The following is a 143,348-nucleotide window of genomic DNA, read 5'->3' as shown; positions in this document are numbered from 1 at the left end:
TAATCCCTCTGGGTGAAATTTCCCCCAGCTAGCCTCACCCCTCCACCATGTTTCGTGGCTTTCCATGGTCATTCTGGATGTGCTTTCTCTTACCGTAACATATTGCCGCTGGAATCCCAAGTTCAGCAGAACAATAAACGTTAAAGGACGGCAATACCTACCTCTCGGTTTGCAAACTAAACATCATTTTTATTTGCACTCAGATCCGTGGTTCCTGCGGCTGATGAGCCGTGGGGGAGGGGGGCTCTGCGCACGGAGAGTATGCGGCACCTCTGTGAAGGGGGCTGGGCACAGCCAGTCACGTTTGCACTGCTCCCCAAGTGGAGTGTCTCTATGTGCATGGTCTCCACTCAGCATTGAAATTCAAAGGAGGATTCCCTCTTTGTCGAAGACCACAGAGTTTTCAGCAGAAACCCTTCAAACCAGATTAATTACTGCGATCTGTGCCCACTGGGGTCCCGTCCACCTGTCTGCCTCTTACTTGCTGCAGCCAAAACAGTATACAATTTTCATTCCCTTTTTGCTTTTTCCTTCTTTTTTCCTTTGCTGTTTACTTCTGCTTTAATCTGCATATTATCATCAGTGCAAAGACCTCTGAAATAACATCTGACAAATGATGCCTATTAAAAAAAAAACTCTGCACTCTCCTCTTTCACCGCCTTCTAATTTGGACTAGCATTAGAACTATGCATCAATAGACAAGCAATATTATGCTAAGAACATGATAAAATACCAGCAGCTTCATAATGGCAGCAGCCAAATGGTAATTTCTGCTTCAGAAATTGGTCATTTATTTTGCTGGTCTGTTCTTACGTTCAAATTAGATGAAGTTTAATATACTGTAAAATTGAATGTATTCTATCCTTTTCAACAAACATGGCATGTATGAAATGATTTATGAGTCTTACAAACCTTAACATGTTAAATAATCTCCTTTTTCCTGTGCCTTAAGTCAGTGATGCCACATAGTTTAAGTACAGAGAAGCAAAACTTTATTAGCTCCTATCCTGATCACTGTGTAATTTCGCTGCATTTATAGAGGCAGGAACAGTATTTAACATATTAGACTGAGTTTTAAAAGCAGCCATATTAATTGGTACATTAATTTTCTTCTATTAACTGTAATTGGTAGGAAAGCAACTCTTCCCTGGTGAACGTTGGGATTTGTGATTTAAATTTTTAATAAAGCCTTGATGAAACTGCAGATGCCTAAACCAGAGTGTTCCTGTCGACATTAACCCCGTCTGTACACTGGGTCCTCTCCCCTCCCGAGCATGGCGCCTTGTCACTCCCCGGAAGGAAAGCCCTCCCCAAGGGAATCTCCACAGAAGGAAAGCTGTCCCCAAGGGAATTTTGCATCTGAAGCAGATGGCATGAATCAGTTGATGAATCTGTTGCTGTCGCGTGAGAGTGAATGGATGTTTGCTACCATGTGGTAAGCTGTTGAGAGTGCATTGGTGATTCATAGATTCATAGACTCTAGGACTGGAAGGGACCTCGAGAGGTCATCGAGTCCATCCCCTGCCCTCATGGCAGGACCAAATACTGTCCAGGGCTCCCTGCACAAGGGAATTGCTCTGGGAGGGTGAAATTCACCTCTGTGCAGAAGGCCAGTCCAAGTCCTTTGGGCCACTTAAGTCCCAGGATACAGGGGCCTCCTGCCTCTCTGCACAGAGCTGAATTCCCCCCCCCCCCCCAGAACCTAGAATATCCTTGCTAGTGTCTGTCTGGCAAAGCAGGCTCTCCAGCCACCTTCACCCCGGACAACTGTTTGTGTGCTTTGGTTTGGTTTGGTTTGGTCTTGGCCAAATCCACCTGTGTCTGCCTCTGCATTGACCTTCTGGCAGGGAGTCGTATCACTGTTTCTGGGTGATGAGCACGTGGGGATAAGAAACCTCCCCTGTTATGTTCCTTTCAAGTCCCAGTTCGGAGTAAGTGTAGACGCCTGGTGGCTGCTTCCTTACAGGCTAGGGTGACCAGATGTCCTGATTTTATAGGGACAGTCCTGATATTTGGGGCTTGTTCTTATATAGATGCCAATTACCCCCCACCTCCTTTCCCGATTTTTCACACTTGCTGTCTGGTCACCCTATCATAGGCAGCGCGGGCAGTGGTGGTTTAGCTCCAGGACCGTGTGTGAGAATTCACACACTGATCAGTGGCAGGAATGGGTCTGGCCGGGGCGAGGGGGTGGGGTGTGTGCACGGCGAATCATGCGTACCACAGGGCTATAGCAGTTGTAAACATCTGCGGCTACATTTGATTTTCGTATGTAGTGCTTTGTATAAAGGATCTGTCTCAGCACTGTGCAGTAAGCCATGAACTGAGGAATACTTGAACTGAAGGGGGCACAGCCATCAGAGCAAGTACTGCTTAGCTGCATTGTACTTACATTATACATTGGTTCCATTAGGGCAAATTATGCTGCCTAAAGAAAGACACCCGTGAAGAATTCTCCTGATGTAACCTGCTGTCCATGCCTGACCACAAACACCCCCTGGGACTGTCACTGTCTGAGCCTGGTCCAGAGAACACCCCACTGCTGTTCTGTGCCTTGGGCACCTCTCGACTGCAGCTGGCCCTGGGCCCGTATGGCAAAGCAGGAACCCGCTGAGACGGGAGAGCAGGCTTTGTAGCCATGTCCCCTGGCAGGACTCTAGCGCCAGGACTGGACAGCGAGACAGGCTGTACTGCTCCTCAGGTGCACAGGGAGGATTTACAAAGCAAACCATGTCCCCGGGGGATCACTGGCATGACGTGTCCGTGTCACCTTGATTGAAAGGTAGGCGCACATTCCTGCTCCAGTCAATGCTTTCAAGTGACTCGCTGCACTGACCAGGTGGGGGCAGCTTTTGTAACTCCAGGGCTTGCTAAAGAGCTAGTTTCAGCAGCAATGTGAACGCTTGGCTGGTTTGGGCCATTTCTCGCTTCTGACTCTGTCCGGTCCAGGCCACTCATCCACGCATGTGGTGCGGATGCTGAGTCCCGGCTCGGTTACAGACTGGGGGAGAATCGCTCTCCTGACTCTCCGCTTGCAGTATAGCCAAGGCCCATTGAAATCAATGGAAGGGCTGCCATGAGTGCTGGGGCAGGCTAATCATGCAGAAGCAGTGGAGGCCCCCTCCTGGTCTAGTCATTTCACATAACCCCAGAGCCTTCCCTCTGAGTTACTTCTGTGCTCCTGACCAGTAGTTCACTCTGTGCAGGGCAATCTCGCCAGCTGCCGTAGAGACAGGCCCATGCAGATTGCTAATAGGGGAGGGTTTTATTCTGTTTGTTCACTGTCTAGAACTGCGCCTGCTCCCTTTCTGACCCTTCTGGGAAGCCTCCCACCCTTCAGTCTCTCTGCTGGATGACCGAATTGTGGTGCTGATGCAACATTTGCATTTCCTACTCTAGTTAAACCCGCATCCTCAAGGTTAGAACATGCTGGTGAAGTGGAAAAAGCTAGAATGCAGTGCTTGCCCCCTGCCTCTCCCCCCAGCACTAGCCTGTTTTAACTGGGTACGGCAGAAACCGGAGCCTCGCCTTCCCTGATATTGGGAAGTCGTTACCAAAAGTCATTTTGTGCAAGGACAGTGGGACTCCTTGCTCTGGGCTCTTGCCCTCCTTTGTGCTCTAAGGGTACGTGTGCACAGAGATAAAACCCCTGCGGCTGGCCTGGGTTAGCTGATTCAGGCTCCAGGGCTTGGGCTGGGAGCTGAAAACTGCTGTGTGGACATCTGGGCTCTGGGACCTCCCACTTCGCAGGGTCCTAGAGCCTGGGCGCCAGCCTGAGCTCAAACGTCTACACCACCGTGAAACAGCCCTGCAGCCCGAGTCACAGCTGTGGGTAGGCACATCCCTGGAGCCAGTGGGTACAAACCCTGCCAGGCGCCGTGCTGCATGCTGCTTCTCTTTGTGCTCAGAGCGGCTCCTAGCAAGGCCTCTTGCTGTTAGTTTCTGTGGCTTATCGGCCTATAGCCAGAACCTTCCAACCACTCTGCCAGAGGGGACAGCTGCAGCGCTTGCTCCCAGCCCCAGAGGCAAGCCCCAAATCTGCTCCCGTAGAAACATTTCTAGAGCAGCTGAACACTGCGCTGTGCGCTGGCCTTTTCCACAATGCAGGTTCACTCAGAGATCACACGGCCAGAAGGTACCCCCGGGACCATCTGGTCTGGCCGCCTGCACTGCACAGGCCACAGGTCTTCCCTGAGCGAATTCCTGTTTGGACAGAGACGGTCTGTAGAAAAAACATCCAGGCTTGATTTAAAACGTCAGTGCTGGAGAATCCATGACAGCCCGCAGCCAGTTACTCCAGCGGTTAATTAACCTCCCTGTTAAAAAACTGCCCCTTATTTCTAGTCTGAATGTATCTGTCTCCTGCTTCCAGCCATGGCTCTTGTTAGATCTTTATGTGGTAGCCGAAGAACCGCCAAGCAGCCACGGAACGACTGATCCCGTCCCCCCTCCCTGGAGGTTGGCACCTCATGCTGTGTTGTGTCTCAGCCATGAAAGGGAGCGGTGCATTCCCCCGGCCCCTCCTCTGCTTTGGGAGGGACACTTCCCACTGCCAGGCTCTGGTTCTGCTAAGAGCCAGGATGTCACATCAGGCCAACAGACTGGATTGCCACTCAGGGTGTGTCTACACAGCAGCTAGATGCCCATGGCGGGCCCATGCCAGCCAACTCGGGCTGCGGGGCTACTTCATTGCTGGGTAGATTTCTGGGCTTGGGCTGGAGCCCGGGCGCCAGGACCCTGCGGGGTGGGAAGGTCCCAGAGCTCAGGCTCCAGACTGGGCCAGCCGTGGGCGTCTGCGTGCTGTGTAGACAGATCCTCAGAGGCTGGTCTTTATCTCCTAGCCCTGATCACCCCGCCTTAAACATGTTAACACCCTGTCACATGGCACGGTGAGCCCCCACTGCTACAGTACTAAAACATCCCTAGAGAACCGTGGGACTGGAGGGACCTGGAGAGGTCATCTAGCCCCTCCGAGGTTAACGAGAACCATTTACCTCCCCCTCCTCATAACAACCTTTTCTGTACTTGAGAACTGTTCTATTGTTCCCCCTCAGTCTTCTCTTCTCCAGGCTAAACACACCCAGTTCGTTCTTGTGGGTTTTAATGCAGTTGCTTTAAATTAAGGGCAGAATGGCCTGGCTAGATGACGCCCACTTGGGTGTGCGTGTGTGTCTTGTCTCCTCACACTGCAGCGACAGCGTGTCACTGACATCATTGGCTGTCGATGCAGTGACGCTCCTTGGCCACGTGGTCCCAGGTGCGTCTGCCATTTGAATACGAGTCAGGCCCTCGAGGACTCGGGAGCTGATGCCAGGCTGTGCATAGAGCACACAGCAGCATTTCTGTTCCCAAGCCCGGGGAGCGCTGCTGTGCGGGGAATCCAGGGTGTGTGACATTAGGCAGCCCTCTGCGTGTGGTCGCCCCGGGAGCCACGGTGTCTAGCTGCTCAGTGGGCTTTGTGCCCAGAGCTGCTCTAAGGGGAATGTGGCAAATATCTCCTCCCTGTGCCCCCTCCTCCTTCTTCCCAGTGCTGTGGGTCTGCAGCATCGAAAACATCCCCAGGTCAAACTGGGGGGTGGGGGAGGAGGGCGATGGGGGAGCAATTGTATTTTTCTCTCTGTACAAACTGCCTCTGATGAGACTATCCGGTCACGTGTGGGGAGCAGGGGAGACTGACTTTTACCGCTGGAAAATGTGGAGCCCCAGATCACAGAAATCCTTTCTGACAGGTAAATGTTTGTGGCATCATTTAAAAAGAAGAAGAGATTTTATTCACTGAAACTGACGGCTGTGACCAGATACAGTAAAGGGGATGCCTAGTTCCAAAACATGCCCGTTAGCATCACGATTGTAAATCCCCAGTTGTCTCCTGGTGTAGCTTGTGGTTGCTTTACAGCTGCTGGTTTTGAAGTGTGTATACTGTGTGTGTGTATTCGTGCACAAAGGTGTGGTTTTGTGATGCAGGTAGAGTGGCTGCACACTAGCTGCATGTCTGACACAAAAACAAGGCAATGGAAAGTTAGGTCACTTACCAACATGTACCCTCTGTTCCTTCACCCATAGCACGCATAATTAGTGTACACCACAACCTTAACTCTGCCCCCGATGCTTACCCCACATCCTCGACAGTAGCAGGTGTGTGGGGCAGTAGTTGTGCTGGGGGAAGGTAGATTGCTAAAGGGCTTGGTGCAGCGTGTGTTTAAAGGGAGTGGTGGATGGCTGGCACCCTAGAGGGCAGAGTGAGGGTTGAGTGCCAGGTATGTTGTATGTGAAGAAACCATAACTCCGTCACAATGGGGTTTTGTGCATTACTGCCCCGGGGTATTTAGAGCTGAACTGAAGGTAGGACTCGGGTGAGCATGAAGGGCTGCAGGAGGCCACTTTCCATCAGCTGTGGGACATGGTACAGGCGAGATCCTGTCAGAACGGTGTAGTGCCAGACAGAGGCCTCTGTGTGCCCTTGCCCCCCATCAACCAATCGGGCTTTGAGTGTGCCCTCTCCCTTTCCCTCCATCAGCCAATCAAATCTGAATGTGCTCCCCCTGCCCCCAGTCAATCAGTGTGAGCACAGTTCAAATGTGAGTAACAGTGAAACATGGCCCTAAAGCCAGCCCTGCCGGTGCACCCGTTCTCCGAAGGGGCATCCTGCCAGCTTTGGGTGGAGGGCAAGGTCTGTAGCAGCTATCAGTCAACAATAACAGGTGATGGCCAAGGAAACACTGCAGCCAGAGCCCAAATTTAAAGGCAGATTATTAAAAATGTATGAAGAGACCAGACAGAAACGCCATAGAAAATTCAATGGGCATAAACACTATCCCTCTGTGAAATTTCACATTGACTGGTCATCTGTTCTTAGAGAACACATAGCAGAACTGGGGCTCCATTTTAGACTGCACCCCGAAATGCGGGGGCGCTAGCAGGTGCCTGCATCGTGAGCCCGCGCTGCACAGAGCTGAGAGCTACAGCACGAACATGTTCATCCACGCTCCTAATACGGAGCATCGCTCATCAGTCTTCTCGTGGGGACGGAGTTCGGTTTCTGATGTTCAGAGACAATCCCAGCCAGGCCTGAAAGCCCTCGTTAGACTTTCCTCCAGACACTGTACAATGGAGACATAGAAACAAGGCTTAATGCTGGTCACATTCTCTCTTCCCTGCTAGTAAGTCAAGGATGTCACTTTGCTATTGTATTGTGGTGACTCATCTTTCATGTAATCATCTACTGGAAGATTTTGTGCCAAGAAGAAAAGATGCCAAATCACAAAACGTGTGTGTGTCTTTCTCCTAGCATCGCCTCTTAGGGCAGCTGCTGCCCCTTCCTCCCGGGCTGCAGCATGCCCTCTGGGCAGCAGAGCTGGGCTGGTCCTGCTTGGGGGTGCTTTTGGGCAGGGGGGAGGAGACAGATGCTCTCACAGGAGGCCTGTTACCATTCTGCCCTGCACTGGCAGGGAAGGTGCATTGGGCCTGGTGGGCAGGTGGCAGAGAACCACTGCCCGCCCAAGCAGCGCTCTGACTTCAGCGTTACCGCTGTCCTGAGCACACGGCAGAAGCCACAAGGGCTTTGGAGAAGGAGGTGAGGATTCTCTCCCAAGCTGGCCACGCCCATTGTTCATGTTTGCCATGGGCAGCGCGATTGAGCCTGGAGAAAGTTGTCCAGCAGCAGAGAGCCAAGCTGAGGCAGCGCTCTCTGGGTTCCTTAGAAGGATTTAGTGATCCCAAGAGGGAGACTTCAGTGGACCCTTGACAGCCTGGCTGTGGCATGGGGGATGGAGCAGTGACGCCCTCCTGGCTGGGATGTGGGCTCGCCTGCCTCAGGACTGGAGCCACGGCTGCAGCCTGTCTCCTAGCAGAACCTTAAGGAAATTTCCCTCCTCAGGGAAATAAAATATGGAGATTGGCTGAGTAACTGAACACTGTATGTTAATTAATTCCACGGATCCACTGTTCCATAACATCAAACCTACCCAAGGAGGATGTGCCGGATTTAGCTCGCTCTGGAACACGTTTCCTGGCTGCTTAGGAAGAAGTTATACAAATCTGTGACACAGTGTACAGGACTCTGAGCATTTGCCATTTGCTAACATCAAAGCCTCAGTAGGTGTTGTGTGCGCTGACGCGAGGCAGGCGTCTCTGTGGAGGATGCGCGATGCTCAGTATTTCTCAGGAATTCTCCTGTGTGCCTGAAATATGGTACTTGCAAGTTAAGTGTAGCCCAGAAGAGACCCACTTCCTAAGTGGCCTGGAAAACAGAACATACAGGTGCAAAAGGTACCAAAGTCCAGCCCACCAGACTCTGCACGCACTGATTATATCCCACCTGGGGTGGCCCTTGCTGCGGGACGCTGGGCTGAGGCTGCTCGGGTGGTCGGCCAGCTGGGGCCGGCCCAGGTCTCCTCTGGGGGTGAAGTGTGCGTGTCGGGGTTCCAGCCAGTCTGGGGCTTCTCCGGCAGTGGGAGAGGCAGTGAGGGGGCTCAGGAGGGGTCCACCTGCCACCCATGGTCAGCATGCTAACACAAGAAAGACCCCTCTGGTCCCTACACAGAGGAGCATGCAATTTAAAATCTGATGTACCCAGCCTGTCTCTTCCAAACATCCCCATCTTCCCTGAAATTAGACCATCCTCTGGGGCGGTACAGTCTTGGGCTGTTCTGCCCAGCCCTGAATCCCAGCTGAGGGTGTGACACGCAGCATGTGCGGCTCTGTTCCGGAAGGTGAATGCAGCTCCCAGAACAAACTCTTGCTCCGGTTCTTTGGGGCCAGGCAGGCTCTGAGCCCTCCTGTCCCAGGCCCATCCTCTGCACGCAGGAGTACGCTGCCCTAGGAACCCTGCCAGGGAATTCTAAGGAAACACCACGTCACCCAGCTGGGGAATGCTCTAGAAACTAATAACTGTGCCCTGTGCATTCTCTGGACCACAGGAAAGCAAAGCCCCTGCCTTGGGAGCCTTCATTCCAGCTTAAAAAATCGGAAATTCTATGTCAAAACTGACCTCCCAGGTATAATGGTGAGGCTTTGCATAAGAACCGGGGAGTTCAGAGCTGAGGTTCCTAGAGTAACTCCGCCCCTGCCTCCGTGTGTGTGCATATGCTGCAAGAGGGTCTTTAATTCTGTGCTGCTATAACATGTATGCTCTGACGCCATATGAGACGCACACACGTCTACAGGTATGCACCAAGATGCAAGAATAAAAGAACGAACAATTCAACTTACTTCCAAGTGCAGTTCTCCTCTACTGTAGTGGTGTGTTAGCTACCAAATCCAATCGTCTCTCCCATTGTCTAGCGATGGGGGATCTGATTGCATGTGGAAAGGCACAACTATTGTTACAGAGGGCACCTTAATTCTGGATTTTCTAACTTCTGTGTGTACTAAGATCTCAGCTTTAGCTTTTACTTTAGCTTTTTTGCATTTAATATCTTAGAACTAGATGCAGCAACTCTTGCTGTGACCGATGGCAGACCTGCTGGCTTGGGAGCTCTTCCGCTACAAACATAACAAGACGGATGGAAAAAACAGTGGCATATGCCATTTCCTTCCTGACTGATATGAAAAGACATAATTCCCTAATGGAATGGGAATAAACCTCGCGGCTTCTTTGAGTTTTAGAGCATTTCAGATTTTCACTGTGTCTCTTGGAATGTATCTTTTTTCTGGTGGCTAATTCCCATATTGTCAGTGTGGTAAATCTCTTTTGCTATGTACATTTCAGTACCTGGAATGAAGACATCAGGCTTAGGATTTTATTAAACATATCTAGAAAAATAGGCCAGCTAACGCTTCATTGTGTCTTATCCTGTAGAGATGGCCCCGACCAAATGGGATGAGCAAACCATTAGCTGTTGTACATGCATATTAACTCGGAAGCTTTAACGATCAAGAAACTGTAAAGCACTTCTCAGCAGGACCTTCTCTTCGGTGAACTCTGCCAGACTGCATGAACTGGAAGGTGGCCAAATGGCAGCCCAGATAAACACAGCCTTTCTGCACAGTCACTAACGAGCTGTCTGCTCAGGATGGTATTGTACTAAGGGAAGGACATTGTGGTGCCAACATTCGAGATTAAGAAGTTGCTGCAGTTGGCTCAGGAAATGCAGCAGTGTTCTAGAGAGAGCCCACTTCTCACTAGCAAGCCTGCTAAACAACACAGGCTGAGAACCTGCCCCATAAATTCAACTCTCTGCATGAAAGGCAGCCAGTGCCACCAATACATTTGCCATCCTGGTCGTGGGCAAAACACTCTGAAACGTTTGGTCTCCTTCATCAAGATCACCTGGCGAATGTGCTGATGAGTCTGCCAGGCCTGGCAGCCTTCGTAGCCAGTGATGATCTACCCCAGTGCGAGTTCTTTCCCGTCTGGCCTGCCCTTAGGTGTGACGGGAGCAGTGCAGGGCCTACTGTTGAGGGATTATCCTACATCTGAGGAGCTGAGCCTGTTGCTAGAGAACTGAGGGAGCGGGGCCTTTGCTAAGGAGTGGATTATGACTGGGCTAGGCCCAGAGAGTCCCAGGGCAGACTTGTCACTCAGCACGATACCCACAGGTACTGGGGAAAGGCCCACATTGGCACAGGCTGCCCTGAGAGATTCCCACTACACCTCACAGCGCTGTTAGGAAGACACTTGAGTCTAAAGTCTGTTGCCTTGACTGAAAGAGGCTGGAGCCAGGGCATTCTCTGGGAGAGAGCCTCAACTTTGGGACTGGGCCCCAGAAGAGCCCAGATTTGTTGACCTTGAGGACACCCTGCAAGGCTACATAGCCTCCCCTTCCTTCCCTGCCCCATGGCGTGTGGGGAGGGAAGAGGCTTTATGGACTGTGGCAAGAGTTTGTATTTATGACAGTGTCAGTGCCTAGTGCATCAGAGAGATGCTGGCTAGTAAGGCAGCACCTACGGATAATGACTGGTGCTGGAGGGGAATGTGTCAGGTGTGGCAGCGGCGAGGGGCAGGGATGGACTGAAGATGAGCAGAAATGCCACTCGCTTCTCCGGCATTGCTCAGCGAGTGGTAGAATAGTTGTGTGGAGTGAGTGGGTCTGGAAGCTGCTCCCGGGAATGCTGCTAAGACGACGGAGCTCGGTCAGCTCCCCATCTGCGATGCCTCAGACAGCTACATGCGCTGCCGGTTCTGGTGGAAATCTGGCACCTGCCAGAGCCTGTGTGAAGAGGATGGAAGAACCCAGAACGGGCACTCTTGAGTCTGCTTGGTCATAGGAACTCTGTCGTAGCGGGGGCCTTTCCTGGGCCTCGCCAGCTCCGCGCCCCATGTACTCAGACCTCACCACAGCTGTCGGCCCAGGACAGCCCTTGTGACTTGCGTTGAGTCCCAGCACGGAGCTCAGTTCGGGGAGCGTGGCTGGCTGTTGACAGCAAGGGTTGAGAGAATGGAGGGACCAGGGCATGCCGGGCCAAATCCTTCCCTTTGAGGAGGAACAGCAAGGAAGGGGCGTTTGCCTGGTCTGCACCGTGCAGTGAGGGGAGGATACGGCCGGCCCTGGGAGGGGCTGTGCGTTGTTGAAGGCAGTACAGTTTAGGTTCGGAGGAAGAACGTAGCAGAGTGCCATCTAGTGCCAGGCCTGCACTGGTGTACCCAGATATGAGTACACCATTCTGTTATGAATGTGCTGAACGAAAGTGCCACAGACAACTCCCTCGCCAGCCAGCGCAGAGGAGCCAGATGGCAGGAGCAGGATGCGTGTGGGGATGTGAGGCCAAGAGCTGTAAGAGCCTGGCAGTGAGTTACTGAAGAAGAGCGATGCCTTGGGAATCCTTTAACACATAGGGCTTGTGTTGGCAGCTCCATGGCTCCAAAGTGTAACTGGAACACCGTGTGCTCGTGAGCTACTGCTGTGTTTCCAGTCAGGAAGGGTAAAGAGAGCCGGCGGTCTGACCTCAGCAGAGGAGATGGGCATGGCGCATGGCTAGTCCCCTGATCAGAGCTGCTGGTCGCACCACAACAGAGGGTGGAGCAGGGAAGATTGCAACGTGCCGAGATGGGGATAAATACGCCCCAGGCCAGGCATGAGAGGGCGACTTAGGTGTGGAAAGGGTGACATGCAGTGGCCCAGAACAAGCATGGTGCCAGTTCTGCTGCATTCACACTTCCCTGTGTGACCATTATCTGAAGCACAGGGAATCCCAGGAGGGCGAAGGCTGATGGGATGGGTCCTCCGAGCAGCCAAACAGCTGGAGCAGAGTGAATAATGCACAAGAGCTTGTGCAAGAGGCACTTGGAATCGAGACGGAGATGATACCGTGACTTCTCTGACCAATCACAGCTAAGTACACAGAACAAAATTTGAATATTTATGACCATAAAGCAAAAAATGGAAAATATTCATCAGAGAGATTAAATTCCAGGACATCGTAATGTGAACAGAGATTCCATGAAGAGAGAGAGGCTAAATTTGTCAAATAAATTATTTACTCTGAATCATTTATTCTGTCTAGTGAAATTCTCCAAGGGGGAAGTGTAGTCACCCAAGGTGATCCGAGAATTCCTTATTCCTTTCATTCACTGCACTTTATTCTTCGGTTATTTCTAAGGGAAAAGTAAAAATCATTCCATTGGCTACTTCTCATTACGCTGCTGTTGAACCCCTTCAGCCCAGGGTGTCATCCGGGGCTGTAAGATAAAGGGACCAAGGCCTGGTCTCTGTGAGCAGCTGGATCAGTTGGTGCATGAAGGGGGGGAGGAGCTGTCAGTCCACGGGGGGGGGGGGGGGGGAGGAACCCGACAAGAAGAGCTGCAGCCCCAGGGACGGGATTTATGGTTTGTGCAGAGTTTTGGTTCTGAAGCTGTGAGCCCCAGCATGGCATTGCTACGAATAAACAGCTCATCCAAGTCATTTCGGAGGCACTCCAGCATCTACTTACAGTTGTGTAATGCCCAGTTTGTTACTGGGTGCTGTGGGTAAGCTGGCTGTCAGCTGGCTTGTCGTTTATTGTTACAGGTCAGTCTGAGCGCACGTCTCTATCTCCTGAATATGATCCCAGCCTTAGCGCTGGGATATCTGTGGCTGGTTACCCCACAGCACCTAGAGAGGCTTTTGGAGGTCATGGGGGATTTGCTACCTGTTGATCCCTGTCAGTTGGGAGGAATATTGCCAGATGAGTCACTTGCCTTCGTTACACTGAAGTCTCTTGTTACCGGCCTCAGTGCGGCTCTGTAGCGTGTAGTGCTGGAGTAATAGTGCTTGTTCTGTATGTAGCAGGGACACCTATTTTTAAATATCAAATCCTGCCTTAGACAGAAAGTGACAAGGAAAGAAACACACTTAATACCGGAGTTTCCTTGTGGGACAAAGCACTGCATGCTACAACTCAGGTGTACGCTCTGCTGGCCGCAGGGACAGCACAGCCCAAGAAGCTTCTCCCTGGGCCCGAGTTTCCCCAGTGACGGTGGAACACTTTTACTAGTGGGGGGTTGAAAGCCAGCTCCCTTATTCCTGTCCATGCTCTACTTTCCGCTCTACTCTGCTCTGGTTAGGCCTCAGCTGGAGTATTGTGTCCAGTTCTGGGCGCCGCATTTTAAAAAAGATGTGGAGAAATTGGAAAGGGTCCAGAGAAGAGCAACAAGAATGATTAAAGGTCTTGAGAACATGACCTATGAAGGAAGGCTGAAAGAACTGGGTTTGTTTAGTTTGGAGAAGAGAAGACTGAGAGGGGACATGATAGCAGTTTTCAGGTATCTAAAAGGGTGTCATAAGGAGGAGGGAGAGAACTTGTTCACCTTAGCCTCTAAGGATAGAACCAGAAACAATGGGTTTAAACTGCAGCAAGGGAGGTCTAGGTTGGACATTAGGAAAAAGTTCCTAACTGTCAGGGTGGTTAAACACTGGAACAAATTGCCTAGGGAGGTTGTGGAATCTCTGTCTCTGGAGATATTTAAGAGTAGGTTAGATAAATGTCTATCAGGGATGGTCTAGACAGTATTTGGTCCTGCCATGCGGGCAGGGGACTGGACTCGATGACCTCTCGAGGTCCCTTCCAGTCCTATAATCTATAAATCTATGAATCTATGCCCCCCCCTCACCCCAAGCTGGGGCCGGGAACAGGAAGCGGGGACCCGGACAGGGGTGAGGGGGCTGAGGCTGTGCGGTGGAGCCCCATGTGTGGGGCCGGGACCCTGCATGTGGGGCCGGGAGCAGAACCCTGGGTGTGGGTGGCAGCTGGTACCCCTCGTGCAGAACCAGCAGAGCCTGGGGTGTGGGGCTTGGAGCAAGGATCCCCAGATATGAGCAGCAGCCAGGACCCCACATGCCGGGCCAGAAGGGAGCCCCAGAAATTAAAAGGTACAGCGCCAAAAGTGAAATCCCTGCAAGCTGCATGGAAACTTTTTCAAGACACCATAATAGAGGATCAACTTAAATGTATACCCACATTAAAAAACATAGTAAGAGAACCAAAAAAGTGTCACCGTGGCTGAACAACAAAGTAAAAGAAGCAGTGAGCGGCAAAAAGGCATCCTTTAAAAAGTAGAAGTTAAATCCTAGTGAGGAAAATAGAAAGGAGCATAAATTCTGAAAAATGAAATGTAAAAATATAATTAGGAAGGCCAAAAAGAATTTGAAGAACAGCTAGCCAAAGACTCCAAAAGAAATGGCAAAATTTTTTGTAAGTACATCAGAAGCAGGAAGCTTCTGAACAACCAGTGGGGCCACTGGACGATTGAGATGCTAAAGGAGCACTCAAGCACAAGGCCATTGAGGAGAAACTAAATGAATTCCTTGCATCGGTCTTCTCAGCTGAGGAGGTGAGGGAGATTCCCAAACCTGAGCCATTCTTTTTAGGTGACAAATCTGAGGAACTGTCCCAGATTGAGGTGTCATTAGAGGAGGTTTTGGAACAAATTGATAAATTAACCAGTAATAAGTTACCAGGACCAGACGGTATTCACCCAAGAGTTCTGAAGGAACTCAAATGTGAAATTGCAGGACTATTAACTGTAGTCTGTAACCTCTCATTTAAATCAGCTTCTTTACCAAATGACGGGAGGATAGCTCATGTGACGCCAGTTTTTAAAAGGGGCGATCCCGGCAATTACAGGCCAGTAAGCCTAACTTCAGTACTGGGCAAAATGGTTGAAACTATAGTAAAGAACAAAATTGTCAGACCCACAGATGAACATACTTTGTTGGGGAAGATTCAACATGGTTTTTGTAAAGGGGAATCATGCCTCACCAATCTACTAGAATTCTTTGAGGGGGTCAACAAGCATGTGGACAAGGGAGATCCAGTGGATATACTGTATTTAGAATTTCATAAAGCCTTTGACAAGGTCCCTCACCAAAGGCTCTTAGGCAAAGTAACCTGCCACAGGATAAGAGGGAAGGTTCTCTCATGGATCAGTAGCTGGTTAAAAGATAGGAAACAAAGGGTAGGAATAAATGGTCAGTTTTCAGAATGGAGAGAGGTAAATAGTGGTGTCCCCCAGGGGTCTGTACTGGGACCAGTCCTATTCAATATATTCATAAATGATCTGGAAAAAGGGGTAAATGGTGTTGTGGCAAAATTTGCAGATGATACAAAATCGCTCAAGCTAGTTAAGTCCCAGGCAGACTGTGAAGAGCTACAAAAGGATCTCACAAAACTGGGTGACTGGACAACAAAATGGCAGATGAAATTCAATGTTGATAAATGCAAAGAAATGCACATTGGAAAACATCATCCCAACTATATATATAAAATGATGGGGTCTAAATTAACTGTTACAACTCAAGAGAGAGATCTTGAAGTCATTGTGAATAGTTCTCTGAAAACATCCACTCAATGTGCAGCGGCAGTCAAAAAAGCGACCAGAATGCTGGGAATCATTAAGAAAGGGATAGATAATAAGACAGAAAATATCATCTTTATTGCCTCTATATAAAGCCATAGTACACCCACACCTTGAATACTGAGTGCAGATGTGGTCGCTCCATCTAAAAAAAAGATATATTGGAATTGGAAAAGGTTCAGAAAAGGGCAACAAAAATGATGGAATGGCTGACATATGAGGAAAGATTAATAAGACTGGGACTTTTCAGCATGGAAAAGAGAAGACTAAGGGGGGATATGTTTGAGGTCTATAAAATCACGACTGGTGTGGAGAAAGTAAATAAGGAAGTGCTATTTACTCCTTCTCATAACACAAGAACTAGGGGTCACCCAATGAAATTAATAAGCAGCAGATTTAAAACAAACAAAAGGAAGTATTTTTACACACAACACACAGTCAACCTGTGGAACTCCTTGCCAGAGGATATTGTGAAGGCCACGAGTATAACAGGGTTGAAAAAAGAACTAGATAAGTTCATGGAGGATAGGTCCATCAATGGCTATTAGCCAGGATGGGCAGGGATGGTGTCCCTGGCCTCTGTTTGCCAGAAGCTGGGGATGGGCGACAGGGGATGGACCAGTTGATGATTCCCTGTTCTGTTCATTCCCTCTGGGGCACTTGGCATTGGCCACTGTTGAAGGACAGGATACTGGGCTGGATGCACCTTTGGTCTGACCCAGTGTGTGGCCGTTCTTATGTTTTTATGAACCCAGTCAGCGGCTCCTTCAGTCGTGTTCAGAAATCCGAGCTGCTCTGAATTTTCCTTGCAAGAGACCCAGTTGCTCTGAGCGGCCTGTGGAGCTGAGCAGCGTGTGTCTGTCACCTGCGCAGCAGTCAGTGCTCCAACGTTTGTGATACGTACTGTAAACAGCAACCTGTCGCCTCCTAACGCAGTGTGTGTGCTGAGCCCGGCCGTGTTGGGAACATCTTCTGGGGAGACGCATGGGAGAGCCAATGGCTGGATTCAGCCTGCACTGACTCGGTACCAGAGTTTAAACGCTGTTACTACTTACTTTATATTTCAGTGATTAGTGCTCGGACTAAATATCCTGCTTGGCATTTTGGGCACATGAATCTCTGGTGCCCTCCATGCCAAAGGAGCCCAGAGCAGCTGGTAAACGCTACCTAGACTAGTAAGCTGCTCTGTTATCCTGCACAAAGGCAGCATAGCACAGCACAGCACCGTGTGACAGCTGGAAAAAGAAGACCAGCTGTAAAAGCACAATGCATGGTACAGTCTGTGTCTTCGTCTTCTAGCAATGTGCAGTGACTGATTTGGATAAAACACTCTTTGCAACATACAACCAACAGTGAGGTCACAGACGGAGGATTAGGGCTAAAGGTGCAGAACAGGCAACAAAGAGATGCTGTTTTTCTGCAAGTGTCCTAGAGAATGAGGGAGAAAGCAAGACAGAGACTGGATTAAATAGAAGGGAATTGTCTCCAAATGGAATGTTTTTCATGCTTTCCCATGAGGCGTCAGAATGTCTTTATGGACAAATAGTCAGAATAGAGTCCATTATGCTCAGCGCTTTTTGCCTTGAAACACAAATAGCTGCATATCATAGAAGTGTTTGTTCGGAGGAAATGTGTATGCTGAAAAAAGTTAGACATTAAATCATTACTTCATGCAGAAAGATATTGCTAAAGGGAGAGGATTACTTACTATATTAATTCTCTCCTTCAGCTCCCCACACATCTTTCTGCATATAATGACGTTAGTCACAAAATGTGTTTTTTGAAACAATTTTGGTACATTGCAATTCTATTTCCTCGGAGACTGCATGTCCTGGTGCTTCCCCTGTCCTCGGGCTCTGGCGGATCGGGGAGGGAGAGAGGACCAAAAAACGACTCCACTGGCAAGTCCTCGGGAGAGTCCTCAGCGCACGGACTAGTTCCCATCCCACTCTGCTCCCCTTGCAGCCACCGGCCACCTCCAGGATCACCCCGTCACTGTGCTGTGTGATCTGAGATACCACATACATAGAAGAGACGGGGCCCTGCGCTCCGCTCCTGCCAATCCCCGGCCACATGGGCTGGGGGAGGGTCTCCTGGTGGCCTCGCCTCGGAGGGCAAAGGGGCAGCCCAACCCTGCCAGGAGATGGGACCTGGGGTGGCAGCAGGGCAGGGCGGCCCTCCCTCGCCGTCCCTGATACTGCTTCCCCCTTCCCGCCTCTCCCTACTTGCCTTTCCCTCCCTCGCACTCAACAGTGTAAAAATGAAAAGCAGCCAAACAAGATAACCCCCAGCCCGGCAGACCTAGACTGGCTTGGCTCATCGCCCCGGTCGCTCTGCTTGTCTCCTTCCTTCCGCATCTCCCTTGTTTGGCCGGTCTCCTCACACTGGCACTTCTTTGGCAGGGCCTGTCTGTGTCCGGGCAGCATCCAGCGGTCCTGGTCCAGGGCTTGGGGTCTTCACTCCCTGCTCTCTCACACACATCACAGTAACAGCACTAGCGTCCCTGCTACCCGCTGGGGCACACTGACTTCTCAAGGCGGTCACGCTATGCCTAGAAACTGATAGCGGCTGCTTCACTGACACTCGCTCAACTCAGTAGCCATTGGTTATTCCTCATCAGGGTTCAGTTCTCTTCCTACCCGGACGCTGGCAATACCTGCACAGTGCCTCTCTGCAGGCCCCTCAGCCCGGCACGGGGTGGGCTCACTAGACACGCAGCCCCTTCGAGCATGTGCCAGTTCCCCACCCTGCCTCCCCGCAGGGAGCGACGGCAGGAGGCCAGTTCAGGCATAAATCTGTCTGACTCCCCCCACCCCGTGAGAGTTGTTCCCTGGCTGGAGGAGGGAGACAGCTGCCATAGGTACCTCTTGTCAGCAAGGCAGCAGCAAGACATGGGGCGCCCTTCACCCAAACCACGTCATGGTGCTGTGGAACCCCCCTCTCCACATTCCCACTGCAGGGCTGTGATGCAAATGTGCTGGCCTGCCCCACCCAAGCAGAGCAGGGTCTGGCATCTGGGACCACCCCCTGGCAGAACCTCGGCACTAGAACGAGACCGAATATTTTCATCAGGTCTTCTGGGGGGGTGGGGTTATGAAAAAGGGCTTTTTGGGTGGATCAGCCATTTCTGCACCATTCGGGATTTTCTGGTTTTCTATTCAATTCTAGGCCAATTTTTCACTTTGAAAAATTCCATGAAAAATTGAAATGGTTTAGTTTAATTGGGAACTTTTTCACAGCAAAGCCTTGCCATTTCCTGGCTGGCCTGATGCAGACCTCAGGGAGGGATGTGTCTTGCTTGGAGAACAGCCTGTTCCTGGGGGTGTGGGGGGTTACTCACCGCTGGTGTTTCTCTCCACCAGTGCTCAGCAAGTCACCCCCATTCGAGGCTTGGACTGAGGCATGAATGTATCTTCGCTGGGAGACGGGAACAGTGGGTGAAAGCAGCCGTGGCCAAAGCATTCCTGGCTGGGGTGGTGTGCAGTCCTGAGGCTGCCCCAAGCAGAGTGACCGGCAGGCGGGAGGCGGGATGATGAGCTATTCCTAGGAATTAACTCCTTCAATGCATTTCACCCTCTTTCTGTACGCAAACTACCTGCAAACAGTCTGTGACATGTCTTTGCTTTGGTTGTGTTTGTGATCTGTCCTTTGGGGGGAGGCACTGGCCACCTAAGTTACATGGTATCGTTTCTGCTCCCTGACTGGATGCTGAAACTTTGATGACTAGGAGGAGGACAATCAAATGGCTCCTTGGAGGGCATGTGGACTCATCCACTGCACTTGCAGTGAACAAAGTAATCGTTTCTAGTGTGTGTGGACGCCACTGGAAAGAGGGGCAAAGGCCCATGAAGTGAGTTTGTGGGTTTCTTTGACCATGTGGAATATTGGCAGTAATGACAACACCACAGACCCCTGCTCACCAGAGACCCTTTGATCTGAGAACACTTGCCTTCTAGTTATTAGGCCAGATGTGACCTGCAGGATGTCTTGTCAGTCGTGGCACATGGCTTCAGACCTGGCATTGCCCTGAGAAGTTTTGCCACTCAATGGTGCTGCAAACGGGGGGGGTGGGGGGGACTTTCCCACGGTCTAATATGGTGACCCTCAAAACCCTGCTTCTGAATGTCAGGTCTTTACACTGAAACTGGAAGAGCCTCTTAAAAGGCCGCCGGAATTTTTTAATCAAACACATTTTTTCCAGAGACTGACTCACAGAGGGAATAATTTCTAAGGTCAGCAGAAAAGTAAGCAAAAAGCAACATGAAAGCAGGAAAAGTAAGAGCAACTGTTTGTTTTGACATTTTCCTCCTGAACAACATGTAAGTCTCACCCTGTTATCACTTGGCTTAGCAATGCATTACATTTCCTAGCTCCACTGCACCACAAGTCAGTCTGGTGTCACAGACACCCAGCTGCCATGCCAAGGTGAGAGCTGTTTTATTCATGCTTCTGAAGTCATTATAGGCTGTGCAGAATGGACTCATTTACCCATTATGGGTCGGCAACCTGATCATCTCGGTAATCGCCAGGCGGGATTTGTACCTCCGCGTGGGTAATAGAGTACACAGGACGTTCTCTCACAAGACGTGCACTTGAGTGCTAATGGCAGGGACTCTCCCGTAATGCTACTGTTGCCTGCATTTCCCACGGTGGGTAATATAATCCTGGACGCTTGTCACAGGGCGGAGCACAGAGAGCAACAGGCCTTTACACAGTAATCTCTGATACGTTACCCTCATTCAAAGACCTCTGCCTGAAACCCGGCACTAGCACATGCAGAACATGCTGCATCTTTGCCGGCCCTCTTCAGTCTGGTTTGCAAAACATCTGGGAGGATGTGCCCTTGGAGGGCAGGGGTATCGAACCAGCACACTAATGGCGCGTCAGCAGTGAGGGCAGCCTGCTTGACCTGGGGCAGTTAATAACTAATGAGGATGTCAAAGTTAACAGCAAGAATGAGGGAAACGGGTAACAACTTTACAGCCAGCTCTTTGACAAGGCAACGTCCAGTTAAAAAGCACGACTCCCATCTCAACAAGACAATGCGTGGCTAACGCAAGCTTTGGAGAAGTTACACCTGGGCACTATAATGGGGCAATGCCTCGAGAAACGTCACCCAGAGCTTGGCTTAGCTGTAGGGCAGAAAAGAGGTAACCAGGGAGGTGAGCTGGTGAATATTTTGCAAACATAATCAAACCACGTATTCACTGACTAACATCACAAAGTTTTTAAAATAAAACACTGAGTGGCTAATTTTTTTCTGTCCCCAGATTTGCTGTCACAGGCAAGTGACTATTTCCCAATAAATGTTGCACTTTTCACCCAGTTCTGTCAGGAACTCGCTGGAGGAATTAAAAGGTCGCTGGAGAAGTGCCCTGGTGATGGTCCTTTAGTGAACCGTCCCGCTTGACAAGTGCATGGGGCTGTAATCCAAAGGGTGGCCTAGGTGGCTAATAGTCCTTTCCGTGCCTACTCCCTAGAAAGGAGAAGCTGATAATCTCCCAGGGGAAAGGAGACCCAACTAGCCAAGGTGCCGGTGCTCAAGGAGCCCTCCAGCCTGTCCAGGCAGGTTTCAGAGCATAGCTGGGTTTGCTGTTGATGTCTGCAGGGCAGTCTGGGTAGAACCTGGTACATTTTTTCCATTCCCCCAGACCTGGAAATAGGGGGATGATTTCATGCATGCTCTCCCAAACAAGCTCCCTTCTGGGGAGAAAGTGAGCATGCGAAACCTCAGTCCCAGTGTGCGTGAGCAGCTCAAACCAGGAGATGGGATGGGGCTCGGAGGGGTGCTCCCAACAACAGCTGCGAGGAACAACTGCTAAGCAGGGTTTTGGCAAGAGAGGCTCTGGGGCTGCTGTCTGCTTTGCCGGTGGCACAAAACAGCCATAAGGCTTGCAGCTCAAACCCACTCAGGGCAATCCTTGCGTGGCGCCCACCCCCCATCGGCCTGTTGCATTTCCAGGGGAATGGACACATGGGCACGATGCCTTTGTAGTCCAGCTGCTGGCTTGGCCTGTTGGGGCCATGGGGAGTAGGGTGACCAGACAGCAAATGTGAAAAATCGGAACAGGGGTAATAGGAGCCTATATAAGAAAGACCCAAAAATTGGGACTGTCCCTATAAAATCGGGACATCTGGTCACCCTAATGGGGAGCCTGGTGTGGAGGCTAGTCCATTAGAAACAGCTCCTTCTAGTTACCACAGCCAGCAGTCATGCATCCATGGCCAGTTATCATCTTTTTATTGTTTAGTTTGTTTTGTATTTCCCTTCCCTTCCCTCGGGCTCTTTGGAGTGTGCCAGGGAGGGGCTGCCTTGTCCCCGGTCACAGGAATCCAGTGATTTGGACTTTAGTTGGAGTTGCCAGCAAAGAGCCTGACCGTGCCCAAACTGGGGGAGCAGGCAAGTGGGCTAATCGGTCTGCCCCGGACGCGGCACCGGCAAAGTCGTGCTCTGCTTATGGAGCTCAGGTGCCCAATAAAGGGAAACTTTAATTTGCATGTTTATGGCTGTTCCAAAAGCTTTTAATGACAACAGCAGGTGAAAATGACACATCATTCAAGACAGTTTGATTGTCTAAAAATACAGCACTTGCGTCGCAAAGGTCATCAAGAGAAGAGCGCATTTCTCCTTGGTCTTCATACCGAGATTTTTCTGCTACGTCAACGCTGAGCAATTATGAAGAGGCCCCCAGTTAACTCATTAGGATTAAAATCTTAGTCAAGCAACTGTATTCCAAGGGGGCGGATTACACTGCAGTGTGATTATATCACTCAGGTACTAAAACTCTGACTTATTTTGAGATTTAATTGATCTTTTGAGGGGAGCCGCTTCTCAGACAGTAGCATCTACACCAAAATGATCTTGATTTGAATAAGTATTCAGTCCTTGTTTGGTAAATACACCCAGTGTTAATGGTGCTTAATGGTGCCTGTAATTGGTGTCTAAAGTTATTTAAAAGTAAATTTACTAGAAAATAATTAGCAATTTTATAGTTCACTACTTCCTAATTTTGTTGATAAAAATTGTCAGTGGTTTTATCAGATGACACAATAACACAATGGTGTGAAATAGCTTTTTCTAAATTACTAGGAAAGGGTGCCCAGAAAACAAAATAAACTATTTCCCCCTCTAACTTCTTCCACTGGAAGCCAGTCCCCCGCCCCTTTTATAATGCAGTAAATTAGCCTTAATCAGCAATTGGTGAAACTTTCCAAGCACTGTTCAGGGATTTGGGTTTTGTAACCTTGGGAGTTCTTAACCTTCGCTGTGGGAGCAGGGAAGGAAAACGTTTTCCTCATTAGGACTAAAGCCTCTTTCCTTAATGAGCTTGTGGGACTGCGCAGCCCCCCATGAGCCCCATTCCCCGCTCTGCAGCTCCACAGACGGAGGGAGCTCCAGGAGGAGAGGGAAGACTGAGAATAACTGGAGAGAAAGCGCTGTCCCGTGGGGTCTGTTTGCTGTACGCTGTGGAGCTCGGCTGGTTCACACATCAATCTGCTGCCTGCACAGCTCAAAATCCAGGGGGAAAGTCTGGGGCTGGCAGGCTTGGTGCCTGCACTGAACTCCCGAGTGTCTGGGAGACTGAATCCCGAGTCGATGCTAGGAAGGCCTGAGAACCAGCCTGCCCTGGGCCCAGCTGGCCCTGAGCTCAGCGTGGGCTGGGGCTGGCGGTGGGTTTGGGTGGAAAGTGGCACCATGTGATGTCCCACCTGCTTTTAATTCTGGTTCCAAATGCTCCCAGACCACAACGACCAGGGTCAAAAGGAACCCAGGAAAAAGGCTCACCTGGAAGAGATAGGCGTCAGCATAGACCTGGGGCTGGGAGTGGCCCCTCTCCCACTCAGACAGGATTATCTGGACAGTCCCTTTCTGGGAGCTTTGTTCCCGTTCTGGGACAAAACCGGACCTGAGTTTGTCTGGTATCAGATGGGGGCAGCTGCTCCGCCCCCTCCGGCTCTTCAAATTGGTGTGAGCTCACATGCACCGTCACGCCAGCAGGCGCAGACCCACCCCTGCCATTTCTAGCAGTACCAGAATGACGTGAACGTGTGTGTGTGTGTGTGTGTGTGTGTGTGTGTGTGTGTGTGTGTGTGTGTGTGTGTGTGTGTGTGTGTGCAGTACAGAGTGCCCCCTGCCAATCCCTGAATCGTGCTCTGGCCCCAGGGTGCGAAGGGGCCTCCTCCTGCTGTCCGGGGGGGCTGTGCAGAGTCGGGCCCACAGGTGTTTGATGGGTTGCAAGAGACCAGAGGGCTGGGCACTGACACTCAGTGCTCAGAGTGGATCAGGGTCCTGTCTGCTACTGGCTCTTGGCTGCACTGGGCCTGTGAGCTGGCCAGCGCTCTGCACGGGCCATGCAACCACAGCTGCCATGTGGGCTGCAGAGCTGTGACCCAGACCCTGCGAGGGCTTCCCACCCGCAGCTGTGAGCTGCTAGGGCAGCGCAGTGGGAGCAGAGAACAGGTTGCTGACCGGCTCTTTAAATGCACTGTGCTAGAGCATGGCTAGAACATGAAAACACCTGTCCGCCCCGCTGCCAGCTGCTGAGCTCTCCCCTGCTGGCTTCACTCGTCTCCATCTTGTCTCCAGACTGGGTGCTCCACTTGGGGCACCGAGGGGCCATTGTAACTGAGAACTGGCTTTGTGGCTATCAAACAGAAGCTGCTACGTTACATTGAGTCACTGATACCAAGGCCAGAAGGGACCATCGTGATCCTCTCGTCTAACCTGCTGTATAGCACCGGCCAGAGAACTGCCCCAAAATCATTCCTAGAGCAGAGCTTTTAGGGTCTGTCTACACAGCAAGAAAAACCCGCAGCTGGCCCATGCCAGCTGTGGGGCTGTTTCATGGCTGTGTAGACGTCCGGGCTCAGGTTGGAGCCTAGTCTCTGGGACTCTGCAGGGTGGGAGGGTCTTGGAGCCCAGAAGTCTACATGGTGATAAAACAGCCTGGCAGCCGGAGCCCCATGAACTCGAATCAGCTGGGACGGGCCAACCGTGGGGTTTTGTTTCCCGTGTAGACAGACCCTTAGGAAAACAGCTGATCTTGACTGAAAAATTCAGTGCTGGAGAATCCACCTGGACCGTTAGTAAATTGTTCTAGTGGTTAATTACTCACTGTTAATTACTCTCACTGCAAAATTTCCAGTCTGAATTTGTCTAGCTTCAACTTGCCGCTATTGGATTGTGTTGGAGTTTTCTCTGCTAGAGTAAAGAGCCCATTACCAAATATCTGTTCTCCATGTAGAGCTACAGACTGTGAGCAAGTCACCCCTTGGCGATCTCTTTGTGAAGCTAAATAGATGGAGCTCTTTGAGTCTATCACCATGAATCATGTTTTCCAGTCCTCCAGTCATTCTCCTGGCTCTTCTCTGACCCCTCTCCAATTTATCGACATCCTGCTTGAACTGTGGGCACCAGAACAGGACACAGGATTCCAGCAGTGATCGCACCAGTGCCAAACCCGGAGGTAAAATCACCTCCCTGCTCCTACTCGAGATTCCCGTTTATGCATCGTAGGATCACATTAGCTCTTTTGGCCACAGCGCTGCACTGAGAGCTCATATTCGTCTGATTATCCCCTCCTCTGCCCCCCAAAAGCCTTTTCAGTGTCACTGCTCCCCAGGACAGAGTCCCCCAGCCTGTAAGTATGGCCAACGTGTTTGCTCCTAGATGTCTACATTTACATTTAGCTGTATTAAAATGCATATGGTTTGTTTGTGCCCAGTTTACCAAGTGCTCCAGATCACTCTGTATCAGTGACCCGTCCTCTTCATTATTTACCACTCCCACAATTATTGTGTCAGCTGCAAACTTTATCAGTGATGATTTTATATTTTCTTCCGGATCATTGATACAGTTCATCAATAGCATAGGGCCAAGGACCAATCCCTATGAGACCCCACTAGAAACACAGCCACTTGATGGTGAGTCCCTAGTTACAAATACATTTTCAGACCTATCCATGTAATGTGGGCTGTGATACGTTTATATTGTTCTAGCTTTTTAATAAAAATGTCATGTGATACCAAGTCAAATATCTTATAGAAGTCTAAATATGTTACATCAACACTATTACCTTTATCAACCCAACTTGTAATCTCATAAAAATATAAAATTAGATTGACAGGATCTATTTTCCATAAACCCATGTTGATTGGCATTAACTATACACCTCTACCCCGATATAATGCGACCCAATATAACATGAATTCGGATATAACGCGGTAAAGCAGTGCTCCGGGGGGAGGGGGGGACGGGGCTGCGCACTCCGGCGGTTCAAAGCAAGTTCGATATAACACGATTTCACCTATAACGCGGTAAGATTTTTTGGCTCCCGAGGACAGCGTTATATCGAGGTAGAGGTGTAGTACCCTCCTTTAATTCTTTATTACTCAAGTCTTGTATCAGCTGCTCCATTATCTTGCCCGGGATTGATAGACTGACTGGCCTATAACTGCCTGGGTCATCCCATTGTCACATTAGCTTTCTTCTAGTCTTCTGGAACTTCTCCAGTGCTCCAGGAGTGATTGAAAATCAACATTACTGGTCCAGAGAGCTCCTCAGTCGCCTCTTTTAAAACTCCTGAATGCAGCTCTCCAGTTCTGCTGACATGAAAACAGCCCATTTTAGTAGCTGTGGTTTAACATCCTCCTGAGACACTAGTGAAATGGAACGAGTGTCAGCACCATATGATATGACTACATCATGTTTTTTCTCCAAATACAGAACAAAAATATTTACTGAACACTTCTGCCTTTTCTGCATTATTATTGATAATTCCACCATTTCCATCTAGTAATGGACTAATACCATTGTCAGGATTCTTTTAGTTTCTAATATACTTAAATAACTCCTCCTTATTGTCTTTAACTCTGTTGGCCATAGATTTCTCCTTGTGTCCCTTTGCTTCCCTTATCAATTTGTGAAAATTCCTAGCCTCTGACTGATATACATTGGCGGTGTTTGCAATCCCATTCGTTGGCTGCAAAGGCATACTTTGTTTGCAGGAATGTTTACACAGAGCAAGAGGCCCCAACCCATTGGGCCCCCGGTGCAGAGCTGAGGGGCCCTGATACATGGGGCAGTGGGTGCAGAGCAAGGGGCCCCCAGCCCATTGGGCCCCGGGTGCAGAGCTGAGGGGCCCTGACACATGGGGCGGTGGGTGCAGAGCAAGGGGCCCCCAGCCTATAGGTGTTCACACAGCTCTGTGCAGCTCCCTGGGAATCATTCTCCCTCCTCCTGCTGCTAAAAGAGTTGGTTTCCTGATTGTGGACTGTGTGGCTTGGGTGAGCCGCCTCTCATCACTGAGCTAATCAGAGACCCCAGGGGCAGGGCAGGGGGATGGTTTGTGAGTGTCCCATGGGCTGAAACGCCCTCGCCAGGCAGGTTAGAAGACGACACAAGTGCGTAACAATCCCAGCCAGTCTGTGGCTAATTCCCAAGCAGAGAAACAGGGACGCCCGTTGTTGACTGAGCCCCTGCTCCCAGTGGCTGGCCCGGCCCGGCTGCCTGAGGCTCCCGTATCCTCTGTGTGGGCTAGTTCGCACGGGGCCCTGCAAAGGAGACTGCATCACTGCTCGCTGCAGTCCAGGGCTGGCAAAGGTGGGCAGCAGAGCACCGGGGAAGGGGTGACTCAGCCATCAGCTATGGGCATATGTAGCGTGAGAGTCATTGTCTTCCTGCAATTAGCCAAACACCCTTTCAACATGGCATTAACAAGATCATACAGGGAAATGTGTCGGCAGTGCTCAGACAAAGCTGGCGGCATTAACCTGCTGCTGGTTCTGTCCTTCCCAGGGAGTGACACCGGCTCCCCGGGCCCTCAGCCTGGCGAGGATACCCACGCGAGGCACAGAGCCCCCCAGCTAGCGAAGTGAGTTTTGTGCCCCAGTAGCAGCTGCGAGGTTTGTTCTCTTCTTGCTCCCAGGTCCTTTTGGATCTGATCTGTGCTCACGGTCATGGAAAACTAAGAGAGGAACATCTCCCACTACCTGCATCCCAAGTGACTGACTGCGCCCCGGCTCCTGCACTGCGCTGACCAGTCTCTATGGTATTAGGTTGATTATGGGATAGTGCAGAGAATTCTCCTCACCCCTGCCATCCTGCCGCTTTGGAATATACCCGTGCAGAGACCAAGGAGAAATGGAGCAGAGAAATCAGCTGCTACAATATTTTATTGTTTAGTGCTGTTAGGTTTAAGTTGAAGATTTTCAGACGTTCCTATCGTTCAGGTACAGAATGATACAGACAGACGTGTTTGGGAGCAGATGACAGAACAGCAGTTTGCTTTCAAAAGGACGAATTGTCCATTTTCATTTCTAAACCATTAAGTACCAGCTTTTCCATAACAATGAATCATCCAGTCTCTGTGTATAAAATTAAATATAATTTATGCTTTGCTAATGGAAATCAAATACAAAATTCAATCTCCTGTGTGTCGTAATGCTGACATTTAAATAGTAAAAAAAAAAAAAGTTATTAACCCAACTCCCTCCTAGCAGGTTGCTCCCTCTCTCGCTGGAGAGAAAATAACTCCTCGGTCACATCAGCACATTACAAAGCCGGACACTTGTCACTGACTGCGCGGGTGTGCAGGGACAAAAGTCACCATCTCACCCAAGCCGACAAAGCCATATCGCCGCCTCTTGATGGCTGGTCGTGCCAGGCCTCCCGTTCCCAAGAGCAACAGCAAACAGCATCATGTGTGGTGCTAGAGAACCTGAGTCTCTCCTGGCTTCTTGATTTCTTAGCCGGCCATTAATGTTCACCAGAGGCCTAGCTCCAGAACAGGCCTGCAGACGAGCAATGCAGTTGGAAAAGTGCAGGAGCAGCACATCCCCTTTGCTGGAGTCAGTAAGCGCCACCTCCTGAGCGCAGGGAAGTAACCCATATAAAAAATAAACCTCTTAAAATATGGCAAAAAGAAGACTGGGCAAGAAGCCCCGGTGGCGCCGCATCCCCTGGGTGCAGACAGGTCCAGTTCTATTGTAGCAGCCAAATGGGACCTGCCTCCAGAGCGTCTCACTGCAAGAACACGCAGCTTTGTAACCGTTTCCATTGCTAGCGGCTGGGCGGGCGAGCTGGCGGGGGTAAAGCAAGCTCCTTCCAGAGGGTGGCGAAGGGATGCAGCATTAAGCACAGGTGGCCTACAATGGCCCCGCTCTGCTGTCTGAATCCTGGCTCAGCGTTTTGTTGCTGTTCTGGGAATACAGCAAACAGGTTGGGGGTGACTGTCCTTCATCCAGGTGCAAACTGGAGCTACGTCTCCTGCCCAGCTATGGGCCAAAAGCTTTCACCAATCCACAGAACCACAGCGTCAGCGGCACGTCTTGCCTCAAGTCTCTTTTCCTTCCAGGAATGGGCCTGTGAAAAGAGCAGCCAAAGACCACAAGCAATCCGCGGCCTCCGCTGTCCTGGCTGATCCCAGGTGGCCCCTCACTAGGGAGCAGCACAACACGCTGGCTTTTTTAGGGTTTTTAAAATATGCAAAGAACATTTTTGGTGTGGTTCAGGCAGGGGGGTGGTGGTCCTATGGGGGCCTCTGAGCTCAGTAGGGTCTCGTGTGGGAATGAAAAGCTCCCCCTTTCTCAGGTTGTTGCTAAGGGGTGGGCAGGCCGCCCCAGCACAGCTGTGGTTCACACGGCGTTGTTCCGACTGCTAATGAAACCACTGTCAGGAAAATGAACTTTTTAATCCTCCTTTGCAAAGATTAGTTGAAAGGGCTTGATCCTGCCAGGTGCTGAGTGCCCTGGAATAGGTTACCTAGGGAGGTGGTAGAATCTCCTTCCTTAGAGGTTTTTAAGGTCAGGCTTGACAAAGCCCTGGCTGGGATGATTTAGTTGGGGATTGGTCCTGCTTTGAGCAGGGGGTTGGACTAGATGACCTCCTGAGGTCCCTTCCAACCCTGATATTCCATGATTCTATGATTCCCCGTGCTGACGGGCAACCTCGTATTTCCAGGCGGGGCTCAGCATCGGGCAGGAGTGAGACCAAAACGAGCTCAGAGTTTGCGGGGCCTGTGAAATAAGAAAAGGCTTCGGGTGTCCATGTAAGCAGGACCCTAGAAATTGGGAAGATTTTAAAAAAATTCCCTCCATCTGAAGCCATGAATCATTTTGCACGAAATGGCAAAACAACCCAGCTTTCATTTAGCAGAAGAAATAATGTTTTAATAACATCTGAAACAACTGAACTCCCCCCCCCCCTTACTACATATTGCCAGTGTTTGTACAATACATTTCTCGGTTTGCAGGTCGGTGAGAAAGTGTTTTATGTCAGATGCTGTTTTAAAACCTAATCAGGCTAATATGAACTGACATTTACGTCAGTGGGAACGAATGTGATTCTCCCCAAATCTGGCCCACAATCGAAATCTGACAAATGAATTTAGCTCCTTTTATACAACCCAAAGCACTAGCACCACTTTATTGTGTAATGAACCACATGACAGGCCATGAAACCCAAAGCAGGTTCAGCTGTTACCTAGCTTCACGGTGTTTTAGTGACATTTCCTTTGGTTAGTTGGATCAACAAGGATTTCTTGCCACCTTAATCAAAACCGAGCCTTGGTCTTGCTCAGGAATACATAAGCTGTGTTTTCTTGCTGCTTTCAAACAGCAACAAACGCAACATCTCAAAGGAGCACTGAGGCTTGATAAAAATGAAACGCCTTCCCTCCTCCCCCGGCAAAAGCAGGCCCCACTGCTGCTCTTTTTACACAGTAAATAAAAGGAAAAGAAAAGAAAAGAAAAGAAACCCCAGACAGCAAGAAATCACCCAAAGGAAGGAAATGTTCCCTCACAGGTAACACGGTGTTTTCCTTTCGTGCCCACTGTTCCTGGGTTTTTCTCAGGAAGAGACATGGAATATAGTGCAGCTGTGTCAAACGGCTGCTACCTTGTCTTTGATCCAGGCATGCAGCTCGCTTCGGATTTGCTGAGGTTCTAGGAGGTAGGGTGACCAGACAGCAAATGTGAAAAATCGGGACAGGGGGTGGGGGGTAATAGGAGCCTTTATAAGAAAAAGACCCAAAAATTGGGACTGTCCCTATAAAATCGGGACATCTGGTCACCCTAGGAGTGACAGGTGCTTATCTTATCATTTCCATCGGGATTTGCCAATTTGGTTGATCATAAATCTTTGTCATTTCCACTCGGGAAGGAAGCTTTCTCCAGGGCAGTGAGCGCTCGCTCGGTGGAAATGACCTTTTCTCCTCTTTGCAAATTTTGAAGCAAAGATGAAGAATGTCTCATGGTTTTGCAAACCCAGCTGAGCCCTGATTTTCAGAAGTGCTGAGCACCCACAGTCCCACCGGCTTGCATCCCCGGTCCCACCGGCTTGCACCCACGGTCCCAGGGACTTCAGTGGCATTTGTGGCTCTCCGCATTTTTGAAGGTCAGGCCGGTGTCTGGATTTTGCACACCACTCTAGATACGGGGATGAGGTTTTACTCAGTAGAGGATCTCCTTCTGGGCTCATGGCTACCTAGCAAAGAACGAAAAAGTTGCCTATAATAACAACCTCAACTGCCATCTGCTATGCAGGGAAGCAGCGGGTTTCCAGAATGATTGAGAAATGCCATTTCATTACCTGCCCGCAGGAAGAGCTGTGAGCGGGACACTGCACCTTCTGCTAGGAGACTGTGCAACGCGTCCAGGCCAAGCTTTCTGGGATGGATCCCATGAGATCATTCGCAGCTGGCTCCTTAGGTACCAGTGGTTTTTACTGCGTGATCATCTAACGGAGCATATGAGGACTTAGCGGGAAAGCCTGGATTCCGGCCTCACTGCAGACCAGAGGAAATCAGAAGCAACTCTGGTCAGTTAATGGAGTTACACCCCAAAGTGAGAAAAGACTCCGGCTCAGGATATTTGTGGCATTTGGTAAGTGGTAGCTAGTGCAAGGTGTAACTAGTATGCAGGTGAAGGGTCTGTAAATAGTTTCTTTGCAGCTTTGCTGTTTGTGTGTGTGTGATCTGACACCTGACTGCCAGCAAGGCAAAACTAAAGTAGTGCAGAAGAAATGGAATCTGTCGGCTCGCCTTGTCGCTATTGGGATTCTATAAGCTTCCCTCATGCTTTGTTGGCCGTGGGTAGGACTCACTGAATACTGACTGGCTGGCGCTGACAGGAAGCACCAGGAACAAAGTGCTAGACACCGGTAGCCTCCCCTGTCCCACCGGAGCCTCCCCCAGCCATTCTTGCAATACAATACAGTGGGAGGGCTTGGAACAGACCCAAATGCAACCTGGGCTCGCTGTGACAGGAAGGTTTCAGAGCTGGAAATGCTGTTCAGCTTGACTTTAACCTTGACAATGCAAGTCTCTTTGTCACAAGACTGAGACTTTAGCCCTGTGCAAGTTTAGTGTCTCTGACAACGATTCACCTCTAGATAGAATCTACAGAGAGCTTTTTCCCTGCTGTCTTGGCTTTACTTATCACTTTCTTCCTGTTCCCACTGGAAATCTTGACCTGTCATTTGGTAAAACATGACATTGAATGGTTTGTAAAACTTGCGCAGTCTGTGGATAACATCTGGGTCTATTTTGGGATGAGTTCGACCCTTGGACTTGCCCAGGCACCTGGGGGCGCTGCTGTCCTCTGGCTTCTTCAAACAAGGAAACCCCTTGGTTTTATTGAAATAAAAATGCTTCTCTGTCACAATCCTTTTGAGGCCTAAGAAATCCTGGACCTTGGCCATTTCCCCAGCTGGGTCAATAATTAACCGTTCGCCGCTGACGAAGAGGATCTGGGAGAGTGGGAAGTACTGCAGCCAGTTCTCCAGGTGCAGCGCATAGATCCCAATGCGGATGGCGCTCCAGGAGGCATCGATCAGTCCCAGGGTCCGATTCTTGAAGGCAAGTACTTCGAAGGTGGGGATCTCAGGTTTCTTGGAGAGCGTCTGCGTGTAGTCCGAGATGGCCCTGGTGACCGGGTTCCGCACCACCACGATCAGCTTGGTGTCCTTGGCCATGGAGTGAATGCGCTTTGGGGCCTCGTTGGTCACAAAATAGCTCGGCGTCTTCTCCATTGTTATTTGTCCATCCAGAGTTTTGGGCATCACGTTCCTGTAGAGAAAGGAACAGGAGAGAGAGAAAAAGAGCTTAGTTCTGCAGCAGGAATCTAGCTCCCAAGGAAACTCAGCCATGTGGGTTCCCCTCCGGCCACGCGCAGTGAGTTTGAAGCCTGTGGCCCAGTGAGACTGAGGGCACCCCTCAGGGGAGTGACACTAGCTACCCCATAATCTCTGGAGATCTAATGCCGGTTAGTGTCCTTTGGCTTCAGAACCCGGGGAAGGCAAGTACCTCAAGTGTTAAAGCCGGTCTCAGTAACATATTATACAGTCAATTTGCCATAGGCATATGTAGACAAGAGTTAATTGACAATAAACCTGTACAATACCTGTCTGTACAGCAAGCCATCTGCTACCATTTGCTCAATTAAGTCTATACACTTCAGAGCCTTGTACCAAAGTGGTGCATTTAGGATTACACAAGACCTTTTTGTTATGATGACATGCTTTTAAATGTCTCAGCTAATAAAACTTAATACAGAATAAGATCCCTTGCTTCTAGTACAATAATTAAATTTATTTACTATCTTGTGTGTGAGGAAGAATGACTTTTCTTTTATCTCTAATTCACATGCTCTGTCAATAATTAATTGCTGCTGGGTTTTGAGCTTCCTGCACAAGCACTTTTATTAGCCAAAAGGAATTTGCCTATTAGATAAATTAACATGTAGCAAGACTTTCCTGGATAGTATATTGTCACATTGTAAAATGCAGCTGCAGTCCAGAAAGCTTTTAAATCTAAGAAAATGGAGAAGTAAATGCTTGGCCTATATGGCCCAAGTCAAAGATGAATGTCGCAAACCAGAAGGTTTTAAACCATGAACTCAGTATGTGCATTCGAGCATCTTTTAAACCTTAACTGCTGGGTACCAGGCTGGCTGAAGACCTTTGCTGTACACTGGGCACATTGCGTCCAGTTCACACACACGCTGTGCTGGGTGGGGCTGGCAGGGCGGTACGCTCCCAGGAACTCGTGTGTCTCTTCTCACGGCCAGTGTGAGTTCTGCTGATCTCTTGTGGCTCCTGGCTTGAGAACCATTATTTATCAGCTGGAAAATTTACACACCCCCTCCCCCAGCTACAGAAAGAGCAACTGCGCAACATCCTGCCTCGTCCAGCATGCCGGAGGCCTGGCTGCTGCCGCCTTGTACTTTATGTAGTGATTTGCACCTGTGTCACGTGTGTGTGAAACGTCTCCAGCCAGAATGGCGCCATTCAGCACCCACTCTGTGCAGGAGTCAGCGAGGTAAGTGAGGTGCAAGGCAGGCAGGAAACAGGTCCCCAGTGCACAGGGTTTATATCTTAGTGCCAAGTGTCAGAGCAATGCTCATTGTTTCAGTGTTTGCAATTGGCACAAATCTAAATGTTTTGGGCATAAAATAAAACAAAAATGTTTTACTTTCAGTTCAACTTTTTGATTTTTAAGCTTTGCAGCTATGCTCTCGCTCACACCCACTGTGATGTTTAGCTTGGTGTAAGTTGCCCCAAATGTTGCCTGAGTGGGTAATTAGCAGGGGGGAGGGGGGGGTCACTCAGCAGTGGGGGTCGAACTCTTAACGTAATACCAGGGCATGATTATGCAAGGCGCTGAGCGTCCCCTAAGAGGAGCTCCTGCATTGCCCACCTCTTCCACTGGCTATAATGCAAGGGGGGGCTGCTCAGCATCTTGCAGGATCGGGCCCTTCACATGGGAAACTGTTTTCAGTGCAAACATACGGTGAGAAAATAATGGGTCTAGGCTTGAAACGGGTCTTTAACAGCCCCTGGGGCTCCGCAACCGCAGCGCTACTGCTGCACCCAGCAGCGCCCAGGCAAACACCATCCCGTGGGGTTACCCAGCGGATAGCTGCAAGCAGAGATGTTTGCTAGACAAGGCCCAGCTAGGTGAACGTGTCACTGCCTTGTGTTTGAGACTGTTCAGCGCCGTGTGTTGCTTTACAACCCACCCATAGCGTGTGCTCATGGTTCCCGACGTGACACCTAGCAGATGAAGTTCCAGGAACCAGCTCGGAGCTGAAAGGCTTTGGAAGCTGGTGATAGATGGCTTGAGTTGTCCATATTGCCAGAAGGGCCCAAGGCTGCCTTATGGTACTGAAGGCAGGAATTCCTTTGGCAAAGCGGTTTGCTAGGCGGCTGTGGGCCCCCCCACACACACTTTGTGATCCTGAGTCCCAGATTTCCAGTCGCTTCTGGCAGGCTTCCGCTCTGTACCCCACAATGCACAGCACAAGGAGCCCCCCTGAATGCTGCATGCCCAGTAGGCACCAAGTCCCTGACATGTGGACACTGCTTCGCGCTGAAGCAGAAAGCAGTTGCGTGTGTGAATACAATTGCTGCGGCCTATCACACCCGCACCAGTTTTAAAGGGCATCTGCGCCAATTAAAGCTTTGTCAGCATGTTTACACCGGTGCCCAGGGGCTCGCCAGGCAGGAGCTGCCAGCTCTGAAGAATGCTAGCCTGCGGTCTGCTCCTTACGTCTCCTGTGGCTGGAATTCAGACTTTCACCACCTTTGGGACACTGTCACCCTTCTTAGCATCTGACTTGCCCCTTGTTCCTTTGTCTCTTTCCAGCTCCCCGCTGCACTGCTCCCCTGCCTGATCTTCCTAATCCCCAGTCTATAGATGTCAGGGAGCCCAAATGTTGTAGCTAGACTGGTCCCTTGCTCTAGGGTGGGACCCTAATATCCCCACACGCCATCACCTGCTGCAGCTTCTCTGATCTCTCCAAATCCAACTCAGACCCAGCAGCGTGACTCTCCTAGCTCTCCATGGACTCCCCCCAGACCCCTCTCCATCCTCTTCCCCCAGTACATCTCTCTCGGGCCAGTTCCTACAACCCAGCCATCGCTGTCTGATACCCACGACTCTCCACTCTTCCATTTATTCTGACCCATCTCTCCAGCCCTCTTTCCCCACCAGCCTCTGAGCCAGCGACTCATTCCTTTTCTGTACCATGCAAATTGCTAGTAATGAGTGAATAGACCAGAGAAACCTCATTAGCTTCCTTACAGAAAAGTCCCATAGAAGTTAACAGGGATAAAACTATAGGGTTCTATAAAATTACTTCAAAAACCTACAGAACTTAAGAGAGATTCATACAGATGTGTAGATTCTCTATGAAAGTCTATAGGGCGTTTCCCAAAGAGCTAGGATTTGCAATAGTGTATGAGAAGTAACTCTTCTGCTCTACTCTGCGCTGATACTGCCTCAACCGGAGTATTGTGTCCAGTTATGGGTGTCACAGTTCAGGAAAGATGTGGACAACTTGGAGAAAGTCCAGAGAAGAGCAACAGAAATGATTAAAGTTCTAGAAAACATGACCTCTGGGGAAAGATTGAAAAAACTGGGCTTGTTTAGTCTGGAAAAGAGAAGACAGAGAGAGGACATGAGAACAGTTTTCAAGTACATAAAAGTTTGTTACAAGGAGACGGGAGAAAAATTGTTTTCCTTAACCTCTGAGGATAGGACAAGAAGCAATGGGCTTAAATTGCAGCAAGGACGGTTTAGGTTGGACATTAGGAAAAAACTTCCTAACTGTCAGGGTGGTTAAACACTGGAATAAATTGCCTAGGGAGGTTGTGGAATCTCCATCATTGGAGATTTTCAGAGCAGGTTAGACAAACATGGTCTTGATAATACTTAGTCGTGCCAAGAGGCAGGGGACTGGACCAGATGACCTGTTGAGGTCCCTTCCAGTCCTACGATTCTATGATTCTATGCCTGTTCCCCATGCTCCCCACTTAAATAACTGGAAGAGGTGTGTTTGGAGGAGAAAGGCAACTCAATGCAGGAAGAAACTACGCCTCACTACGCTCAGAGCAAAGCTGACAATATTGGCTCTCGAGAGCGAAGTCGCTGAGGGTCTTTTTCAGTAAATACTATTGCGCTGGTGGTTTTCTGATATATTGCACACCAGCCAGCTGGACAAAAGACACTACGAACTGCAGAAACCGCTGCCGATGAGCTACACTGCAAATTCACCCAATCACATTTGTGAAGTTGCACCTGGGCACGTGCAACTTTCCAATTTGCCTGAGTGATTCAAACTGGTGATCACATTCCCATGGAAATCACTTTCACTCAACACTGTGTCTTTGAAAATGGCCAGCCAGAAATAACTCTCATTACAGTATGCGCCCAGCTGTAAATAGCTCCCAGACTCAGTGTCCGCTCATCAGCTCTTGCAGACATGGCCTTTCAGTGCACACAGTGCCCCTGTGCATTGGCCCGGCCTGCACTGGCCAAGCAATTCAAGCATGGCAACGTAACATTTCTTGATAGATTTCTGAAAACACTGTTGAGAAAATTTGGAACTGAAATGCTAAAATTTCTGCCTGGAAATTAGGCTGGTCTGATGCAACTGAGCAGAACAGATTAAAGTGACAGAAGAGAGCGGACGGATTTCATCAGCTGAGCGAATGACTGACGGCACTTGCAGGCTTGCATGGGGAGAATCCAGCCCTGCGTATGGCTGTGTGCGCTGCACCAAAATGCTCATCCTCCTACCACGGAGAAGGGGGATACGAGCTGCCCCCTTCAAGTAAAAGGCCAGTGTTTACAGAGTGCATCAGCTAAGTGACTTCCCCCAGTGTGCAGAGCTCACTGGCCCTAACGCGATTCACACGTGTGCCATCAGCAGCACATGTAGCCCTGAGTTCTGTGCTCGGTGTGCTGCTAGCGCTGCAACCTCAGTGGCTTGGTAAATTTGTTAAAATATGATATTGAAGATCAGGTTAGCAAGAATTTCTGAAGAGTAATACTCTATTTCCTTCTTATCAAATCTCCCTCCAGATTAGCAGCAATGCTCTAAATGCACTCAGCTGCAGGGGCCTAATTGCATTCCATAGTTATTGATTTTTGGAGAGCTGATTTAGTTTTATTGAATGATAACAGAAAGAAACACCAGTTTACAAACAGTGGAAGTGATCTGGCTGGCTGCGGCTCCCCCCTCTCAATTCTGATACATCGCCACGCTCACAGAAGGAGGCTTGAGGCTACACATTAGACTCAGCAATCCAGAGTTAGCCCACAATGAGGACAGGATCCAGTCCTCTCCCATGGAATGGAGAACGGATGAGCAAGACTGCGCTCGCACACCTCTCTGTACCATAGACATTTTGCAGCCAGCCTGGTCAGCTGGGTCTCTGAAGTGACAGTACTTTATTCTGCCCCGCGTCAAGCCTCGCATCAGTCCCAGATCCCAGTCACTTTTCTCACAAAAGAGGATGCTCGGGAATAAGCGGAAGCGTGCCCGTTGAGGAGGTAATGCCATAAATGTCTGCAGTACTTTCCTCTTCCCATATAGTTCTGTTGGATCGCTAGGAAAGGCAAGTGTTTGCTCTGGCTAGGAAAATATTGGAATATCTAGTGCCGAAAACCCAAATGCTGAGAACTCAGGACTCACACGCAAAAAGTCAGCAGGATTTTATAATGTTTCCTGAAGCAACGCAAGGCAATCATGCAGCCAAAACAGAAACCTTTTCATGCATTCCTCCTCCCCAATAACCTCATTTCCAAGGAAGGGCTCAGTTAGTTGTAAACATGTAACAGCCTGTAATTTGCTTGAGGAAAACACGTTTCATTTTGCTGGTGAGAGCAGAGGATGAAGGAGCCCCGTCCCCTCACTAACTGCAGCGGCAGGTTGTTCCAGTGCTTCATGCTTAAGGCTGAGAGTCTGTCACGGACTCCGTGACTTACCGTGACCTCTGCAGCAGCCGATGCTGGGGCAGTCTTGGGCCCCCTGCCCCCACAGCAGCAGCAGGAGTGTGAGAGGGGGCTCAAGGAGTTTGGGGTGTGGGAGTGTAGATAAATCTCTGATAATTTGCATATGACTTTACATTGTGCCTCTTCATATAACCTTGTGGTGGGTCTACCCACGTGTGACCTCTGTTTTCATGGGACTTTGTGTCAAGGCCTCATTTAGAAACTTTGCATTGCCCTTGGTATAATATTATAGCCCCTAAGGATAGAATAAGATAGAAGAAAAATTTCTTTTTGCTAGCAGTAGAACAAGAGCTCTCCCCCACCCACCTCCCTCTTAATCAATTGCCCTGTTGAATGAATGAGGTGTGAATGAGGAAGGCATGGAAGGCAGCACCTCCAGACAGCCTCAACTGTTGGAGAGGGGCTGGGAGCCAGACCCAAGGACAATAAAACGTGTCAAGTGGGCTCATTAAAGACGAGCAGACTAACTGACGACCTCGGGGGTTAGAAGCAAGCACCTTCTTTTGGAAACACCCTCTTTGCAGCATTGGGACAACACTCAAAAGAAAGCAGCACAAAGGACCAATGGACATAGACACAGAGTTTGAATCTGGTATAAATTTGCATAAGAGGAAAGCTGGTATAAAAGTGAGGTGTCTTGCAGAGGACCCCGGGTCTCGTCTTGTCAACATGGGAGCATCGATCCGGATCGGCAGAAGCCCGGCTCCACCCCCTCCCCCATCTAACTCACCTGGCCAGTGAAGTTAAGGGGAGCAACTAATTGGTAACAACAAGACGGAGTGTGTTTGTGTGTGTGAGTGTAAGTGTAATATATTATATGCATATAATACAGTGTTAATAAATACATGTATTACTAATAAATGTGGCGTTTTGCCTTATTCCCCCTGAAAAGATCCTGTGCAGTACTTTGAGTACAACAGGAGGCGGTGAAGGCTCTGAAGCAGCAACGTGTCCCTTGGCTCCTAGGCGGAGGGAGGTGCAGCCAGGTGGCTTCGCGCACTGCCTCTGCCAGCAGGCACCGCCCCTGCAGCTCCTATTGGCTGCAGTTCCTGGCCAATGGGAGCTGCGGAGCTGGCGCTTGGGGCGAAAGCAGCGCGCGGAGCACCCCTGACCATCCCTGTGCCAAGTCGCCGAGGGACATGTTGCCACTTCCGGGGAGCTGCGCAGGGAATCTGCCAGCCCCGCCAATCCTCCCCCCCAGCAGCAGTGAGGGTCCTGAGCTGACCCCTCCCCCCCGAGTACCCAAGTTTTAGTTTACTGTCTGTGACCTGTCCATGACTTTTACTAAATAAAGTGTAGCCTTATTCATGCTTAATTCATCCAGCAGCAGTTCTGTGCTTTGTAACATGTGAGCCAAACATACCAGGTTGCTATTGGTAGATGGTGGTTGAGGTTTTAGGACTGGGCCTGTCTAGAAGTCTCTCTGTTAAGGACTCTGAGCAATATCTGCACAATGAATGATATTCCAGGCTCGCCAACCCCCAAGCATGCAGAAGTCATGAGCCAGGCCCATCAAAATCAGGGAACTGGTTTAAAAATCATGGGTTTAGGGGCACAAACTCCAAGCCAGCTGAGGGCTTGGCTACACTTGCAAGTTAGAGCACATTAAAGCAGCCCCGGGTGCCCTAACTGCCGACCCGTCCACACTGGCAAGGCACGTAGAGCGCCTGGACTCTGCAGCTGGAGCGCTCCCGGAAATCCACCTCCACGAGAAGCAGAACGCTTGCTGCGCCTCGGCTGAAACGCCCCAGCGTCAGTGTGGACGAGGTGTTGCATTACTGCGCTCTGATCGGCCTCCGGAAACATCCCATAATCCCCTGAAGTCAAGTGGCCACTCTTGTCGTTGTTCTGGAATCGGCTGTAGGAAAGTGGATATCCCCTTTCAAAGCTCCGTTTCCGATAGCCGGCTGCTTATCTGCTCCGGGACAAAGCAACCATTAGTGTGGAATGTTGCTTGCTGTGAGTGTGTGAGAGAGAGGTGTGTGTGGGGGGGTCTGAACTTACAAGACAACATGCTGACACACTCTCAGCACCCCAAAAACCCACTCTCTCTCCCTGTCACACTCCACCCCACCCCCCACATTTGAAAAGCACGTTGCAGCCACTTGAACGCTGGGCTAGCTACCACAATGCACTGCTCTCTGTGGCCATTGCCAGAGCTGCTAATGTGGCCGCGCCAGTGCGCTTGAATCTGACACTGTGAACACACGGAAGCGTTTTCCCTGCTGCGCTCTACGAAGGCTGGTTTAACTCCCAGCGCTCTACATCTGCAATTGTAGCCAAGCCCTGAGGGTTTTTTTTTTATTCACCTTCTGTATTTTGAGCCTTTAGGGGCATTTAGGTCAGATTTTCAAGTTTTTCTCCTCTCCCCTGAGAGCTAGACACGTGTTGTTTTTTTTAAAGGCAAGCTGAGATTCAGTCACCTGGCTCCAAGAGCTGGGGCTTTAAGGCAAACACCAAATATTTCAAGATTTGTGATAAAATCATGAAAGGTGGCACCCCTGCTAGGCCGCGTTTGCGCGTCTCCTACAAAGCATGGCAAGGCCTTTGCAGGGAGGGTGGAACAGAGGGAGAATCTCCTACAGGCTCTGAGAGCCAGCGGGAAAGGAAGGTCTTTAGGCAAGTTGTTCGAATGGGAAGTGATTCTGAAGGAGTGCGTGTGGCGGGCTGGGGGGCAAGGTGTTGACACAACAAGCAGAACAGCCTTTCCGCCAGCCCCAGCCCCAGGACAGAGGGAAGGACATTATTCAAGGATCCATAAGCGTGAAAAGAGGAAGCGAGCAGGGATGTCAGGGGAGAGAGGGAAGGTCACCAGGATGCTCCAGAGATGGTGGGAGGTGGCAGGACAGAGAGAGAAGAAAGTCTAGGGCAAAGGCTGGCTCCAGTTCTGGGCCTTGAGCAGCACGGCCAACCCCAAATGTTCAAAAACCGTGAGTCTGGCTCACCAAAAATCCTGAGATTGGCTTTAAAATCACGAGGTTATGTAAAATAATGGATTTAAGGGTATTTTTGTCTTCTGCTTTTTGAGTCCCTAGACCAGGGGTTCTCAAACTGGGGGTCGGGACCCCTCAGGGGGTCGCGAGGTTATTACATGGGGCATCGCGAGCCCCACCCCAAACCCTGCTTTGCCTCCAGCATTTATAATGGTGTTAAATAGATAAAAACATTTTTAATTGATAAGGGGGGTTGCACTCAGAGGCTTGCCGTGTGAAAGGGATCCCCAGTACGAACGTTGGAGAATTCTGCTTTGGGGTGCACTGGGGTCGCATTTTGAAGCTTTCTCCACAGCCACGAGGGCTAGAAACTCACTTTTTCTGTAAGAACAAAGGCTGAAATCATCACAACCACCTGACTCCAGGAGCTGGGGCTTTAAGGAAAACAATAATTATCATAATTCTCAGCCTGTTTGAAGACCCGGTGGAGGACAAAGGCAAGGTACCGGGCAGGGCCATCCAATCAAGCTGTTTTTCCTGAAGAACTCCTAGAACAGATCTCTATCGAGCCATTAACGACGGGAATCAGTGTGTTACATTTTTGTTGCTCACGCCACAAAACAGATTTTATTGTCATTCATAACAGCCCATTTCTGTGCGTTGCTGCCGTAACTGACTCAATTACAAATAAACAGGAGACAGTTCCTGAGTGTGCGGCTTCTCATGCTTAGTGCAACGTGAAGAATGCCCCAGCTGGAGCATCCGTTGGGAAGGGAAGCCCCTGTCTCTCTCTGGCTCCCCCGAGGCAGTGATGAACCCCAGAATGATGCACTACATTGGTGGTGTTGGCTCAGGCATGGAGCTGCATCAGCCAGACCAGGAAGCAGGAAAGTGTAGGAGCCAGGAAATGTCCCTGCCAGTCTGGGGGCAGGCGCTGGCACACAATTCTTTCCGGCGACACTGTTTTGTTCCTGTTTGGATGTGACTGGGGGGGCTGCGGGTGATCATATGGCACAGAGATGGGCTGCAGGCAGCCTGTTTGCTGGAGCTGGGGTATTTCTGCTCAGGGTCCCTGGTCTAGTGGATTAGAACCAGTATTCACTGCGCTCATGGGCACCTGTGGACAGTACGCTGCAATTCAGCCCTTTCTCCCCTTCAGGAGAATATGAAATGCTGTTAGCGCCTGGCCCTCCCACTGCCAGGCATCTCAGTCTGGGTTTGTATCTTCGCTGGTCTCCTTTAAGGCCTGGCAGTTTCCAGCCTTTGTCTCCTCAGACAACGTCCTGTTTGGCGCACACCTGAGCGCTCGCCCTTCTTCTGTCCTGCAGCATCCACAGGATGTGACCTGGGGCCTTCCTCGTTCCTATGTGTCCCCGGCCTGCTGTATCACCGGGTCTGGCTGCAGGCAGCAATGCACAGCCTGCCTAGGAAAGTTCAGCACAACCAGAAGGCTGGAAGAAACTCACTGTCTAGCTCATATTGAGAAGGCAAAAGACCCCAGATAGCAGGCCTGTGCTTTAAGTGTCATCCCCACCCATGGGGTCCTTGGAGATCATGTCAGCTGAGCCACTACCCCCACCTCAGCCGTTCCCACTGGTCATGTCCTGTCTTTCACCCCTGCTCCTGCCTGCACTGTGACTTGCTCTAACAGCACAAGTCAGGGTCAAGTCATCGTTCCCTTATGTTAGGGGAAGTGGTGTGCCAAGTCTTCATTAATTGAAGGTTTCGCGTGCCAGACCGGCAGCGCGGGCGGCAGATGGAACCCCAGACCGGCAGTGGGCTGAGCCTCTCAGCCCGCTGCTGGTCTGGGGTCCCGGCCGCCGGCCCCTGCCAGTTGGGGTCCCGGCCGCCGGCCCTGCTCAGCTTGCTGCTGGCCCGGTTCCATAATCCAGGCTGGCAGCAGCGGGCCGAGCCGGGCCGGCGGCCGGGACCCTGGCTGGCAGCGGGCCGAGCCGGGCCGGCGGCCGGGACCCTGGCTGGCAGCGGGCCGAGCGGGGCCGGCGGCCGGGAACCTGGCTGGCAGCAGCGGGCCGAGCGGGGCCGTCGGCCGGGACCCTGGCTGGCAGCGGGCCGAGCGGGGCCGTCGGCCGGGACCCTGGCTGGCAGCAGCGTGCCGAGCGGGGCCGGCGGCCGGGACCCTGGCTGGCAGCAGCGGGCCGAGCGGGGCCGGCGGCCGGGACCCAGGCTGGCAGCGGGCCGAGCGGGGCCGGCGGCCGGGACCCAGGCTGGCAGCGGGCCGAGCGGGGCCGGCGGCCGGGACCCAGGCTGGCAGCGGGCCGAGCGGGGCCGGCGGCCGGGACCCTGGCTGGCAGCAGCGGGCCGAGCGGGGCCGGCGGCCGGGACCCTGGCTGGCAGCAGCGGGCCGAGCGGGGCCGGCGGCCGGGACCCTGGCTGGCAGCAGCGGGCCGAGCGGGGCCGGCGGCCGGGACCCAGGCTGGCAGCAGCGGGCCGAGCGGGGCCGGCGGCCGGGACCCAGGCTGGCAGCAGCGGGCCGAGCGGGGCCGGCGGCCGGGACCCTGGCTGGCAGCAGCGGGCCGAGCGGGGCCGGCGGCCGGGACCCTGGCTGGCAGCGGGCCGAGCGGGGCCGGCGGCCGGGACCCTGGCTGGCAGCAGCGGGCCGAGCGGGGCCGGCGGCCGGGACCCTGGCTGGCAGCAGCGGGCCGAGCGGGGCCGGCGGCCGGGACCCTGGCTGGCAGCAGCGGGCCGAGCGGGGCCGGCGGCCGGGACCCTGGCTGGCAGCAGCGGGCCGAGCGGGGCCGGCGGCCGGGACCCTGGCTGGCAGCAGCGGGCCGAGCGGGGCCGGCGGCCGGGACCCTGGCTGGCAGCAGCGGGCCGAGCGGGGCCGGCGGCCGGGACCCTGGCTGGCAGCAGCGGGCCGAGCGGGGCCGGCGGCCGGGACCCTGGCTGGCAGCAGCGGGCCGAGCGGGGCCGGCGGCCGGGACCCAGGCTGGCAGCAGCGGGCCGAGCGGGGCCGGCGGCCGGGACCCAGGCTGGCAGCAGCGGGCCGAGCGGGGCCGGCGGCCGGGACCCAGGCTGGCAGCAGCGGGCCGAGCGGGGCCGGCGGCCGGGACCCAGGCTGGCAGCAGCGGGCCGAGCGGGGCCGGCGGCCGGGACCCTGGCTGGCAGCAGCGGGCCGAGCGGGGCCGGCGGCCGGGACCCAGGCTGGCAGCAGCGGGCCGAGCGGGGCCGGCGGCCGGGACCCTGGCTGGCAGCGGGCCGAGCGGGGCCGGCGGCCGGGACCCAGGCTGGCAGCAGCGTGCCACTAAAAATCAGCCCACGTGCTGCCTTTGGCACACGTGCCGCAGTAGCTGACCCCTGGTTACGTCAGGAGCTGCAGCCAGTTCCTCCAGCTGACAGCTAGTGCGGGCGCCTGAGTTCTTCCCATCCAGCGAGGCCGGATGCAAGAGCCCCGGGCTGCAATTGGGTGGCAGACCAAGTAGCCCGAGGGAAGTCACTCTGTGGGAAGCACGTCACTCAGGCTGTCATGCTTGGGTAGCTCTGCACAGTGTGGTGGGGGATGTGGATTCCAGGAGGGTTACGGGCTGTTACAGCAGTGAATTCTCTACAGCAACCCCCTCCCTTGCCGTGTGCAGCGGGTCATGGGCGCACGTGGTGCAGGGGAGAAGTGACTCACTAATCTCCTCCACCCAGAATTGCGTCTTGTCACGCTCTCGCTACCAGCAGCTAATCAGAGGCTGTGTGATTTTCATGGGAGACCTGGGAATAGCAGACACTCAGGATGGGGGCACAATGGAATCCGAGCAACTGAAGAGATCCTGGGAGTCTGAGAGTCAAAACTGTGAGCCAGATTTGGCCAGCCTTGCTCCCTCGGCCTGGCAGGCCGGCTGCGTTCACAGGGATACCCCTGGAGCGAGGGGCTGCGCCACAGGAACAGGTGTGGCCAGAGGCGGCCCTCGAGTGTACCTGTGCACGTGTCCACCAGCACCAGCTCAGCCTGCTCCCGTCGCTCTGTCCTGACTAGCGCTGCTTGGAAAACCGACGCTTTTCCCGAGAGAAACTCCAAGCAAAAACATCTGTGTGAAAAATGGTTGGTTGAAAAATGTTGCTTTTCCCACAGGAAATTTTGAAACAAAATGTTTCATTTCAAACCAGCAATCTGAATTCAAAGGTTGTTTCCTTTTGGTTCCATTTTTCATTGGCAAACAAATGTGGGTGTTGACAAAACTGTATTTCTTGATGGGAAAACTGTCTGCACAGACCCCTGGCCAGCTCCAGTCCTGCCCTTCCCACACCACTGCCTGGTGCCGGAGAAGGAGAACTGGCCTTGTGCTTTGAGCACAGGCCTGGGAATCAGGAGTTCTGAGTTTTCATCTATGTTCTGACCCAGCCTCCCCCATGACCCAGCACAGGCCACTTAAGCCAAAATTTTAAAAAGTGGCCACTAGTTCCGGGGGTTCAACAAACCACCATGGGGCCTGCTTATCAGGCAGGGGTGCATAACACCCAAAGCTCCCACTGCGATGGTGGGTGCTCAGCACCCAAAGTAGCCAGGCCCTGTGTGTCTGCAGTTGGGTGACCAAACCCATGGTCCTTTTTGTGGCAATTTTGGGCCTCAAATTCCATTAGTAAAATGGGAGCAATCCTCCCCCAGTACCTCACCGGGCTGCGATAGGGTCGACTGGACAATTACTGCTAGGTGCATGGCTGCTGAACATATTTTTTAGTAATAGTAGAAAATCAGATACATTAGTTTTGGGGCTGAACATCTGTTCCCTTGAAGTGTCTGCAATATGCATACCCAAACATTAGCAGCATTGTGCAAGGACACGAGAACCAGAAATGGAAACTGACTGACTAGAAACGAAAGCCGAGCTGGCTAGTCCGTTTTCATTGAGCCAAGGTACGTTAACTGCAAAAAATCAACATGCACCATCAACAGTGAAGAGTAAACAAGACTTGTGCAATGATTTCACTTCTCTTCTCTCTCTCTCTCTGTGTTGGCTTGCCCTGCACTCACCACCACAGTATCCCAGCAACACAAAGCATTGTGGGTCAGACCCATGCTCCATCTAGACCAGTAGCCTGTCTCCAGCACCGGCCAGAGCGAGATGCTTCAGAGGAAGGTGTAAGAACCCTGCAGTAGCAAATGTGGGATAATTTGCCCCCTACATTGGGTCTCACCGTAGTCTCCAATGGTTAGAAATTGGCTCCACTCTTGAAGCAGGAGGTTCAATATCCTGTCCAACATCCATTGCTATTAATTATGATTTCTATGGATATCAAGAATATCCAGAATGATGTCCAATTCTTTTCCAAATCTTACTAAGCTCTTTGCCTCAACAACTCCCTATGGCAGTGAGTTCCATGGGCTAGTTACGTGAAAACATATTTCCTTTTACTGATTTTAGAGTTCACGCCTTTTATTTCAGTGACTGTCCCCTTGCTCTTGTGTAATGAGGCAGAAAACAGATGTTCCCCATCTCCCTTCTCTAAACCAGTAATTATTTTGTAACAGGATAGAACTTGGAAAGCTTTAACAGAAGCTCAGATCCCCTCTTCCCCTCATCGCTAAAGGAATATATAAGGTCTCAGTTCATGAGCAAAGCTTTTGAAGCCTCTCCTCCAGGTGAAGCAATGGTGCTCGTACCTCTGCTGAGAACTGCCTGTCCTGAGAGTTGGCTACCCAGCGCAGAGACGCTATTCCTTCTGCTGGCCAAAGCAGGAACTCAAATCTCAGCATTTAAGATGTGAGGATGCAAATTGGGATGTGGAGAGTGGATTAACAGGATGCTAAAATACTGTTGTGTAATTATAGTGCTTATGTACATGAGATGCAGACACAGCAGGGAGGCGGGGAACGTGTGGGGCAGGGGAAGATGGTCCCTGTCTCCAGAAGAAGAGACATACAGGGCATAGCTGATCAACTGCGACAGCAGAGGCCTGGATGCAAACGAGAAGCAGCAGCACTTAAGAGTCCTCTAGCCTTGGGAGCTGGGCTGGAACGCCAGGCGCTAACAAAGAGTCACTGATCCTGGGGATTTCAATTACCTTGACACCAGCTCAGCAAGAACACTTGTTTACAATTGCCCAGACATGAGAGGCTGCTTTCTTATGCAATTGTCTGAGCAAATGGAAGGATCAGGGTGGGTGAAATTGACTGACTGATGCTAATCTGAGTCAGAAATGGTGACAACAGGAGCAGGTGACCTGGGTCGGGCTGGCGGATGGCAGAACGTGGCCGCTGTTCGGAGATCTGAGTGAACCCGACGAGAGGGGGCCTGGGAGGCAGCAGCTCCTTGCCTTGCAATGCCTGGGGGCTGCACCACGAGGACTGGGCCCAAAGGAAGGAGGTGAGGTGGGAGGACCAGGCTGGGCTCCCTTCTAACATGTGCTGTCAAACGCCTCTGGAACTGGCTCAAGGACACTGCTGCTGCACAGTCCTGGAGCCGGAGACATGGTCGTCGTTCTCCTTCAGCGGGCCAGGCCCCACAGGCAGCATGGAGGAGACGTGCTCCCCGGCCTCCAGGAGCTGCAATGCTGTCTGGGAATGCAGCCCTGGGGGAAGGCAGAGCAGACAGCCTGCTGGGCCTCTCTTCCCACCAGGAATTGGTCTGACTCTTATGAGCTCATTTCACGCAGGCTCCCAGTGGTAATGGCTTCCAGCCAGGCCAGGCTTTGTGACGTGGGTGGAAGACTCGAGCCTGCCAGCCCTCTCCCCGTAGTGCAGCCATCCCTGGCAGTATGCACGGCCAGCCACTCGCAGGCCAGGACGGGGTGGCGAAGAGAGGCCCCCACAGCAGATTTTCATGCACAAACCACTCAGCCATTCGAGTTGTGATCTAACTCCCTGGAGACACTGCGCAGGCTGTGCGTTCCCCTCTGTGCCGAGCAGCGAGTCTCCCCCAGGGCAGGCAGGGCTGGGGGAAGCCTCCATCCCGGGGGACAGAAGCTTTAAAAAGAAGCTGGGTCTCCTACACATGGGAGGCTGTCTGGGAATGCCCTGAATCTGTCCTCTGCCTGCACTGTGGCTGGCCACTCCCCTCCCTGGCCACTGCCCACTTCTAGAGATGTGCTTGTGGATGCTGATTGTTAGGGGCCCTGCACCAGTTTAATCCCACCCCTCTGTGTGGCCATGCCCAAGGCCGGGCTCGCCCGCCTTCGGCACTGATGCTCCGGGCTAGACTCTGACAATTTATTATTAATCTGCCTATTTCCGTAGTGCCCAGGTGCCATAACCATGGGCCAGGACACCAGGTGCTAGGTGCTGAACTAGGAAAGCTGCCCGAAGCCGCCTGCTGTCACTCACCTGTCCTGGAGCCTCTGGGCAGGGGATATCTCAGGAATACAGGGGTTTGCTGCTGCCTGGGCCCTTCCTGTGTGTTTGGTGGCTGTGACTGTGGAGGGCGCCTCTTCTTGATTGGGATGACCCTAAGGCTAATGAGATGAAAATGAACCCAATTCGGTTGGAAATACGGCCTCCCTGATCCGCCCTTCCTGCACACGGGGCGTCTGCCAGCCGGGAGTTTGGCTGCAGGATTTGTCAAAGGGTTAGAGCAGTATCTTCTGCCAGGCGCTCGGGTGACAAGGGCCCAGTGGGTACCTGGATGGATGCCTACTGCCCCTCCTCCTGCCTGGCCAAGGTAAAGGGATTGTCCTTCTTTTTTAAAATATATGGAGATATCCTATCTCCTAGAACTGGAAGGGACCTCAAAAGGTCATTGAGTCCAGCCCCCTGCCTTCACTAGCAGGACCAAGTACTGATTTTGCCCCAGATCCCTAAGTGGCCCCCTCAAGGATTGAACTCATAACCTTGGGTTTAGGAGGCCAATGCTCGAACCATTGAGCTCTCCCTCCCCCCAATAGTTTTGTGTTTAACATACTCAGTGTTACCCTACCATAGCACTGGAACTAAACTGTTGTATAACTAAATGCCTAAGAGCCTCGCCTGCCTGGTGGGGACACCCGCACTCCATTGGCAGATGTTCAAGTCCAAACCAAACAAATGAGGGATTTACAGAAGAGCCACTGACAAGCTCTTAATTACAGGAGCCCTTCAGGTGATCTGATCACAATAAACAGGAGCCGAGAAATTAAAATAAAGAGCTAATCATCTGAGAGCCCCACCACATTCTGGGATTGTGTTCAGTTCTGTGCACCTGGAGACAAGTGCAAGGCAAGACTGGCACTTAGGAGTGACAGCAGGGCGCTGGAGATCGAGAAGGGACCTGCTAAAAGATTTCGCTCTTGCTTCACAGCTGAGCTCATAAATACAGGTCTGGAAGCTCTGCCTACACCGCGGGGCCAGACTTGCAGGCAGGAGCCAGGGTGGAGGGAAACGCTTGACTTTGAAGGACACTGTCAGCGATAAAAGACTCTCATCATGCCATGGGGAGGGCTGGGGCCTATACAAGCCCCACCGATGGAGTGGGGGAGCTGCTCAGGGATTTCCGCCCCTCTCCAAGCCCAAGCTACTGAACTCTGCACAGAGATGCAGGGCGAAGAAGGTGTAATTCAGTTTAGAGCCAGGCCTGGCCCAGTAATTCCCGGGGGATAATAATCTAGAGTTTAGACACTGGATGGGAAGGAGCTGCTTAGAAGACAGGCAGATGGGTTTTCTAACACAGGGCAGGGATGAAAGCAAACAGCAAATTGGATGTAAGCGCGCTGTGTGCGGGAACAGATGTTTATCTAAGTGCCCAGTCCCTGTCCAGAGCACTTGGGCAGTGACTTGTAGGGAAGCCAAAGCAGAGTTGAGATGCTGCACGGAAGCAGCACCTCCGGGACGCATACCTCTGACATGCTGGCCTCTTGGGGGCTCTGTTGTGCAGCATGTCGGTTTCTCTCCTTTATTAGTCCGATGGGTTCCCCGTGGGTCAGAATTCATGTTTACCAGCCTTAGAGCACGTCTGGGTTTCATGGCCAGCACTGTTTGCCTACATCCTTTTTGCCAGTCTCTGCCTGGCTGTGTCCAATAGCAGCGCAGGTGCCGAGTGCACAGGAGAGAAAAACACCTGCCGCTATTTCACGGGTGGTGTTGAAAATAAACGTCAAGCAGCCAGCCAGCACCAAAGGCATGTTCCTCAGAGCAGTTAACCCTTCCCAGTCCTGCCTGCCATGCTCGCTGCGTGTAACCAGAACACTACCCAATGCCCGCCCACCTGGCTGGGGTGGTTCTCTGCTGTGGAATTGGGTTTACCATTGGCATCGTGCTGCATAGCCAGAAAGGACAGCTAAGCCACTCAGCTGCTCTCCAGGTTTTCTTTACACCACTCCTTCGCTCCCCATCAGTGGGGTTATGAAAAGGGACACGAGGGCTGTTGCTTATCTATGCTGTTCGTTGTCACACTGAAAGGTTTATTGCCAGTCCTGGGCTGGGGTCCAGGAATTGTCTGGCACTCCTCACTGACTAACACGTAGGTATTATTTGGGTGCGTGTGTGGCTTTTGATATTTCCCTCCCTTCATATTCATCCCACAGCACCGATGCTAAAACAAACCACCCTGGCCCCTCCAGGATCCCAAGAGAGACTCACTGGACTCAGGTCTCACCTGTTAGACCATTGAACTAATACAAATAGCACAGTGCAGGGAGCGGCAGGAACTTTGTCTCCCCTTCTCTCACTCCAGTTTGCTGCAAAGGCCGGCCCTAAACCCTTACTGGAGAAGTGTGCCTGAGTAATTGTTCTTAGCTGCTGGTTTCAAACAAGCTCTTAATTTTCAAAGGATACGTTTTATAAAGTTGCGAATTTACATGTTGCCAAATCCCTCTTGTGGCTTATTTAAATCCAGATTATCCTGTTTATTGCTTCAGTCACAGCTGTCATGTATATCTGTGTAGGCAGCTTGTTCATGATGTTGTAGGGTTCCTGCAATCTCACTCAAAAGGAGCCTTTGTTAACTATATTTTTATGCTTCCACCATAAAGAAAAAGTTTGTATAGCAACTCCCTCAGCTCAGTATCACAGAGAGGCAGGACCTTGATATGCACAGGACAAATGCTACCCAAAAGATGCAGCATTCAGCTGCCTTGACTGTGTCTCCTGTGAAGGGAGCCAGTCACTACCACTCTTTGAAATGTGGTGCAAACATCTGTTTTCGTCCTTAGACCAGACAAACACAGAGTCATTTTCCTGTTTTATTATTAACACATTCTGGTATAATTGCTTGGGCTCTCAACTGTGACTGTTGGTAATTCACTCAGCCGTGGAATTTTCAAGGGGAATACGGCACTGCAGTTAAAGATTGCATTTAAAATAAAATCTATTTGCTGTAAGCCCCCAAGTCAAATCTCTTGTTGAATTTGTTCAAACATAAATTTATAGCTGAATTTACATAGATTTAATGTTTTATAATCTTTTTGGTCCATGAATCTATATTCAAGACTGAGTGCATTAGCTTAGAAATACTGTGCTTAAAGCTGAAAATAATTTTAATCTCTCCAAAGTCCAATCCTTTGCACATCACTAAACCACAGAATCCAATCCGTTCTAATCAGAGACACAAAACCTGCAGCTGCTGCTGCCTAATAGATGCATATTACTCTAATTCAGATGGCTCGCACATATGTTTTAAAAAACGTTAAACACAAATGATAAAGAGCTTTGGAAGGAAACTTTGTGGTTACTCATATGTTTTCCTTTGCTAGGGCTGCTGTGGCTTTGATTAAGGCTAAAACTGAACATACGGTCTTCAGGGAGATTCGCTTAGAAACAGTTCATGACATTTGGGCCAGTGCAAGCACTGGTCGTGGTGGTGAAGGTGGACAGGAGAAATCCATCCCCCAGGACTCCCAGCTCCACTCCCGTGGCCTGACCCTACGGCCTGGAAGTGGCTGGCAGAGCCTGCCTCTCCCCTCCTAGAAAAGCCGCTCGGGCTGCACAAGCACTGTGTCTCGGGGTCCCGATATCCGTGGCACTCCAGGCAGCAGCTCCCCTGCACTCGGTGTGTGTAAGAACCACAGGCCTGCCACAGCAGGACCGACGTTTGCCGTGGACGTGTAGCAGCCAGGATGATGCCGACGGGGGAGCTGGGCTCCGGCGCCTCTCCAACATCTGCCCTGCTGTCTGGGCGTGGAAGCGAAATCTCTTGTCACCCCCACCCAGGCCCCTAGTGGCCGAGCTCTGGGCGCCCCCCACTCTGGCATTTCGTCGTCTGCTACCTTGACGCTGGCCCGATGCCCCTGGTGGCACGGCAGGGGGCACGGGCCCAAGTTCGCTCGCCGCGAGGCGCCCCCTCATGGCCAGGTGTGGTGTTGCATCTCTCTCGCAGGGCCAGGGCCCGCTACCCATGCTCACCCCGGTGGTTTCTCTGCCCGCTAACTCCGCCCTCCACTAGGCCACACTCCAAGTTCAGCCTCTCCCGAGTCACAATGGTCCCAAACAAAGTCCAACAACGTCTTTAACAGAAACTAACCCCCTTCTGGGGCTCCTGCCCAGCCTGTCTTTGGCTCAGCTGCTGCCCCGTCCTGGACTCAACAGTCCTTACAAGGGGCTTGTGCACCCCCTTCCTAGGGACTGGGGGGGATCCAGTCCCACCTACTCCTCTGGCCCCTAGGCCAGGGACCTGGAGCGAACAGCTAGGTCTGCTCCTTGTCTGTGTTCTGGTTTTCCCTGGGCCGCTTCCTTCCTCTCTTCTCCAGTCCCCCCATGGGTCTCCCAGCCCCCTCCCCCTCCTCCCCCTCCCTCCCCCCCCCGGTTGGTCAGGGTCTGCCAGCCCAGAGACCCTTTCTTTCTCATGCTCCCTGGCAGCTTCCTTTCCTGCACTGAGCTCTCCCTGCTGACCCAGGGCCCTGTGGGAGCCTTCTTGCCCCCTGCGGGCTTTACAGACACAGCTGCTGTTTCCCAGGGCTTCCCTCTCCACCGCAGCCACCATCTGCTCTTGATGGGGAATTGCCAGATTCCCCTGGGGTGGGGCTGGGTCAGCAATCAGGGTGCTCAGGGGCAAGCCGCCCTGTTACAGGACACTGCCCTTCTTCCACAGGGATCAGGCCAGCCAACCGGGGGCTGGAGTCAGAGGTGCTAGAGAGGCTTTTGCAGCTCTGTTACCACGGAAAACTCCTGCAGGAGTGAAGTGCTGCAGTGAGCTCACAGCCTGGCCCCTTGGAGGGGCCAGAGACCGCGGGCTTTCCCAGGACACTGTGCATGGGATCACGGCCTCACGCACATGCCACTGGGACTGGCGCTGGGAGAGCCCACCCAGACACTGTGCCTCTGGGCCAGGCAGGAGCGGAGCTCAGCTGAGGTTTGTGCAAGTTTATTCAAGGTGCAGCAATTTCTGCAGGCCTGAGTCAGAGAGCGACAGGCGGCAAAGTGCTCGTGTACGCGGCCGTTTGGGACCGAATCCCTCCACTGGCTCCATTCCCCACTCTGTCAGCATCGAGCGTCTCATCCTCGCGGTCCAGGCTCCTCACAGCTCTGAGTTACGGGATGGCCAGTGGCGCTAGACGCCTCAAAGCCCAGCTACGGCTCCTGCCCATCCCGCCGGGGACGACGGACGGGAACGAGTGCTGGGCAGAGCCCACTGCCCCATTGCCCCCCTTCTGCTGGCTTGTGCTCTCCTTGTGCTAACAGGAGAATGTGGCTTGTCTGAGACCCCTGGAAGCAGAGGATTGATTCATTTACTTGGGCTCCTATCATAGTAAAAGAGGGGAGGGCGCCGTCTGAAATCTCGAGGTGCCCCAGCCCCGGTTACAGACACAGAAATACCAATAAAGCTCCGCTAACCCCAGGAGTCAACCGACCCCCCCCACCCCCGGCTGCAGAGCCCCAGCCAGCCAGGCCAGCCCCTCCACAAGAGTGTGTAGGGAAGGCAGGGGAGAGTGGGCCTTGTTACCATAACAACCTAGGTGCTCACATCCCCTTTCTAACTGTAAACTGATATGATCAGAGAACCAAAGTATCGAGTTGCCATGGCAACTGAAATGCTGAATTTGAAATTGTGTCAATAGCGACGTTCTCGGAGAAGAAGTAAATGTAAACAACAGTTTGGGGCAAACATTTCCTGCTGGTTTGCGACTGTTCTGCAGCTGAGCCGGGCAGTTTCTTTGCTCTGTTTCACCCTCGCTTTTTAGTGGATGAACCGATTCAGAGGACCGCAGAAAACCAGTCCGCAGCAGGGCTGCTGGGGCTGGGGCTTGTGGTGTGACACGGGCTCCCGGAGCCTCCTGCCATGGTAGGAGGCGCTCTGCAATGTTTCATCCCTCGGGGTCTCTCCTACCCAGCCAAAGGCCCACTTGCACTGTGACACCCTGTGCTCACCTTGCCCATCACTCCAGCTCTACGCCCCGCATCACACCTGCCTCGCTGAGCGGCAGGGATCCAGAGACGTGCCCTAGAGATGTTAGTTACTGTACAGAAATGACAAGGCTTCCTCTGAGGAGTTGGTCTGAGCTTGGCCCTTCCTGTGAACCTCTGGTTGTTAATTCTGGATGCTCCATTAACGGGATACGAAGAGAGCTCCAGGCTTGCCCCTGCCCACCTGGGTGATGGCCCTCCCTGTGTTCCTGCCCCCAGACTGCCCCACTGGGGATGGGTCTTGGCTGCCCTGTGCACAGATGGGGAAGTGGAGGCTGCACCTCACACACACTCTCACAGTATTTGACCAGCGTGGCTGGGTTTTTTATGGATTTGCCAGTTGCCAGAAAAATAATTTAATCTGCCGGGTATTTTTAGGTGGGTCTAAAGATTTGCATTATTATCACAATGCACTGGGATGGCTACTGTTAAAAGTGTCTGTGTCCAGCTAAAGATGCTGCAGTGTTCCACTTCTGCAGTTTAAGCGACAACAGATCAAAACTGTTGCAAATACAGCAGCTGTCTGCCCACCAACACGCAAGCGCCCTGCGTGTGTGTGAGAGCGGGTTTGAGTCACTGTAAGTCGCTGTTGAAGGGGGGATGCGGAGTTGCCTTGTGGTTGGGGGTTGGGGTTGCGGCAGGCTTGCCTTGTGGGGGAGGGTACTGGGTTTTTTGCATTTCGAAGGTGGTAACCTTATCTCACAAGGACAGGATAGGATCTCCCCGCCCGCCTTCAGTTGGGCTCTGGCGTCTCCCCTGTGAGCGCTCACTAGGCTTTGCAGCAAGGGGGTGATGTGATAAAATGGGGCAGAGAATGTGCAACTCTCCCTGTGTTATTAATGCTCTGTTATGGCTGCTCTGGGTCTGAACAGCCACTGCCTGGGGGGGTGGGGGTCCCAAGGGAAGGGCTCTGCCGTTGGGGCACCACTACAAATACCTGTAGTTACTTGGTTCTTTCCATGACTCGCCCTTATTGCTCCTGTTAGTTTCCTGTTAGCACCACAACATGGATGCCACTTTACTTTCTGATTCGGCCTCCTGTTGTCCCTGGTAGTGGATTTGTCTCCAGCAGGATCTTTACCACAGGCCGGCAGGACCCTGCAAAGCTCTCCCAACTCCGCAGAGTGCCTGCACCATGCCAGGGAAGTCAAAGGTCTTTATTGCCACTTGCAACATGCCACGTTTGTTGCTCAGCGGGTATCCCATGCAGGATGGTGAGGGTTTGGGGGATGTGTAACATGATCTCTTGGGACCAGCCCATGGATGCAGCAGGCAGGATCTAGACGGCCCAGGGGGACATCTGCGCTTTGTCACAGGGCATAAGAGAAAAGTCTCTTCCAAACTTAATCTCAGTGCCTCTGAGCAGGACGAGGCGTAAGGCCGTTCCGATGCCTGAGGGACAGCATAACTCCCGCTGCGATGTACACGGCACCACAATACGAAAACATGTAGTGCTGAGACGCGGCAGACAACGCAGGCTACTGGCACCAACCGAAGGGTGCTTCCCCGGACTCAGGAGGCTGCCCCTGACTGACCACTCGGCCCAGTTCACCCCGCTCCCCATGTGACAGTGGAGCATGTGAGGAGAGTAATCACAGCACTAAGCAGCCACCCTCCTACGGGAGCCATCTCTTCATTTCAACCCCGGTGACCAGTGTGGTGGCTGTAATGCTTCGGCCGAAGAACGAATGACGCCGAGCAGCTGCATAGCCGGCTGCGTGCTGTGAATGAGCTTTACAAACATGAGGACGGGAAAGGCTGGAGTTGCTTTCGTGGGCTATACAACGTCTCCTCAGAGTGACATTCCTTTCCCAGCACCTGCCGAACCTACAAACCGTGATGTGAATGTCTCTTCCCCAGCTGTTCCAGGAGATTTCTTCATCGGAATGTGTTCCAAGACCCAGTCTCAGTTTCGCAAGGGTTTACAATTCTGTGGCCTGATTCTCCTCTCACATACACTGGGGTCGCTGTTGACCACAGTGGAGTAATTCCAGATATACACACGTGTAAGCCAGAAGAGGCTGAATGAGCCCAGCAATGTACAAACACAAGGAGACACTGCTCCTGCTCCAGGGAGCTTATCACCCCGGTTAGTCACAGCCCAAGTAGTCGAGAATATTTCAGTGGCAGGAATTTGGGTGACGCACAAGCCTGAGTTTGTGTAGGAATCCTGCAGAGGCTAGTGTGGATCTTGGTGTGGTATTCTCAGGACAGATCACTATCTCCCATGGTCCTGAAGCAAAGGGTTTTCATGGTGTACCCTGTCACAGCATGGCTGGCCCCAGTAAGTGACGTAGGTCCAGCTCCCCTGTGCCGGAGCACAAATGGCCAATTAAGAGGGCAGGGCAGCACCTAGGGGCTCTAAAAGCTGAGGGTGAGACCCAGTGACAGGGGGTCAGAGCTGACTGGTTTGGTGAGGAAGGCAGGTGAGAGCTGCCAGAGACCTGGGGGCTGTTGGATTGTCCCAGAAGGAAGCAGAAGGTGGTTCCTGGGAGAAGCTGGCTGGCATCCCCAAGCCAGAACTGGTGCTGCTGGCTCTAAGCTGGAGAGGGCTGCAGGCAGGGGACAAGCAGAGGGACTTCTCCAGGGCCGGTGAGCTGGACCAAGAGGGCCCGGGGACATGAGAGGTGCTCCCCGGCAAAGATGCTCCTAGCAGCAAGGCTGTGGGTGTTCCTGCTGGGAAGAACAGGAAGGCGAACCATTTGAAAGGGCAGGGGTGGTGCCCTGGTACAAGGACCAGGGCATGGTAATGGATGCCGGGGGGCTGTATGATGAGGGTACTTTTGGACTATACTGGGTGGATTTTGGCCTCTGGTGTTGGGTCTTGTTTTGTTATAATTTATGGGCATGGAACTTTTGTCCTCAATGAACCCCACAAGGGCCATATTTATACTTGGAAGATGCTTTGGTTTATTTCTGGAGAGACTGCAGGAGGGAAACCGAGGCAGGCGCCCCTGTCATGCCATGGTCTGCAGCAGGAGGGCTCTCCAGGCGGGGCTGTCCTATGACATACCCTTTACAGCCTTAATGGTGCCCAGCCTACATCATCCACCAGGCTCCAGCACTGCCTGAGAGCTGGGATAACGAGCCATGCCAGAGTTTACTTTCTGTGAAGCTACAGAATCCCTGACTCATGCACCCACCAACCCCCCGCCCCCACTCCCGACTGACTGAGGCCTGAGACTCAGGAGCAGGGAGGTTTGGGGGGGCATGAGTCAGGGACGGATTGAGGCCCGAGAATCAGCTGCTGCATCTGTAAGGAAGTCGGATTCTGTAGGCGTTGTTAGGATCTCTTTGGTGTCCAAACCTTCCTAATGATTCTCGTGGCCAATAAAACAAACCCATTGCAGACTGGGCAGTCTCTGGGTCCAGCCAGACGAGGGGAGCTTGCTCTGACCTTGGAAGACGGCACAGCAGTCCTCTGGACTCAGCCGTATGAGACGTCAACATGGCCTAGTTTTCAATTCCCAGCCTGTTGTGAAGTAGATGGAGAAGTGATAGCTCAGTGGTTTGAGCAGTGGCCTGCTAAACCCAGGGTTGTGAATTCAATCCTTGAGGGGGCCATTTAGGGATCTGGGGCAAAATCAGTACTTGGTCCTGCTACTGAAGGCAGAGAGCTGGACTTGATGATCTTTCAAGGTCAGTTCTAGGAGACAGGATCTCTCCATTAATCTAATGTAGACAAACATTTGTGCTGCCCTCGGAAGCGTTCTTAGGGTGTGGGTGAAATACCCGGGTCAGGGACGATGGGTGGGGTTGGTCCCCCTTCCTGCCAGCACGGAGTAGATTCAAGGGGCAGCTGGCTGAGTATCAGTGAGATATATAAATATACTGTGATTTCACTGGGACCATCTGGCTCACGCATGATAGGTGGGTAAGAATGCTATAATCATGGAGCAAAAAATTAAGCTGATCCATTAAGGCCTTTTAGCAGACGTAGCAATGGAGCCCATATTAATCCCGCAGTGCTTTGTGAACAGACATCACAAGGTTAAAACCAGTCAGTTGCAATTAAAAATAACCCTCGCTGTTCAGGCTGGTCTGCAGAGCTATTATATTAGTGCCCTCCCCGAAGACCCACTGTTGCATAGGATGGTGTGGCTAGTACAATGCAATCGGAAAGGCCAATCTGAACGTGAATCTTACTCCCTTCTGCTCGCTCCTCGAGAGGATCCCCCCAGGAAAGGCTTATCGCACTGCCCTGAAATCCCTCCGCCCACATGGCCATACAGTTCAAAGCACACTCGGAAAATCCCAAGCCACACAGCACTGCCACGGTTCCATTGCCTCCCTAACGGATTGTGCGCGAAATCTCTGGCTCCTTCCACGGCATCCTGACTGTCAGCTGGAGAATGCCAATTCCGCGCATCACCTGGCCCTGTGCAGCATTTACCTCAAAAATAACACCGCTCTTAGCACAGTGGGGAGTGGTTGGCATATTGGCACTCACATACCCTGTAGTTTTTTCTGGTGCCCACAGGGAACGTGACTGTCAGAGTTTTACTCACCTTTTGTTGAGCACCTTCCATACCTGTATGCGAAGGAACCTTGGCTCTGTGAGACATGGACATTTAAGGCATGTTTGGTGTAACTCCGTTTATGCCAGGCATGTGTTTGGCTTGGGCTGCCCAGTTTTTATTTTGTATTTGTTGTTTGTCAGTAGTTAGGGGCTGAGGTGGGAGGGCTGGATGCTCAGAGACGCAGCTTGCCAACCTCAGTAACAAGCATTGCCCCTTTTGTCCACATCCCACCTTCACGGTCATGCTCACGGAGGTGAATCCTTATTGCCCTGATGCTGTTTATGGCGAGTATCTTAATTCAGTCTAATACATGTAATGCAGCCAGCACAAAACCATTCACTGACGTGGGGCCTAGACAGTGTGTTCTAGGCACAGTGGCTGCCGCTGAAGGGAGCAGAGATTATTTCTGCAGGTTTCTATTGAGAATGTCCAACAAGACGCACGGTGCTGCCCATCAGGTGCTGGCCAGTGCTCTGCACCTTCTCAATCGTGGTTTCATTACAGAGGGGTCCAGGCTTCCCTCCTGGAGAGGAGCCCCTGGGACGTTAACAGGGCTCCCTGTACAGCCGTGGGACATGCAGTCTGTCATGTCATTGCAGGGAAGCGAGATCATTTTGAAACTCCAATGTCAGATGCTCTGACTCCACTGTGAGCATCAGTTCATTCATGTCTCTTTATTCTTTTCTCAGCCCTGCAGGAGCAGTGCAGATGGGCTGGACAGCTGTGTCTGGGGGAAGAGCCCAGTTCGGTGAGTGAGGAGGGCTAGGATGAGGGTCAGGAGTTAGCATGAAGAAATGGTCTGAAAAAAACAGGATGAAATTCAATAAGGACAAATGCAAAGTTTTCCACTTAGGAAGGAACAATCAGTTGCACGTACAAATGGGAAATGACGGCCTAGGAAGGAGAACTGCAGAAAGGGACTCGAAGGTCATAGTGGATCACAAGCTAAATATGAGAGAACACAGTAACATTATTGCAATAGGGGGAAGGTAAGAATGCAATACGTCCATTGCAGAGCGGTATCGGTGGGTGGGGGAGATGTTAGCATAAGCTGTGATCTCCAATCAGCATCCCTGGGAAGATGCAGGGATCCCCTGGCCTGCCCTGGGGACCACCCTGACAGCATGTGTCAGAGCAGGCCTGGGCCACAGCTGGCAGGTTAAGGCGTGCCGGGAGCCGAGTTGCCAGAGTGGGAAGATGCCAGGCACCTCCACCAGGTTTCTCCTGCTGGGTGCATCAGGAACCAATGGGGGTGACTTCTGTGCCATGCATGTGAATGGCCTGGCAGGGCAGCCGTGGGAGCAGGGACACAACCCAGCCATCCTATGTCGGGGCAGGAGGATGAGAAGAAACAGCAAATCAGGGAGGAAGGGCAGGTGGCTGAATTCAGAGATGGACCCATAGGAGGGGTGAATAGCACTGTGGACCCCTGCCTGGGTTGAATGCAGAGCCTGGGAGGGGCTCTAGCAGCCCCAATCCCTCTGCTCTTCAGTGCAGCTGGGCAGCGACCTCCCCTATGCATCCCGGCTGGGATTGCAAAGGAGCCTAAGACCAGCCATGGGAGCTGGAGGGGAGCAGCTCTGGGGAGCAGATGGGAGGCGGCGTTTGAAGGAAACCTCCAATGTCTTCGTGGGACATCGCGAGAGTCCTGCAGCAGCATCAGGGAGCCGTGAAATGGCAGTCCTGAGCAATCACAATTGGCTCCCTGCAGGGGGTCATTAGCACAGGGCAGACACAGGGCCACAGATGGGCACAGGTGTGGCTGCGGTTCATTGAGCGGTCCTGAGTCCACTAAAGGTGCTGAGAACACTACGCTGAGCATCCGTTTACACGCAGGGACTTGGCTCCAGCTCCTAGGGATGGTGGGGTCAGGGGAGAGAAACTTGTCATTGTTCTGCAAAACTGCCCCTAAAGCCCAACCCGCCAAGAAATCCAGATTTCACCCTTGTGACTTGTGGTCTTTCTCTCTCACAAGCCCAGGCACAGTCATCCCAGCCCTCCACACTTGTGGTCGTTTGCACTGCCCTGATCACCCCGGCCAATCTGGGACTGGAGAAGGGACAAGGCGGGCAGCCAGGAAGACAGTGTGGCAGGAGCGTCGTGTAGCAATTTGCATGGGTTAGCAAAGCTAGCTGTGAACTCCTTGGGGGAAAGGAGCTCACTGGAGTACAGAAAATGGAAAGCGGAAAGGCTACGAGACTCTTTGAGAAAGTGTCAGATAGAAAAGCAAGGAGGCAAGGCAGAGAGGCTGCTGTGAGGAAAGCACTAAGATACGGGCTGTTCTCTACAAACGGAGCCGCTCACACGAGCCAGTAACAGGAGCGATGCGTGTAAAGGAGTCACTGTATTGTATTTCAAGAGGAAAAACACAGCGTCTGAAAACTGTTCCCTCAGGATAGAGGGGGAGGGTCAGCGTCAATTGGATTTACTGCTGGGAAAGGGAGCCCAGTCCCCAGAGCACCTGGCAGCTGGTCTCCTGGGGCCACTGTGCAGAAGACAGACGTCTTGATCACACCGACAGGGAGGCTGGTTCAAGAGACAGTCAGCGGGGTCTCCAGATGGGACGGAACAGAGACCCAGTCAGGGTCTGCAAGAAGCGGGTCGTCTTGCCTGGTTTGTGCCACTTCTGCCTGCTGCCCCCAGTGCTGGGCAATGGAGGGAGATGGGCTTTCTGTGGAATGTGTCGGTCAGTCCATGGGCCGGTTCTGTGCATACCATGTTGGAGCTACATCTTTGCGGATAAATGGTTGGCGAGAACCATATGTGATTCTCCAGGCACCAAGAACATGGGAATGGTGCCTTTAATGTGTCTACATTGAAAAATGAATACATACACTTTTGCCTCGGTGCTGGAATGAAAACCTGTAAGTGGGGGAAAAATGCCCTGTGAATTTCCAACTTAAAGCATCAGTCTTAGAAATGAATCCTAATCTAGCATGTACTACAGCCAGTTACTCACCCTAAATTGGCTCTGAAATCTACTTCCATCTAGCGTTCCCTTAGCCCAAACGGTACAATATTCCTTAATGAATTGGCTTGTAATCATTCTCCAGAAACGCCTCTGGAGGGAGATTCCCCGTGTGCGCGCGTGGGCCTCCCCTTGGAGTATTTGCAGTGTGCATCTGGCTGGGAAATCCCAGACACCACTGACATATCTGCAAACCCAGGGGATAGGAGCATGTCCAGGTGCCAAGGAGCTGCAATCAGCGAGGGAAGGACATGAGCAGTCAGCCTGCTGCCCTGGAGTCTGTAGCAGCCAGGACAAGAGGGAGAAGGGAACATTTGTGCTCACAGGGTTAAGAGTTTTTAAAGCCGGTTTTCTTTTTTTTGTTAAAACTGTAAGAAGCTTTGTAAACTCCCCCCTTCCTCCCCACCCCCCCAGCACTTATGCCTTTCGGCATGGAGCTTTCGCATGTTCTTCTCTTTCCTTTGGTCTTTTGTGTTCATAGCCATCGTGGTAATAGCAGCTAAGCAGCTGTATACACACATCGTTGGGCTGCTTTATGCTCTCAGGCAGTCCTCTGGGTGGGAACCTTTAACCTCAGGCTGCAGTCAAAGGTGTGTCTGTGCCAGCGGCCTGGAGCCCAGGAAATCCAGCGTGTGAACGCCCACATTCCAAGCCCCGTGTCCCTGTCAAACCTTCATATACATTGGCCAGAACGTGCAAACCAGGCAGGCGAAAATTAGGCTCCTCGGTCCTTACGTAAGCAAATATGGGACCCTGCTGGGTGTTTTACAGATTCCAGCGGTCCCGTGCTGGGAAGAACTGCCTGACTCTGGAGGCTCCATCGCCTCAAACCTGTGACACTAAAACCTGGCTAGCGCCGCGCAGCGCCATCTATTGCCTTGTGAGAGACAAGAACAATTGCGCCTTGACGTGCACTAAGCTAGCTCGGCACTCCTGTCTAAGGCAGCGGCATTCTCTGCCACAGGCGTATCTGCCTCACTGATGGCTCAGTAACATCTGCAGAAGCGTCAAGATTAATATTCACTATTAGTATTGCAGGTACCTGGAAAAAACAGGTTATTGTGTAAAATGATCCGGCTGAAGAAGAGGGATGCCCGGTCCAAACCACTCAAACCATCGACTTGGCTCAGTTGTGCAATTTAGGTTATTCCTGCTCCCTGCAGGAGGGGCCATTCCCGAGGAGGAGGATCGTGAAAATGGAGTGTTAAAAATGTAATAATGTGGCTCTACATTGCGAGGAGTTCAGTTTCATCTTCTGGGAAATTTACTCCCAGCAAAAAAGATCTGCAAATAATGGCTCTCTAAATGAAGCCACCCTGGCTGTATCATGCTAAAAGCTTTTAGGAGAAAAACAGTAAATAAATTCCACTGTTCAGATGTATTTGGATGTTATCCTAACGCAGCATCATGAGTAATAGGAGAGCCATCAACAACTAAAAGGATTGGAACTATTATGGAAGGGCGGCCAGAGGAGTAATGTCTGCAGAAGAGGCTGAGTAACAGAAATGATTGCACACAGCCCAGCACCGAGCTCTAATTATGATGAGGAGCCACGCTGAACGGAGAGAGACCCTGCTTTACAAGTACTGAACTCCGGGGGGGCAGGGGGGGGCGTGAGGGCCAGTTAGTGCTGCCAGTCAGAGTTTCTGGCTTTCATGGAGGCCGTTAGGTAGCCCCACAATATCCCCTCGCTCTTCAAACTGAACATTCATTTGGATCCTAATTTTGGAAGGGACAGTGGGAGCAGGGCTGAAGCCGCAGGTGAAGTGGAAAGGAAGACAGCCCCAGAGCATAACTGCAGAGACGTCATGCCCTGGAAAGCCTGGTTCTTGCCATGCACCAAGAGCTAGCGCACACTGGGAACCCCACGGTTGGAGCAGTGCTGGGCATTGCTTGGCTGGCACTGCGATCAGAGAGCTTGTGTGTGTCTGCCTCTACTGCTAGCAATCGACATTAAACCGGGGCGTGGCCGCGTCCCTTCATGTACCTGCACAGGCAATACCAGGTACTGCCTCCGACTCTCCATTCAGTGCCTGGCTCAGCCATAGGCAGACGGCTGCGCTGAGAGCAGGGCCGGCTCTAGGCATCAGCAAAACAAGCAGGTGCTTGGGGCGGCACATTTTTAGGGGCGGCATTCTGGCACGGGTCATGCCGCCCCTAAAAATGTGCCCCGGCCGCGCTGCTTCTCCCTCTCCCTCCCTCCCTCCTAGGCTTGAGAGCCTGGTGGGAGGAGGCAGGGCTGGGAATTTGGGGAAGGGGCGGAGTTGAGACGGGGCCGGGGGTGGGGTAAGAAAAAAACAGGGGGGTGGGGGTAGCCAACATTGTTTTTGCCTGGGGCAGCAAAAATCCTAGAGCCGGCCCTGGCTGAGAGGTATCCCTGACTCACTCCCATGCCTCCTGTCCTCAGCACGCCCCGTCCCTAGGATGTACGTGGGAGGAGTATCTCCTGCACTCCCATCCACCTGACACTGGGCCCTACAAGGCATGTCGCACAGCGCTGACAGGCCCGAGCTAAGCTGTGGAGACCAGTCCAGGGTATGAGCAGCTGTAGGAAGCATTGTAAGACCTGTCTGTTCGCTCTAGCTTCCCATGACAGCAGTGAGACTTCTCCCCTCCGTACACTTCATAAACTGCCTCTTCTAAAGTCACACCCATGTGCACAACCGCCTCCCCCCCACGCCACATCCACATAGCAGTGGGTTCAGTACCCTACTTGCCATCCGTCCTGTCTAGACACCCAATCGATCCGTGATGTAACCAGGGACGTCGGTCACTTTGCACCAGGGATGTATTGGGCCAACATGAGCATTCCTGAGTCACCCACGAGGTGAGACTCTTTGCCTTCTGCCCAGGAGTCCCCCTGGTGCTGTCAGTGGAACGGGAAGGGAAGGGATAGACAATCCACTGTGCAGGGCTCAGCTGGGAAGCCTCCCTTTCCAATCCTGAAAAAACCACTCCGGTGACAGCCGTGCAGCAAAATGGCCACTTCGTGCTCTGGCTGCAGCAGGGAGCTCAGCTGGCTTTGTTCAGCTTTCGGCAAAACTGCTCGGTCTGGCAAGTCCGTGCTTGTGACCCGCGAGAAAGCAAAGCCAGCCGGGCTGTTGCAAAGGGCATCGCTAGTTATTATTTGCTTGTGCTGATTATTTTGGGGTTTAAGTTCATTCATTATGTATGCAAAAATGGTAATAGGCCAACATCTGAATGTCTTTTAGGCGTACAATATTCTTATTATTCAAAATGTTGTTTTTCCTCCATAATTGAATGGTTTACCTTATTATTACTTTATGCTAATAGCCCAGCATTTCCATTTTTCTATAGGATGCTTAATTGTAACCGAGGCGCAATCAGAATCAGAGATGCCGTCTGTAATTGACTGCATCATAATAACAGCTAACATTACGGGAACAAAGTACCAAAATAAATGGAACCAGGGAGAAAACAACCTCCGAAAAGATCCAGCAAGCTGCTTTGTATCAGGCCAGAAAGCTCTGTACTCACAGTAACCTCTCTGCCTGAGCAGTGACAGTTTGAGCATTAACGTAGACAGAGTGCTATTTATATCAGTTTGTACACTTAATCAGTTTTTTTGCAGTTTTCAGCGAGATGTGAACTATATCCCTGTCCAAGGCGTTTGGTTCAAATCAGCTGAGACAGAGAATAATCAAGATTTATGATTCTCATTCTGACTTGGATCACACAGTCAGTGCAATTGGTACAACTCAGCTTCCTCTCGCACAGCCTGAGTGACGTGCACTTCACTTTCCCTCGCACAAGTGATTTAATGTCCATCTTGAAAACTGTCAAAATGCTTCTGCAGCCCCAGATAACAGTGGGCCCGGGCCTTCCCCGTCCTCCTGCGACTGCTGCCCATGGCTGTGCACGGGAGCCCACTGGCACTCCCTGGTGACAGACACTAGAGGGACGTGGCAGAAAAGTTAAATAATGTTTGGAGGGAATCAGTGAGCTCACACTAGAAAAATAAGAGGTTTCATCTGGTTCCACCTCTCAGTGCTGCTCCAAGTATCCAAGAGAATGAAAAGATCCCCGACGCTTCTGACCTTTCCTCTAAAAAGTATCTTTGCTGGGGCACCAACTGCTGCAGGTTCTGTACATGTCACTGCTGCCTATAAAAACTCGCTCTGCTACCAGGAAAAAGGGATTCTGAGGTAGAGTGAAAATCAGGTTTGCAGCCAGCGAGGACCCTGTGCAGTGTTCAGGAGGCATATCTCAGCAGTGCCACCGGACTGTACTTAGAGCTATCTAATGGACATGCTGACAGCTCTATTTCCAGAGGCTTCCAGCAGGGCTAGAGAGGCTGAGCTCAAGGGCTCAGCTGGGAAGCAAATGTTTAGATAACATTTAAATGGCCCAAAATGACTTTAAAAAGTGATGGGAACAAAACAAGAGAGAGCGATCTGGTTTCCAAGCAGTTTATGACCCCAGCAAGCCCTCCCCCCCCCTTGGGAACAGGGCTGCTTGGCTGGGCTGGGTTATGCAGCACACGAGGACATTCTGCTCAGAGGCAGGGCGTGAGCCCAGCAAGCTCCTCAGTGACCATTTCGGGACGATGTTTCTGGCCCACGACACAGTTTCACGCACCCCAGCAGCACCTGGAAGCCTGTGCCTTAGAGAGACCCAACAAGGCTCCTCCTCCACGATCTGAACCCATCCCAACTGAGAAGCAAGAGGTGGCGCCTAGCAGGGATCTCTCTGGGTCTGACTGACACCATTTGGCCTGCTGGGTCCATACTGATCCCTGCCCTCACCTGTCCTCCCCTTCACGCTCAGGGGGTCACTCTCAACGAGAGATGGGGTGGCCAAGTCAGTGTCTCTCTCCAGGACCTCATGGAAGCAGAAACGAGCCAGAGAGAGTGTACAGTCCAAAGGGAAAAGTTGCTGATTCCTCCAGCAAAGGCCGTCATGGCAAAACCCAGCTTCCAAATTCCTCCAGCACAGGCTCCCAAGCTAGGGTCCCCCGTTCCTGTGCAACATGTAGGTGGATGAGGAGCGTCTGGCAAGCCAGTGAGGGCTCTCCGGTGGCTCTGCCCGGGGGTGGATATTTCAGCCTAGCCCTACTGGTTCCATAGGAATTCACAGCCAGCCTCCTGCCCACACAGAGACGAGGGGCTTGTGAAATGGGGCCCAGGCAGAGGGGCTGCACGAGGCCCTATGCTCAGAAGGTTGCCGGGGACCTTAAGTGATCCACAACTCTCAAGTGCAGGTGCTCTGCACGGGGCAAGGTCTCTGTCTGCGCTGGAAGCTGCTGTGACGGGGAGAGCCCTGGCCAGCACTGGCCGGTTAACAGGAAATACCTTCAACGGGAAAGCACATTCAGCCTTGCCTCTTGCATCAGCCGCCTGCTTTAGCTGCAGGCCGGCTCCAGACAATCCCCAGCATTCCCCATGCTGACTCCCAGCTGCCGTGGCTGTAAAGAAACAGGCATGTACTGAAGAGTGTCCATTGTCTGACAGCAGAGCTGGCTTGGGCCCAGCGCCTCTGGTCCGCTCGATGGGACAGGGAGAATTCTCCCAGCCCAGCTCCCATGTAGGCAAAGATGCTGGAGAGCAGACCCACACTCACTGGGACATAGCTGTAAGAGAGGCAGCCGAGGGAACAGATGAGATGACAGCCCCCATCATGGCACCGCTCTCCAAGGCCCAGAAGCGACTGCAGTTCTGTGCTTCGCAGGGAGTCGAAAGAGCCGTCTCTTTAATTTTATCCGATAAACCCCATTCTCCATTCACAGCTCATGAAAACAGAGCGCTGTGACTCTGGAGAGAACTCAACAGAATCTGTTGGATCCGTTCAATAAATGGTCGGGTGGAGGCTCTGTCTTCATTCTAGTCAAGGTGAAATGGGCTTGCGTTGCTGTACGTGTGCGCTCAGAAATGTAGCCAGACAAAAGTGCCAGCGATGAAGGGAAAATAGATGCTGTTTCCTCGCAACATTTGAAATCTTTGTGTCTTGGCTTTGTCACAACAAGCGACTGGCTGTGCTTTGCATTCTGCTGGGTTTGTTTAGCTGCCTTCCCCGGCGTGCGCGCAGTGCGTGCAGTACTGCATCGCATTAGAGAGGCCTTCGTGGTAAACTCACAAACTCAGCAGAATAGTCAAGTGTGTGAGAAACCAGAGTGATTCCACTCCAGTCAATAAAGTAAACAGTGCCTGGTTTAGATAAACAGACTGACTAGTGCTGAAGAGCCCTCGGCAGCACTGCACACTCTGATTAGCGTAAATGCTAAGCGCAAACCAATTAACACTCGCTAAGTCTGCTTATCTCATGTCACTTAGTGCTAAAATAAAGCCTAATACTAAACACACATATTGATTTAACCATTAAATCCAGCATCACTCAAAATAAAACTCATTATATTATTGAGCAAAAATAAAGTCACCGTAATTTTCAGAACTGAGCATGTTGTGAATGATCATTTAATTGCTTCACCTAATGGTCACACATCCCCACTGATACTCCGCACTAAGAGGCTAATCCTACTATCCCTTAACATTAAGACTAAAATGATGAGATGCACATGATACCTAGGCAGCAGTTCCTTCTTCAATGCTACCTACATTTTCCTTACCATGAAAATAGGTTAAAACACTTGACTGGTGGCCGAGCACAGCGCTAATGGGCTCTGCGCTGCTTTAAAGACCAGGAACTGAACACCTGCAATTGCTAAAGATCCCGTCACAGGTTTAACTGGGATTTCTCCAGGGCATGGAAAGTGAATCAGTCACATGGCCCCATTGTACCTGGGATGCTGCCAGCGCCCTGGCTACACACACACACACACACACACACACACACACACACTCACTCACTCACTCACTCACTCACTCACTCACACTCTCTCTCTCTCTCTCACTTCCTGGCTTTCTGGGGAACAAGAGCAAGGCTATTTCTTAGCTTACAAGATATTGGAACCTAGGAGCACAGGAATGACCAGCGGATTGGAGATCCGTCTAGCCTGGTGTCCAGTCTCTGACTGTAGCTGGTCCCAACTGCCTTTTGGGGAAAGTGCAAGACACTCCCCAGCCAGCAGTAATGAAACAGCTCACCCACATGGGACGTTTCCTTCGGAGCCCAACATCCCGCAGTTCCAGTTGCCATCTGGCTTCCCCTCACCCGCAGGCAGGATACCCACTGGACAAGACCACGCACTAGCCCCCACCCCGCTGAGGTGGGTCCCTGCCTGCCCTGGGATGGCAGCGGAGGATGGCTGGGAGGAAGGTGATAGCTGTCTATAGTATTCTTTGATGAATGTTGTGGGAACTTCCATTGTTTGATTCTGAGTGGGTGACTGCTGAGGGCTAACTCAGTTCTACGGGGCCGTGTAGGGCTGTAGAAAGGCAGAGTATAGGGGCAGTCTCCAATTCTTGGCATGTAATGCAGGTGTCAGCTCCTTTGTAGGTTTGCCCCCACCATGCTCTGAATAGCGAGTGGGACAGTGACTCCAAAGGGAGCAGGGGATCCCAGGTGGGCATTTTCAAAGACAGGAACTTGGGGGTTAGACTGCCTGAAAGGCAACAATTTGCAGGGGGCAGCCTGTCTCACCCATCCTCAAAGCTTGGGAGTGGGCGTGGGGGGTGGTGCCTGGGTTAAGAACCTACTTAAACTGTCAAGGAGGGGCCAAGTTTAGTGAGACACGGTGCATTGTGGCCTTTTCTTATTTTTAACCTTTTACTCTCAATAAATCATGCTCTGCTTGCAACACGCTGTTCTATCACTGCATTCACCAGCTGGTCCCAGCTCCTGGGAAGGATTTCCTAGCAGGGGACAAATCCACTCAGACCTGCCGGAAGTAAATACGGTTGGTAAAAAGGGGACACTGTAGCCTGGTGATTCCCTCTAAAGTGGGGTGAGCCACGGGGTGCCATGCTGAGAGGAGTGCAGGTGTAGGCCTGTCACCTGCTCATGGAGAGACTGTGAGAGAGATCACGGGCACAGTTCATCTCTCAGCCATAACAGGGTCAATGTCTAGCTGTAGGGGGGAGGAGGTTTGTCTATCGTGAGCAACCTAGCCAATCTGTTCCTGCATCCTCTCCACCTACATTCCCCTACAAGCCCCAGCTTCCTACGCTTTCCTTATTACCTGCCATTTCTCAGTGCACGGTGTTCCTAATAGTTTGACACTAGAGGTGTCATTTCAGCAGTGAGCGAAGTGATCCATTGTGTGTATGAGTGATAGGGGTTTGGGAGGCCCATATACAGTGCTTTGGGAATGGAACAGGAAAGGTGCTCCATAAATATCTGTCATTATTCCACCAGTTACAGACTGGTTATATGAGTCAGTGTAACTGAGAGACTGACTTCTCCTCCAGGACCCTCTTGAACCCTCCCCTCCCCCACCAATAACTAATTAAGAAGACTGGAGACACAGTACATGTATGGGTTAACTCTGTTTAAATCAGCCGCTCAGCAAGGACTCCTCCATATTTGCCTTTGGAAGCTGTTTGAACCACAGATGTCAACACCGAAATAAACGGATTAAGAGTGTTACCCATCAAATATAACGAATGGGACCAATATAAAAGTTAATGTCCCTAATATTTCCTTTTGAGTTGCTACCTTCTGCATTAATTGAAGCAAGAAATGTTCCACTTAGTTAAAACATCTACTTAGCACTCTGCTCGTACACACCTGCAGATCGAGTTCGCTGGTTCACTGGGTTTAAATTAGTTGATATCAATGTTATTGATGGCATGGTGGCATCAGGAGAGCACACTGAAGCTTTAATGAGGCAGCGAAGGCACTGGTTCCTTGCTTACTCCCACTGTTCATAGGTCAATGATTCATTAGGCCGCAAAGAGGATGCTATCTCTGCCTTTTTGTCTGAAGCCTGAAGAGACAAACACATTGGCTCTGTGGCGAGCACCACAGGTGCTATCTGCAACAGGTCAGAGAGAGGACACAGACAGCAGGCAGGAATCCAGAAACCGGAAGACTCCTCCTTCAGCAGGGATCCTGCCCTTCCCTTGAGATGCAGCAGTGTCTGGCGATGCCATGGTAGGCCCGGGCGGGGAATGGTTTTCCTGTCCTGCAATAATTTTGAAGAGTTTAAAAAAAAAAAAATTCCCACCCCAAATTGGGAGGAAAAGCCAAAGTCTTGAAAATTTTCACAAACCAAAAATCCCCCCCCCCAAAATTAGATTGGGTCTTGTGATTTGTTTTTGAAATTTTTTGTTTTAATTTTGATGTTTTACGTTCTCTTTTACATTTTTAATCTGTAAATTACCTTAAATTTTGAAACAAAAATAATTTCAAACCAAAAAATGGAAAACTTTTGTTTAAAATGTTTCAAAATGGGAAATGACCATTTGAATTTTTTTCCAATTGTATTTGATATGGGAAATTCATCAAAACCAGCCCTTTCCCGCTCACAGGTTCTGTTCCAACTTATCAACATTTTCCAATGAAAAAACATTTTGACAAGTTCCTGCCCAGCTGTAATCGCTACCATGGGTTCAGCATTCCAGCGGTAAGCATCTGACTGGGGCAGCCCTGCCTGTCTGGATGTCTCAAACCCTCGGGTGTACGGGGGTGGGGTGCAAAGTGCATGCGTGTTACTGAGGAGAACGTGCCGTTTACATTCCTAACGACAAGAACTCATTCTCTGCTTTGGCCAGGTGTCTTTCCTCCAGACAAGGTTCATAGAATGTGAAAGGAGGCAGCTGCCACGGTTCCATGTGGGAAGGCCAGTCTAGGGACTTGGCTACACTCGCGGATTCACAGCGCTGCCGCGGCGTGAAGCTCAAGTGTAGTCTCAAGAGAGAGAGAGCTCTCGCAGCGCTGCAAGTACTCCACCTCTCCGAGGGGAATAGCGTGCAGTGCTGCGAGCGAGCGTGCAGCGCTGCAGGCGCTGATTACACTGGCGTTTTACAGCGCTGCACTCGCTGCGCTCTGGGGGTGTGTTTTTTCACACCCCTGAGCGCAGCAAGTGCAGCGCTGTGAATTGCCAGTGTAGCCAAGGCCTAGGAACAGCAATAGTCATCGGCTAGGAGCAAGGCAAAGCTGGTTAGCTCGAGCTGTTTGGGGGCACAGATTAAAAATTAATCTCCCCGAGTTTAATATTCTGCCAGTCAGCTCCTGTTTGTAGGTGGAATCTATTAAAAATTATCCTTCGGATAAAACGCTGAAGTATTTTTGACATTTAGCAGCCTGCTTCGAGCAAAAAAAAGTGCAATAAATGCATAGGTGAGCTAATTGGCTCCAACACACCCAACATACGGGCTTTCATGAATAAATAATCTAGTGCCAATTTACTGATGACTCAGGCAGACCTATTAAAGGCCCTTTCTGATCAGGAGTTGTATAGGCACTGGGTTTTCATGTTAATGAAATGTAATTATGAAGTTCCAATCGCAATCTGGTAGTACGACCAAACCAGCTGCAACTCGAATCTCTAGGCCAGCAAGTAATAAAGAGAAAGTGAAATGCTGTTTTGGCCTCCTACTGAAGTAGATACTTGGAGGGCCTTAGTTTGCTGTGAGATGGAGATGGAACTGCTTGGCAATGTATTCGTCTCAGTAAAAATTAATGCTGTAACAAGAAGCCAAATAGCTACAGCTAATGCACTTTTGAATGAGATCTAAATTTTATTCATAAGCATCAGTGTCAGGACTAAAATAACATTTTTATGGACACTATGAGCATAAACAGCGCTGCTGATTCAAAAACAGAAAGTGCACTTCTGAATGAATCGGCGCATTCGGATGGAACGAAAGGATCATTTTAAACACACGCCTCAAACAAGAGTGAAAGCCAGAGACAATGTTCTTGTTGTGAGGCTGCCTTCAAGAAACCACTTGTGCAGGAGAAAGGAGCCTAGCCAGTGGGGAGTGAGTGTAGAGGGGAGTGTGTCTGGGGAGAAGGGCGTAAATCGCTCAGAGGACGTCTGGGTGAGTTTCCGCCTTTGCTTTGTGAAATGGCCGTGAGGTGTAGGGGGGTGTTACAGGGATGAGCAGCTCAGGTGGGAATGGCGTGGAATCCCAGGTGGCAGGTATTATTCTAACATTGCTGGTGAGCTCACAGCAGGGGGGCGGGAGTTGCTAACTCTGAAATGCTTTAAAGAAGCGAGTGCCCTGGTTAGATATTGTCTCGTGGCGTTCTATGGCTGTTTTCTGGGTACCTCCACACTGGACGTTGAGAAATTGGAAGGAATTGAGAGAGAAACAACGACATTCACTAGGGAACCGTAGGCATCGAATTACTGTAAGAGGAACGATGCAGAGTTAGACATATACATGAACCTATGAAGTCTGACACTCCATGGGGATTTGCATAGCATGAATAGCAAATCTTAACAGTCCATCTTAAAATATATGGGATGGCAGCAACCAACTTAAATCTGTGTCTCTGTAGAAAGATAATAATAAAAGACTAATGAGCCTTATCTTTATGTAGCGTCGATTGAAGATCTCAGAGTGAAGAGCGGCAGCAAGAATGGCCACTCCATCATGTTGCCGCAATTAGGAAAAGACCAAAGAAAGCCGGTCATTTTATGCAGAAAGAAAGAAAACTGCTGTTCAAAGGCTCCGAGTGAAATTCTGGCCCATGGAGGTCCATGGCCAAGCTCCCACTGACTTCAGTGGAGCCAGGATTCCACCCTCAGCATCCTAGCTGCAGAGGGGCTGATAGGCAAAGCCAAACAGAATGGCTGGACTCTGCATTTCCAAAGTACCCCAGGTCCTGGTAAGGAGCTCCCTGGAGGGAGAAGCAAGTTCCCAGGATGTGGAGGGAACTTTTACCAATTGGCATTATTTTAGGGTTCTTACGTTTATTCAGAGTGTCAGATAAATGTACTAAAGCCAAGAAATGCACACCTCTGGCTCCTGGTGTTCTGCCAGGAGCTGCAGCAATCCCTGGGTGCTATGCACCTGCAATCCCAAACTGGCATCAGCTCTTTTAGCTGCCATCCTGGGATGCTGCCTTCGGTTTTGTTTCTTAGCACTCTGAAGCCTTCTTTTCCATTACTCCTTTCGTTCTCCTTCCCATGCTACATCTTGAGTTACAGTATGATCCCCAGCTCTATTACCTTGGCCAGGTTGAGTTTGGTTTTATTTCTTTCCCATATTTCTCACTAGGTCCCTTTCCTTTGGGCTATCCCTGTCTGCACTGGTGTTTACATCTCCTCTCTGCTTAATGCCATCTGTGAATCTAATTAGCCTGCGCTTTCTCCTCTCTTCCATATCCTTAACCAAGACGGTAGCTAAGCCTGAACTGACCCCTAGCCCCTGCAGGACCCTGCTAGAGACACACCTCACCCTAATGATCAAGACAGTGCTCTTGATGAGTAAATGCTTTACTAACCCCTGATACAGTTCAGCTACCTCGGACTCCGCTCGTTGTGACCTCACGAGTGCTTCTTTATAACCCCAAGCTGTGTTTTCCCTTCCCTGCTCCGCAATGACACATCCCCTGGCAGGGCTTTAACACAGAGCCCTAGCGCAGCCGTTCTCAAACTGTGGGTCGGGAGGTTGTGACCCCTTTGAACGGGGTCACCAGGGCTGGCTTAGACTTGCTGGGGCCCGGGGCTGAAGCCCGAGCCCGACTGCCCAGGGCCGAAACCAAAGCCCGAGAGCTTCAGCCCCGGGCGGCGGGACTCAGGTTACAGCCCCCGGCCTGGGGCTGAAGCCCTCGAGCTTGAGCTTTGGCCCCCTGCCCGGAGTGGTGGGGCTCGGGCTTTGCTCCCCCCCTCCAGCGCAGGGGGCTCGGGTAGGCTCAGGCTTCGGTCCCCGCTCCCGGGCCGTGGAGTAATTTTTGTTGTCAGAAGGGGGGTCGCGGTGCAATGAAGTTTGAGAAACGCTGAACTCGAGAAATCTGCTCCATGTGAGAATGGGGGCCGGCTCCCGGCTTGTTCTTCGCTAAAGCAAAGTGGTCAGCCTGGCGCCTCGGCGTGGCCCTTGGAACCTTCGGTCGCACTCTGCCTCGGAGACGGAATTCCCTCCCGTTGAGGACTCGCACAGCAGACACATTTTCATCTTGGAAATCCCCAGCTGGGCTCACCTGTAACTCTCTAGGTGCCACTTTACCGGGTGTGGCTCTGAGCAGTGTCCTGTGACACACTGCGGGAAGGGTGCTGTAGAAGCTAAGTTTGGGTTTTGATAGTGCACAGATAGGCACTGCTATGCCAACAGAGCAGCCTCAAATGCTTTGAAGATGCAAGTTAAAAATAGTCATAAAATTGGAAAATGTGGAGTGCCTTGCAGCTTCATGTGAAAACTGGCTGCAAATAAAATAATAACAACTAGCAGCTAAAAGGATTTCAATAAATACATCTCAGAGAGAGCACTTGCTCTAGAAAAAAAGCCAGATAGATATTGGAAAACACTCTGGAGTGGGGGGAACGCGTACCGCTGCGTTCTGTGAGACAGTGCCCTAGGCTGCTAGTGATTGTGTGCTTTAAGCCCTGACCTAAGGAACCACCAACACAACCGGTTACCCAAGACTTGGGGAGGAGAGCGCTTGCCCCAAAGGAGAAGAGACCCAGAAGGTGGTATGGCTGTTCCCATTTGGAGAGTGATGTCAAGACGGTTTGACAGTGTACAGGCAATGGAAGAACAGAGGCAATGAAGGAAATAGCGGGTGGAAAGACTTGGGGCTCGCTCATAGTCAGTGCCCCTGGTGCCCCAAATCGGACATGCCTGGAATCTAGCTTTCAGGCTAACTTATGCCAGTTCTAACGCACATCTTTCCAGCGATGAGGCTTTCGCTGGCTCCCAGTAAGGGTCTAATCCGCTCAGTGGAAAGACTCCCATTGACTTAAATGGGAGTTGGATCAAGTCCCAGATGTACTGCTCTGGATGGCTTTTGTAGATGATGCTGAATGTAGTCGCTGTCTCTGTACACTCAGTACGTGTGCTGGGCCTTTGAATGGCAACACCAGGCAGAAAAACTCCATAAGAGCTTGGCTGGAAACCAGGCATTGAAAAACCGCATCAAGTATTCAGGGACAGTCCTAGGTCCCAACTTGGGATTCCACCGAGCCCTGTCCAGACCAGGCTGCAGGCAGAAGAGGAAAGGAAGGCCCTGCTGGTGAGGACACAGCTGAGCCTTTGTCTTTTACTCATGCAAATGTTTTAAACAACATCACTGCCACAAAGAGGGGTATGGGAGAGAGGCCTCGGTGCTACTGTATGCTCTGCCTTTCGGCTGATTCAGTTATACGTGGGGGACTCCTCCTAAACCGGGCTAAGTACTTCACTCCTTTTAGCCCGAATAAGCCATGGGGTAACGGATCCTCCCTCCACAGCCGGCCCGAGGGAGCCTGCACTAATAACGAAGGTTTCCAGGTGCTTTAACAAACAAGAACACCCAGCACAGTCCCACAGCTATGGAAAACCACCCTAAATAAACAAACAGCTGGTGCCGATCCCCCTGCTGCCGGCATGCCACCTGCTGTTAGCCACACGTGTGCCGAGTGCCAGTCCTGGGCACGGCATGCAACTGCATATGCCCGGGGCCACAGGGCCGAGCCAGTGGCAGGCCTGCCACTTCTGTCTGAGGGAATGTTTGGAATATTTTTAAATGTTAACGTTTCAAATTAAAAAAGTGAGCTCCCATTGCATTCCCTCCCCCTCCAATGGGGGGAGGCATAACCAGTGAACCCCCTGCCTGCCCCTTGGAAGGGCCATCCTCCCAGTGAAAGCCCACTGCGTCTGTTCATTGCCTTCTGTAAAGGCCAACCTCTAATGACTGGATTTGTTATGTAGGGCAGACCACTCTGTGCTCTGGCATGTCCCTCCATGACCAGAATGACATTTACAACCGCCCCCCAATAACCAGGCAGACTCTCCTCTGCCCAGAATGGCTCATAGCTCTGCGAAGTCCCCAGGCAACTCACGTGGTCAGTCTTGTGTGGCAGGTGGTCAGCACTGCGCGATGGGCTGAAGAACAAGCCTTGGGCTAGACATAGCAGCCGGTCACTGTTACTGAGGTATTAACATTAACATCTGCCTTACATGTGTTTCCTTTCACCTTAACTCTCTGCCTCCCAGGCCTGGTCTTAGAATCATAGAATACCAGGGTTGGAAGGGACCTCAGGAGGTATCTAGTCCAACCCCCTGCTCAAAGCAGGACCAATCCCCAGACAGATTTTTACCCCCGTTCCCTAAATGGCCCCCTCAAGGATTGAACTCACAACCCTGGGTTTAGCAGGCCAATGCTCAAACCACTGAGCTATCCATCCCCCCGCCTCCTGGTCTCCGCCAGCTGATTGCAATAGTAACCCTGAGCTCACCACAGGCAACTCACCTGAGCAGGCCTTCGCTCGGACTAACTCAGCCCAACGTTTGTCAGTCTCTCCCCGCGTGGGAACCCCCTGTTGCATTGCACGCCCACAGCTGCACTCGGGAGCGTTCTCCAAACAGGACTGCCGGCTGGACACTCGACGCCCAGCACGTATGAGTGTGAGCATTATATTATTAATACGTGCCTGAGACTGTTCGAATCTCACCAGCCAGAGCTCCGACCGCAGGAACCAGCCGGCATTTCTTCAAGAACAAAACCATTCCCCTCTGTACACCGACAAGATGCCTCTTGAGAGCCTCGGACACATCAGTGTGGCACCCTTCCCCAGGGGGCTCCACCAGCCTCTGGCCTTCTAAAACTAGAGACGCCTTCCCACAAAGCATGTGCTGGCTGAGGCCAGCTGTCTGCTTTCCTCTGGATCCCACTGATTCACTGCGTGTTTGTTGGGGCGGCACTGCGTGTGCGGCGAAGGATGGAATCTCTGCCTGCTGCTCCGCTTCTCTGGGGGTTGGTTGGCCAAGTCTGCCCAAGCGAGAGGCAGAGAAAGCCAGAGAACTACGCTCTGCTGCTCGGCAGCGACAGCCCGTCCGAGCCGCTGACCAGGCCGACCTTTGTACTAGTTGAGGTTTTACTGGACTCCCAGGCTCCCACACTCAAACCACTGACTGGTTTGTTAAATCGGGCTAGGGTGACCAGACAGCGAGTGTGAAACATTGGGGTGGTGGTGGGGGGTAATAGGAGCCTGTATAAGAAAAAGACCCCAAAATCGGGACTGTCCCTATAAAATGGGGACATCTGGTCACCCTAAATCGGGCTAAGAAAACTGTCCCCGACTCTGGGCAGTCTGTTTATTTTATAAGGCCAACTAAAGAAGACAGCGGCAGACCCCAGGGCTCCATCGTGTTCAGAGCGCCCCTGTGCCACAGAAGCTGTCGCTAGTGGACGTGGACTGAGCAATCAGAGTTAATATTTGAATTTCAAATGTGAAGTGAATCTAATCTATCTCCAAATGCAGAGCGCTCCAGACGCAATCGCCAGAATTTTCTGACAAACTCAATTAACTTTGAGGAGCTCCAAGCCGGTGCCTCCCTGAGCGGGTCTGGCTGGGAGCAGAGGCTGCAGTACAGTTACTGGCGGTGAATTTCCTGTCATCGGGGTAATACATCTGTGGCCACAAATGAAAGATCAATATTTATTTAACACACACACTAGCCTTTAAAGGGCCTTAATTGTAAATTAATCATCATTAACTGACAGTAATTGAACATGCTTAAAGCTGGAGTCACAATTTTTCCCTGCAGCAAAAATAAATAAATAAAGGCGTCCAAAATACCGGCGGCTTGCGAGCACTTCCCAGGCTCCTGCTGTAGGGAGCGAGAGGCACAAGCCACACTCAGACGCAGACGGCAAGGAAAGCGCCTGAGCATGGACCCCATCTCTGGAGTGCGGGAGCGGCTCCTGAGAGAGGATCGCCCTGGTTCAGCCTCTCCACTTCACCAGCCTGGGCCTGGCTTAACGTGCTGCCATTCACTCTGTGGGCTGGGGGTCCCTTCTCGTGGATTTCGATTGGAATCACGAGCAAGCACAATGCACCTGCCTAACGGTTCACCCCTGCTCTGCAGCAGGGTTCCCACCCAGCCAGATCCGTGTTTTAATTACAGCGCTCCTGTATGCAGTCCTGCCCTCTCTCCAAAGAACGTAGGAGTCTTTTGGCCTTGCTGCTGCTGCAGTGACATGGGCACCCCGCTACTGCCTTTTAAATCAGCTCTTCCTAGGGCTGGGTCAGAAACTTTCTCTAGTATCTAAGATTTATAGCAAGCCCTGCTCCAGAAACACTGCTGAGCACAGGATCTGTGAGCAGGGGGCTGGTGCTTGGTTGCACATGCCAGAGCAGGCTTTGCAGAAAACATAAAGACACAGACCCCAAAGAGCTTCTGCTCTTAGACAAATGCAGATGGTGACAAGAAAGAGGAAGGGAAGTGAAGGGAGGGAAGGAGTGTGGCAGGTGAAAAAATGTGCAGAACATACGCAAAGAGAGCTGCTGGGCTGGGTCCTTCCTTGCCTCGCTTTATAGCTTCAGCTAACGCCCCGGCAGGTCTGGTCTGAAAAGTCCTGCTTGTCTCTATCTGGTCAGGCAGGTGCCAGCCCTTTGGCTTTCCCCTCTCTAGTGTGAAGTTATTTACCAGACGCCTGCTAGGAGGGGCCTGACACTGCACCTTCACGCAGGGATGGTGCTGCCAGGCTGAGAAACACGCCATTGTTCATGTGCGGGGGCCTCCCCTAAAGGAAAATCGCAGGGAGAAGGAAAAGAAATCTAGGAATAAAAGTGACAGTTTTTTAGAATCTGGGTCAGTTTTAGATTTAAAAATAACGGCAGTGGCCTTTTCTGAGCCAGCCACGGAGGCAGCATCCGGGGAAGGGCACTGGGCTGGGAGTCAGGAGACCTGGACTCTGCCCAGCTCTGGCACTGACCTGCTGGGTGACCTCAGGCAGGTCATGTCCCCTCTCTGAGACTCTGTTCCCTCCCCCGCTTTGTCTGGGGGCTCTTGAGGAAGGGACCATCTGTCCCTGGGAGGGGGGAGGGGTGCAGGGTGTTGGGGATCCGAGGACAGTAAACCCCAAGTCTCTGCAGCCTAGCGAAGGATGAAGTTTTAGATGTTTGAAAGCACAGAGGCATTAAAAGGCAAAGAGCAGGTGGCAGGGATTAGGGACACGTAATGCACTCTGTTCGCTGGCTGCTTTAGACCTGGGCAGTGTCCCATGACAGGGGAAGCAGATCACCGCTAAGCTGTAAGAGGTTTATTGTGTGTTCTTGTAGCTCAGTGCGCCGGAGGATTACTTTCCCCTTGGGGCTGGGGTGCTGCCTGTTCCAGAAACACTGGGAACTGAAAGCCCGGCTGGCGCACGGCTGCAATGCACGGTCATGCATGTCACGGGGCTCCTGGTTCCATGCTGTGCCGCAGCGAGCGGTGCTGCTGTTAACACGTGTTCCCAGCGTTTGTGCGCAGAGCTGCCCCCAGCTGGAGGCCCCTCCCGCTCTGATCAGCTGTCACATTCCCACGTGTGGCACCACTATCCCGTCTGGTTCTTGCGGGGCCCGGCAGTGACTGGCCCCAGGGACATGCTGGCCAAAGAGAGCCCTCAGCCACGCTGTCTCCATCATCTCATGCTGATTCAACAGATGTTCTAGGTTGCGGAGTGACACACACACAGAGTGACACGCCAGGAATCGTATCACATAGAGAAAGCACAATAAGAACCTTCTCTGCCGCCTTTGGCTACTGATGGGAAAAGCAACCAGCCAGGGGCGGGGGAGGGCGGACAATGTGCCCGGCCACCAACCCTGACTATGCTGGAATAGTGCTTGAAGACGCTCAAATGTCACCCTGGGATTTACCGGGGGTCACCCAAACTAGCGGAGGTGCCAGGAGCCGCGATGGCCATTGGACACATTTACCCAACCCAGGGACTGTTCAGATTTACTGACTAGTCTAGAAAGCTGTAGCAGCCCCTCAGTGCGGCGAGGGAGGTATTATTAGGGTGATTTAGCAATAAAATGTGACTGACTTCATTACGGGGAGTGTAGGGAGCGCATCTGATCTTCACTCCCAACCAGGCCGCGCATGGCACGCCGGCAGACGGAAATGCAAATTCCCTTTTTACAAGGAAAACTGTGCTGTGAAAAGTGACTTTGTTATTAAAATTCACAATTGTTCCCAGTCCCTTTGTTTAGCGCAGAGTTGGGGTAATTTATGCATGAGGACGGAGCGGAGCAGGCTGTGCTGAGCGTTCCAGGCTGCCGGCCCTTCTTGGCTCCCGTTTCCCCGGCGGGATGGCTTTCCAGTTCTGGGGAGGGTGGGTCCCCTGGAGCCAGCCTCTCCCTGGCTTGTTCCTCCGGGAAGGCGCGTTCCTACCCTCCCAGCTCCTGCCTGGGCCTCGCCGGGCTAGGCCTGTACTGAATAGGTTCATTACATGCTCGGCCCTGCGAGCAGGAGGGCGCCCTGGCTCTGCACCCCTCCGGACCTGGGTTTCCAGCTCGGTGCCAGGCCAGTCTGCCCCTCGCCCTGCTGTACAGCCCCTGTCTGCAGACAGAGCACTGACCCCCCCCGTGCAAGAGACGCTGCCTTCGAAGGCTGGTCCTGCCGTTCCATGGCGTCCCCCCCGCGCCATCTCACTCTGAACCTCAGGGGGGAAGTCAGCAAGGAGCAGACCCTGCCCCAACCTGGCCCTGAGCCCAGTGTGCGTGGAGTGGTTTATGGGAGCAGCAGGGAGAAGGGAGGGCAGAACAAGGGGCTGGCAAGAAAAGTCACTCTCAGGATGGAGGGGGGGGGCTCCTTTCCCTTACTTCGTTTGCTTAGCTGCTGTCTGTCCTGTTGCCTTGGAAATCAAAGCTCTGCAAAGCCCCCATTGTGAAATCAGTGCCACGTCCACCCCTGGCTTTACATTGCTGTTGGATCTGGCCCATCAGCATGTAGGGGCCTTGTAGGAGCCAGGCCTTTAATATCGGGTAATGGCAATGGTTGGAGGCAAACAACTGCCCCACAAATTTGTTGCCGGGGAGGTTTGCTGACATGAAATCTCTCCATCGGGTTATCTGTGTTCTTGTTTTGAGAAGCTTAAAATATGTCAAAGATCATATTAAACGAAATCCCTGCCTTCCTCTGCCATCCAGAAAGTCTAATCTTGACTGATTTGCATTTTCATCTGCATATTAATGCTGGGCTTATAATCAGCAAGAGAACATTTCCGGCCCATTGTTCCAAAGATAAAAAACTTCCTCCCTGAAATGTAAACATGGGAAAAAGCTTCCTAATTCTGCCCTGTCCCCCAGCACATGCTTCCCTTGCACCCACACGCCTGGGATTTGCGGTGTCCTAAGGGACAGACCATCAGGGCTCGGCTACTTAACCCTGAGATCTTTACACTTTGGCATTAGGATGTACCGTGCTGGGGTCGTGTTTCCAGAATATTACAGTGCATTTGACACAGGTTTAGTTCCCCGAGCTAGGTTTAGTGTCAGTGCTGACACACCTCGCTGCTGTGAGCCAGAGGGGAAATCAGACAGAGCAAAGGGCCCTGCTTTCTGCTGGAAGAGGATCAGAATAAATCTGGGATGTCTGCCTCTACACGGGCAGGCTGCGGATTTAGTTGGAGGGATGAGTCATAGGCTCAGAGACTTTAAGGTCAGAAGGAACCGTTATGATCGTCTAGTCTGGCCTCCTGCACAACGCAGGCCACAGAATCTCACCCACCCACTGCTGTATCAACCCCCTGCTCTCCATGCTAGTCCTGCACACACCCTAGCCTAGCATCTCATCTGCTGCAGGGGTGTGTGTTTGTGTGTGTGAGAGAGCTGGGAACAACAGAAACACATGAAATCAAGAGGCTGAAAACACCAATCATCCTACTGCAGAGAGAGAGTCCTTAGGTGGCTATCGTGGCTGGAATCCAGCTAAGCTGCCTTTTAACATTTCAAGTCTCTTCCCCATTGTGGTAAGATGATAAAACTCTTTGCTTGTGGTGCCGTGGGAGTGAGGCTTCCGGCTGCCACAGTCTGAGGTGGATCCCAACTGGCAAGTTGAATTAGTGCCATCCATCAGAGCTAGGAGAGAGATGCTGCAGATCCATTGTCCTTGATCATGCTGTCTGCGATACAGTCAGCACAGGAACGGGTCACTCCTGGAGCCTATTTCACACAGCAAGGGGATGGCTGAGCGAAGGGACCACACACTAAAGGCGTTTAAATAAAGACATAGTTTGACCTCATCTTAGCGCACTCAAACTTCCACAAACTCGCTGCTTGCTGAAACCCCTTCCTCTTGCTGTTTCTGCATTTCCTTTTTCCAGGGCTACTAATCACTAACCAGAACGACCGAGTTAACTTCCAGCTCCATTAGCAAACAGCCACTTGCGTTTGCCACGTGGCGAAAGGCTCCAGCGTGAGACCGAATGTGCATTTCCAAGCTTCTAAAAGGGGTTCGGAGATAACACCAAGTGAGCAAGAATGAGAAAGGAACAGCAAACGGCCTTGAAGCTGGATGCAAGGAAAATTGTTCGGCCCTTCATCCCCCCGGAAGGGATCAGCAGAATGTCATTCTGAGCAATGAACTGGCTCCATTCACACGCTAACAGAGGTTCCCAGCCTGAACGACCTGTGTCCTGTCCTGGGTACACACTGACACAGACGGCAAAGGCAAGTGAGGCCTGGAACCCCCCACCTCCCCGGTCTCTCTCACACTCCTGCTCCCTGCCATTTATGGAGTACTCCGTGCAGCAGTCGTGCGAGGCCCTGATCCCAGCATGCACACCACAGGCTCTGGCTACACCTGGAACATGCTCCATAACGACAGCAGGAGGCTCTGAAATCCCAAGGGTCTCAGCTCGACCCACTTTGATAAAAGAAACAATTTCCTCTTTATGCTCAAAAATTCCCCCCCCTCCCCCCCAAATTGGGGTTGTGATGAAATACGATCCTGGCCAGTTTCTCTGGGGCTGACGGTGTGCAGCCAGTTCAGCGCATGCGAGTCAGGTTACAAGGAAATAAACCATCTCAGCCCCCTGCCCACCGCTGCGTTAGAGCCGGGACACCCGACATGGGCTTGTTCGATGGAGTGCCGCCTCTGCACTTTGCACTTGGTCAGGCCTGTTGTTATTTCAGATAAGCCAGAGCCTGAATCGATCTTTCCTGACAGGTGATGCCATTCTAGTAAACCCGTTCCACCGGCCTCGGGCACTACTGGCCATCCAGAGTGTCTGCGAAGAGAGCACAGAGCGGCTGGCAGAGCCGAGTGCTCCAGGGAGAGCGTTGCTGCCCAGCAGTGGAGGGGGGCTTGAAAAGTGAAATTCCCCACGTGTCATCAGCGCATTTCTCCAGTTGTGCAGAGGCTAAAGATCGGGTGTGACTAAGAGCCTTGCCCTGCTGGCACCTCCAGCACTTATCTGGATTGCTCTCCTCACACAGCCTCTGTCGGGAATCCTCCAGCCGCTCAGGGGAACTGTTCTCATGGCCAGGAGCAAGAAACCTTGACACTGTCGCCATTTATTAGCCAGCAGGAGCGGTGCCCAGTGAGGGATCGCTCTGATAGCCGGGGTCCTCGCTGCATTTCTGCTTAACTCTCCTCCCCGGCGAAAGGCTTTGCCTTAGCCAGCCCCAGGTGATTGCACTCCTGGGGAAGACTCCAGCTGTGCCTCTGACATTTACAGGTAGCACCAGCAACCCTCTCTATTATCAGGTAGCTCATGGACACCTTGTTGTAAGGAATTACAGGTAATAGAGATGGGAATTCTTGGCTGGCTTCAGCTGGTGAGATTGCTGAGGACCGGGGTTCTCATCCTACCTCCTCTACATTTACTCTTTAGGCCCTGGACCGCCACTTCCTTGACAGCTCTGTCACTGCTCCACTGAGATCGGTGGAACGTTAGGGCATCACAGGACACTGACAGCGAGCAAGGGAATGACGTATTTAATGGTTTAAAATGGGTGAAAGGCCTGTTTGCAGACAATGCAGAGGTCACAGACATATGGAAGAACAATTGTCTCGGAAGCTGGCAGTTCTATGATCTTCATACGTGGGCGGGGTGTCCCCATGTCGCTGGAATGTAGGAGGAGCATATTGTAAACCAGCGGCTCTCAACCTTTCCAGGCTGCTGTACCCCTTTCCGGAGTCTGATTTGTCTGGTGTACCCCAAGTTTCACCTCACTTAAAAACTACTTGCTTACAAAGTCAGACATAAAAATACAAGCCTCACTGCACACTAGTACTGACACATTGCTGACTTTCTCATTTTTACCATATACTTATAAACTCAATCCATTGGAATATCAATATTGTACTTGCATTTCAGTGTACAGTATCTAGAGCAGTATAAGCAAGTCAGTGTCTGTAGGAAATTTCAGTTTGTATTGATGTCGCTAGTGCTTTTTCTGTAGCCTGGTGTAAACCCAGGCAGATCTCTAGATGAGCTTCGTACCCCCTGGAAGAGCCCTGCGCACCCCCAGGAGCACCCGTATCCGGGTGGGGAACCACTGCCGTAAACTAAAGGCAAAAGTGACCAGGGATTTTGGGTGCCCAACTTGAGCCACCTCAAAGGGGCCCAAGCTTCCGAAAATCCTCAGCGCTAGCTGGATAATCTCTGTGCACTACGGAAATTCTTGGTAGCTGTCCGTAGGGACTGGATGGAGAGGAGTCAAACCTCCCCTCGCTAACTCACTGCTGTAAATGAACTCCGGGTCAGCAGGCCCTGAGTCGTCGCTGTGGTGGCTCTTCAGTGGGTTCTATGCCATGGTTGGTGTCTCAGTCCAGTTCCCGGGGAGCAGGCATCCGTAGATAGGAATGAGAGGGTAGGTCGTGCTGGTGGGGGAGGGGCACGATACGTGAAAGAAAGCAGAGAGTCAAATATAGAAAGATCTTAAATGGATCAAACTGTGCCACAGAATCTCTGTGGATAGAAATTCGGTGCTTGAATAATAAGAGTAGAGCAGCAGGAATATACTACTGACCGCCAGCCCAGGATGGTGACTGTGAAATACTCAGGGAGATTCGACAGGCTACAAAAACCCAGTAATAACGGGGGATTTCAACTATCCCCACATTGACTGGGAACATGTCACCTCAGGATGGGATGCTGAGATAAAATCTGTAGATGCCATTAACGACTGCTCATTGGAGCAGCCAGTCCTGGAACTCACAAGGGGAGAGGCAATTCTTGATTTAGTCCTAAGTGGTGCACAGGAGCGGGTCCAAGAGGTGACTATAGCTGAACCACTCAGTAATGGCAATCATAATGTAATTAACTTTAATATCTGTGTAGGGGGGAAATACCAAAGAAACCCAGACAGTCCCAGTTAACTTCCAAGAGAGGAACTACCCAAAAACGAGGAGGAGCATTCAATGGAAATTAAAAGGAGCAGCTCTAAGAGTGAAACGCCTGCATGGGAACTTTTAAAAACACCATCACAGAGGCTAAAACTAAATGTATCACCAGCCCCACACCCCCAGAAACCCACAAACACAACGCCACCATGGCTAAACAACTGAATAAAAGAGGTGATGAGAGACAAAAAGACATCTTTTAAAAATTGGAAGCCAAATCCTACTGAGGAAAATAGAATGAAGCATACATTCTGGCAAGTGTAAAAGTAGAATTAGGCAGGCCAAAAATAACAATTCAGAGAGAACTAGCAAAAGACACAAACTAACAGCAAAATGTTTAAGTACTTGAGAAGCAGAAAGCCTGCCAAAAATCATTGGGCCTTAGGTGATTGAGATGCTAAAGGAGCACTCAAGGAAGACAAGGTTGTCATGGAGAAGCTAAATGAATTCTTTGCACGGGTCTTAACTGCAGAGGATCTGAGGGAGATTCCCATACCTGAGCCATTCTTTTTAGGTAACAAATCTGAGGAACTGTCCCAGACTGAGCTGCCATTAGAAGAGGTTTTGGAACAAATTGATCAACAGTAATAAGTCACGAGGACCAGATGGTATTCACCCAAGAGTTCTGAAGGAACTCAAATATGAAATTTCAGAACTACTAACTGTGTTTTGTAACCTATCACTTAAATCAGCCTCTGCACCAGATGACTGGTGGATAGCTAATGTGACACCAATTTTTTAAAAAGGCTCCAGAGGCGATCCTGGCAATTACAGGCTGGTAAGCCCAACTTCAGTACTAGACAAATTGGTTGAAACAATAGTAAAGAACAGAATTATCAGACACATAGTTGAACATGATTTACTGGGGAAGAGTCAACTTAGCTTTTGTAAAGGGAAATCATCCCTCACCGATCTATTAAAATTCTGTGATGGGGTCAACAAACATGGACAAGGGTAATCCAAGGATATAGTGTACTTGGATTTTCAGAATGTCTCTGACAAGGTTCCTCACCAATGTCTGTGACGAGACATGTCCTCACAGAATGTCCTCGCCAAAGGCTCTTAAGCAAAGTGAGCAGAGATGGGATAAGAGGGAAGGTTCTCTCATGGGTCAGTAACTGGTTAAAAGATAGGAAACAAAGGGTAGTGTAGGAATAAATGGTCAGTTTTCACAGTGGAGAGAGATAAATAGCAGGGTCCCCCCAAGGATCTGTACTGAGACCAGTGCTAGTCAACATATTCATAAATGATCTGGAATAAGGGGTAAACAGTGAGGTGGCAAAGTTTGCAGATGATACAAAATTACTCAAGATAGTTAGGTCCAAAGCTGACTGCAAAAAGTTACAAAGAGATCTCAAAAACGGGGTGACTTGGCAACAAAATGTTGATCAATGCAAAGTCATGCACATTGGAGAACATAATCCCAACTATACATACAAAATGATGGGTTCTAACTTAGCTGTTGCCACTCAAGATAGAGATCTTGGAGACATTGTGGATAGTTCTCTGAAAACATCCGCTCAATGTGCAGCAGCAGTCAAAAAAGCGAACAGAATGCTGGGAATAATTAAGAAAGGGATAGATAATAAGACAGAAAATATCATAATGCCTCTATATAAATCCATGGTACATCCACACCTGGAATACTGTGTGGCGCTCTGGTCGCCCCATCTCAAAAAAGATAATTACAATGGGAAAAAAGTACAGAGAAGGGCAACAAAAATTATTAGGCATATGGAACAGCTTCCATCTGAGGAGCGATTAAAAATACTGTTGATCTTGGAAAAGAGACGACAAAGGGGGGATATGAGAGGGGTCTATCAAATCATGACTGGTGTGGAGAACGTGAATGATGAAGTGTTATTTACTCCTTCTCATAACACAAGAACCAGGCCTCACCCAATGAAATTAACAGGCAGCAGGTTTAAAACAAACCTAAGGAAGTACTTCTTCACACAACAAACCATCAGCCTGTGGAACTCGTTGCGGGGGATGTTAAGGCCAAAACTATAACTGGGTTCAAAATGAATTAGATAAGTTCACGGAGGATAGGTCCATCAATGGCTCTTGGCCAAGGACATAATCCCACGCTCCGGGTGTCCCTAGCCTCTGACTGGCAGAAGCTGGGACTGGATGACAGGGGATAGATCACGCAATAAAGTGCCCTGTTCTGTTCACTCCCTCGGTAGCACCTGTCAATGGCCACTGGCAGATGACAGGATACTGGGCTGGATGGACCATTGGCCTGACCCAGTCTGGCCGTTCTTAAGTTATTAGGTATCACAAAATGCACCCACACAATTAACACTGAGTGACCCGAGCCGGTAATCTCTGCAAAGAGGCAAAGGATTCAATGGACTGTCCTCACGCTGGAAGGCGCCCCCCAAGGCTCGGCCGAAGCAGGAATCTGGGCTCTAAGCTCTCTCGTGTAGCGGCTCTAAGCCCACGGGCGAGAGCTCCCCCGTCGACGTGATTAATCCACCCCCAGTGAGCGGCGGTAGCTGTGTTGTCAGGAGAAGCTCTCCCACCCACATGGGTCGGTGTAACTGATGTCACTCAGGGGGTGACCGACATCAGCTGTAGTGTAACATCGCCTTAGTTAACGCTTCTTTCCTGTTTGGGGAGATACACAGCGACAGAGGTTCACAATGCACACGCTCACTGTAACCTTAGCCTGGGGGGTTCAGATCTGATACATGAGACCAATACAGGCAGCAACTCACCAGCATTTCATAAAGTCTAAACACTAACCCATTTTAATAACTAATATCCCTTTTATCAGTACTATCCCACAGGTGAGCCAGACTGCTTTCCAGCTCTGCATTTGCCAGCGCTCAGTTGAGGCCTAAGGGCCTTGACATGAGCTGGTACCTGACAAAAATACCATCTCTGCTGGGAGCCCAGACTGAACAGGGACAGGTCTTGTCTGTTGAGCTGAGGAATCCGTGAGGACAAGACCTGGTCAGATAATTTCTTAAATAGTCAAGTGTGTTATTCCTGGAGCTTCAGAATACTTTCGAATAAATTATTCTATGTATAGTTTTAAAAACTATTCGCCAGTGGTAGAGCTGGGCTCATCATTCCCAGAGATTTCTGTGACGAAGGGGTTTGATCACCCACCTCATTTTATGGCCATGTAACTTCATTGCCTGCTGCAAAGTGACACCAGCCCCGGACTAGGGCTGGAAAGGACCTCAGGAGGTCATCTAGTCCAATCCCCTGCTCAAAGCAGGACCAATCCCCAACTAAATCATCCCAGCCAGGGCTTTGTCAAGCCAGGCTTTAAAAGCCTCTAAGGAAGGAGATTCCACCACCTCCCTAGGGAACCCATTCCAGTGCTTCACAACCCTCCTAGTGAAAAAGTTTTTCCTAATATCCAACCTAAACCTCCCTCACTGCAACTTGAGACCATTACTCCTTGTTCTGTCATCTGGTACCACTGAGAACAGTCTAGATCCCTCCTCTTTGGAACCCCCCTTCAGGTAGTTGAAAACAGCTATCAAATCCCCCCTCATTCTTCTCTTCTGCAGACTAAACAATCCTAGTTCCCTCAGCCTCTCCTCATAAGTCATGTGCTCCAGCCCCCTAATCATTTTTGTTGCCCTCCGCTGGACTCTTTCCAATTTTTCCAAATCCTTCTTGTAGTGTGGGGCCCAAAACTGGACACAGTACTCCAGATGAGGCCTCACCAATGTCGAATAGAGGGGAATGATCACGTCCCTCGATCTGCTGGCAATGCCCCTACTTATACAGCCCAAAATGCCATTAGCCTTCTTGGCAACAAGGGCACACTGTTGACTCATATCCAGCTTCTCGTCCACTGTAACCCCTAGGTCCTTTTCTGCAGAACTGCTTCCTAGCCATTCGGTCCCTAGTCTGTAACAGTGCAGGACTCTGCACTTGTCCTTGTTGAACCTCATCAGATTTCTTTTGGCCCAATCCTCTAATTTGTCTAGGTCCCTCGGTATCCTATCCCTACCCTCTAGTGTATCTACCACTCCTCCCAGTTTAGTGTCATCTGGAAACTTGCTGAGGGTGCAATCCACGCCATCCTCCAGATCATTAATGAAGATATTGAACAAAACCAACTTGTGTGCTTTGAGTTAAGCACATGCTTACGTGCTTTGCTGGTTGGGGTCTTAAACGCCATGAGGGTGACAGGCAGCCAAATGACTCTTTCCCAGACCCAAGCTCTGGTTCTGTGTAGTTGGGACCCTCATCGGTGAAGTTTCATAACTACAACTTCCTGCAACGTTTCCAGAAAGATGAGGCAATAACCTGTGAATGGCACGCAGGACCCCGGGAGATGCGAACCCTTCTGTTCAGATCGAGGACAAAGAATCCAAACTCTTCCAGCCCCATTTACCAATTATGTCTCCTGCACATCACTGGTCTATTTACAGACAGGAATTCTCAGCAGTTCACAAGAAAACATACGGCTTTGCCAATGAGATTTGTAAAGTGCTTTATAGTAGCCCACAACTTTACTGTGGTGCCATTTGTGCTACGAAAGTGAAGCCTGAGTTGGCATTCCCAGGGTGAATCCCATGGTTCAGGGCGTCACACTCTCACAGAAACCCTTCCGTGTACGCTTTAGGGATAATGAAACTGATCCTGCTGCCAAGTCAGGCCATGGATGGAGTGACTGACCCAGCAGGGCCCTTCCAGCTGCATGGATCTCTGCATATGCCATTTACCCCAGGTTCTAGACAGCTGGAAAGGGTCCAGGTGGAGCCAGGGGAGGGGTGCGGTACCTGCCTTTGTGAGCTCGAGGGATAGGATTTTAAAGTTGCAGTGTTGGCTGGGCTCCAGCTTGGGGCTGGCACCTTACGCAAATGAACTGATCAAAGCAGCTGCCTGGAGGAAGCTGAAAAGGCCTCTGGGGAGAGAAGGTGCTAAGCTGTACGCTGACTTTTGCAAGGCGCTGTGGCCTCTCCTGCCCAGACTCCTTATTCGAATCCATAGCCAGTGCCCTGAGCACGGACGCACGTGGCGCAGACGCAGGAGGTGGTCCCCAAAGACTCCTTCTCTCTAGAACCTCTGTCCACCAAGGGCCCATCCACGTGGCCTTTCTCCCACCACCACATCGATTCCCATTGGCTTCCCCGAGACTTCGCTTGGGGCAGGGGTCCACCCAGAGCCGGGGGCGGAGCGGGCAAATCAGACTGCGCTGAGCCAGAGAGAGTGACTCCAACCTAGACGGTGCCTCCGGAGTCCAGGCTGCAGAGAGCAGGCAGAACTGAGAGAAATACTAATGAATCCTAACGATCCCGCTGCTTCTCCCCCTGACCCACAGCCCGGAGGCAAGAGGGGCTGTTCCTACGGTGCAGTCTCACGCTCCAGCCTGGGACAGGATTCAGGGTTCCTGAGGCAGGGTGGGGGCCAGCAGGGACAGGACGTGATGAGGCTGGAAAAACAGCTCCTAGGAAGGAACAGGTTAAAGCACGGCCCCTAATTGACCTAAAGGGGAACCGGAGTTTCAGCTCCCTGGCCGGAAATGCTTTTGTACCAGCACACCCCAGTGCCACGTCTCCCTCGCCCTCTGCCCTCACTCCGGGTACAGAGGGGTCTTTTCCTATTCCCAGCATGTCACACTGCTGCAAGCAGACATCCCTGACAAGGCAATTGCTTCCTAGTTCATGTTAAGCACCGTCATTTAGCCTGTTCTTTTCACACAGGCTTTGCGGTTTCAGACTCGCTTTGGTTTCTTTCAAGCAAAGGTGTGTCTATGTAACTTGGTTTCTGCAGGGTGACCCCCAGGACCACAGAAAATGGGTTGGCATGTTCTCAGCTCACACTCCCGTACAGGTTCCTGCTCTCCGATTCTCCCACGCCACGCCCATCCCCCTCCGGATGTGAGCACGGCACCGATTTACACCCATTTAATGAGGAGCACATTCTCCCCCCATTGATTTTATCCTTGCATTTAGCCCTTTGGGCCAAATCAGTTGCTGGTATAACTCCACCCGAACAAAGCTGTTACCCCAGGGCTGGTTCTGGACCCTGTGAGGCATGTTCTGTACCAAAACCAGGTTATTTTCTTCCTTGGCACTAAGCTGGAGAAGGAAAATGATATTACCCCAGACCTGGCCCTGGCGTTAGTTCAGAGAGAGGTGGGGCTGGGGAAGCTTTAATTTCTCCCTCGTTCTATCTTCATTGAAAGGCTGTGGACAGAAAACAGATGATTTGTTCAGCTCTAAAATCAAACTGAGCCAGGAGCTCCCAGAGCCACCCCTGATCTGGGCTATCCACTCCAGGAGGGGGTCAAGCTGGTTCAGTGGGCATGCGAAGCATGGCGCTGACCTGAGGGCTCTCCCTGCAGAGAGAAGGGAGACAGCAACGCTTTTATTTTAAAAAAGTCAAGTTAAACTCTGGTAGTTTAATTACGCTGAAGAGGGACAATTATCCACTCGTGGTGCTCTTACATTCCCAGAGCAGGAAAACACCCCTCCTTCCGGTGGTAAGACAGACACTTGCCCTGTATTTAACATCCAGACTCAGAACACAATTAGTGCAGACTTCATTATTTCAGTCGCCCCAGAGCGTGTGGTCGGGAGCCAGCCCATGTGGAGCTGAGCACTGCACATCTACATCTGAAGCCTCCGTCCCTGCCCCACAGAGCGCACCAGGCAAGAATTCCCATATAACCGCATAGGGGCTGGAACTAGGGGTGCTGGGGGTCTGCCGCTCCCCCTGCCTTGAAGTAGTAATAATAACTCGAATACATGGCTTCCGCCTTCAGCACCCCTACTATACACGTTTCCAGCCCTGCTGTGTAACCATGAGACAAAAGGGCAGAAATATGCCTCTCCAGTAACTCGCTGCTCCATCCCGGATCAGCCCACCCTGCTATGTGACAGCTGGCTTCCACACAGTGCCAGGTGCCCCCACGGAGAATCAGCCAGCCTGCCCTGTGGGCAAAAAGCCACTGTGAGGTGGGGGCACGTGGGAAGAGGGGATTACAAAGAGGGGTGGCCCTGGGTAGGGGCCCCTCACTCCCAAACTGGACCTTGCTATCTGGCCAGCTGTATTTTTCTCCTGCATTTCCATTGTGTAACATGCTCACAACCCCTCCAAAGAGAATGTGCAGCCCACCGTACTGCGGAGCCTTAAACAAGGGTGGCTGAAGGAAAAGCCACGGTCAGTTCAGGACACTTGTGAAGGGGGAAATGAACATGTAGTTCAGGTCACAGCTGGATTATCCTGGGTCTGTACTGTGTGACTAGTGCTCCCTTTGCTGGTGGTTTATAAACTTCATTCTCCTCTGGAGTGTCAGAGCATCAGACCATCTCTCTCTTGCTCAGAGATACAGCCAGTACAAATGGCCAGGTCCCCGTGCTCCTTCTCCGGAACAGCACATCCATCTGGCAGGGAGCTGGGTTGCAAAGCACGTGGGCCAGAGTGTCTCACAACCATGCCAGCATAGAGAAGCATCCATAAAAAAAAAAATTCGCTTGTAATCCCGCTAATGCGTCTCCAGGAGGGCTGGTATCTCCTGAAGAACACTTCCCATTAAAAAAATCAATTTAGTATTCGACTTCTCTTCCTGTGGTGCATATTGAAGTGGGATTTGACAATGATGGAAAACAGATTGGTGTTAAATACTGCCAATAATGCCTTGTAGCTCAAGGTTACAGCTCGTAATCCAATGCTTTGAAAATACCATGCTCTACCATCAATTATCTAGGGTTATGAGGTTTTAAAATATACTGCTCATCCAAGCTCCAGGCAAGACGTGTCTGTTTGCCTTGTTTTCCAGGGTTCTTGGGTTTGGCTCCCTTTCTTGGGTTGGTTGCTGTGAGCTTCTGTAAAGTGCAGGGCTGTTATGTAGCATAATGGAGGCCTTCTCCAACCAGAGATACACATGGCATGTGGCTGCCTACCTTGGACAGAACGCTCCTGCGCTTGTGAGGCATGCCCTGTAGCAGATTTTTCATGCTCCATGCCCACGTATTTCCTATCTGAATTGAGCACCAGACTGCAGAGAGACTTATGGCAGACAGGTAATTTATTTAGCCTTTTCTATTCAGCTAAACACAAATGCAGGTTTCAGATTCACTAGTTTAGTGGGGAATTTCAAACAATTGTTTTCACTCCTCTGGTTTCTCAGAAATCCACAGCAAAGCAGATTGCTTTGTGTCCTAAATCCCAGCTTTGAAGTTTCACAAAAGCTTTCTTTTCTTCAATAAACGAAAATGAAGCTAACCAGTAATGGACGCCTCTGAGCCTCATTTAAGAAGCAGTACAGTAGGGCAGTCCGGAGACCTTTCTGAGCATCTTTTCATGTTAAGGCTGCTGAAATACCAGCTAATCCCACTGCTTCCACTGTGCTATGCCTCTGCTGGGGAGTGCCAGCCAGAGGTACCAAATGACACAGGGTGTGAGCTCTCAGGTGCAATATCATACGTCTGCTCCTCAGGGATTCCGAAGGGAGCTGATCTGAATGATGGCGCAGTGGAAAGGTGGGACTTGCTCGGTAACAGAGGATCAATGCCCCAAGAGCTGGATTTTGACCTCTAACTGATGATGCAGGACATAATGCATCTTTACAAATTCCCCAGTACGCAGGCAGACTCGAACACGGATTGGGGAGCTCACAAGGGTCGATTTTCCATGTCTCCCCCCTTCACTCAGCACACACAGAGTTCCATTGCTGTGGATGGTGGATGAGTATGGTTCTGCTCTCAACCACATTCAGTTTTGCTACCTCGATTAAAGTGGGTGCCATGGGCCGGATGGCTGGAAAGCAATCTGCTCTTTAAGTGCTGGCATTGGGCTCTGAAACAAAGCCTGGGAGATGCAGGAGAGCCAGTGTATGGAGCAGAGAGGTGTTGCAAATTTCAGTGAGGACTAAATAGATAAATAAACTCACAGGGGATTCAGAGAGATCAGAACTGTGGACAGGAAATAAATGAGATTTCACTTGACAAGTGAAAATTTAATGGAAACCGAGTGAAGAAATGCAAAGCATGTATGCCCCATGGGTGAGAGAGGCCCAGGAATTGGACATGGTTGAAAGGGATCTAGGGCTGAGAGAGGATAATAAATCAGACATGAGTTTGTAATTTGATACAACTGCAAGACAGTCCAATGCTTTTTTTGTGCTACATATGCAAATCCAGCATGCCCAGGCAGGGAGGTCTGGCTGTGGGGTGACCACTCTGCAGTACTCACTTCAGATCTGGGCACCTCATCAGTAAAAAAAAAAAAATTGCAGCAAATTGGACTGGGCGCAGAGAAGAGCCACAAAAAAATGACCAAGGGCCAGAGAGAAAGTTTAAAAGAGTTCAATTTCTCTCGCTTGGCTAAGCCAGGACTATCAAGGCGCCATTTGCAATGGCAATGCACAGCAAGAAGTTTCATTGGTCCTACCACACCCAGGAACAATGCTGCATGTTCCAGAGAGCCACCTATGGGTGTTTTATCTATTAACTGACTATTAACTTACACATTGTCCTCTCTCTTCTAGAGAGCACTCCTGTAACAATGATGACAGCAAGCAGAGTAATTAATTAGAGTGCTACATGGTGCAGCAACCAGGAGAAATGGGATGAAATGAACACAAGGAAAACGTAGACGGAATATCACAGAGGGCTTCCTGACAGCGGTTCATGTTAGACCATGGAATACCCCCCAAGGGAAAGTGTGGAAGTTCCACTGCTTGCGACTTTCAACAAGACTGGATGGACATGTCCCAAAGGGATCAATCCAATGCTGGCCATGAGAGATGGATGGGGTGGGCTAATGGGGGCGTTCCGGTTCTAACTTCTAGGTTGCTCAGCTTTCTGATGAGGACGCACGTCTCTCTGCTGAAGCTCATTCTGTCATGGCCTGAGGGCTCGGCAATGACACACTCCTGAGAATTCACCCCTGTGGCGAGTAAACTCACTCCGCAGTCAGGGACTACTCGCGCCTTCTGACTGGTCCAGGAATTTCTCCTTCTCTCACAGTCCCAACCTGGGCCACGGCCAAACACACAGACCCAACGAGGGGCAGGGGCAGCCCATAACAGCCTGTCCTTGAGTTCTCTAGCTCTGACCAGGCAAAGGGCCTGGGGGCCATGCTCTCTCTGAGCGGGCACTGCCCAGCCCAGAAGCAGCAGGGTCTGCCCAGTCCGAGAGGCACTGAGAGCTGTTCTCTCACTGACTGGCGGAGCCTGTCCACAGCGAACCAGCGGCTCTCTGCGGATGCGCCTTGTCCGGGGAGAGCCTGACTCAAGAGTGAAAGAAAACTGACCAAGAGGATCCATGGGGAGGAGACTGGCACTCGCTGTGGCTGAAAGAAACCCGGGAGTGGGTGACTCGGGGGTTCAGGTCTCTCCTTCGCTGCACTTCGAAAGCCCTCAGCAGTCCCTGCAGTGGCTCTTTGTTTGCCTGCGGGCTGGGGAGCAGTGGTGTGAATGTCTGATGGTGGTGCCCAAAGCCCCCTGCCCCAGGACCGGGCCCCCTCGGGCTGCACTCTGCACAGACAGCAGAGAGACGATCCCTGCCCGGAGGGGCTGTCAGTCTAGAGAGGAAGCTGTTCAGGGGTCTGCTGGCTCTGCAGGCCATGGACCGACTCGGAAGCACTTGGGGCAGGGGGACGGCATGGTGGCCAGAGGAAACATCACGCTACAAATGCTACTTCTATTGGTGATTTGTTCAGTGCTCCCCAGCCGGCTGCCTGCAGGAGACCTCGCCCCCTCACTGCCCAGGAACACCACGTGCGCAGTAGCTGTTTGCTGACTGTCCACGAGAAGACTCAGCAGCTGCTTGGAATAAGAAGATGGCTCAAGAAGGATTTAAATTGTGGAGTGAGTAGCTCCTCAGCCGGTTAACTGCAAGCTCCTTCCACAAGTGCCGCTCCTGGAGTTTCTGACGCCGAGTCTCTTCCTCCCAAGAACACAGCGGGCACAAAGCCTTTCCACGTGGGGACCGACAGCAGCGGGTGCCTCCCAGTGCAGGGGAACCTCTTGCCTAGACACAGGCTGGTAGGAAGGGGCGTTTGCAGCAAGCAGGACGGCCGGCTCTCGGAAGGAAGCAGGTGGCAGCGCCGGCTGCTGTGACCAGATCTAGAATCCTGTTCTGTGGATCTACGCGTCAGGAATCGGTCTGCCGGCTGGGAGCGTCTCTGGGCAGACAGACCAGCATGTTCCCGCTCTCCACCTGCCCCAGGCATTGCTCCAGCGATATCACGGCCTCCTTGCACTTGGCCAAGCCCTCTGCCCCAAGGGCTGCCTGCAGGCGAGGTGCACAGTGGTGGGCAGATGCAGCAAGAGAACTCTTGGGAAGTTGTGTCTGTGTTGTACCCCGGCCAGGAGGGTGCCTCTCCGAGTGGCTGGAAGCCAGCCGGGCTACTGCAGATCATAGCTAATGCAGAATTTCCTTTAGCCTGAGCATGAAGTTCCCTGGCTCAAGCCCTGAACCATTTCCATTCTCCACGGGATGCGCTCGCAGCTACTGCTGGTTGCACTGGCATCAAGGTCCTCCTGGCTGAGCCTCAGGAGAGGGGAAGGGAACGGTGGTTAGGGGGTCAGAAAAACCTGCCTAGAACTGCAGCGCAGGCCCTGCGCTCCCCAGGGCGAGGGATAACCTCCGCTCAGCTGCATGCTACGCCCAGCCCTGTTGCGGCGGGGGCTTGTTCGCGATGTGGTTGGCAGCAGACGCACGTTGTCTGGCGTTGGGATTATTTTGCTCTCAGAGAACGCAGTGAGAGAGAAGCTGGTGCTCACACTCCCCGGGGACTGCCACGGAAATGCGCAGTTTCTCAGGGGGAGCACTGAAGCAGAGCAAAGCCGCACAGCAGCTCCCGCCCTCCCAAAGCCACTGTGTGCAGGCCAGGCGGGGCTGGCGGCCTCGCACGGGCTCCAGGAGAGCAGTGGGGTGGGGGTAGGCCGGGGAGGGCATGCCGGCGATGAGTGGGGATGCAGTGTGATCGGGCTGTCTCAGAGTGTGTGGTCACTTGGCCTAGAGCTATAGGCATGGAGAGTTCTGGGCTGTCACTGCACGAAATGCACTGGGCAGGTGGCTGTAAGGGGGGAAGTAGATGTGGGGCAGGGATCTGAGAAAGGGGCAAGCTATCAGCATGGGAAAGAAAACACCCCTTTCTGCCCCCCATTCACCCTCCCCACACATAGAGCCCGGAGATGACAATAGCACCATCATTTCTGACTCTGCTTGGGGGAACCATGTCCTCGGCGCTATCCGTCGTCCAGCACAGGGCCAAGCAAAGCAGCCTGAGATGGGCAGCAGAGTTGCGTGGAGTGGGTGGTGGGGAGGGCAGAACCTCCTGGGGGATAAGGAGCTTTGATGGCTTTGGAAGTCTGGGTGACTCCAGGGAGACGGGACGGACGAGAGCAGCTACACAGGCCTGCTTTTAAGAGGCAAACGTGACAGCTGTTTACTTCAGCACAACAAACCAGGCAAGTGGCACGTCTGTCCATGGCAGACACCAAATGTGCCCTACAGCTCCAAACAGAGACACAGTCCTGTGTCCCAGCCCAGCACAGGCTTTGGCAGAGCAGAGACAATGAGGTGGAAGAATACAATGACCCACAAGGCAGAGATTTCATGAGGGGCTCGGACAGTCCAGTGACGAGTGTGGTGGAAAAGCGGAGATTGACAGAGCCCTGCAGTGCTGCCCAGCTGTGGCCACGGTGGAGCTAATTCGAAGAGAGCCTTGGTATTGGGTCACTAGGCCACCTGAATGCTTTTGGGGCCTGGGGGACAGAGTAAATTGGGGCCCCTACCAGAACACAATAGGAAATAAACAGTAATTCTGGTCTTTGCAATTTTACTGCGAACCAAAACACGACGTAGTGGTAAGCGAAAAAGTGTTATTTGTATTCAGCTGATACAAAAACGTTGCCTCCTTCAGCTGCATTTTTTCTTTTTGCAGCTCCAATTGCTTATGAACTTCTCATTGCATGATCTGAAACTGGATAAAAACATTATGCTCATCGTTGCTGGGCACGTGCCCAGTTTGCCCAGGTCTGAATACGCCATGTGGGTCACATGGATTTTGGTTGAGTCTGAAGTTACCTGAGCATAGGACTCCACTGAGAAAGGAAGACCCAGCCCCGGTGACCCTGCAGTGGCATTGACTAAACATGGGAATGGTTCCTGGCTAAATGGATGTCATCTGGGATATTTTCAAGCTGACAAGACGCATCCATTGTCCTTCCAGTCTCCTCTTAGTAATGTACAAAGCGAGATGCCTTCCAGTGCAGTGCTGGTGCAGAGGAAATGACCGTGATCTAATGCATTTGGGCGTGCACTACAAGAGTGGGTTAATATACACCCCCCCACAAACCTATGCTTTTCTTTATACGTATGTCAAAGAAATTATTCAGAGGGTTTGGGATTTATTTGGCTGCTGTCCCTCCATGCCTGCGGAAAGCCGTGCATCACTCCCATTGATCTTTTAGGTCAAAAGCAGAGGAGACAGAGTCTAATTTTATGGGAAATGCTAAGAGCACTGCATAAACGAGTGCCACTGAACCCAGACTTGGAGAGCAATGTGTTTCCGTGGTTAGAACACATGGCCAGGTTACCTCTCTCTGCCATCACGGGCCACTGTCCACGGGGGCATCGCCTCGAATGCAGACAGCTCACTCGCTCTGCGTGTCCTGTTACAAACAGGTGTCTCCTCACGACAAAACAACTCCGCGAATGCTCAAGTGCAACGTTCACTGCATTCCCTCAAGAGGCTGGATCTGTTCCAAGAAGTGAGTCTATTTTTAGAGAGGTCGATGCTCGGTGGGATCTATGCAGAGCGCGTTGGATTTGTATGTGCAAAGGACTGGCTGTCCCGGTCGGTTTGGGTGCAGCTGGCCCGTGGTGGGGCTGACCCCAGATCCCTTTGCAGTGGGGATGGGACCTCAATTGCCTTCGCCAAGAGCCAAGTTTTACAATGACAAGGAAATTCCGGTTCGGTTTTATTTGTGGAATAGTGACACCTGGTGGCTGGGAAGGTTAATTACAGAAGGGAATTGTCTGGTGAACATCCCCCAGGCACGCGCCCCAGCCTCAGTCATTATCCAGCACGGGGGGCTCGGCTGAACGCTAACGCCTTGCTGCTGCACTTATGTGTGTGTAAGAGACGCTGGTGAGACCGTGTCTCCCTGAGCTCGGCTCAGTGACACAGCACACCGGCATGTCTGGCACGGCCAGAGCTGGATTCAGGACCATCTGCAGGAGTTTGGCCTTGCGCGTTGGCAGAGTCCAGGAACACGGCTCACAGGTTCGTGAATGAGTCCGAAGGGAGGGGCACAGACAGGTCTGTTCACAAGCACTCAGGGGCGTCCAGTTTGAGGAGTACTGGCAACCTGGTGGCCTGAATTTCAGATGCACTCCACACTCACCCCTTCTGTTAAAGTAACTGTGAGCTGAGATCGCTCAGCACCTTTGAAGAACAGCCCAGGGCGGTCTGCAGCAGATGTGCTGTTTGCTCAATAGAGCCACTGAAAATCTACACCCGGCCAGGCAACATCGTGACAGAGGAAAGGAGACCTGACGATGTCGGCCCGTCAGTGGAGCTCGGCAATGGGATGAGGAAAAGAGCCCAACGCACGAGCAACAAACCTTTCCACAGTGGCTACAGGTCCACTCGCCAGATGGCGGTTGGAGCACTCTGCTTCCTGGCTCGCCTGCGGGCCTCAGCTGGATCTCTCTGACAGCTCTCCATGGTGACTGCACCAGCCTTCACCCGGCTTCTCCAGACTGAGCGGCTGTGGGCAGGGTTCTCCCAGTTGCCAGTGGGAACGCTGAATTCCTTGAGGCCTTGCTGCCCTTGTCGCTGTCCCGGAGCTTTGGCCTTCCTCTGTGTCCCGGGCAGTTCTTGAGTTGGCCACAGAGCACAGCCTTCGGCAGACGATCTTGAGGCATGCGCTCCACGTGCCCCAGCCAGCGAAGCCTGCAAGCGTCCAGCGTCGTCTGCATAGACTGGAGGCCGGTGCTCTCAAGGATCTCGTTATTGGTGATCCGTTGGTCCCAAGTAACTCCAAAACATTTTCTAAGACAGCAGAGGTGGAAACTGTTCAATCTCTGCTCCTGCTTGGTGTACGTGACCCAGATTTCACAGCCGTAAAGGGGGGTACTGAGGACACAAGCCTGATGAACAAACACCTTTGTGTTCAGGGTTAGCAGCTGGTTGTTCCAGACACAGGAGGTACGTTTGCCAATCATGACAGAGGCTTTGCTGATTCTAGCATCAGGCTCCCTACCAAGGTTAAGTGAGCTGGTGAGAATTGAGCTGAGACAGCCAAAGTGATCCACGTTGTCCAGAGCTTCGTTATTGGCACAGATTTTATGACAACAGGCAACTATCAGCCTGGGAGGAATGTGCCGGTGGGGAAAAGTCCCAGGGCTGCCTTGGATTCGGGGCCTCAGGGTCGTGTCCCAGGACCGGGCTGGCAGCTGAAGTCCTGCCTATGCCATGTTAATTCCTGGACTCTGTCACCAGCACAGGCTGATTCCCAGTGGTCTGTCACACATGCTGCCCTGGACCACACCACACGGCATTTTCCAAATTGTGAGGGGTTAGTTTTGTCTAAGGACAATCATTAAAACCTTCGAGAAGTTGCAATACCAGTTTGAAGGAGTTTGTCTCCCTGCCTCTTCCCAGAGCTCTACGCTGCAGAAGGCACCAGGCCAGCACCGATTGCTGGGGGCAGAGGAGAGGTATTTCACTAGTTAAAAGGCACATTGTTGATCGCGCTTCTGGAGCTATTTGTGCTGGGCAGTTCTAATGCTGTCAGTCTCCCACAATGCCGCAGCTCTTGCTCGGCCCAGCAGAGTTGTCTCCGGCCCCAGAGGAGGTGTGCTGTTTAACTCCAGTCCCTACATCAGCCATGCTGCACGCCATCAATCCTGACTCTCTGGCAGTCCCAAGGAGCTCAGTGTGAGAAGGGAAGGGGTTTGTCACTTACTCCTGCACTTCAGCAGTGATTAACTGAAGTTGATGATTTACAGAAGCTTTCAAAGATCCACTGGCTCAGGCCCGTCTCACTAGGGTCAGCTGTGCATGCTAGCTGGGTTTCCACTCCCGGCAGGAGGCATACGGCGCTGGCACTGAAGTCATGGAGAACTGACTAGTGAGTTGCAATCTAGCAGACAGCGTATGACTGAGCGGGATGCTCAATGCCAAGGAACTGCAAAGCCATTTCATTTGCATTTGGTAACAGCCTGCTGCTGGACTGTATCGCTAGCGAGGACAGTATGTGCTGAATAACAACGCGTCTCTTTCCGCGGCCCGTACAGCACACTCTGCTCCCACAAGGACGGCTTGAGAAACGGGTGCTTGTCAATAGCTGTTGAAAGTTGGACCCTCGCAGGATTCCTCTGAGCATTTCCCTGGTATCTCTGATAAGGTCCATTGTTCAGCCCCATCTGATTGGGCAGGCTGCTCTGACCTTACTCTCCTCTGCAGAGTTGGACGTGCAAGTAACACTCTTTTCCCACAGCAAACCTACTGAGAATGACTGGGGTGTTGCACAGGAGGCTTACGGCCGAGGGGGGGGTCGGCAGGGAGCAGCCCGGCCATTATGGCTGCACGTGCCATGCTCTGAGTTCCAAAACATGCAGCCTCAGGCAGACATGATAGGTCAAACCGAAAAAACCTCCCACCTTCAGAACAGCATTTACATATTCATGAGCCTTATCACTCCCCTCACAAACTGCTCTGTGAATGGAAGCCATTCAAAGGAGCAGCACCAAACAAAGACAGATTTGGAAACCATCAGGGAGTCGGTAATACAGTTTCTAAAAGGCTCAGTCACCCCGTGCACCCTCTGAAATGATTCAAAGCTGCATTCCAGCAGCGCGCTGGGAACAAGGACAGATGCCTGTGGTGACACTTCAGGCAAAGCAATGCCAGTGCAGGACACAAGCACCCCAAGGGACACGGGTGTGTGAGTTCAGCCCGGGAGCAATGTGCGGAACGGGGCATTTTGACTCTCCTTGGACAGGATAAGCATGGGGACAGCTTGGGGGCTCCGGGAGGGTAGCAGAAGACGGGAGGCTGGTGGGTACATAGGCACCAAGGATGGGTGCCAGGGGGTACAGTGGTGCCATGTACTCTTGTGTGTACAAGCCAGGGTCCGGGTGGAATCTCCAACTCACTCACAGACTGGCGGAGGTAAAGGTGTTGGCCACCGGAAGGAGCCCTTGAGCAGATCGGCTCTTGCCATCTGCTTACACTTCAGCTGGGATCATCAAGTAAACCCCTCGTGTCGTGTGTGACTTTCCAGGGCGTTTAGAATTTAGCATTTTATTAAGGAGACCCATTATCATTTGAAAACCCTCCCAGCCGTTGTGCTTATCCTTGTCTGACTCCACAAAGCTTGTTCCTGCTTTTATCTCCTGCAGACTAGATTATTGTAATGCGGTGCAGCTTGTTGGCTTGCCAGGAGGACTGATTACCAACCCTCAGTCTTTGTAAGACTGTGCCACACCAGCACAGAGCACGCAGACCTGTGGCTGCATTTCACCAAGCCTGGCCTCGCTGCAGGGACTGAAGGCAAGGTGGGGGTTGACCTCAGAAAGTTCTTGAATGACATGGGCCTCAAGATTACTCCGGTTTTAATTTTAAAATACCTGCCTGGGTGTTTTGTACCACACCACGGCATGAGAGTGCCACCAGACCTCTATACCCATCCCAGGTCCTGTTCAAAAACAGCTCTGAGCTCCAGGGAGGTGATTCTGCCCCAGTCTGCCCTGCTGCCCTCCGCAGGCTGCGAGTTGTCATGGCTTCTCCGGTTTGATTTCACTCCATGCCGCAGGCTCCTCCCTTGTGTCGTTCCTCTCCCCTGGGAAACACTCGGAGACTCTGCCACCAAAGCCAGTTTAACAAATAACACCGATGATCTAGAAATGTTGGGGTAAGAATCCGGACTCTCTGCTCAGACTCAGATAGTCTAACACTCGTGTCTGTTGAGCATCTCGACGGCCCAGCGCAGAACTGTGCAGAGAACTGGATGTGCCTCAGCACAGACGTTCTCCTACGAGGAAGATTTCAGAACCAGGCAGTTTACGCTTTCAAATATTTATTATAGTTGGAGGCAGCTGAATGACAGTATTTTTCTCCCCCAGGCTTCCCTTCATATGTCACCTATCATCACATGGACCCTTTGTCCATTCCCTGACGGCTTGGAGTGCAGGCTCTTTGGGCCTGACGCTGTCTCTTCCTCTGTAGACCCGACCCTGGTTGGAGACTTCGAGCACTGACGCAGGATCAGAGGAACAATAGTAATGATAAAATCAGTAAAACTGCAGTAATGGTGGGTTTCTAATGCATTAAACCAATGTTCCACGGGTGCCCGTTGGGCCTGCCTCCGAGGCTCTGAGCGCTTTGAGTTCCCACTTTCCCTGCTGTCTCAGGGCCGCCTATGTGGAAATCAGCCTTTCCCTTTAACGAGGCTTCAGGAAGCAGCTAGTACAAGCACAGCTTTGCGTGTGTTCCTTCCCCCACGAACAACATGTTCTCGTTCCCATAACACTTCAAGGATTCACGTGCTAAGCTGCAGCCAGGCTGCTCTCGCTGGGTTGTTCTGCTGCACGCTGCATCCGTCCTTATGAATAAACCTCGGTCTAAACTACACAGCCAGCCAGGGTCCGCTGATTTTAGGAGTCTTTTCCCTATGCTAGCCATACAATAGTCAGCGGTGGACCAAGACCCCTAAGTTATTGGCTTCAAGTGGGTGCCCTTTTAACTCTTTAATTCTCTAACGTATCAGCCAGCATGTGTTCTGACTCAGCTCTCTAGTTATCCTGGCTTTAGGCGGCTAGTCAACTCCGTGTCAGTGGAGAGCGGCAAAGTCACCCAATGGAGTAAAAGTTTGTTTACAGTGTACTTCCAGCCTTTGGGAGGGGGCGGGGTTGCAATAATCCTCTTTCCTCCATGCTGTGGCTAAAGGAAGCAGAAGGATCTCTGTATACAGAGAAGCTGTCTCAGGTGGCTGTGCAACCAGACAGCCTGTCAATCCGCTGATCGAAGTGCCTGCAGCTTCCATTTGGAGGCAGGTGAAATGATAATAAACACTAAGCTAAGGATGTGAATTTATAGCCAGAGCTGCTTAATGAACAGGTGTTTCCGAGAGGCAGCACAAATCTGCAGACTCCAGCCAACACTTTGCAGAGACGGCGCTGCTTTGCAGTGACACCTGTTGAGACATGTGGCCACAAGCAATACCACTGCTGGAATGGATGGAGCTGCTACGAGGAGAAGGATTTAACACTGCCCAACCCCGGCGGATCTCAGGTTTATGAATGTGAATCCTAGCAAGCAAAGCAGAAACATTAACAGCCACTAGGTTCATCCTGGCAGATTGTCACCAGTTTATCTAGGCTTCTCTGGCTTCCCCCACTTATCTGAACTGCTCCCAGATGGCTTTTATCTTTACACCACTGTTCAGTGATACAAAAAGACAACAATAATTTAAGATCCTCTTTGACTCCAGGCTAATACCAATCCACCTTCTTTGCAAGGGAAGATACTTTCCCCTCTTTATATCTGCATGTGATTTTTCAGAGTACTGTATGCAGATAATCTCCTGTCCCTCATAAATACTGCAATAAACTCCCCTCCCTCTGTCCCCCGCAAAGTGTATAAACACGACAGCAAGGCCAGCAATGGTCCCTGGAGCCCTCTTCAGGGATGCAGCAGCTGACACAGCCTGCTAGAAACATGCTCCACGCCGCTGGGGAGGCTTCCCAGTAATTGCCTGTAGCCATCACTAGCCCCTTTCACGAGCCTGATTTGGGGGGGGGGGAGAGAGGGGGTTGGGGTTGGATTTCTGACCAGTATTTTTTATGCAGGGGACCCCCTCCCACCCCTGAAATCTCTTCCCGGTTGAAAGACGCCAGCAACCTGGCAAGTCTTGCAAAGCACATAAGGGAGCAGCCAACAAGAGGCACAGATTTCCCCTTCCCATGCAGATGGGTGGAGAGCAGCTTGCTCTATGGGACCAGTGGGCAGGGCGGCCTGCTTCCCAGCAATGCTTAGCACCCCCGTCTCCCAGAGGGCTTGGGGAGACTCAGCGCCCCTGAAAATCAGGCTTTAAATGTCTCCAGTGTTGAGTGTGGGCCTCCCACTGGCGCTCTGGGGCAGCAGCAGCTGGGAGAGCACTGGTAGTGCAGCTCTGCACTGCTGTGGTCTGTTCTGAATCCCTGGGGAATCTCTGTGGGCAGAGCGTGCTCCCCCGCGAGCTGCTCTCCTCTGTTGCTAAAGCTCTTGCCAGAAAGGGTCCTACTTGCAGGTCCTCAGTCTCCTGCCTGCGCCCCAGGCTGCAGCATGGATTTCTGCAGGTGATGGCTGAGGTCCTGTAGCCATTCCTGGCATGTGGGTGTGCTCAGTGGGGAGCGCATGGCCTCAGTGATATCTAGGTCTGTCTGCCAAGGGGGTCAGGTCCCTCCTCTTCCCTTTTCTGATTGGTTGTCCAGTCTGCACGGCCATCTCACAGGCTGGCTGAAGAAAAGTCCGGTTTGCTCATGAAGGTTTCTGTGCACAGAGGAGGCTGGGGGGAGAGGTGGGGAGCTCGGTTACTGTGCATCAGGCATCAGAATGGGGCCCTGTTCATCACACGTTCCCATCTGGCCAGTAAGTAAAATGGTGACTGTTAACGTGAAAGGTTCAAATCCAGCGACAGGCCAGGCTGGCGTTTTGTTTTCAATGCACACACTGCGTGTGTATATCAGTGTTTAACCTCCCTCTGCCCTTTCCGTCTCCTCATCGCGCTAAGCTGCCGGCCAGCACGGATGCCTCTCTCCAGCTCAGGCTGCAGAAACGGGGTGGCCCCAGTGTGAGTCACGGAGGAGACCGTAGAGAGAGAGAATGGTCCTCACACCCTGAGAGCACTGAATGCACCACTCCTTAGGGACAGACGTTGACTCTGGCCAATATGTCCCAATTTGCTCTAACACAAGAAAGCGGCTTCTGGTTCAGCCAGGAGTTACCTTGCTCATTACTAGGTGCTGCTATCCAGCAGATGACAAATCACTTCAACATGTGGGCTGCACAGCACACGTCTGGTGGAGATGAGATTTCACCCAGAACCACAGCCCCTTGGGTTGTCATCGTTTCACTGGATTAATGACTGCAGAGCCACCAACAGCAGCATACCAGAGGAGGCGTTTGTGCAGCGGGGTACAGCACCAACCAGTTGCATGGCTTTGCGCGAATGAGGCTAAGGAAGGGACCTGAGACTGAGTGAGCGCAAGCCAGGATCTCTTGCTCGTCGCAGCAAGGAGGTGGGTTTAGGAGGCTTGGAAAGGTACAAGCAGCACTTGAGAATAGACAGGAGCTTCTGGGACTGGGCATAGACACATACAGAACTTTAACCCCTCGGGTACTGGAGGCTTCTCCCCTCTCAAGGAATTACACCACAAATGAATTAGAAACAAAATGTTACATGATTGTGTGAGAAACCGTTGTGAAAAGCTGATCTCTGTGCAGCTCTTGTCAATGCAAAAGCTAGCTACAAAAAAGCACTAAAGGATACTGACATGTTCCATGTTTTCAGTGCTTATTCAGGGTAAATCTTTGAGCACTTTGTGTCCTTTGCCCAGCACTAACCGGGCGGAGAGCAAGCTGATGGCAGAGAGTTTGCGCCAAATGTGGCGATCAAACGTGTTACAACACACACTGGTGTGATCTGGATCATTCTCAGGCCACAGTCTAATCGCATCAGCGTGACTGTGGGCAAACTCCAGTGTAGTCAGAGAGTTGCTTTGGGTTTACTGCAGGCAGCCAAAATCAGAATCCGGCCCCTATTCGCCATGCCAAAAAAAGGATACGTTTGAAATAACGTTAGCAGACGAAAGCGCAGAGATCGTGGATTAAAGCCATCAGCGTATCCCTTCTCTTCCGTGTGCATGTCAGCACCCCGGTTCTGGGCAAGGGTCCGGGCCTTACAATGCTCCTGACATATAACTTCTAATGCGCCATTACAAGATAGCTGCACCCAGTGCCAGACTCACGCCCGTGCTGAGGACAGGACTCTGCTACCTGAGACACCCGATGCTGCCCAGTGCTTTGGGAACATCAGGTAGGGTCTGCACCACTGCCCACCACGGGGCAGCCTCCCGTTGCCGTGCTTGTGAAGCAAGGGCGTGGGGCGTGTTGGGCCAGAGGGGATTGAGCCCACTAGTGGTCAGCACAGACCCCAGGGCACTTTTTCAAAGAGCAGAATGTTGCTCTCAGTGGCTTTGCCAAACGCTAGCCCCTGTCGCGATGTTCTGCCTCTCTAACCCCCTGCAGTCTCAACTGGATAAGAGTCTTCTGCGCGTCCTGCTCTGGACTGTACTCGGCTGTCTCCCCTCGGGGGGGAAGCGAGGCTTAGTCTCGGGGCATTGGTTCCCGCATATACCCAGCTGGGGGACTGCACGGCTCCACGGAGTGCGTGGAAAGCAACGTGGGATTCTCAGTCCACGGGGGCAGCCGACCTGCAAAGTCCTACGTGCCGGGCCAGAGCCAGAGCTGGGTGCGTTGAATCCCACCGGCGTCAATGGCTCATCTGCCCCAGCTGAGGAGCTGGCCCTTATTTTTAAACCAGGTGAAGTTCAGTGCCTGTGTCAAGAGCATCCTGCTAGATGCCTTTGCTCCCGACTCAGTGGTTTGAGCCATTGGCCTCCTAAACCCAGGGTTGTGAGTTCAATCCTTGAGGGGGCCATTTAGGGAACTGGGGTAAAAATCTGTCTGGGGATTGGCCCTGATTTGAGCAGGGGGTTGGACTAGATACCTCCTGAGGTCCCTTCCAACCCTGATATTCTATTTCTACCTCGGTATTTATAAAGGGCTTGTCACCCTCGTGCCCGACCCTGAACAGGATGGTGGGGAGGGGCCCGTCTTGCACTTTGTTCTCAACACACCATGGCTCCGGCTGAGCTCTTGTGGCCAGGAGTTCCCCAAACTGGTCCCGCTGCTGAAAATAGCCCGGCCCCATCCCCGATCATGGGGCGAGTCTGTTTCACTGCCAGGCTGATCCTCTTTTGAGACACTTCCCTTCTGTCCTCTCTCCTGCGGTGCAGCTTGTTTGGGATGTAAGAATGAGGTGAGGGAAAGAGCACACGTTGCCATCTTCTCCTCCTGGGTAGAACTGGCTTCCGAAGCTAAACTGACAAAGGCCGAGGAAATGATTTTGGGTCCTGGGACCCCTAGCCCCCTGTGCAGGGTGATGGATGCAGAGGCATTTCACGTGCCTTGTGCAGGTAAAGAGCATCGGGATACAGTAGCTTCCCCCTTCCTCGCTGACCCTACCTGAGCGCTTTCCCTCCCAGGGTATCTGGTGTACCGGGGGCAGTGTTTCACTGTAAAACGCTGTCAAGCTGCACACCTTGAGCACAGCTGTCTCTCTTTGTTGTGGCAGGCTTTTCCAGGCACCTCCCCACCTCAGACACTCCCAGGTTCGCTCTGGGGGTGGCAGCAGGTGGGCCGGGGCCCTTCTGCAAGTCTCAGACACAGGGGAAGTTTGGAAAGGAATTAAAACACATCACGAGTTGGAATGAAGATCCCCTGAGGTATCGGGGCATCTGGATCTGTGCTGCTAAGTCACTGCGGCACTTTTTCTCCCATGTGTCTGGCTCTTTAAGAATCCTGACGCACAGAATTAATGCTGCTACTATCTCATTAACTTGACAAAAACATGCAGAATGATAAAATGGAGATGAGTTTGAGGAACTGGAGCAATTTAAAAAAGAAAACAAGGTGTCAAAAAATGTAATGTATGCACAGAAAAGACATATCTAGACAAGGGCTAATATCTTGTGTCAGCCATCAATGTTCCAAAATATGCACTTACAAAAATGGGATATTAGGAAAATACCCAGAGTTTCCCCGGTGAGAAAACAGCCTCATTTCTGGTTTGGGTCCTTGCCACGCAAGGTGTTCTCATCCCATACTAAGTTACATCTCCCCACAAACTAGAGTTTGGAGAACTTGGCTTCAGCTCTTAATGTGAGGAGACGTCCTTTCCTCCAGGGAAAGCCACAGATTGCAAGGTCACAAGGGACCATTACAGTTCTCTCGTCTGTCTGCACTCTCCACCCCTCCTTACCACACCCACAGATCTGCACAATAGAAAACACATCGTTGTCACCAGAACGTTTCTACCTGGAATGAGGCTCTTAAGATTTAACGCAATTTCTAAATGCAGATAAGCCAGCAGATTCCCCACGTGTTCTCCGTTTGATACCATAAAGTGAAAGGCTCTGGCAGCGGGATGGCACAAAGGGTAAAGCTCTACATCTCCAGTGCAAGGATAAAGTTTTTACAACGTATAAAACATTGCCCTGTAAAAATCACTTTGCTGTTTGATTCTGGAATTTGGCATTGAACCAGAAGAGCTCTGGGTTAGCTTAAGCTTCGTAAGTGCAGAGATAAAGCATTACCGGGGGAATTGTCCCTAAGTCAAGGTTAGGAACACGTGGCGGAAGAGAGTTCTTACGGGTTACTCTCCCATCAGGTCTGGTAGGATAAGTGCTGGTAGGATAAGTGCATGTAAACACACACACGGGGGAAAATAGACTCATTAGTCTTAACTCAGAGCATCTCCAGCATGCAGCATAGCAAATTGTTTGATCCAAGTTCTTAAATATATTAAAAGAATCAAAAGTGTGATTTATTTTAAAATATTAATTAGGACGGTGGATAGGAAAGAGTATCGCACCACATTCCCTTTGTATGACTGTAAAGCCCTTTCTGGCTGAAAGGAGCTAAGATGTTCAGAACAAAAGGCTACACTCCATCGTTCAGAGTTCAAGGATGCAGAGAGACTGTGGTGTGTGACTGGGAAGTGAGATCTTAAAAGCAGGCAAGAGATGAATGAAGTGGATCCATGTCCACACTGACGAGCTGCTAGGACAGGGGAAATCAGTCCTACGTGGGCGCCCATGTCAGGCAGCCATTTTCCCAAGCGATGGCGAAGAACTGGATAGAGTAGGGAGGAGCAAAAGACCGCCATGTGAGTGGATTGGAAATAATCATGAGGATAAGAAGCAGAGGCAGCTGCTCAAAGGTTTGTGACTTCCTGGGAACGTGACCCTGGAATCCCATCCAGGTTTTGGTTGAGAGAGTGCAGCAGAGCATCAGGGTGTTTGAACACGGCGAAGGGCAGGGGAAGCAGGATGTAGAAACCAGCCAGGCACAAAAGGCTTTTCGCAGGTTTCTCCATACCCGGAGAAGCAGGGCGACGGGGGAAGATTTGCCACCTAGAAATATGAGCAGTGCTGAGTTAAAAGGCTAATTAGAATAGCAAAAAGAAATACAATACAGTGACTTCCAGAGACTATTTCCGTTAACAAAGAGTTTTTTAAATCTGTTAGCAAGAGCAAATGTGAGAGAGAAAATTGGATCGCTATGGGATGATTGCAGGGAATTGGAGAAGGGAGAAGGCAACGGCAGATTGTTAAACAGCTAGTCAAGCTCCTGTCATCTTCACCCTTTGCGGAGGCTGAAGCAAAAGAAGACAGGAATCAGATTTTGTGTGTTTGAGAAGAACCGAGCCAGTAACAATGGACTGGCTTGTGGAAAGATGGGGCAGCTAGAGATCCTCCATCCAGGAGAGCTAAGAGAACACAGCAGTGCAGTTTGTTCAGTCCGAGCTCACAAGGGGCCTGATCTGCCAAATTTAGATACAGCTTTTACCTTTTACGATGGGCAGGGGCAGGACGGGTGAGTTGGTGCCTTGCAAATGGGGTTCTGCAGCCTGCGCACTGGCCCCCCTCCTGTCCCTGGGCAAGGGCCCCTCTGGGCCAGAGAGAGGCCTGGATCTTGGTGTCTTAAATCCCAGCAGAGATTTTCAGACCAGGGCGATGGAGCCATGAAAGCAGCCAGGTGCAGCGGAAACCTAGACGCCGTGTGTGAGTGGCACAGAAATTCTGGAGAGCCAAAGCTGAAGAAGAGCTCAGCGTGGCTCGAACGCTGGTCTCTCTCACCCGCAGAAGTTGGTCCAATAAAGATATTACCTCCCGCCCCTTGTCTCGCTAGAGAAAGTAGATCAGACATCCCTATCTACCTGCCCATGACTCACAAACAAGGGGACATCCGCCAGCACTGAATGACGACATGCTGAACACCTGTACAGAGAAATACTTTGTTTTAATAAATTGCAGAACTGAACTTTAGAACGGACTGCCAGAAGGGACCATTGATGCTGCTTAGCATTCAGCAAAGGATTAGACATTTATACGGCTTGCAAGACCATCCAGTTACATTGCATAGGACAAACCCATTGCTAGAAGGGCCTGACCCCTTCCGGTTTCCCTGTGGGCCAGTAAGTCTGTAACTGTCTGCTCCTAGGTCCTTCCTCTAAAGCGTTTGACACTGGCTGCTGTTCGAGCCAGGACACTTGGCTGAAGGGACCTCGTTCTGATCCAGTCTGGCAGTTCCTATGTAGTAATAGTGGTGCCTCAGTTTCCCCATCTGTAAGTTGAGGATAAGCCCAAAGACACTAAGGGAGTCAGTGACAAGGGGGTGTAAAATGCTGGAGTTCCTGACTTCCTGGCCTGTGCTTGGACCTCGAGGCCACGCCGCCCCTGTGTCTCTGCTGTGCAAACTGCAGCCCGCAATGGCTTGGAACTGGGGAGTGGAGAGGGCACGAGCTAGCAGTTGGGTCTGGATAAGAACAGGACCCAGATAGGGGACACTTATGTCCAAGGTATCACTATACACCAGCCACCTTAGTCAGTAATATACCTCCAGGGCCCGGATATCGAGGGACCACGTGGCTGTGTGCAGCCCCGAGGAGCTGCACGGCTGGTGGTGCTGTCTGCCCCACAGAGCTCCCTGTACGTGACTGTCTGTTAGACTGTAGGCGCCTTTGGGCAGAGACTGAGGGTGAAAGTCTCAGGGACAGTCCCCAGGACGTCGGCTCCCACATGCCCAAGTCACTTTTGAAAGTGGGACTTGGGCCCTTTTGACAATGTCTCCCCAAGTCTCTGTCGGCCTCATGCCGCGCTGCCCTTCCCAGATCGGCTGTGGGAACCGGGGGTCACCGAGCATTCTCTGGGACGACGCGTGTGGTGGCAGCAGCCCTTGACACTGAGCCCAGGTTAGCGGTTCTGTCTGCCCCGCAGTGTGTAATCCGCACTGCACTGCTCCAGAGGCCGGCACAACGAATGCTGAATTCTTCCTCACTGGGCAGTAACTTTGCTCATCCTGTTCAAGCCACTTACATCTCCTCCCCACCTCCCATTGTAGAACGAGCTGTGGAAGCCACAGTGGTGGGCAGCAAAGGGAACTCCAAGCTTGTGAACGCTGTGGAAAGAGCTCCCATCTCTCCTGCCTCCCGTCCTGGCTGGGGGGAAACCCAACAACAGTCGAGGAAAGAAAATAAAGGGGGGGAGGGAGAATGTTTGTGAATCTTAAACAATTTGGAGAGAGACCCCAGGAGCCTGTTCCTGCATTTGCTTTTCATTCCGGTGCCAAACCCCAGCTTAGCCCATGCTGGGACTCTGGGTACATTAGTTTTGGTCCTGAGCTCAGTCCAACCCCCAGCAGGCCAAGTGTTGAATGGTCACTTGGTTTGCAGGAGCCGTGTTCTCTGGCTCGCCAAGGCCCGATGGATGAGCTAATGGCTACAGCTGGAGGTGCTGAGTGTGCAGGTAACAGGGATTTGAACCCAGGGTCAGGGCAGACACACTCAGTGGAAATACCTCAGGGCACCGTCTGGCATTTATTAGCTACAGCTGCAGCATGTGTCAAAAATTGTTCATAGTTTCCCCCAAAGCTGGAACAGATGGTCCCCAGGTTCCTAACCTATTAAAACAACACACCTGAGAGCAGCCCCCGAGCCCGCAGCTGCGCCTGGTTGGCTTGGGTTGCTGGGAAGCTGTATGCCCAGAGCGGCTATCGCCATCCAGCGGAGAGGAGCTCAGCATGCGGTGCAGGGGGCAGTCTGTCTCCGTGCGGGTCTGTCTCAAACATTCCCTGCCCTGCCCGGCTCACTTCCTAATCCTCCGGCCAAGGTCATCTCACGACAAACTCATCTGCACAGGCTGCGAGTGGGCACCCGGGCAGCCTAGGGCTCGTGACAGAGCTGGTCAGTTAGTGCCATTGGGGCACAAAGCGCCAGCGTAGGGTGAGGTTTGTGTCGAGGCGATTGCGTGTGCAGAGAGCACGTCGGCCCGCTCACTCGCCATATGTCCCTGTCCCCACCCTTTGGGGTCTGCCAGCACAAACACACTGTCCCCTCTGCCCCTGCCTGGCTTATGCATCCCGGCCAGAGTATTCCGGGGGAGGAGAGTCCCAGGACGTGCTTGTCCAGAGGCCCGCAGACTCGGTGCACTCACTGAACGTGATGCCATTGCTGTATCAGAGGCCTGGGGTTTGGCCCTGAATGTCCTAAAACACTCAGCTCCATGCATCCTTCCCCCCACTAGCCAAAGGGCAGGGAATAAACTTCCGCACCCGGCTCCTGTTTTCCATGCAAACCTCCCCAGTGACACAGAGCGAGGGGGAGGGGAGCAGAAAATCTGTGATCTCCCTGCACACGCGCATCCAAATACAATGTTTTTAAAATGAGTTTTCAGCTCTTTAATATGGTCCTGCCTTTGCTGGCTGATCATGCCGGAGCCCCAGCGGGTGGGGAGCGTGGCTGCAGCTTCCTTAAGGAAAGGGATGATAGCAACACGTTTCCTCTCTCCTGGAAGAGCTCCACCGGCTGCTGCTCAACCGCCACATCTGACTTTAAGCAAGAACAGCACCGCACAAGGGGCAACATGACAGCAGCAAAAGGAGAAGCAGCTTGTTGGTCCAGCTCCAGCTCTCTGCACCATCCCCTCCCCACGAGTACTGAGCAGGGACAAGTTCCAGCCACTGGCTGCAAGGGGATATGCTCAGAGCTCGAGAGGGGTCGGCCTGCCCAGGAGACAAAACAAGACATTATCTTCTGCTCTGCTTCTCAGCCCCCCTCCCACCCTGCTCCTGCCCCGGCCACAGGCTGGCACTGCCACTCCATGCCTGCCGCGTCTGCTCAGCCAGCTTCAAGTTCCTCCGCTGGCTGAGAGCTTGGGACAGGGCTCCCAAGCAACAACTGCACTAGCAGAGCCCAAAGGAACAAACCACAAACCGCTCACACAGCAGCAGGAGAGCCAGGGAGCGAGGCCAGAGGAGCAACCTCAGTCCAGGTCAAAGGACTAAACCCAGACCCCCGCCCTAGCTCAGGCGAGGAAGCATTTGCCTGCTTCATGACCTGAGTGGTCATGGGGAGAGCTGGCAATCGTGGCTTGCAGGCCACGGAGAGCACTGCAGCTTTCTTTGCTTGGGAGTCCTGTAATCCCGAGGATTCTGCTTCAGAGATTCACTTGGATGGAAAGGACCAGCTAATAGCTTGTCTAGGAGCCTTCCCATTTGATAAGTGCCACGCGCTGGGATGGGACATGTGACAATCACCATCGTCCCACGGTTAGAGCTGTCGGAGAAACGTCGAGGGACCTTCTTCCATCAAAATATGCACTTCCATGGAAATCAAAACGCTTCATGAAATCTAGTTGATTTCACTGGAATGCTATTTTGGAAGAAAAATGGGGAAAATAAGGCCTGACAATGTTGAAATGTCCTGTTTTGACATTTTTGGAACAAAATGTTACCATTTTTCATTTTGAAATGACTTTTCATCTAGAATTTTTTTTATTTTGTATAATGTAATATAATGAGGCTTGGAATGATTAGCTATCTATTAGTATATGTTGGTGAATGTCTATTTCACCATGTACACACACAACAAGAAAAAAATTTCCATCGAATATAATTGAAATGTACAGACAGGCAAGGTAGGAAAAATGCTGCTTGAGAACTTATTAGAATTTGATTTAAGGAGATTTACTTTGTTTTTTTGAAATATGATGCTGACAATTTGTGTTTTAAGGTTATAAAGCTTTAACTTTTTGAATCTCAATGTCTACTACCATTAAATAATCAGTCTGACACCCCCAGAGTTAATTTACCACAACTCTGAAAATTTAAATCAATATATTTTTTAAAATGTTTAAATCCCATAATTTTGTGCAACTCAGAAAATTTAAATTGATAAAAATAAAAAAGCTTAAAAATAAACATTCCTATTATCCCATTGAAATTACATAAAAAATCTAATTCTGCCAACCCTAAATAAATAATAATTAAACATTTGATCAACCGCAACTGACATTTTTTCAGACTTTTCCTTTGCAGAGAATTTCATAATTAGCCATTTTTGCTCTGATTCAGAATGAAGCCAACTTTCAAAACCTTGAACACGGAACTCCTCGTCCTCCACACGACTGATCCCTGTTCTGGCTCCAGCCGCACGCTGGGGCTTTAGTTGAGACTCTAGTGCGACATCCACTCGATTCTAGAACAGGCTTTATAATTGCACTTGGCTGGGCAAAAAAACAACTGCCCTGGAGCAACTTCCCTGCAGTCACATTGCCAACACTTTCACCAGGTCAGAATCTGGCCTCGTGTGATTTGCACTGTCTCAGGGAGAGAAATAGTTATTTAATTATATGTTAAATGCCAAATAAATGCCCTACCCCTGTATGATAATTGAAATGTCACCAAATGATTAATTTCTGCTTTGCAAGCAAAGGATGCACGCAACATTAGCAAACCATAAACCATGCTCCTTTGAATCAGGAGGTTGTGCATGGCCTTTGTGCGGCTGGCTGTCTACTGGGGTCTGATGAGCCAATGTTGGTCGTTGTTGGTGATGGGTTGGCCAGCACAATGTCTATAGCAAGATGTTCCAGCTCTGGGGAAGTCCATTCCATACATGTTTTGTGGTGCCCTGAGTGCCCTGGTTTGAAATGAGGCTGAGAGTTGCCCCTTTGATTCAGGTTTACTCTGTGCAGGAATCTGTGCCGTGATTCTCTGGGTAGCTGGTTTGGTTTGTACAATGTCTTGCCATGTGGTCCCTAGACAGACAGATACACGTGCATCTCAAGTGCTGGAATGACTCTGCCTGTAACCTCCGATGCCTTCCCAGAGGGTGTGCCCTGCAACAAGACCAGCCTGTGTGGAAAGTATCACAAGGGAGAAGTTGCCCACTAAGGCTTGTGGTGCACTCTCCTTCCTGCATCTGAAGAAGTGAGGTTCTTACCCACGAAAGCTTATGCTCCCAATACTTCTGTTAGTCTTAAAGGTGCCACAGGACCCTCTGTTGCTTTTTACAGATTCAGACTAACACGGCTACCCCTCTGATACTCGCCTTCCTGTGAATGCTTCAGAAAACTCACAGAGTCCAGCCACTCCAGCTCCCTGGCCCTGGCGAGGTTAGTATTCTCTGAGCGTTCAGACACCTTGGATCTAGCCCAGAACAGACGCTCCTTGAAGCTTCTTGCACTACAGGAAAGTGACCCGTCACAGCTCCGATCAATATTAGGCTCAACATTAAAATTGATTCTGCAGACAATCTACCATTCTGGTAATCAGCTGCACCTTTATCCGGACAATTGCTGAAGACTTTCTGTTATTATTTGCAAACAAAAAAGTTGCACTAAGAACATGAAGGGTCAGGCTTACAACAGCAAACCTCGGACAGTTAGTCATGGTGCCTAGAAACCTCAGGAATCCAGGGCCAGGTCTGTGCTGTGGCCAGCCGTTCCCAGAGAAGAAAAGGCTTGCCCGTTAATTGTATGTGTTTAAGAATCCCACACTGTGAAGCTCACTAATTACATTTTAGAAAAGAACAGAAGGGAACTCTAGACAAAAACCCAGCATTCTCCTTTCGCTCCCAACCCCCCTCCTCTCTCTTTCTCTCTCGCTCTCTTTTTGTGTGTGTGTGATAAAGAAACAATCTTTTAAACATCAAAAACCACCCCAGTGCTGCTGGTACAAACATAGGATAACCTTGAATTATATGTAGCATGCCTGGCTTTCATTATTTATTAGCAAGATCAATTAGAATATTCTGTTTGCAGAAGAATATAATCCAATATGTACTTCAAGCACAACCAGCTAAATATATGCTTATTTAAAAATCAATCTAAAAGTCAAGGTTTCCTTTTTAAATTCTTCATACAGATTTTTAAAAGGCCTGCATGTTCCCACCTGCTGAACACTGCAGTTTCAAGGAGACCGTTATACATTTTCAAGCCCCTCACATGGGAATTGATTGTAAAAGGCAAACAATTGCTGAAACCCCACATCACAGAAGGGCTCCCGTGGCTGGAGGTTCTGCACGAAGGCTCTGTACTCAATCCACACTGCCATGTAAACATGTCAGGATTACGTTCCACAGCCTGCCAGCCAGGTGGAGGTGCGAGGGGGCGAACATCAAGCCAGGCAGAGCAGAAAACCACAGCACTAGTGATCATGTTATCAGCTGGGCCCGAGAAGGCAGCACGCCATGCTCTGCTTGCTACCCAGTAGAGCAGGAAAGTGCCAGTCCCGCTGACTGACTCACCGCCTACCCACAAGATCCAGCAGAGGTTGATTTTTCTTTGACTTGGCTGGGTTGATACAAAGCCAGTCCTAAGCCCAGCACACCCAGGCCTGAGAGATCTGCTGGGTCCTCTCCTCTAGCCCCCAAACAGTAATGTTCTAAGCTTACATTTCACGTGGTATTTTGACATCAGAAGCGCTCCTGGTGCTGTGCACGGCTACAGAGACACAGTCCCTGTCCTTCGGGAACACTCAGGGCAATACAGGCATCCCAAGAACTGTACGACGGAGAACACGCTGCCCCATACACATTTCAGCTCACGAAACCCAGCACCCTCCTCCTGCCTGCTTGTTCATCATTGAGCTTCGCCGTTCTAGTGGGCCACCAACAATCCCAGAGGGGGAGCTCCCCTCCAGTTCTCTCCTCGCCATGATCCTACAGCAGCCCTTCAAGTCTGTCAGTGCAATTCCTAAGTCAGCTGGTGCTCTTCAAAGGGTTCTTATGTCATTCTTCAGAGCTGGACATATGAGAAGACAGCACAGCCTCTACGGGGCTACGGCTGGGCTTGTGGATAGAGCATAGGACTGGGTGGCTGAAGAGCCACGTTCAGTCCTTACCTCCGCCAGACTCACTGCATGCCCTGGGGAGTCACCTCACAGGGGTGTTGGGAGGCTAAATTCATTCACACCGGCAAAGCGGGACAAGAACCTTGGACGGACGGTGCTAACGAAAAGCAATTACTATAATGCACCAGCCACTGGGCCCCCACTGTAGGTTTTCAGAGTTGAATCCTGAGTGATTCCTTATGCTACTTCTCCTAAGCAAAAGCCTGCAAGTGATTAATTCAAGCAGGTTGCCCTGGTGCATTAGTTAACCCAGCACCAGAGAACCCTGCAGTCTAACAGGATTCTAGTGCACGCTGAGGGCCAGTATTCAACCCTGTGTTTTCATTATCGCAAGAGGCATCACATAGATAATTTGGATCAAGTCACAAGGCTCCCCATTGATTCACAGAAGATTCTACCTTGTAACCGCAGCAGTGTTTTGAATACATTCAAAAGAAATTTCACATGCACTCCTCCCTAGGGATCTAACTCCTAAGAAAGTTACTGCCCATAAAACCTCAACAGCAGTTCACCCATTGCATGGTGATTTCTCCAACTGTTCAGCAGTTGCTCTAATAACCTGAGAGTAAAAATGCTCATCACCTGTCTGCACTGCTAGCTTCTGAGTTTTCCTTCTCTCTTAAGCGATTTATTTTTCGCCTTTCATTTTTAAACCTTATCTCCCGGTAAAGAGGATATTTGATGGGATCAAAAGGTGACCTTTAAGGAGGTTATTAGAGCCTCAGATAATATCCCTGCACGTTCATGCACACTCAACATTAAACAGAGTGATTCTCTGATCTCTGGTTCTTCAGTGGAAAAATGATTTCACAAAGATCTGTACCAGAAGTCCATGTGGCAGGATGGGGAAAAAACCCTTCAAACCAAGAGATTGGCACTGGCTTTACTGGAGCGTCTTGTAAAATAGCCATTAACAAAGTAAGGGGCTATTTCCTTCCTCTGCTGGAGTTTTCTGCCCATATGATTGGGATAGGAGATTCCTGAATATCCCACATCATGCCCCTATCTAAATAAACCCTCCAAAGTCATCCCAAAAGGAGCATTACTGTCCTAGAGAGGGTTCAGATACGGCCAGGAACAATGATTAGAGGTCTGGAAAACCTTCTCTATGAAGAGAGTTTGAAAAAATTGTGCCTGTTTACTTGAGAGAGGAGACAGACAAGAGGGGACATGATAAAACGATACAAAATAATGAGTGACACAGAGATGGTAGATGGGGAACTGCTAATACCTGTCAATAAGAGACACTAATATGGGGCAAATAAGTTGAAAACTGAGTTATGATGGGGGTAGGTCCCAGGAAAAGAGCTATGGAGTTCCCGGAGCAGGCAGCTTCCATCTGCTGAGTCATGAAACTGAGCTTTTAGAAGGCAGCGATTTAGCATCACTAAAGGAGCTTCTCCCCCTGCCTGGAGGAAGGGGAATGCAAACTTTTACTGACACCTGTTGTAGGCATCCTCCTTTAACAGACACTTTAGGGATAAGCTGAGACACAGAGATGGGGGCTGTCTGGCATAACACTGGGCTCTGGAAGGGCCCCAAAGCCCTTGAAAAGCAGGGAGCTTTGAGTCCCACAGAGGAGATGCTGTCTCAGCATGGCCTGGCAAAGTCAGGCAAGAGGTGGATTTCTAGTGGTGTCCGGTGTGCCCTCCTGTCTCTGTAGCTAAGCCACGCAGTGCCCACCTGGCTGGGCTTTGCAGAGTAGTCTGCCAAGGGGGCTAGGAAAACGGGTTCTTCTCATTTAATGGGATTTCATCTCTTTACTCTTGTTTTATCCTGACCATTGGAGGGGTGCGCTGAGGGGTAAGTTCACACAGATGGCCGCAAAGAGACCAGAGGCCCTCGCCTCCGAGAGGTGGTGCTGCAGGCTAAGGAGCTGCTGAAGCCTCAACCCCCCCTCACGGTCTCAGTCAAACAGGCACGACAGGGGAGCCCTCTCCCACCCAGGTGTCACCGGGGGCTGCAGCAGGCGAGCACAGGGGAGAAGCCGAAGGACCAAGGATGGGCCCACAGTTGGGGAGCGGGGTGCTGGTGCCAGGGGCACTGGGGGAGAACAGGGAGGCAGAGGAAGATATGATTTGGAGAGAAATGGTTCCAGTTTTGTATTATCTGACTCCCAAGAACCCAGGGCCGATATCCCAGGAGAGTTCCCCGTGATGCACAGCGTCCCAGGTGCATACTGGGAGACTTTTCTGTTCCAGTAGCAATGGAGTATACAATCTACATTGGAATGCTACTCCCACTCGGCACCTCAGAAAGTCAGCAGTAAAAGGGTTAAGATGCCTAGTTACTCTTGTTATACCTCTGCTACGTTTGTTTATAGACTGAATTCCCCAGAAGCGGAGCCTTTTTACTAGCGGATCTGCGGTAGAACCGTGTTATTATAGATTGCAAGTTCCTTAAAGGTCAGATAACACAGTACAATTGACTCATATTAGTGAGCACAGCATATCTCAACTTGGTATTTTACTAAGAAAACCCATAAAGCAGATTGTTTGTTGCAGGGAAACATACATTGTATAATAAAGTCACAGTGTAATTGTCTCCCGAAACAAACAATCCGTTTAGAAGAAGAACTCCCTGTAATTGTGGGTCCTCGGCACAGGTGCTCTGCAGGCGAGACATTGGGAGACTATTGAGTGCGGATATTCCAAGTATGTATTTTACAATTTAGGTACAGTACCTAAATGCATCGCAGAAGACCTAGCAAAGAAATAAACAACTTCCAAGTGTATTGTTGCGAGACAAATATTCAATACTTCATTTAACGTATGGTTTGCAGTTAGCGGTTAATCTCAGCCAATGCACAGGAGCCATGTTTCACACCGCTATTAAGGAAATGCAGAATTGATTGTAAGGATGATTGAAGATTTCTAAAGAGCACAATTCCCAAGCCAGTGATGCCCGGTGCTTTTTTTTGTTTGTCTGTAATCTACTCAGACAAATCCTTTTATCACGTTTATTTCCCTTCCACATTACAACCCATGTGATTAATTCCTTAACTTTGCCATCCCGCTTATCCTGCCCTACGCTCTCATTTTTCATCTGTTTAAAATGGGTTTTCATCTTAAATAGACGTATTTTCTTTTTAAGCTTCTTTGCTTTATGTTGTTATTAACAGGAACTTTCAATATGTCACAGCCGCTGAAACCTGCAGCAAAGAGATTCACCACAACCTGCCGGGCTGCTGTGGAGAACAGTCCTAGCCTTGGTTCCATAGTGGGTTTAATTAGTCACTTCACTTTCCGTTAGAGGAAGTTCAGGCCTTTTCCAAGTGTGACACACAAGTCTTGGGGACAGGAAAAGCACAGAGCTCTTTCGCCAAGAATTCCCACACTAGTTAAATCCATGTAGGTCCAAGTAGCTATTCTGAGCATTCTGGTCTAGAAATTCTCATCTGAGTCTAGATTTAATCTCATTAATGAAAAAGAAACCAGTGCTCCAGCTTAAAAATGTATTAGACACCGAAAGAAGAGGACGAGCTATTTAAAAAACTAAAATAAACAAAGACATCCTCTTTCATCCACCGTTCATACAAGTGTGTGCTGTTAACAACCTGGATGGGAGATGTGGAACATTGTGTGAATTCCCTCCCCGTGCACAGTCTAATTTTTAGTTCCTACAGAATACTATTGTGTTCCAGGCAAACAGCAGTGAAATACACATGAAAAAGCAATTAGATTTAAATCTAGTTTCCTCTTACTACCTTGCCTTTCCCTTTTCTTTACTTAGATTCTCTTCAATGTTGTAACTAATATGATTTCTGTTTAACGCAGTGTGAAATAAGAATGATTTATGGGTCTGTTAACATTATTCAGGTACCTGACGACATTTCAACCCCCAAAAAGTGCAGACTGCTAACAAAATTCTGGCATCCTGTATAATTATTTATATACCCTGCCCACGTAATCAGTGTTATTACGGCTCTTATAAAGCTTAATTTCTTTCTTTACATTGTGCGCTCCCATGCCCTGGAAGTCAAATTACACGGCTCCTCGATACAGTCCCGGTTCCCTAGTGAATATTTCAAACGTGGACGTTTTCAAATATCATTTCAATAGATCTCTGTGTTGGATTGAAATTGACGTTTCAGCACCAAGGAACTCATGCTTCAGTTTCAATAAAGACCAGTTAAATGTATTCCATCCCCACTGGGTAACGAAAGGTGCTGTGTGTTTAGGAGCCTTCTCAGAACTGACTCCAACAGGCCCCACTTTTAAGGCTATAGAGTAAAAATTTTCAATAGCATCTACGTGACTTAGGTGCCAAAAGTTCCCCCGGAGCCCCTGGGATGTGGCACTTGTGAACATTTTACCCATGGCCGCTAAACCAAGCCCTGTTCGCCGGGGCTCCTGTCTCGGCAGAAACAACCTTTTGAGTTTGTGGTTTTCAAGACTCTTCATTCATTCTCAATGCTGCCCCACATACATCTTGTGCCCTCTTGTGCTTGGCTCTGCAAACCGGGGCAGCCCCCCAGCAGCTCACCCTTCCCTGCTCAGTTTTTAAAATGTAACAAGGAGACAATGAAACACAAACTCATGTTTATGCCACAGAGGGAATTGTTTATTGCTAATACAGCAAACAGAACTAATTGAATCCCCTGGGGGGGAAATAAAGAGGAGCAAAGTATCGGTACGGCCCACCCACAGAAAGGACAAGCCAGGATCTGAATATTCATGGGCCAGGAACCTGCAAATCCTTGAATGCAAAACATCTTCAGAAATGTTTTTATTGCCACAGGCCGGGCATGCATGGGACTCAGAGAAAGCAAGCCTTGTACCGTTGCATATTTTTCAGAGTACTATTCTGAGCCAGATTCTATGGTCTATTAAGCAGCTTTGCACCTTTCTGGTAGCACAAAGCAACCTGAGAGCCAGTGTAACTGCCGGTGGTGGAGTCCCCATGTACAGAGGAATCCACAGGTGATATTAGTGTTAGTATAGCAGCTCCTGTGCCATTCATGCCCCATCAACTTGTGGTCAAAGGGAACCCCAGGGATCTCCACCTGTAGGAATATCCCCTGCGTGCCACAGGCAGCATGACACACAGTAGAGCAGCCTTGAGGCTGCTCTACTTTACATAAGGGATCAGACTGTGGCCTACTGTCCCCAGGATTGGGGCGGGAGGCCGCAAAGGCAGCCTCAAGCCATCTTTGCCTGTTCCGTGGGCTCTGATGCTGAGCACAACGCGGCTGGACTGGAGAAGCTGGCCCTGCGAGGGATTGTGCAGTTAATCACCAAGAACTTCCAGCTTCACACATACCGCCAATTAAACCTGCCACTTGCTTTTTGAACTCACTGCCATTTGTGCCCCTTCATTTCCAATGGCAACACAAATAATTAAAGTACAAGAATCCTACATTAATGTAACATTAAAGTTATTCATTAAAGCACCGACAAGTCCAGCAATGAAATGCCAACGGTCTCATGGTCAGTTCAGTGACGAAGGATCTCCAGAGTCTGCCCTATACATTTAAAAACAGAGTGATCAGTGTTGTGCCGCTGATAGCTTAGCTATTAAAATGCACTTTCACAAAGGGTGACATGACTAGGAATACAAGGTACGTGCAGCGCGGCCACCGAACGTTAATACGACAACCTGGGTTTTTCCATTTCCCCAGCTTTGAGCACTGAGAGACGCACCCTAACCTCATCCTAACGTCAGGTTTTTTATTTTAATTTCTTTGTCCCCCTGAAGAAAACAAAGGAACAATGAAAAGAACATGAATAAGTCTGAGGAGCTATTGGACTGGCCCCATTTACAAACTCCATTTGGAATCCCCAGCGTTGCTCTTGCAGGGATGAAAAGAAGAAGAGACGAAAGGGAGTCGTCAGAGTAGTAAAGTTCCCCATGGGAGAAGCTTCTTCTTGCAGAGGTTAGAAGTTCTGCACGGGGAAAGGCTCCCTGCTTCCTCACCAGCCATGAAGGGAGTGACGCAGAACTCAGCCCCTGTGCACAGACATCTACCCATGGAGAACTGTTTATATACAGCTTGGCTGAAGGTTTTCAACCAAAACAGTAGCTATGACAGTGATGTTGGTCCCGAACCTGCACAGAGTTTATTGCAGGATCCAAGTCCTAAGGGTGAATCTCTGTGCCAAAGGCCATCACCATGCCTGTCTACCTGTTAAGCACTCAAAATCATTGGCCTCCGTGCACAGGTGTGAATTTCATCCTTAGCTCCAAGGTCAGTACTGAAGCTCTAAACACTAGCTTAAGCTAATAGGCATATGTGCAAAACCACCCTTTTAAGCACTTATCTGACTGTTATGTGAAGTAGGGGAAGGACCTAGAACCCATCCAGCAAAAAAACCTAGGCACATGCGTTGTCCCATTGGCAAAGTTATGCATGTGCTTCAGTGTTATGCTGTATGGGGGGCCCTAGTCCCAAGAGAGCAATAAAATGCCACCGCTTTATGTTCATCCACTTTTAAGTTACAAATGAACAAATACACACCTTTCAAAGGCTCTTTCAATGGCAAAGTATTTTCTCACCATTGCAAACTGCAGAAACAGCTGCAGAAATCTTCCCTCAAACTTTCTAAACAGCCACCCCTTGGTAGATGCCCACCATGGACCATTTCAACCCAACATGAAAGGTTTTCAGAAAGTTCTGAGCATATAGAAACAAGGTTATAATGAAACACCCTGATGTAACTATACCCATGGCAAGTGACTCTTGCCATAAGGGTTGTGACAGTCTAGCAATATGTTTTATCAGCCTCAGAAAATCCAGGCTAGCTTTGAGCATTAAATCCAACCTATTCCCACCGTTATCATTAACTGTTAGAATATTTGTATTAAACATTTTACAACCAAATAGATTCCAATTTCATGGTGGACTAGATCACAGAAATGCCTCTTTTAATCTTTTTAATTCTAAAGAGGTATAAAACTTTAATATTTCCTAACGGAGTGTTACATTTACTCACATCTCACAATATCACTGCAATTCAGGAGCAATAAAAGTCAAACTAGCATCAGTGTGATAAGCTTGCAGCTGTGGTTGCAAAGTTCACTCAGTTAACCTAGGATAGCAATAGCTTCCCTTCAATGAGTAATGATGCAGAATAATATTTAGATAAAGATAAACCCTTTTTGCATAGGAAATTGCATTATGATTTGTGGGTCTTGGCAATTCTCAGCTAGATGTCTTCCTTTACCAATGAAGTTATTGCTTCAGGCATTTTTCCATGGTGCTTTGATTGTTTTCTTTCAGGTTTCCAGAGGATTTGGAGCGGAGTAAGGAACCTTTATTGTTCATGATGTAGGCATGTGTAGTGCATCCACAGGGACAGGTCATCTCCCCGGCCCAGCTTACTCATATGATGCAATGGCTGACATGAGTGTGGAAGGGGGATGGGAGGAGACGCACAAGCAGCAGCTGCTGTTCTGAACCCAAACCTTCCATCCCGTGTGCTCTTAGCTCGCCAGGGCTGGGCGGAGTTCAGGCACTGTCTGTCCGTCTCTGGCCCGGGAGGCAATCTCTCCAGGTGCAGAGCCTGTGTCTGATAACCCTCTTGGCAGTGGGGACTCTACAGTCTAGTTGCCTAGACCCTGAAACTAGTGCCAGCTCTCCCTAGTTTCCCTGGTAGCTGCTGTATGCTCCCAGCGCTCCAGGGAAGCTGTGGGCTTGCTGGTTTACTGTTTGCCCCTGCAGGGACTACATGACAGTGCAAGCAAGTAACACACTGGCTCTGCAAAGGAATTTCCAAACACACACACACACACACTTTACTCTTAGACAGCAAACGAGACACACAGATCTATGACAAACCTGCATGCAGAACCCTACCTCAGCACCCTCACCACACCAAGAGCCCTGGGGGATTTGATCAGTGTCTTTCCAGGGGGTCCAGCAGGATTCCTCCTGCCCAGCCATGTCTGCTTCTGGCCCTGCTCTGCTCACCTTTCTCATGGCCAGTGAGAAAACCTTTTATAAGATTCTGCCCGCCCCCGCCCCAGCCAGGTGATTCTACTTGGGCACTTCATAGCCCTTGTCAGGTGATCTGTTGCTTGGTTACCAACTCACCTAGTTAAACTGGACCAGAAGACGGAAGGCAAAAGGCAGCAGTCTAGGCACAGGTGTTTGTAAAACAGAGCTTGTCATTTGGTACTGCACTCACCTGCCATGTCCTCTTTCCCCTCACATTGCTCGTGGGTGTGAAAACCCCTCGAAGGGACGCTCCTGTGGTTAAAGCTCTGGGAAGGAGGCAGAGAGAGGGGATGGGCACTGGACACGGCCTCTCGTATCCCACCTTGAACAACCAACCTTATTGTGGAGTTTCCAGGGGTGCTAACTGCAGCATTAAAGCCTGCATCCCCCAGCTCTGTGCTTCTAACCCAAGTCGGGCTGGTGGGTGGAGGGCAGGAAGGCACAAGTGTGGCTATGAACTCAATGGCAACAGACAGAGACTCGGGTAGCTTAGTTTGCTCCATTTCTGGTACCATGCCATACAGATTAAGCAGCATTCCTGTTGGCCAAGAGGCTGCACTTTATTTCTTGGCCCTTGCCATATCACTTGAATCAGGTTTACAAAAAGCTAATTCCCCTTCTGGTGTAGCAGGGGCTGGTATCCACTGGCTACCATCACATCTTTAATCCTGCATTGTTCTGACTGCCCATTTCATTCCAGGATCATGGCCTTTCACATGAACACTGTCAAACTCCTCTCTGGCTCTCAGCTCTCACTAGTAGCGGTTAAATCCACTCACTTTTTTCTTTATTTTTGTGCTTCGCGGCCATATAAACAGCACAATGCCATCCCTTCTTCAACCGTCACATGCTAGCAGCACCTTTGTCCCATCAGCGTGTACCGCTTACCCTGCTGAGGCCCAAAATTAGAGACAGGAGAGCAGTGATGGCAGCTGGGATTAATTTAGGTGAAACAAATAGATGGGAAATTAGCTCGCAGGTTAGAGTGCTGACTTTGTACGCAAAAGGTAGCAGAATCAATGCCAATATCTCTAGGGGGAAGAACCAAATGGGGATAAACTACTGGCCAATTAGAGATCTCCTCCAAAAGAAATGACTATAAAATTCACGGTTTGTAATTGGGATTAGAGCTGAAAGTATAATTTACAATTAATTACTGGTCCGGCTAATTTACCCTTTTTCTGCACACATCATCCAGGCTGTGATTTCCTCCAATGTATACATTTTTGATTTTTAGATGATATTTTTAGTTCCTTGTGGTGATGGCAAAGTGTTCCCCGCGAATTCAGTTTCACAGCAATGTTACTTCATTGCAATTGGTCAGAATGTCACATGGCTTTGCTTTTGTTCCCTGATTGGATGAGTGCAGGATGCATACTTGACTATGTGAATCCAAAATTTGGTTTCAACAAATGCTTCTGTACGTGGGTCTGAAATTCACTTTCCATGAACCCCCTGCTTGTCAAGGTGAATTACACAAATGTTCAGGGAGTGTGAATGTAGAAAGGGCAGCGACATGGTTGAAGCAATGCTATTTACACATGTGGGAGAATAGTGATGGAACGTCAGTTGTGTTGCTTGTCCATCTCTGTGTGGGGTGGAGGTGTATGTGGGTCCAAAACATCAGAGAGTTGTGAATTCTGGCTCTTGGCCTAAAGAGCCCAAGGCCTTTATTCATTCATAACAGAACGGGCCAAATTCTGCTGCAGAGTGGCTCCATGGATGCAACTAAAAGCAAATTTTGGCTCAAGATGTGTTCCAACAATTTTCCTAATGAACACAACACCTGGCAGTTAGTGCTTTTATCCAACGTCCTGTGCTGCTTCACACGTTCTAGAATGTAGCTTCAAGCTCTTTGCCGATTCGTCTTTCCCATAAGCCTCCTTTACTCAGTTTCTCTCAAGCACTGATTCAATTTGGAGCTGACCGACTCCAGCTGGGGCCTGAGCTAGGTATACCTAGCAGGACATTTTGGGAAGAACTTAGCTGTAAAAACCACGCTGAATTTTACATCCACCCCAGGCATTTTGGGCCTGTTTATATTGCAAAATAAATTCTTTCAAGTTACTGTACTTCACAGGAGAGTTTGTCAAGGTAAATGCCATCATTTACATAAAATGTCACTAGCGATTGTAACTATTAAAGCAATAAAGAGCAAGTTTATGATGCTTAGATGTACAATCTGACAGGGAGAAAAACAGCAAATCTTGCAACTTTTACTAACTGGTGTGGAGATTTTGGGGAAAAAAATTGGAGATTTACAAAAATAGATATTTTTCATAAGTATGATTTTTTTCCAAAGCCTTCAAACACTTTGCTTTTTAAATACTCTTTCAGCATTGAAATGGCGACTAACTAAATGCAACTGTAGAGCAGAGACCTGGACGGGAATAAAACACCCAATGAATGTTGTGTTCACAAGCGGCAGTTGGTTTTGGAGTCTCGATTGCAGTAATTAACAAGGTTTGCCTAAGAGTGCCGCCTTCCTGCTGCCAACAAGGAGAGTCTCACTCGGAGTAATTAGTGAGTTTCCAAACTCCACCATGCTCAAGGGCCTTCCAGCAGCTGGGAAAAGGGAAGATGAACTGCAGGTAGCCATGCCACAGCCAGCGCCACACTGGAGACCACGGATCAGGAGTCCCAGCTAGGGAATCCAATTGCCTATATGTTCCCCTCATGCCAGTGATTCCCCTTGGCTTCAGTGGGTGTAGACTCCTAGGGCTGAAACTGGCCTTAGAAAAATCCAGAGACTTGGTTCTCTAAAGGAAACAATGTTTTCTGGCCACATTAAAAGCTCCGGGATAGCCCCCTAATGTTGACATTAAGGCATTTTCTCAATATGTCAACCAATGGTTTATATTGACACGGTGCCAAGCGTATGCTGGGCCCTTCACAGGGAAATCAAATGACGAGGTCTCTGCCCCAAAGCGGTTACAGGTTAAGGCCCTGATCCTGCAAAGACTGAGGCTGAACTTTCCGCCTGTGAATGATCCCACTAAATTCAATAGGAAAGTGAGACATCGGTGTAAATCTTTGCAGAATTGAGGGTTCAAGGTTTAATCCCGCAAATACTTATTCACATGAACAACCCTTACTCAGCCAAGTGGCCTCACTGACTACAATGGGAGCAACTCCCATGTGTCAGAACGACTTGTGTGTGTGAGGACTAGGTCATAGGCGTGATCCTGCCAAGTGCGGAGTGCCCTCAGCTCCCACGGAAGTTAACGGGTATGCCGCATCTTGCAGGATTGAACCCTATATCCTCAATCTGAACAACAATAATTTTCCCCTTGGATGAAGACATTCAGATAGCCTGTGATTTACAATAAAACTTTGAAAAGGGGCTGAAAAGCAATTTAAACAGATTCCAATGCTAAATAATCCTTGGGGAGGAAACGAATAAAATGGACTGCTAGCTATGTATATGCCACACTGAAATTACAATATCCACACTTAATGCTTTGGAAAGTTTGATATTGTATGTTCCTTACTTGAACTCAGTGCTAAATTCTCAGCCATTCATTCACACTCTTACCCTTCTCAATTCATTGAAACCACTTCAAGCAAAAAACATTTGAAAGAAATTACTTCAGCGTGTTACACCGTGAGCAGTGAGAAATGTCCCACATGAGCCTGGCCGGCCCCAAAAGCAATACAATTTCTGCTGAAGTGCATGATATAATAACTCAGGGAAAAGAAATCCCCATGACAACAGGAGGAAAAAGAGATCCATGAAAAGCAGAGGATTCAAACTGCTCTCAATAGAAGGTGTCACCAATCTGTGGTGGAATTTTCACTTTGAAAAGCAAAAGCCTTTGCTCTTAACTTTCTTTGTAAACCTGTTGTTCCTCCCTTCCCTAGACCACAGTTTTTACAAAGCAGAACATGCCTCACTAAATCAATACATGAATAGGGGTCAAACACATCATTTAAACCCAGAAATGTAACCAGCTGATTCTTTTCCACCGTGTTTTCCAAAGGGGCTCAGTCCTATTTCTGGGTTTCCTGTTGTGCCCTTTGCTGCAGCCGCTGCATGGCCGGTGTGAAACGGCAGTCACACAAAGCTCACTCTGCAAACTTCGATCATACAAATGACAAATCGTTAGAAGCAAAGCACTGTGGAATTTCCTCTGTGGATTACTGAGACCAATGCTCCAAAGCTTCATTGTTCCCACATACGTATATTGATGTGTAAATCGTTCCAGGCCTGGCAGTGTGGCGCTGGTCCCCATCTGGCAAAAAGGTGTTAGAAGAAACACAACTTGACCTTTTGGTGGTTGTTATTTATCTTCCAACTTGTAACTCCATCATACCCTGTTTAAGGACGGCTTTGGGACAGTCATAATCCAACAGAAGGGACTTCAGTTTGACAGAGCAGGGGGGACCTCGCACTCAGACCTATATCTGCTTGTGCTCATTGGAAGCGTTGCTAATAGAGCTCTGACCTGGATAATCAGGGGGTCGTGGGGGAAGGATGAATGCCCCAGTGAACGGGTACAGGAGCAGAGATGGGGCAGGCATAGCCCCCTGAACAGGTAATCAGTCAGAAAGCAAAGAAAAAATGCTTAATTGGGGAAATCTTTAGTTGCTCCTGTTTGTGGTCGCTTACAGATAGCCGAGATGATGACCATGACCATGACCCCGCAAGCCCATGCACAGCACCCAGCGGGGAGCACAAGGTCCTCGTGTTGCCATGTGAGTGTGAATAGAGTCTACGTGTGGGGAGAAGCACAAGGCTTCATCCTCCACTCTGAGTGCAGGAGGTCTCAAGCCCCATGCTTCTGCTCCTTCCCTTTCCAGAGTGCAGGGCACAAGGGGGTGGAGCTTGGACGAGCAGTGGGTGTGGCTGAGGAGGTGGGGGCGTGACCTCCGTCATGCTGAGGAGGCGCATAGCTCTGAGCTCACTGAGGTCTGGTTCCTCTTAGGAGGCCGGGAGGGACTCTGTGCACCGGGGCCCCCCAAGGCCCTTTCAGCAGCAAACAAATAATAAATCTAAAAGGGGGCAGGGGGAGCAGCTTGGCGCTAGCGCTGGCCTTCCAGCAGGAATGGGTGTTCCCGCATCGCTTGCCCTGCGAGCACGCTGCCCCTTGCTCTACATACGCTCCCCTTGCCCTGCAAGCACGCTGCCCCTTGCCCTGCGAGCACGCTCCCTTTTGCTCTACATACGCTGCCCCTTGCCCTGCGAGCACGCTGCCCCTTGCCCTGCGAGCACGCTGCCCCTTGCCCTGCGAGCACGCTGCCCTTTGCTGCGCAGGGCTGAGCTCAGTGTCTGCGGCCGGCGTGGGGATGCTGAGCGCTAGGTGCTGCTCTGTGGCCATTAGGCCATATGACATTGAAGCGAAGCCTGATGTCTCCCTACATCCCTCTACCTGAAACAAAACAGCAAGGCTAAGAGAAGCCAGGTACCATCTTTGGGAAATGTAGCTCTCCTGGCCTAAGACCTGGGCCAGACCTGTCTGCACCGGCGTAGAGTCACCTAGTAGCTCTTGGTTTGGGAGCAGATCCAGCCCCCAGCTGAAGAGGCTAACGTAGCCTGTGGGAGACCTTTACTCATCCCCGCCCCCAACCTCTCAGCAGGGCAAGAATAGGGAATTCCAGGCACCTTGCCAAGGGCAGAGTCTGGCCCTTGGCATGCACAGTACAGGCCCAATCAAAAGAGCATTGACGTCTATTACAGTCCTTCTGTCAATTTTCGTGAGAACTGGCTACAGAACTAAGTGGGGTGTATACATATACATGCATCTCTGCCTTGCACAGGAATGCACAAGAGAAATATGCATCTGAAATAACAGTAGGCTCATTCTTTTCCCCCCGTGAGAAACAGCACTGATATTATCCCAGAATTATTTGCAGGTGCAAAATTGTGCCTCAACATTAGAGGCTACCACGGAAAATCAGGTCCTAAATGTTTAAGGAGAAATGAGAGGTGATAGTCTTGAAATGACCAATGTTAAAATGGGGTACGTGTGTGTATAATTTAAAATTCATAGCCCAGGGTAATCCCAATGCAGTGTAAGGGGGGGCAGCTGAGTCACTGCATTTCAGCCAAAGCCAACTCACAGCAGGACCTGGAAAAATCAATCCCCCTTTCCTAAAGGATCAGAAGTGCTGAGGATACGGTATACACGGGAAAGGCCTTTCACAGAGAAATACAGTAGTTACAAAGTACCAGCAGTCTCCCACATCATTAGAAGAAAAGCCCCATCTATCTATCCACCCTATAGTGCCCCTCAGCGCTGAATGTCAGCCCTAGTGGCGGTGATTTTATTTTCTGAATATTATGACACGGAATAGAGGGGTATAAATATTACACAGCAGCACAACAGTGAGATTCAAACAGCCCAGGATTAACACTGAGGTGACCAAAGGCTATTGCTATCTGATGGCTGTTCGGGGCCCAATGTGAAATGAGTCCATGGTCTCAGTCCAGGGTCTTTAGCCTTCCTTGCCCCTACCCTCCTCTCACTTCCCCTGCTGGCAGTCTGAGCAGAGAGGCCCCAGGGACGCATGGCCATGGAAACCAATCTACCTGAAAGGTAATTCATGCTGTTCAATCTGCGTGGATACAAATCGCAGGTCACAGGAGTACAAACATTGTACGAGTGTGAAGCACAGACCACTGGCCTCTCGATCAGCACAGCCAGGGATGGGGAACACAGAATGGTAGCAACAGCAGGGAGGCAACAAAACCTGCTCAAATGACAATAGTGCACGACAGTCACTACCCAAAGATGCACTAGTGCAGGGGTAATCCATTCTTTTTTGTCAAGATCCAAATTCCTTGGTCAAGGTATAGATAAGGTCCACACTCCAGAGCAACATCTTTTCACACTGCAATCACAATAATGATAATAATCAGTAAATAAAAAAGGGTCTGGTGGTCCGGATTTGGCCCATGGTCCGCCCGTTGTCTATCCCTGCACTAGTGTAGTGGCCACAGGGGTGTGGTTTAAAGAATCAGTTTCTCAATCCCAGTGCAATTGCTTCTTGGACCAACTGGTTCGGAAACAGATAATTCCTGAAGCAGCTTCTTGTATTATTCAGGACAAGGATCCCTGATTTATTGGTGTTATTAATTATTTATATGACTGTAGCATCTGGGGGCTTTATTGTGCTGGGCATGTTACAACCAAATTAGACAGGCCCTAGCCGAACAATTTGACAGCCTAGAAAGACAAGACAGACAAGGAACGTGCATTTCACCTTCCCCAGGAACATAGGCCCATTGGTGCACGTGCGAAAAGTTAAGCCTAAAGGATTGAGGCATAAGAGGGAATGAGCCATGAAGTAAAAGCAAGGTTATAATTATGAAGACACCATAGCAGTTCCTTAGTTAAAGTTGCATTGAGAGTTTCACTAAAAGGATGAAAGGTCTTCATTATGAATGAAGAATATAAATTTATCATATCCTCCCCATACTTACAGCACTTACTCTTAACAGTACCAAATGAATTTTCTGAGAATTTACCAGTAAATCTGTTAGTTATAATCATTTTAAAATGTCTCCATTTTGATTTTTATGAGTCTAACCTTTTTTTGGATCCCTCTAGCAAATTAATTCCTGAAGTTTGAGATCTGAAAATTCACTGATTTATAGATTATTTGAAAATCTAAGACACAGGAAACATGCCCTGGTTATTAATGTGAAAATATTGGATTTAACATTGCTAGTCATAAATGCTGTATTTACGTTATGAGGCCTGTCATATTTTGTTACAAATGGTGCATTTGTTATCAAATGGATGCTACAGACTCTAAACTTTCATTTAAAAATGTTTCTAGCCTTTTCAGATGCCAAGATAACCTTGAAAGCGTGAAGCTTCCTGAACCTCCAAGCAGCTGAAACAATAGCTCTGAGATCCATGAACTGTCCCACCCTTCTCAGTGAGCTCCTGTGATACCTAAAGTTGACAATTTAAATGCCAGCATGATTAACTATTTCTTTGCTGATCACACCTCGCTAATGTACTTAATGCTCTCCCAGACCAGGGGCGGCTCCAGGCACCAGCACAGCAAGCGCATGCCTGGGGCAGCAAGCGCGGGGAGCGGCCTGCCGGTCGCTGTGAGGGTGGCAGTCAGGCTGCCTTCGGCGGCATGCCTGCGGGAGGTCCGCCCGTCCCGCGGATTCGGCGGCGGGGACGCTGAAGGCACAGCACCGGCGGACCTCCCGCAGGCATGCCACCGAATCCGCGTGGCCAGCGGACCGCCCGCAGCCACGCTGCCGAAAGCCGCCTGACTGCCGTGCTTGGGGCGGCAAAAACCATAGAGCCGCCCCTGTCCCAGACAGTGACAATGCCCCACATGCCCTCAGCCCAAGTCCCCAAACCTGCTTCCATGGGACAAGTCCTACAATGCAGGAACAGGCTGCAGGTGCCGCATGCTGAAAGCCGATCTCATCATTTTATCTGATGCTGTTTCTACATGAACCTCTAAATGAGCAGCACAGGGGCTAGTGTGCTAACTGTATCATTCCGCTAGTATTTCATCCACGTTTCAATTGAAATGAAGCTGCAACAGAGTGCCAGAGATTTCGGAGACTTCGCCACAGAATGCACAAGAGACAAATGTTTAAAGAATACAAGAAACAGAATATCAGTGCTGTTTCTCACGGGGGGAAAAGAATGAGCCAACTGTTATTTCAGATGCATATTTCTCTTGTGCATCCAGGTCCAGCGTCTTCTGGAGTACGCGGGGTTTTGCCAAAGGGTTTCATAGTAGATGACAAATGTTTAAAGAATACAAGTTTTGGCATCTAACACTGCAAGATGACAGGTGTATCCGAGCTCCAGAAATGACTGTGGGTCCATCCTCGCTGCAGAGTTAAACCAGGCTATTAGGTGGGGTTGGCCTTATTCTGGCTCTCATTCACACACACGCCTCAGCTTTACCCGGGCTAGCTGGCCCATCCTGGGGTCTAGACTAACGCATGAACATGGCTTACCTTTGGGCTGGCAACCTGCCCACTTTGCAGTGAGGATTCAGGTTAAGCCACACAAGTGCTGACAGTCCTCCGATGCCTTCTCACAATTCCCCCGTGTGCCCAGAAGGACAGACAAGTTCTCCCACAATTCACTAGGAAAGAATCACAGAGCATCACATCATGCTGCAGCACTACGAGCCCCCAGAAGTTCCAGTGCTAACATGGATGAGCACAGCAACTGTGTGGACGCAGTCGAGTCCGGATTTGCAGTGTGGCAGCTCACACCCTGACTAGGGCAACCCCCGTACTCAGCCCCGAGTGCTGGACACCCAAGTTAATTCTGCAGTGAAAGACATTCCCCTGTGTTGACTGTGGGAAAGTCTTGGATTATAAAAGCACCGAGTACTGACTAAAAATCCATGGCAATTCATATTTAGGATTATAGAAAGATCATGTGATCTAGAAGGGTAAGGAAGGAATGAAGAGGCATCAGTTAATTTCCACTTTGATGGAAATGAAGACCTCATGACCTTTGACAAACCTCACAATGATTCACTGTGGAGCAAATCATTTTGGCATTGTAGAAGGGATGCAGTTAGTTCTCTTTATCATGAAGGATAATATCTACTGTTAAGTACCAATGTCTCCGATAAAAGAAAGAGGTGAAACTGAGAACATGCAAAAGACATATATGCCAGAAAGAAATATCACTGGATTGTTAAGAAAAAGAGAGGCTAAAAATAGATAATGCTTCCCACAAACCCTTAAATACAACTTTTAATAGCATTCAAAATACATCCTACATTTAGAAAAAAGAAAATCTAGGAAATTCAGCAACAGTTAACTTACACTGAAGGCTATGAATGGAATTGAAGGGAAGATGTACCACTGAACAAATCCCTGAAACATCCTAACACTAAAAAGTGTGTGGAATCACCAAATCGGACACCTTAATCCTGAACAACTCCATGCAGCCTTAACTCCACCTTAAACATAATACATCAGTACACACGTAGGAAGATTTCAATTCTGTAATTTCCACATAAACTGTAACCCTGGCTTTCGAACTCTCACAATCAGCACAGATCACCCATTCACATAGCTTTTCCTAAACCTAACAGAAAACAGCAGACTCTAGAGAACCGGTGTCACCGATTCCCTACATAAAGTGTATTTTGCACTAACTTCAGCTTCTGGAGCGTCATAAGATATAATCTCATGTAGAGTGTATTACAGCAGTCAAACTCAAGGAGACAAAGGCATGACCAACTGTAGCAAGATACACAGCCAAAAGAAATAGCTAAGTATTATTATCCCCATTTTACAGATTAGGAAGCTGAGGTATGGGGAAGTTAAAAGGGAACTGGCTCTAGGCCATGTCGGCAGAGTTTGGAGTAGAACATAAAGTTATTGTTTCCTAGGACAGTACAGTAATCACCAGAACAAACTTTCAACAATGAATGATGCAGAGAAGGCCAGTAACGTGGCCCCATTTTCCACCCCATGACACTAGAAAATAATAATTTGATAGTATTAAAAGGCAACAGTTTTAAAATGGACAAAAGGAAGCCACATGTTACCAAATGTGTAAGTATCCCGTGGAACTCACTGCCAGAAGACATTAATGCAAGTAATTCAAGAAGGTTAAAAACAGACATTTATGTGAATATGAATAACATCTGCAATTTCTCTAGCTAGGATACAATTGCAAAGACTCTCAACCTTCATGATGCAGGACAGAAGCTCCCCATCAGCTAGGGTCAGGAAGGAATCCCCTTCATGTGTCAAAAATGGGGATTTAGGGCTTACTCTGAGGCACTAAGGATAGCTACTAGATGTGTCTCCTTGCTGTCTTCCAATATGGCAATTCCAGCTCAGGATTGAGACGAAGATCTGCTCACTGCTTGCGCTGTGGCTGCTGGTCGGGTAACCAGTAGATTTCAGTGCCCACTAGGGTACCTAGATGTCCCGGTTTTATAGGGACAGTCCCGATTTTTGGGACCTTTTCTTATATAAGCTCCTATTATCCCCCGCCCCTTGTCCCGATTTTTCACACTTGCTGTCTGGTCACCCTAGTGCCCACAGCTGTTGAGTCCAACACCATTCACCAGCACTAAAAATGAGCTTAAATAAACCTATGAGAGCAACACCACATAGCTACAAGAATGACAAAAAGATCTGAATACTGTTCTGCAGATGCATACCTGTTTGTGCCTTTCGCTCCAAGGGAAAGCTACGCTCACTCCCCGGCCCTTTTCTCCCAGCTTTACTTTCAAGATGAAAACACAGCTGCTTGGCATATTCAATGCTTGATCTTCTTCCGCCTATTTTGAACAAAACCAAACCTCTCTACACCCCTATCTTTAGCTTCTTTCATCGAGTTTCTAAACTTGGTCTTTAAAGAAAAGCTTTCCTGGGTGACAATTAGGTAAAATAGGATGTTGGCTGTTTGAAATAAAGTGTGCACAAAATAAAATCACTTGAGCCAGTCCTCCTCATGTCCAGATGTTGATGCAACACACACAGCCTTTGACAGCACACAACAAACAAGCTCTCAGACAAGTACTCTCTGATTGCTGGTCTCCACTTCACTGGAGTTCCTCGGAGAATCGCTGGGCATCATAATAAAGCCAAGCAATGCCACAGCAAATAAGTGTTACTGCAAACACTTTGCTTCCAAAATTTCTGAGGAAACCTGCCTGAAGATGATCACATCTAAGTTAGTGTTGACATGAAAACCTCACACTTTATTTTTATTTAAAAAAAAAAACCAGCTAATTCAAACAGTTGTTAATTTTTTGCCTCTGAAACTGAAAATGTTCCTCATTCTTTCCAGCTGTTCAGTCAACTACCCTAATGAGTGAAATAAAAAGCCAGGACCTCGATGTTTTAATCATGACTATTTCCTATTTGGAAAGCAACAAGCACAGTGCGGGTACTGCCAGAAACTAAAAAATAATATCATCAATAATTTTCAAGTTAAATTCATGATTTGTGTTTTCAAGTTTTGAGATAAATATTTCAAACCAGTGAACATCGCAATTAGTTTGATATGTTGAAAGAGCAAAGAACCCTCCTGATGAATTCAGCCTGTGTTCATATATTGGAACAGGTTAAAAGGAGTCTACGTTAAACGTTTTAAATGTGTTAGATCAAACGGCAATACCAAGAGTAATTCACACACAGAGCTCAGTCCAATCAATTCAAAAACTTCTAGCAGATGGAACTTGTTGCATAGAAGGAATAAATCTCCATTTGGGAAGTAAATTCAGGATGCTGTGGCTTGGATGAGGAAAGAATCCTTGTTTATTTATTGTCACTTTAAAACTGCAGCTATCACCTGGGCTTGCAGGCTTGTTTATTTCTGTCATTATTAACTACTGAACAGTCTAGATTTGTATATTGCAAGTGCAGCTACCCGGAGCAATCTGTTCAAATCTTCTGTGTACTGGGAGCCGCATAAAATGCATTTTTTATCTATTTCTGGCATCTCCATCAGAACCCTGTATTTTAAATAGTATAATAGCCAGTAACATTAATTATACAGTTATTTTGCCTGCATTTAAATCTGTTATTGCACAATTTGCCTCCACACCAGGCATTAGCTGCTCTGGGGCCTCATCTGTCCCCTATATATTGTTTTGATGTGGTTAACCAATCCCAAGGTGCCTGCAGTTGAAAGCGGAGGGCATGGCTGGGATTCACACAGATCCTGGAGACAGTACCTTGCTCAGGTAAGCTGCCAGGTAGGAGATGGGCAGACTTGAGCCCGCTGTTGGCAATAAATAAGTAAGCAATAGACTCAATGTGAGAACTTCTGCAGGGGGGGGGGGTTAGATTTTAAATACACAAAAACCTGCAGGGTGAGCCACACACACACACCAGACACAAACCCACAAAAGCAAGGCAATGGCAAGTCAAGCCACTAACAACTCACCCTCTCTTCTCCTCAGCCCTGGGCACAATCGTTACTAATACCCCGCCCCAGGCTCTGTCCCTGAGGGCTGGGCTGGGGCTGCCTCCCACCGCTACAGCCCCTGGTACCCAGCACAGCAGCCAAGCGCCCCTCAGGCCCCAAGGCACAGCCCGCCCCCCCAGGGGCATGAGGCCAGAGCCTCCAGAGGGTGGCATGGGGTGAAGGGAATTTGCCACCTGCTCCCAGGGCGGAGCCGATGGTGCCTTAGGGGAGCGGGAAGGAGCCGGAGAGGGTCCCGGGGGGAGGGCTACAGGCAGCGCAGTGGAGCCAACCTGCCCGGGGGCTCTCTCCAAACAGGCCAGGGAGAGCCCGGGCCCAGCCCTTCCAGCCAGGAGCGCTCCCCCCCGGCCACAGGCCCGGCTCCTTCCCGCTGGGGGGGCGCAGGCTGCCCGCTATTGGCCCCGCGCAGGTGTCTCTGCCCCCGGCCGCCCCGCCCGGCGCTCACCTGTACCACTCCAGCCCCTTCTCGTAGTTCCTGTCGAAGAAGTGGGGCTCGACCCCCACGGCGCGCACGTCGGGGTGCGCCCGGATGGCCTCCAGCAGCGCCCGGGTGCCCCCCTTCTTCACGCCGATGATCAGGGCTTGCGGCAGCCGCTTCTCGCCGTAGTCCGGCGTGGTGCTGCCCGCCCGGCTCAGCTCCTCGTCCGTGGTGCTGGATTCCTGCGGGTCCCTCTCGAAGGCGCCGCTCTGCGCCGCGATCACCTCGCCGGGGGCCAGCGCAGTCCGGAGCCAGGCGGCCGCCGACACTCCCGGGCGGCTGGCGTTGCTGGCCCGAGTGGGGGGCGCGGGGGTGGCCGAGGAGCCGCGCAGGCCGGCGGGGGAGCGCAGGGCGCTGGGAGCCGGGGAGCCGCGCAGGCCGGCGGGGGAGCGCAGGGCGCTGGGAGCCGGGGAGCCGCGCAGGGCGCTGGGAGCCGGGAAGCCGCGCAGGCCGGCGGGGGAGCGCAGGGCGCCCGGGCCGGTGCCCCCCATCAGGCTGTAGCACAGGTAGGTGAGGCACAGCGAGAGGCTGCACATGCAGAGCAGCTTTCGAGCGGGGGGCCCCTTAGAGCCGCGCCCGCCCTGCGCCCCAGGCTGGGCGGGGGGGGCCATGACTGCTCCCCGCTCCTAGCCCCGCGCACCGGGCGCACATGGTGTCAGCCGCCGCCCGGCAGCCCCGTGTGCATGGGGCGCCGCTGCCCTCCCGCCCCGCAGCCGCCGGGGGGGAGCCCCGCATGGCACAGTCAGCGCGGAGCCCCGCAGCCCCGGCGGTGCAGCCGCCTCCAGCCGGCCGGGCGCATGGGGACCGGCTCCGGGCGCATGGGGACCGGCTCCGCGGCGCGCCCGGGGACGCTGCGCTCTGGCTCCGCCGCCGCCGCCGCCTCGCACTGTTGCAGCCCGAGTTCCTGCCGCTAAACTTTGTGCCGAGCGGGAGGAGGAGAGCGCGCTCCCGGCGTGGGGAGAGCCCGCCCCCGGCACGGGGCGGCGGGGAGAGCGGGGCTGGCACCGCGCCTGGCACCGCGCCCCGGGCCGGCCTGGGGCTGAGGGCAGCGCGCCCGGCGCTGGCAACGGAGATGGAGAGCGCGCGCCCGGGCAACCTCGCCCCCGAATCCCCGCTGCCCCCCTCCCCGCCCCGCAGCACGGGCTGTCCCCGGTCCCCACTTGCTGCCTTACAACTCGTGTGCCACCCAGCCCCTCCCTCCTGCCGCGCCAGTCTGCCGGCTGTGCCCCCCGCCACCCTGCCCCCCAGCCTCTGCTCCTCCCTGCCCCCCAGCCTCTGCTCCTCCCTGCCCCTGCCCCCCAGCCTCTGCTCCTCCCTGCCCCAGCCACCCTGCCCCTGCCCCCCAGCCTCTGCTCCTCCCTGCTCCTGCCCCCAGCCTCTGCTCCTCCCTGCCGCTGCCCCCAGCCCCCCTGCCCTCCAGCCACGGCTCCTCCCTGCCCCTGACCCCCAGCCTCTGCTCCTCCCTGCCCCTGCCCCCCAGCCTCTGCTCCTGCCCTCAGTCACTCTTCCCCCGCTTCTCCCTGCCCCCCGATCCTGCCCCCCAGCCACAGCTCCTCCCTGCCCCCAGCCACCCTGCCCCCCAGCCTCTGCTCCTCCCTGCTCCTGCCCCCAGCCACCCTGTCCCCCAGCCATGGCTCCTCCCTGCTCCTGCCCCCAATCACCCTGTCCCCCAGCCACGGCTCCTCCCTGCTCCTGCCCCCAATCACCCCGCCCCCACCCTCTGCTTCTCCCCACTCCTGCACAGCTTCCCCAGCACTGATCCCTGCCAGTCTTTGGAGGACAGGGCCTTTCCCCCGCTCCTTTGCAGGCTTCTGGGGTGACTGGCTGTCAGCCCCCATCTTCTGTCTTTGGGGGCTCCAATCAGGGGCCACTGTGACCCCCAGCCATAGGGGAAAGGCACCTCCTCTTTCATGAGAGGAGGCTGGGCCCTGCCCCTACAGGTGGGGATTCCCTCTGCGGGGAAAAGCCCGAAGATGGGGCTAGACTAGATGACACCCCCCCCATGGGCAGGAGAGTCTGTTCCCCCCTGGGGTAGAGCCCCCCCCAACCCAGGAGCTCTCCTCATCATGACTAAGGAGGCACCGTCTTCCCATGGGACGCAAGGGGATGCAGTGGCCGTCCGTGTTTATCCTTCAGAAATACCGATATGGGGCCCTGGACCTGGTCCCCGCAAGGGTGGCTTAGTGATCTCCGTAGAGGGGCGACTCCATCAAAGGCATAAAATTACCCTGATCCTCCTGTCCTTCGGGATGTCAACAAGAGGTACCTGGTCTCCTCCGAGAGCCCCATCCAGTAACCTCCCTGAGCTGACGTTCGGGGCGAAGGGAGGGCCTCAGAGGTGTGCTTAGCTGAGCCGCTCCTGGGGTGTGTGGACGTGAGTTTGTTGCATTCGCCACCTTGCCCTGGAGTCTGTTGGTATCTTGTAGGTACTTATCCTGTAGGAGCAGAGCGCCTCGCAGTCTGTGGTGTATTTATCCCTACAACCCCCCGGGAGGCAGGGCAGGGCTATTCCCTGGGTGTACAGATGGGTCCTCCCATCCCGCAGGGTCCTGGTGCCCGAGCTCCAGCCTGAGCCCAGAAGTCTGCACAGCAGTGAAACAGCCCCCCAGCCCAAGCCCCGCGAGCCCCAGCCGTGGGTGTCTAGTTGCTGTGTATACGGAGCCAGAGAGACTAGTGATATCTGATGGAGCAGGGAACTGACCCCTAGTGCC

At 51.0% G+C, this 143,348-nt stretch overlaps 1 protein-coding gene across 1 annotated transcript; it reads right to left on the bottom strand.

The window, feature by feature from the left end:
* Positions 1 to 27,928: 27,928 nt before the first annotated feature.
* Positions 27,929 to 141,667, bottom strand: HS3ST4 (heparan sulfate-glucosamine 3-sulfotransferase 4). Its single transcript, XM_005288873.4, has 2 exons — positions 140,605 to 141,667; positions 27,929 to 32,838 (listed from the first exon to the last, which is right to left on the bottom strand). The coding sequence occupies exons 1-2, from the start codon at positions 141,246 to 141,248 to the stop codon at positions 32,202 to 32,204; spliced, it is 1,281 nt and encodes a 426-aa protein (XP_005288930.3). The 5' UTR covers positions 141,249 to 141,667; the 3' UTR covers positions 27,929 to 32,201.
* Positions 141,668 to 143,348: the final 1,681 nt, after the last annotated feature.

The sequence above is a fragment of the Chrysemys picta genome, chromosome 10 (genome assembly GCF_011386835.1).
Source record: "Chrysemys picta bellii isolate R12L10 chromosome 10, ASM1138683v2, whole genome shotgun sequence".
In the NCBI taxonomy this organism is placed as follows: domain Eukaryota; kingdom Metazoa; phylum Chordata; order Testudines; family Emydidae; genus Chrysemys; species Chrysemys picta.
Note: the sequence above shows the minus strand (reverse complement) of the source record. Positions and strands in the feature narration are given on the sequence as shown.

Coding starts and splice junctions, on each gene's coding strand:
- HS3ST4 (XM_005288873.4), bottom strand. CDS start 141,248: ATGGCCCCCCCCGCCCAGCCTGGGGCGCAGGGCGGGCGCGGCTCTAAG. Junction 32,839..140,604: donor AAGGGGCTGGAGTGGTACAG/GTGAGCGCCGGG, acceptor CTTTCTCTACAG/GAACGTGATGCCCAAAACTC.